Source organism: Staurois parvus, unplaced genomic scaffold (assembly GCF_062004578.1).
Source record: "Staurois parvus isolate SC_StPar_1 unplaced genomic scaffold, SC_StPar_1.0 ptg000191l, whole genome shotgun sequence".
Lineage (NCBI taxonomy): Eukaryota > Metazoa > Chordata > Amphibia > Anura > Ranidae > Staurois > Staurois parvus.
This window is the reverse complement of record NW_028317987.1, coordinates 3,548,805-3,692,983: the sequence shown is the minus strand read 5'-3', so window position 1 is coordinate 3,692,983 and position 144,179 is coordinate 3,548,805. Positions and strand designations below refer to the sequence as shown.

At 45.1% G+C, this 144,179-nt stretch overlaps 2 protein-coding genes across 2 annotated transcripts; both read right to left on the bottom strand.

The window, feature by feature from the left end:
* Positions 1-25,092: 25,092 nt before the first annotated feature.
* On the bottom strand, positions 25,093-107,563 carry LOC149461885 (uncharacterized). Its single transcript, XM_089677733.1, has 8 exons — positions 107,524-107,563; positions 103,399-104,276; positions 82,300-82,453; positions 81,566-81,879; positions 74,211-74,237; positions 45,541-45,933; positions 42,547-42,549; positions 25,093-26,106 (listed from the first exon to the last, which is right to left on the bottom strand). The coding sequence occupies exons 1-8, from the start codon at positions 107,561-107,563 to the stop codon at positions 25,789-25,791; spliced, it is 2,127 nt and encodes a 708-aa protein (XP_089533859.1). The 3' UTR covers positions 25,093-25,788.
* Positions 87,909-94,390, bottom strand: LOC149461886 (uncharacterized). The gene is made up of 3 exons (XM_089677701.1): positions 94,097-94,390; positions 88,823-89,014; positions 87,909-87,926 (listed from the first exon to the last, which is right to left on the bottom strand). The coding sequence occupies exons 1-3, from the start codon at positions 94,259-94,261 to the stop codon at positions 87,909-87,911; spliced, it is 375 nt and encodes a 124-aa protein (XP_089533827.1). The 5' UTR covers positions 94,262-94,390.
* Positions 107,564-144,179: the final 36,616 nt, after the last annotated feature.

Here is a 144,179-nt window from a genome sequence, read left to right as displayed (position 1 = left end):
AGGTGTATTCGTGCCTTGAGTGCGGGAAATGTCTTCTAGATGAATGTTGCTGGACATCCCAGCTCTCATGTGGGGAAGAAGCACACCCTGATATACACCTCAGATATACTCCATGGCTGATCTTCATCATGGAAGAAACAGTTCATAAGGAGATCAGAGGTCCCCAAAGACATGGATGAAGTGTGGGACCGGGTTGGCCATTGATGGCAGGAGAAGAATAACAATGGAGTACTGCCCTAGAGCACTGAATAAAGATGATGGTTTTACTATTTCCATATTTTTATTTACTATTTCCATGTTTTGAATTTAATATTTTATTTTCTATTTGGCTCTGAGTATTACATATTGTTAATTGTCTTTTCTATACACACACTTCATCTCTTATATTTGTAATAATAAAGTATATATTTATCAGACGTTTAATATTATAATGGCTCTGTAATCCAATAGTTTTGTTGTTATGACATTATGGCACTTGTAGTCCTCCAGGTGAATGGCAATACGCTATATCTAGTTTGATGACATCATGTTGTTATGTATACATTGTATATTATAATCCCAGCTGGCACACTCCCTATAATTGGCAGAGTATTATTATTCATTATTTTATATATACATTCATTTTTCCATATCATTTTAGGGGTCTTCAACAAAATGGAGACCGTCTCCTGTATTATCCCTATAATTAATATTGTTATCCTTCAATAAAATGGCGGCCGTTATGTATAGTCATTTATTTCTTTAGCCGCTCTTATTTTTGTCCTTTATTTCTCATCCTATTGTTCAGCATTTATTATTCATTCCTTTGTATTGCATTCCCTGGTGGGCTGAGTGGTTTTCCCTAAGCGGTTCCGTATTGCCCGGCTGCCTTGCAGGACTTCCACAAAATGGCGCCCGCGTCACGCATGTGTGCGGGAGCTATAAATAGCGGACATCGTCCGCGGCAAGGCTATCTCTTTGATAATGTGCTGTGACACGAAACGCGTCAGTGAGGAGCCTTGCCGTGCTGACTTCACACTGCCGAGGCCGCATGTTGGTCCGGCGGCCATCTTTATCACTGCATATGTAAGTTTGATTTTTCAGCATCAATATTTGGATTCTTTGCCCATATCTATTACAGAGTTCCTACACTATAATATCCATGTGTGGTGGCTGATTACTGAGCCGTGGAAGGTGGAAGAGTAACATCTGACAGTATCGGTGCACCTTGGCTGGATTGGATATTAAAGAGCAGTTCCTCCCCCACTCCCTGTAATGGATTGGTCCGTTAGCGATGTCTGGAGTGTGCCCCCTGCTGTGTGTGTGTCAGTGGAGCCCCCTTCTGCCCCGACCACATCCATGATGACCAACAGGGTCCTGTTTGGAGGGTATTGTTACATGTGCATATAACTTCCGGTAAGAGCAAGAACATACAGTTGTGACCAAAATTATTCAACCCCCAATGCTGTAAAGGGGTTTAGGGACTATAGTGTACATTTGGAATTGTATTCAGAATCAAATCCTACAAGGACGTTGTAACTACCCAAATGCAACTAAAATGACATCAATTGTTTATGTAATACAGTAGTAAATGGTTCTTATGTGGTTTCTTCATTGCCACAATTATTCAACCCCTTAAAGACTACCACTCTGAAGAACAGAGGTTCATACAGGTGCTTTCCATCAGGTATTGAAAACACCTGTGGATGTCACCGAGCAGCAATCAAGCATAATAAGCACCAATTAGGCAGCTTTAAAATGACTGTGATACTCAGCTCCTTCTAGACATTTACTGGTGTGGTTACAAACATGGTGAAGGCAAGAGAATGGTCCAGGAAGACAAGAGAAGAGGTGATTTCTCTTCACAGGAAGGGCAATGGCTATAAGAAGATTGCAAAGATGTTAAACATACCAAGAGACACCTTAGGAAGCATCATTCGCAAATTCAAGGCAAAGGGCACTGTTGAAACGCTACCTGGTCGTGGCAGAAAGAAGATGCTGACTTCGACTGCTGTGCGCTACCTGAAGCGTAGAGTGGAGAGAAGTCCCCGTGTGACTGCTGAGGAACTGAGAAAAGATTTGTCAGATGTGGGTACAGAAGTTTCAGCCCAGACAATAAGACGCACACTGCGTAATGAAGGCCTCCGTGCCAGAACTCCCAGGCGTACCCCCTTGCTGTCTCCAAAGAATAAGAAGAGTCGACTGCAGTATGCCAAAAGCCATGTGGACAAACCACAAAAGTTGTGGGATAGTGTTCTGTGGACTGATGAAACAAAATTAGAACTGTTTGGGCCCATGGATCAACGCTATGTTTGGAGGAGGAAGAACAAGGCCTATGATGAAAAGAACACCTTGCCTACTGTGAAGCATGGTGGAGGGTCAATCATGCTTTGGGGCTGTTTTGCTTCTGCAGGTACAGGGAAGCTTCAGCGTGTGCAAGGTACCATGAATTCTCTTCAGTACCAGGAGATATTGGATGGAAACGTGATGCAGTCCGTCACACACCTGAGGCTTGGGAGACGTTGGACCTTTCAACAGGACAATGATCCCAAGCATACCTCCAAGTCCACTAGAGCATGGTTGCAGAGGAAAGGCTGGAACATTTTGGAGTGGCCATCGCAGTCACCAGACTTAAATCCGATTGAGAACCTCTGGTGGGACTTAAAGAAAGCAGTTGCAGTGCGCAAGCCTAAGAATGTGACTGAACTGGAGGCCTTTGCCCATGAAGAATGGGCGAAGATACCCGTAGATCGCTGCAAGACACTTGTGTCAAGCTATGCTTCACGTTTAAAAGCTGTTATAACTGTAAAAGGATGCTGTACTAAGTACTAAGATTGAATGTCACTTGGGGGTTGAATAAAACTGATAATGCTGTGAGCACAGAAAAGACATTTGTGGTTATTTCATTATAACTGTTATGTTATATTTGTCTGACCTACAAGTGCCTCTTTAATGTAAATGTAAGCAAGATGACTGAATGATCAAAAGCAATGTCAAACTGGCCAAAACACTCAATTTCAGTGGGGGTTGAATAATTTTGGTCACAACTGTACCAATCTATCACCATCTGAAGTCACGAGCACTGGAGCAGAGGGGGACTGACAACTCATGGGGCCCCCGGGCAATAGGGAATCATGGGGCCCCTGTATTCTTGCCCAAACTCAAAAAAGCCTATGAAAAAGGTACCAGGCGCATCTCATGGGGCCCCCTACTGACCCCGGGCCCTCGGGCAGTGCCCGAGTTTCCAAATGGTCAGTCCACCCCTGCACTGGAGTTATTTCCAATATTCCTGCTTCCCAGTCACCAGAATCACTTATACTTGAAGTGTTATAACTAGAGATGAGCGAATTTTTCAAAAAATCGATTCGGGTGATTCGGCGAATTTCAGGAAGAAATTCGATTCGATGCAAATTAATTCGCTACGAAGTTAACTTATAAAAAGGGTTTCTAGGCTTCAGAGAGCCTTTAAATTAGTGCAGAACACTGTACCTTTAATTTAAATGCCCTTGGAGATGAGGAAGGAGAAGGATGAGGAGAAGGAGAAGGATGAGAAGAAGGAGAAGGAGACGGATGAGAAGATGGAGAAGGAGAAGGATGAGAAGAAGGAGAAGGATGAGAAGAAGGAGAAGGATGAGAAGAAGGAGAAGGATGAGAAGAAGGAGAAGGATGAGAAGAAGAAGGTTGAGAAGAAGGACAGTTCTGTGACAGTTTCTGTCTATTTCTGACAGTTCTGGGACATTCACTCCATACAGCGGTTGAAACATTGTATCTATTTGTTTCCATAAATTACATTCTGCAGATACACTTAGAGGAGCTCTGCAGATACACTTTTTCCCGGCTTGGAATTATTCTTATTTTCATCCTACTTCTTCTTCTTCTTCTTCATCCTCATCCTCTTCTTCTTCTTCTGAGGATGAGGATGAAGAAGAAGAAGAAGAAGTAGGATGAAAATAAGATTTCCTGTTTCTTCCTCCTCTCTTTCCCCTCTTTCTGATCTTTCTGTATTGTGTGTGGGATTGTGATCCCACCCTAAAAAAGGGTTAGGAATGGGGTTCTCTTGTTGTATTTGCTCCAAGGGTGAATAACTGTTATGAATAGGAACATTGTACACATGATTATGTGGTGGAGGATAGCCTTGTGGTTTATATCCTGGGGATCTATAATAATTATTAGGTCTATATCCCTGTGTATTCCTAGGTGGGTGACCCTGAGGTCTTCTATAGCCTCCCCCTCTATATCCTTGATTAAAATATGGTTTATAACCTGGATGAGGGAATCGATAAGATTCTCTATTCTGAGGTGGATACTGATCATATTGTCTCCAATTATCTCTGTTATGGCCATATTGGGATGGTCCCATCTCTTTTTTAGATATTGGTGTTTTCTGGGTTAAGCTTGCATTTTTAGGTGTTGCAAATGCTATAGACTTTTTCACTGCTACTTCACTATTTGGCACAGATTTGGTGGGTGTGCTTTCTGTGGATGCAGTGCCTGTGTTGTTAATTTTGCTCTGCCATTTATACACCTGTTTTGAACTATAATCTTGTACCACTCTTTGATATTTCCTTTTCTTTTTATTTTTGTTCTCCTGATCTTTATTCTTTACATACCTATTCAATTCACTCATATATTTACCAAAGTCGGAGTGATCTTTAAATGAATCTATTTTTTCTGCTTGTTCTTTTACATTTATTTCAATCTTCCTCATTTTCCTTTGTTTTCTCTTGGTGAGGAATACCAATAACTCTAAACTCTTCTCACTAAAGAAATTATACCATTCGATTTTATCCTCCTCCTCCATTAATCCATCCGCTATGGGTAAATCCCATCTCAATTTCCTAGGTATTAATTTTTCTTTTATATATTTTTCCATGGTTATGATGTCCCACCATGTATTAATTTTTTTCTCCATTAGATGTCCTGCCCGTCTGAACACATTATGAATATTCACATCATTTTTGTCATCTGCCTTAAAAATAGCTTCAATATCTATATTTCTATCTTCCAAATAGGTAAATACTTCCATATTGTCTCCAGCAAGTTTGGTATGTTAATAATCACTATAAACAGATATCTATATGACTTGCGAGCCAAGTTGTATCCCCCAAAAACGCCAAAATGGACCCAATGGCCCTGATTCACTAAGATGTGAGTGTAATAGCAGAGACTGACCATTCAGGCAGACTCCGGTCAATCAATCAGTCGTCTGACCAGCGTCTAGCAAGCTCATTGACGAGCGTCTATTGACTACTTTGCTATCACTGGCACATTTTTAGGTGCAATACCGGATATGTTCGCTAGATGGCGCACAAGCGCGGGCTTTATTTACATTGGCGTTTTCATGATGGCAAAATAATTCTTAGAATGTTATAAATACACCTGTACACCTGTATTAGAATTTTCTATTTTCTTCTATTTATTTTCTTGCTGTGTCTCCAAAATGATCAGGAAACTAATGCATTTACTAATGAATGTCATACATTCTGTACTCAAATGTTAAACATTTACACACTTATATCTCAAATAATTTATATACTTCTAATTTCCCAATATAATTATATATCTTCATTCTCTTTAATCACGTAACTATTCTATGTTAAAGACAAGTGCAGCGCTATAAATGCATGTGATCAATAATGAACGCATGTAAAAACCAAAAAGTGCAAAGAATTGCAACAATGATGTAATATTGTAAATGGTGCTAAAATAAGTTCATAGAATCATTCCTGAATAATGGAATGTCCTTGGTGTGAGAGTACCAACTCAGAGAGTGCCTATGAATGGCACATGTGTTCTCTCCGTGACGGACAGTAGTGCATGAACTCGTGAAAGGTAAACCACCCTTGGGACTGGTCTACACTCACCAGAACAAAAGTATTAATGTGTATGGGTTATACACATCACACATCTGGGGGTGTAGCGGTATGCTGGCAGTTATGGGTTAGTCATCCAGCTCCATCCATCCATCCATCAGGGTGGGTGCCCAAATGGTCCTGGGGAGGAATTAGCTCAGCCACAGGAGCCAGAAAGGTGCTCAATAGTGTAGTACACTGTCACAGGGGTGGATGACCTTTCACGAGTTCATGCACTACTGTTCGTGGTTATATTTATCTTGTGTAATACCACTTTAGTAGTCTATATCATGTGACCAGCGCTCGCTCTATCATTTTCAAACAATGTAACTATTCTACATTATAACTCAAACTGTGTCTCCCACAGTGGTTTAGTGGTTAGAGCTCAGAACTTACAGCACTTGGCTCATGGGTTCTAATCCCGGTCATGGCTACATCCTAAAAAATGGAGATCAATTTTCTGGGTTGTGTCAGTGCCAGGAATATTGATCAAACAATTATGATTTTGCCTAATGACTAGAAAGTGGATGAATGTACTCTTCTGCCAATTAGGAAATGTGCCATTTTCATGCCGTGTATATTTCATTGTAACTTTTTTCTCTTTTAAATCTGTCTCCTTATACAACTTGACCCCCTCCCCCACCCCGCCATCACCTGTCCCATATGCAAATCTATGGATCACCGCCCCACTCTTTAACTATCTATTTACTGATCAAGTGAATGTGTCTCATTTTCTATCAGCTACAGCTCAGATCTCACATTATTATACAATTGCTGATTGTATCTCACCACTAGTCTGATTGAATTCACAATTCCTGGTCAGTCCCGTTCCCTGACCTCTAATAAACTTTAGGGCCAGTTCACACTACATGTGTTTCAGTTGCTTTTTCGGCATCACAAACGCACAGAAAGAAGGTTATATGGTTGTCAATGTCATAGTTCACATCAGCGCTTGCATTTTCAGTGCATTGCAGGTGCTGTAAACAAAGTTGACCACGCTGCATTGTTTCTGCACAGAACTGTACTGGAACACATTGAAACGTCCTTGAATGTACTAAAACGCACATGTCCCTAACTACATTGAATACAAAGAAAATAGAAAAAAATAAGTGGAAGGGATATAAAAATGCAATGTAAACATGTCCAAAACGCATCCAAAATGTACTGGAACACACTAAACATGCATGCCAAAAGGGCATGAAAAAAACCCATCAGGAACACATCTAGACTGTTTCTATAGTGTGAACCAGCCCTTAGGACTTGTTCAAACCATTGGTGGTGCAGAAACGCATGCAAGAACACACATTTTCCAGCACAGCAAAGAAATGCAATGCCCTATGTAGATGTGCGCAGGTACCATGATGAAAACGTTGTTGCACCTACACACGTCTATTAAAAACAGCCCCATTCACAGCCACAAATACGCATGGCACCACACTACTGTGCGGTTAGGTGCAACACACTTGGAAAATAACATAAAAATAAGCCAACATGGCTAAAACATATCTTGAAAATATGGGGACTCTGATATGCGGCGACAGTCCGTTCACCAACGAGAAGCAATTCTGCACCCCTAAAACCAACATAGAGGAAAGGGATGGTCAAATTGCTGTGCTGCTTCCAAACCACCTCTGGCATGCCAGGGTCATTATGCAGGTCCTCGATGCCAGTTCTTGCCTGCAGCCACAAAATATCCACTGGCCACGAGTGAAGGTGAGTGGAGGACATGAAGGTGGATTTCTACCAGCTTCAACCGCAAGCAGTACCACTCCTGAAAAATGAGAGCAAATAATCATTGACACGTCATCATGACAGTCAATTCTCAGTGCAGGCTATCTAGAGTGTCTTTCCTTTTTAACCATTTCAAGAGTTCAAGGAAACATTCTTGGAGCATCTACTGTGTTTGGAAAGGCCAAAGGTCCCCCCCTCCCCCAGGCACACTAATGCTTATGCAGACCATAGACGGGGAGAAAAACGGCCGATTTTTCTTTTAAAAAATGAAAAATTGGTTGTTCAAGCGGCCGACGTTGCCAGCAATGGTAAAAAAAAAATCGGCCGATTTTCATCCCGTCTACAGCCAGCAAAAAGTGTCTCTGCAGAGAGCTCCGCTATTTCTTTGACAGTTCCTTGACATTTACAGCGGTTGCAACATTGTATCTATTTGTATCCATTTAGGATACAGATGTTTTTATTCGGAAACAAATAGATACAATGTTGCAACCGCTGTAAATGTCAAGGAACTGTCAAAGAAATAGTGGAGCTCTCTGCAGGGACACTTTTTGCCATACTGGAATTCCTCTCATTTTTCATCCTTCTTCTTCTTCTTCTTCTTCATCATCATCCTCTTCTTCTTTTTCATCATCATCCTCTTCTTCTTTTTCATCATCATCCTCTTCTTCTTCATCCTCTTCTTCTTCATCATCTTCATCCTCTTCTTCTTCATCCTCTTCTTCTTCTTCATCATCTTGATCATCATCATCCTCTTCTTCTTCTTCATCATCATCCTCTTATTCTTCTTCATCATCATCCTCCTCTTCATCATCTTCTTCTTCTTCTTCTTCTTCATCATCATCCTCTTCTTCTTCATCATCATCCTCTTCATCATCATCATCATCCTCTTCTTCTTCTTCTTCTTCATCATCCTCTTCTTCTTCTTCATCATCATCATCCTCCTCTTCTTCTTCATCATCATCATCCTCTTCTTCTTCATCATCATCATCATCATCCTCTTCTTCTGCATCATCATCATCATCATCCTCTTCATCATCATCCTCTTCTTCATCTTCTTCTTCTTCATCATCATCATCCTCTTCTTCTTCTTCTTCTTCTTCTTCTTCTTCTTCATCATCATCATCCTCTTCTTCTTTATCATCATCATCCTCTTCTTCTTCATCATCATCATCATCCTCTTCTTCTTCTTCATCATCATCCTCTTCTTCTTCATCCTCTTCTTCTTCTTCATCATCATCATCCTCTTCTTCTTCTTCATCATCATCCTCTTCTTCATCCTCTTCTTCTTTTTCTTCTTTTTGTCTTCCTCTTGCAGGTCACTGCTCATGTGCAGATTTTTTATCAGTAAAAAATCGGCCAATTTGCCCATCATTGCCGCGAAAATCGGCCAATCGGCAAATTCGGCCGTTTTTTTTTCCAACTTTACCGAAAAAAAAAATCTGCCAAAATACCGAAAAACGGCCGAACAAATAGCCCACTAACGATCCGAAAATCGGCCGATTTTATTTTCGGACGAAAAATCGGCCAATTTTCGACCCATCTATGGCCTGCATAAGATATGGTGTGGCCCTAGGGTCAATGTGTGTTTAGAATACTTCCAAAATGCACATACAAAAACACTCCATCCAAATGCATGTTGCATGTCTATAGCATGTTAAACAGAAAAAAAATGCACTTACATAATGTTAACATGCGCAAGTAAAAGTAGACAAAATCCACATCCTTTTATTCTGGCTTCACATACATGCATTGTGGTCTAACACCGCACTCCTGGGCAAATCACATGCAATTTGTGTGCGTTGCAATTAGAGACAAACATTTTGCACACCTCAAATTGCACCGCATCCGGGCCAAAAATGTGCAGGACCCTTTTTCAGGGTATGCACATGTATTGTACTGTCCAAGGCATTGCACACTAACGCATTGCACACTAAAAATGTCAAATACGTTAGTGTGTACAGTGCATGAGTGTAAAATGCGTTAGTGTGTACAGTGCATGAGTGTAAAATGCGTTAGTGTGTACAGTGCATGAGTGTAAAATGCTTTAGTGCACACTGCAGTGTACAACGCACTGCACACTGTAATACACTGTAATACCGTGTACACCCACACATTGTAGACTGTAATGCACTGTACACTATCATGCAGGATGGTGCAATGCATTGCACACTGTGATACCGTGTACACCCACACATTGTAGACTGTAATGCACTGTACACTGTCATGCAGGATGGAGCTACGCATTGCACACTGTGATACGCTGTCCACTCTCATGCAGAATCCAGCAACGCATTGCACACTGTAATACCATGTACACCAACACATTGTAGAATGTAATGCATTATACGCAGTATACATGTCCAGATATTCAAAGATTAGCCATGAAGGCCTAGCTGGTTACCTATTGGGCGACCGCAGATAGCCGAATAACGCTACACTGCATCCAGGCAGCTCTGGGAGGGTGTCATATGACATCCTGGCAGAATGCGCTCTCCGTGATTGCTGTGTCCTAAGGACACAGCTGATCACGTGATGTGGTAAAGGCCAATCACAGCGGCTTTTTACCATGTGATCAGCCATGTCCAATGACACGCTGATCACCGGGAAATGCATTTGCCGGGTCTTGGCTGCACTTTCATCACGCTATCAGAATGTGTGGAAAGTACTGCCGAGAACCAGCAGTTATCAAAGCAGGGGTCGGCCCCGATGATCAGTGCCCACCAGTGCCACCCAACAGTTACGCCCACCTGTGGCCAGCAGTGCCACCCACCAGTGCTGCCTCATCAACGCACATCAGTGTTGCTAAATTACCAGTTTACCAAATGTTATAATATAAACAGACTTTTATTCATTATGAGCTATTTTGTGGTTTATCGAGCAAAAAGTAAAACACACAGCAGCAAGTCAATACCACCCAAAGAAAGCTCTATTTGTCTGAAAAAACTGATATAAATTTAAGATGGGTACAATGTGGCATGACCGCACAATTGTCATTCAAAGGGTAACAGTGCAGAAAGATGAAAATTGGCCAGGACAGGAAGGGGGTAGGAGTACCCAGTAGGCAAGTGGTTAATATCATTGACCCATCAATACCCAGGAGCTAATGTACAGATAAGTAGCATGTGCACCAAGTGAGATTCTGCTAGGCCCCACCCACAAAATTGCAATTACCTGTCCCTCACATGTTATAAACATGTTTGCAATGGCCACACTTACTGTACATATAAGGATCATCTCCTCAGCTGAGAACTGTGCTCTCGCCATGTCCAAATGCCAATAAGGTTATCAAAATTTTCAACCAACACAAAACCTCCAACCACTTGTCATCCACTTACACTCCCCACAACCACTTCCGGGTGCGCGCGCACGTGATGACGGACTTCCAGGATAGCCGTTCATGCGCCATGGGGGACACCTGTTTGGTGCTTATTTGTTTGCAATCGCACATTTCTATGCACGGCTATGATAGCTTTCGCAAATGTGTGTTTCTTATTGATTTGTTTTTTTTAACCTTGGCTAATATTTGTTGCCAAAGGCCAAAAATCAACAAAGTGTGGACTATTTTATTACTGTAAATCGAATTGTAGAAAACCTGTAGCTGGCTGCACAGTGAATGTGACATTCATTAGTACATAATATTGTGGTGCAAGTGGGTTTTTTTTTTTGGTTTTGAAAAAGCCAGTTTGCACCCACTTGCATATTCACGCTCTTACAAGCTACATTTGAGCAGATTATATAAGTATACAAAGTAACTATTAAGGTTGTTCATATATTGAACATAAAATAAACACAAAAACATCGGTCAAATATTTATTGATCAAATATATCGTCATTTATTTGGTCAGCAGGAACAAGTAGGTACAGTCAATATCTTGGTGAGTCACAAAAATAGGATTGATGTGGCAAAAATAAAACACTCCTGCTCATAAGAGCTTACAATCTAAAGATACTTCTAGTGAACTGTGTGTGCTCAGGTTATAGCAGGAAACAAAGGGGAAGATGAATCAAGTAACATTTTCATGCACATAGGATTTACTTACACAATCACTTAGTATGAAGATCCATTCACAAAAAAAAAGTCTTCAGATCAAAATATCAAGAAAACAAAGCATGTGAAAAAAAAACCCTCCCACCTCTACAAATCCCCTCCCACCTCTACAAATCCCCTACACATACATTTGTCAGCAGGTTTGTCAGAAAAATGCATTGGAGTCTAAATAAGCAAGCAAAATTAAAACAAGGGCAGATTTTAAACAAAACGATTGACATGTGTGAGGCTTTCAATGCAAAGAGAAAAAACACAATCATTGTGCAATAACACACAAACACTTTACAAGGCCAAAAATATGCCAACATTTCCAGCCCACTTCCAAACACAGCCTGAGTGGTGTCTGGGGCAATTCAGCACAAAATCTCCCCCCCCCCCCAAACACAGCCTGAGTGGTGTCTGGGGCAATTCAGCACAAAATCTCTTCCTCCCCCAAACCACTACAAGCAAGGACTTAGTCACAAACCACCCGGCCTAGTAACAGGCCAAATCACTCCCTACTGCACGTCTTTATATAAGCTAGGTTGTATTTGGAGCGCGCCAAACAAGGCCCCACACCCAATGAAGCCACACCCACCACTGACCTTAGTTTGGTCAGTGAAAGTGTTTGCACCTGATGAATCCCCTTCCTACCTGCATTAACCCTTGGTATACAGGCCCCACAAATCAGAAAGATATATACAGTGAAATGTACGTGTGCAGCATACAACAGAACATTGAGCAGGGATGTGAAAGGGAACCCCAATTGGAACCGTTATTGCTACTATGGTCACAATTCCCTCCAGATTCTCGCATGAGTTAAGACAGTCACATGACCACATCTTGTATGCAATACTGAAAATGACAAATCGATTTGACTAGTATGGTGAATTTCCCATCAATTGGCAAAACACTCCAGAAATCAAACATCACCAAACATTACACTCTGGGCAAAGCTGATTTACAAATCCTGCGACTTACAGTAAAGTTGACCATTTTAATGCAATTTTCAAGACATCTGACACAGATCTCTATGCAAATTGCCACTAAAGTAGTACATGTACTACTATAGAAATCAGTGTTTGAAACACACCCATGTGGTCACTCTAATAGCAGACAATAGGGTGCGACTTTGCAGACGATTTACAACTTGCATGTTGTGCAAATCACATGCCAAGTCCCACTCAATGTGCCGCTATTGGAGCGTTCATATTGTTGTGGTTCAAACTTGGTTGGAGCCGCAAGTAATAATAGAGTAATGAATACACTACTTTTCATGCAATTTGCTGAGAGATCGGTGTCGATTGTCTTGCAAATTGCACTTGAAATCACCATGTACCCTAACTTTGAAATCATGCAACTTCTATGCAAGTCACATGATGTGACTGTGGTGTCAATAACACCACTTAGAAATCTGCTTTAATGTGACCGGGTAGCCCCCAGTAACATTGTTTGCGATTGCCATGCAATTGGCATTACAGGCGACTTGCAAATCGTAGACCAAGTCGCACCCTATTGGCCACTGTAGGCTCTGTTCACATCCAATTGGATTGTGAACTCGTGCAACTTCACTGTAAGTTGGGCAATTGCCGCATCGGATTAGATGTGACAGTGGTGTTGGCCCCCAGTAACATTGGGTGCAATTTGCCATGCAAAGAGCAAGCTGCTGGCCATGCCAATCACATGACAAGTCACATCCAGGGTGTGCAATTTCAGGTGCAATTTGTGAATTGACATGGTACCTGATATTGGATATAATGAATGTGAATGTGAGTGTATTAACATACGCCATTTGTTGCAGTGAGAGTTCAAAGGTATTTGAAGATTTTGGCCATTTATTAGCAATTTAACATCTAGACTCAAATAGAAATCGCAATGCTACACACAATTGAAAACACAACTAGTTAGTAATTCTCTAGAAAACACAGTAAAATTGGCAACTTAAACAGTAATTTTCATTTGCATATAGTGTGAAGGAAGCAGGAGAATTAACAAAGGAAATAAATCTTTGAAGGCGTGCGGTCTGCTTTGCATTTGGTGGAAAAATCCATACCAGTATTTGTGACAAGTTTGATGTGTGGATTCACCAACCAAGTCTTTTCTCTCTCGCTCACTCTTCTTTGTCTCACTCTTCTCTCTCGCTCACTCTTCTGTATGTCTCTCTTTATCACTCTTCAGTATGTTTTTCTCGCTCCCTCTTCTTCATCTCACTGGCTCGCTCTTCTCTCTCTCTGTCAGCTCTTTGCTTGCCAAATCCTTCACAAAAGTGGGTTGAGTGTAAACCATCATTATCAAATCTATTAGTGCTCCAGGCTCTTATCTTACCCCATTGTATGACATTCACATAAGGTGCAGCTTTGAAGGTGTTTCAACAGACAAGGCCTCATTCTAATTCACATTTTAGGGATCACTTAGACAGAAAGCAAAGATGTTGCCAGAACATGTATGTGAAGACAGCCACACACGGAGATCATACTACTTCCTTGCCGGGGTTGGGATTCAAACCGACAACCCTAGAGTTGTGAGGCAGTAGTGCTAACCACTAATCCACGGAGCTACATTGCTAACCCAGCCTGTATTTCTGTGCTGTGAATCAATCTTAGGTCCCTGGGCAAGTTCAGTGTAACTACCAGATATCTCCAATGTGACACAAATGTTGTGCTATGTTGCCAATTCACATGTATGTTGGTTCTATGTATCCCAATACAAAGGATTGCAATACTAATACAGGCGTACCTCGGTTTACCAATGCCTCAGGGAACGTCATATTTGGGGTACAAATGCCAAACCATTTCAGTTAATTGCTCTGTTTACAAATGTTTGAATAATTTGGTATGGGCATGTGGCCTGGTATGGTTCAGGAGGGGGGGAGGCGCTCGCTTGTCCCCCCCCCCTTTCCTGACCTGCTGGGCTGCATGCTCAGATAAGTATGTGTTATGGATTTTGGGGGGTACCCCATGCTGTTTTTTATTTAATTTCAGCGTGGAGTTACCCCTTAACATCCATACGAGACCCGAAGGGCTTAGTATGGATGGGAGGGGGGACCCCACGCCGGGTTTTTTACAAATTGTTTATAATTCCCTGCAATACTTTTACATCAACTGTCAGTGGGGAACTCCGCCGACAGCTGAAACATGAGCGCTGCATTGGTTTTCGCTACTAAAATGCTGCATGAGTTGATAACATAACTCATGCGGGATTGTAGGAGCGACAGCCATGTGTTAATGTTTCAACTGTCAGCGGGGTTCCCCACTGACAGCTGAATGTAAAAAAAAAAAAAAAAAGCGTGGGGTCCCCCCTCCCATCCATACCAAGCCCTTCGGATCTGGTATGGATATTAAGGGGGAACTCCACGCTGAAATAAAAAAAAACAGCTTGGGGATCCCCCCAAAATCCATACCAGACCCTTATCCGAGCATGCAGCCCGGCAGGTCAGGAAAGGGGGGGGGACGAGCGAGCGCCCCCCCTCCTGAACTATACCAGGCCACCTGCCCTCAACATGGGGGGGTGCTTTGGGGAAGGGGGGCTCCCCCCCAAAGCACCTTGTCCCCATGTTAATGGGGACAAGGGCCTCTTCCGTTATTGGGATAATTGGTCAGCCATTTTTTGGGATTTTAGCATATTTTGTTTACCAGTAAAGTTGAAAATTTTTTGTTCCAAATTTACTGATAAAAAAAATGTGCCAAAATCCCGAAAAACAGCTGACCAATTAACCCACTAACAGCCCGAAAATCGTTCGATTTTCTTTTCGGCAGAAAAATCGGCCGATTTTAGACCCATCTATGGCCTGCTTTACATGGGTCTAAAATCGTCCGCAAAAAAAATCGGCTGATTTTCAGCCCGTTAGTGGGTTAATTGGTCAGCCATTTTTGGGGATTTTGCAACTTTTTTTAATTGGTAAATTTGGATAAAAATTGGCCGATTTTGCAGATCGGCCGATTTTAGCTGCAATGATCGGCAAATTGGCTGATCTTTTAACAGATAAATAATCTGCACATGAGCCATGACCTGCAAGAAAAAGAATAAAAAAAAGAATAAGAAAAAGAAAAATGCAGGCCTTAGATGGGGCGAAAACTGACCGTTTTAAAAAAAAAAAATCGGTTGTTCAATGGGCCGACGTTACCACCAATGGCAAAAAAATTGTTCGATTTTCGCCCCATCTACGGCCTGCAAATATAATAGCGAAGTAATTACTTCTGTCCCTGCAGAGAGCTGCGCTATTATATTTGACATTAAAAAGTATAAAGGTTGCAACATTGTATCTATTTGTATCCGAATAAAAACATCTATATCCGGAATGGATACAAATAGATACAATGTTGCAGTCTCTATACTTTTTAATGTCAAATATAATAGCGGAGCTCTCTGCAGGGACAGAAGGAATGTTTCAGCTGTCATCGGGGTTTCCCACTGACAGCTGAATTTTAAATTATTTCCGTGAATTAAATAAATAATAAAAAAAACAGCGTGGGTCCCCCCTCTCATCCATACCAAGCCCTTCAGGTCTGGTATGGGTATTAAGGGGGAACTCCACGCTGAAATTTAAAAAAAAAACAGCGTGGGTCCCCCTCAATATCCATACCAGACCCTTATCCGAGCATGCAGCCCGGCAGGTCAGGAAAGGGGGGGGACGAGCGAGCGCCCCCCCCCCCTCCTGAACCATACCAGGCCACATGCCCTCAACATGGGGGGGTGCTTTGAGGCAGGGGGGGCTCCCCCCCCCAAAGCACCTTGTCCCCATGTTGATGAGGACAAGGGCCTCTTCCCCACAACCCTGGCCGGTGGTTGTGGGGTTCTGCGGGCGGGGGGCTTATCAGAATCTGGAAGCCCCCTTTAACAAGGGGGCCCCCAGATCCCGGCCCCCCCCCCTACGTGAACGAGTCTGCGGTACATGGTCCCGCAGACTCCTTCACAAAAAAACTAAGTGTGGTGTAAAAAAAACACAGTACAGGGTCTTTGACAAGTCCTTTATTAAAACAATGTCCCCCGAAGTAGATCCAACGTCAATCACGGCGGCGGCGGCAGGGACCCGAAAAAAGAAAAAAAAAAAAGGTTCCGCTCCCGTCGGAGGCTTCCAGCCTAGTGAAGAAGAGGCTAGCTGACAGTTCTTATATAGGTATGGGGCGGGGCCAGCCGGGCACATCATCCCCGCCCCTTACCGATTTGAGAAATGTCACCCTGTCTCTCCACTGAGGCTAACTAGCTGAATGCAGGAGACAGTCTGACATTTCTTATATAGCTATGGGGCGGGGCCAGCCGGGAACAGCATGCATGTGACATGGGGCGGGTCACTCGGATGATGTCCCCGGCTGGCCCCGCCCCATAGCTATTTAAGAAATGTCAGACTGTCTCCTGCATTCAGCTAGTTAGCCTCAGCGGAGAGACAGGGTGACATTTCTCAAATAGGTAAGGGGCGGGGATGATGTGCCCGGCTGGCCCCGCCCCATACCTATATAAGAACTGTCAGCTAGCCTCTTCACAAGGCTGGAAGCCTCCGACGGGAGCGGAACCTTTTTTTTTTTTTCTTTTTTCGGGTCCCTGCCGCCGCCGCCGTGATTGACGTTGGATCTACTTCGGGGGACATTGTTTTAATAAAGGACTTGTCAAAGACCCTGTACTGTGTTTTTTTTACACCACACTTTTTTTTTTTGTGAAGGAGTCTGCGGGGGCATCTACCGCAGACTCCTTCACGTAGGGGGGGGGCCGGGATCTGGGGGCCCCCTTGTTAAAGGGGGCTTCCAGATTCTGATAAGCCCCCCGCCCGCAGACCCCCACAACCACCGGCCAGGGTTGTGGGGAAGAGGCCCTTGTCCTCATCAACATGGGGACAAGGTGCTTTGGGGGGGGGAGCCCCCCCTGCCTCAAAGCACCCCCCCATGTTGAGGGCATGTGGCCTGGTATGGTTCAGGAGGGGGGGGGCGCTCGCTCGTCCCCCCCCTTTCCTGACCTGCCGGGCTGCATGCTCGGATAAGGGTCTGGTATGGATATTGAGGGGGACCCACGCTGTTTTTTTTTTTAAATTTCAGCGTGGAGTTCCCCCTTAATATCCATACCAGACCTGAAGGGCTTGGTATGGATGAGAGGGGGGACCCACGCTGTTTTTTTTTTTTTTTTTTTTTATTGTGGACCTTTATTTTTACATTCAGCTGTCAAAATAAATATTATCTAGACCTTTGAAATAAGTAAAATCATTACAGAAATAATTATAAAGGATAAGAAACAAAAATAGAATCACTAGAACTAAGGAAATCTAGTTAGATTACATGAAGATATGCCGAGTGCTGTTTATTAAACACAATAGACGCGAGCGAGTGCCGGCTCTCAGAGGATTCCACAATCAGATTCACTATTAGTCAGTGGCTAAAAAGCAAACGCCCATGGCAGAAGTCTAAAATGTGTTCTGCACATGCTCAGTTGTATCTGCCAAAGACACTGCACGGGCTTCTAGATTTTTACTGTGTCGATTTCCTTGAAAAAAACGATTTTTAACACATTTTTAATTTTTTTGGAAATAGCAGATATTGTTTAAAGTGAAGTCCTGATATTTGGCAAAGCAAATTTCTAAGTGAACATGTCTCTGCAGTGATTTTTCATGGTTTTAGACTTGCTTCTTAGCAAGTCTGTTTTGTGAGTCTGATTTCGGGCGTGTGTCCTTTTGTGAATTAGATTGGGCATCTGCTTATGGGCTCTGCTCAATAGTGAATTAGGTTGCAGGGTAAAAAATGACGGACGCCCATGAAAATTGGGCTTAAGCCCATAAATATGCGCCCACGCCCAATAGTGAATCAGGGCCATGGCGTCTGAGTCATCCAGAAGGAAGAGAATTTACTTTCTTTTCTCCTGTTCATCATCCCTTGTCCAGAATTGACTATTTCTTTGTCAATCCCGTCTTATTAAACAACGTTACAGAATCTACTATACATGACATAGCAATCTCTGATCATTCCCCGATCTCTCTATCAGTCCAGACACTACAACCTCCACTCCATACAGCCACATGGCGCTTCCCTTCATATTTAGCAAATAATCAGGATTTGCTTCGGGTACTGAACACCGCCTGGAACGAGTATTGTGATACTAATGCAGAGCACCGAGATAACCCCAATCTATTCTGGGAGACAGGCAAGGCTGTGTTACGAGGCAGAATTACTGCGTTTGCCTCAACGTACAAGAAAAACCTACTTCAAAATTATACGGAAGCAAGTGCTAGTCTAAGACAAGCTCAAAAGGATTTGGCAAGTCTCAACTCTCCTGATCATAGGAAAGCTTGGATGGAGGCCAAACAACGCTTTGATACATGAGCAGCAGCTCAAGAAGCTACACGACAATCCTATAGTGACCTTCAATTCCATAAATTCGGCAATAAGCCAGGCAAGCTACTAGCAAGACTATGTAAAAAACCGTACACACCCACCCTCTGTACATCTCTGAAAGACACACAGGGGCAATTAAAAAGTGACCCTTCAGATATTATTTCTATATTGGAAAAATTTTTACCAAAATCTTTATGGCCCAGACCCTATAGATACTGCTAGGGCCACCTCCTTTCTGGATCAAATCTCGTTACCTCATTTAGACACAATGGCACTTCAAACTCTAAACGCCCCCATTACTCAATCGGACATCTCTTTAGCCATTAAAACTCTCACAAATGGCAAAGCTCCCGGACCTGATGGCTACACAGCCGAATTTTATAAACTATTGACCAAAACTCTTTCCCCACCTTGCAATCGGAGTTTCAATCAATCCATGGAGGGGGGGGCTATTTACCCTCCGGATCTCAAGCACACATAAAACTGATTGCCAAAAAAGACAAAGATCCATCGGACCCCGGATCATATCGACCGATTTCTTTATTGAACCTAGACGCAAAACTCCTGTCAAAAATTATTGCTTCACGACTTGCAACTACCCAATCTTATACATTCCTCGCAAGCGGGTTTTATACCGGGTCGATCGGCAACATCAAATATCCGTAAAGTGTTGTCGGTTCTAAACCAAGCCTCTAGTGTTACATCTCTGGATACAGCAACATGGCTTTCGAATGGCTTTTCTTGACATTACAGAAGTTTGGATTTGAGGGCTCTGTTATGCATCTGATCCAAGCAATGTATTCATCCCCAACAGCTCAGGTGGTAGCGGCTGGCCTCACATCTAACCCGATTAAGTTGCACAAGGGCACTAGACAGGGATGTCCTTTATCCCCCCTACTTTTCATCCTGGCCCTGGAACCATTAGCGCGCTTCCTATTATTTCAATCTGAACTTCATGGTATCATAATTAACCAACAGGAGCTGAGACTTGCTTTATTCACAGATGATATTTTAATCTTCACCTCTAACCCATCCTTGGACCTGGCATACATACAGCGTGTCTTCTCCTCCTTCCGGCTGTGTTCGGGACTCCAAATAAACTTTTCTAAAAGTGAGGTGCTTCCACTATGCCAATCACGCCCTCCGCTCTGGACTCAATACTCAATCTTTAAAATTGCACATAAACATATCACATATCTAGGCATAAAAATAGGGAAATTAGCTTCCTCTCTATACACGCTAAATTATACGCCAATGATTGCTAGGATCACTGGGGAACTGGAAATGTGGAAGGACCTACCGCTCTCACTTTTGGGCAGATCGCATCTTTTTAAGATGGTAAGCTTCCCAAAACTTCTCTATCCACTACAGACCATTCCTCTCCTCCTCAAACACAGCGACATAACCAAATTACATCGGGCTCTCTCAAAATGTTTATGGAAGGCCAAACGTCCCCGTATAGTGCTTACCAAATTATTTGTACCCCGCAGTGAAGGAGGCTCAGGCCCCCCAAATATACGGGGCTACAATCTCTCATGCATCCTACGTGTTGGTTTAGACTGGCTCATTCATTCCTCCAATTACTCCGATTACCATATTGATTCTGCGATAGCTCATCCCTATGACCCTGCAGCCCTATTACACAGTAATGTCAACTCTCTTCCACCACACTTAAAACATAACTCACGCATCCGCGACACCCTTATTGCATGGAGGGAGGTAAGGCGAAAAATGGGGGTCTCATCGTGGCTGTATTGCTTTCTCCCTATCCAGCATAACCCTTTCTCTCCTCCGCAATCCTATGATGCTTACAAAATTTGGTCAAACAAAAATTTAACCCTGATACATCACCTATACGACACTTCTACGGGCTCTCCAAAACCTCTCAACGAAATTCTACAAACATATGAACTATCAGCTCATCACTTCTTCTATATCCTCCAAGTAAGGAACTATGTCAACTCCATTGCACCTATCAAATCTAATAGATTCTGTACGACATTTCTGGATGTAATGGCAAACTCTCAAAATTATAAAATTTCATCCATATATGGACCTCTGAACCTACTATATGCCAAACCCTTCCAGTCATACACTGCTGCAAAATCTTGGGTCAAAGATTTTAACAACTCTTTTACATCAGATCACTTGCTATCAGGCTTCAACTCAACATGCGCTTTCAACCACAACGAATTTTGTCAGGAACAACTCAAACTCCTGCACCGTGCCTACATGCCCTGTCAATACTCACGAAACAGTTTGGCTCAGTCTATCTGTCCTCTGTGTGGTCAGCAAAAACCTTCTCTACACCATAGGCTATGGCTCTGTCCTATGATTTCCACATTCTGGAAGCAAGTGGTCTCTTTCATATCAAGAATCACATCGTTTCAACTTCCAATCCACCCACTACCTCTTCTTTTTGGATACCTGGATCAACCAGTTATTGGTCTTTTCTCTTCCCAATCATCCACTTTCAAGAATAACAAACCCTGGATGTCCACATTCCTGCTAATAGCGAGACGAGCTGTTCTTCGTAAATGGATCTCCAACTCCCCTCCGACTCTATCCGACATCAGAAAAGAGCTCAACTCTCTTTTACATCTTGACAGACTCGATCTACTCATTTCTCCGACATCTTCAAAGGAGTCTTTCTATCTTCTCAAATGGAAAACATACATCATAGGATCCATGCCACCAGAGCAGTCCTTTTTTTTTTACAAAACTCCAACATCTGAGTTGTACATCATAGTCTTCCTTGAGTCCTGGGTATTAGAGATAATGGGACTATTGAACACTTAATCGTGGATTTGATAGCTATGACACTTATTAGACTTCCTTATCAGTACTGTTACTTTGATGCCGTATCACACCACCTTGTCAGTGTTATGTATATTCTGAAAAAATCAAATAAAAATATCTTTAAAAAAAAAAAAAAAAAAAGGTGTCACATGATGTCGGGTTCTCCTTTCTCTCCTCCCTGAGTGTGTATTTAGAGGCGGAGCTCCTGCTGGAATGGCGGTCGGAGGCGGAGTCTAGGAGGGAGACTGACAGAACCCGCAGCAGACTTGCAGGAGTGAGCGAGGAGGATCCGGTTCCTTTACCATCGGAGATGAGGAGAGTGTGAAGGATGTTTCTGACTCTGAGAGCTGAAAAGCTGGGAGTCCTATTGGTGTGGTGAGTGGGGAAGCACTACTAGGGGGTGCCCTCACCATCCCGTGTACAAGAGGTGGAAGAAGGCGTGGCTACACTACAGCCGCCATGTTTGGAGGGTGGAGCACTGTCACACCTTATCAACTTTTCACTGTTCGGTGGATTTTTGGAGTAAAATAAGTGGATTGAAGTAGATGCAAAGTGGAGGCGGTGGACTTGCAGAGAACACTATACTGAGCACACAATATTGTCTGTCTCCATGGATTTGCACAGGATTTGAGATGATTTCCTATAGCAGCAAATCTGATGAGATGAATGAAGTGGGTGTAAAGTGGAAGCAGTGGATCTGCAGGGAGCAGCATCTTGAGCACAAAGCACTTTATGTTGTGGATGGATTTACACACGGTTCAGTTTCCTTCATTTATTGATAAACCCCATAAGACCAATGAAGTGGGTGTAAAGTGGAAGCAGTGGATGTGCAGAGAATAGGATTTGGAGCCCCGAGCTCTTTATCTCTGAATGTCTCCACATATTTGTAGTGTATTTGTGATGATTTCTGTGCACACACAATAGGACAGCGCTGTGACACATAATGCTCTCATGGGGGTAGGAGTAAAGGTGAGGTCACAATGGGGAATCCAATGGTGGGAATGTTGCATGCTGGACTCTCAGCTTACAGTGATGGTAGAAGAGACTCATTGAAAGGTTTAAGGGTCTTGCTAGGAAGGAGCAAATTACTGGAAGAGTCTCTCCACGGCTGAGACTTATCCTACGTATCTGGAGTCTGGGATATGAAGAAGAGGAGGAGGAGAATCCAAAGGTCTGCTCTGAGATTAGGAAGGAGAGGGGGAGGAGGATAATCCAAAGGTCTGCTCTGAGGGTAGGAAGGAGAGGAGGACAATCCAAAGGTCTGCTCTGAGGCTAAGAAGGAAAGGGAGAGGAGGCCAATCCAAAGATCTGCTCTGAGGTTAAAAAGGAAAGGGGGAGGAGGCCAATCCAAAGATCTGCTCTGAGGTTAAAAAGGAAAGGGGGAGGAGGCCAATCCAAAGATCTGCTCTGAGGTTAGGAAGGAGAGGAGGAGGAGGACAATCCAAAGGTCTGCTCTGAGGTTAGGAAGGAGAGGAGGTGGAGGACAATCCAAAGGTCTGCTCTGAGGTTAGGAAGGAGAGGAGGAGGAGGACAATCCAAAGGTCTGCTCTGAGGTTAAGAAGGAAAGGGGGAAGAGGCCAATCCAAAGATCTGCTCTGAGGTTAGGAAGAAGGAGAGGAGGAGGACAATCCAAAGGTCTGCTCTGAGGTTAGGAAGAAGGAGAGGAGGAGGACAATCTAAAGGTCTGCTCTGAGGTTAGGAAGGAGAGGAGGAAGAGGACAATCCAAAGGTCTGCTCTGAGGTTAGGAAGGAGAGGAGGAGGATGACAATCCAAAGGTCTGCTCTGAGGTTAGGAAGAAGAGGACAATCTAAAGGTCTGCTCTGAGGTTAGGAAGGAGAGAAGGAGGACAATCCAAAGGTCTGCTGTGAGGTTAGGAAGGAGAGGAGGAGGAGGACAATCCAAAGGTCTGCTCTGAGGTTAGGAAGCAGAGGAGGAGGAGGACAATCCAAATGTCTGCTCTGAGGTTAGGAAGGAGAGGAGGAGGAGGACAATCCAAAGGTCTGCTCTGAGGTTAGGAAGAAGGAGAGGAGGAGGACAATCTAAAGGTCTGCTCTGAGGTTAGGAAGGAGAGGAGGAAGAGGACAATCTAAAGGTCTGCTCTGAGGTTAGGAAGGAGAGGAGGACAATCCAAAGGTCTGCTCTGAGGTTAGGAAGGAGAGGAGGAAGAGGACAATCTAAAGGTCTGCTCTGAGGTTAGGAAGGAGAGGAGGACAATCCAAAGATCTGCTCTGAGGTTAGGAAGGAGAGGAGGAGGACAATCCAAAGGTCTTCTCTGAGGTTAGGAAGGAGAGGAGGAGGACAATCCAAAGGTCTGCTGTGATGTTAGGAAGGAGAGGAGGAGGAGGACAATCCAAAGGTCTGCTCTGAGGTTAGGAAGAAGGAGAGGAGGAGGACAATCCAAAGGTCTGCTCTAAGGTGAGGAAGAGGACAATCTAAAGGTCTGCTCTGAGGTTAGGAAGGAGAGGAGGACAATCCAAAGGTCTGCTCTGAGGTTAGGAAGAAGAGGAGGAGGATGACAATCCAAAGGTCTGCTCTGAGGTTAGGAAGGAGAGGAGGAGGAGGAGGACAATCCAAAGGTCTGCTCTGAGGTTAGGAAGGAGATGAGGAGGAGGACAATCCAAAGGTCTGCTCTGAGGTTAGGAAGGAGAGGAGGAGGAGGACAATCCAAAGGTCTGCTCTGAGGGTAGGAAAGAGAGGAGGAGGAGGACAATCCAAAGGTCTGCTCTGAGGTAAGGAAGGAGAGGAGGAGGAGGACAATCCAAAGGTCTGCTCTGAGATTAGGAAGGAGAGGAGGAGGAGGACAATACAAAGGTCTGCTGTGAGGTTAGGAAGGAGAGGAGGAGGACAATCCAAAGGTCTGCTCTGAAGTTAGGAAGGAGAGGAGGAGGCGGACAATACAAAGGTCTGCTCTGAGGTTTGGAAGGAGAGGAGGACAATCCAAAGGTCTGCTCTGAAGTTAGGAAGGAGAGGAGGACAATCCAAAGGTCTGCTCTGAGGTTAGGAAGGAGAGGAGGAGGAGGACAATCCATAGGTCTGCTCTGTGGTTAGGAAGGAGAGGAGGAGGAGGACAATCCAAAGGTCTGCTCTGAGGTTAGGAAGGAGAGGAGGAGGACAATCCAAAGGTCTGCTCTGAGGTTAGGAAGGAGAGGAGGAAGAGGACAATCTAAAGGTCTGCTCTGAGGTTTGGAAGGAGAGGAGGAGGACAATCCAAAGGTCTACTCTGAGGTTAGGAAGGAGAGGAGGAGGAGGACAATCCAAAGGTCTGCTCTGAGGTTAGGAAGAAGGAGAGTATAGATCTTTGAAAACTAGAAAAGGGAATTCCAAGAGAAAGAAACCAAAGAAATGAAGCAGTTACTTGTTTGCAACATTTTATAACAGAAACTAAGAAAACATTATTTTAGTTTTATTTTAATGTTTGGTCTTTTATAGCATAAAAATAAAAATCCCAGAAATGAATAAATCCCACTAAAAGAAAGCGCAATTTGTGTGAAAAATGATACAAATGTCATATAGTACAGTGTTACATTCCTGAGTAATTGTCATTGGAAGTGTGAGAGCGCCAAAAGCTGAAAATTGTCCGGGGGCTGGAAGGGGGGAAAGTACCCGGTACTGAGGGGGTTAAATGAAAATGACATTATGGCCACTAGATGGAGCCAATGATCATATGAAATAAGAACATGGCCAAAACTTGTCACAGCTGGATGAAGGCTCCTCACATTCCTTCAAATGATGTTTTTTTTAAATAGACCTCCAAGTGTTTGTGAAATCTCCCACCACAAAATGTACTCATAGGTCAGGATTCCATTTTTATTCTTCTCCTGCCATCAATGGCCGACCTGGTCCCACACTTCATCCATGTCTTTGGGGGCCTCTCATCTCCTTATCAACTGTTTCTTCCATGATGAAGATCAGCCATGGAGTATATCTGAGGTGTATATCAGGGTGTGCTTCTTGCCCACATGAGAGCTGGGATGTCAAGCAACATTCATCTAGACATTTCCCGCACTCAAGGCACTAATACACCTCCAGGGTTGTGTGGGATCCCTGATGTACAGGAAGACAGGACTTCAGTGAGGAACATTTCCCTCACTCAGGACAGGAAAGTGGCTTCTCCCCCATGTGAGATCTCTGATGTCTGGAAAGATTGCACTTCCATGAAAAACATTTCCCACACTCAGAACAGGAATACGGCTTCTCCCCTGTGTGAGATCTCTGATGTGTGTGAAGATGGGGCTTATTTGAAAAACATTTACCGCACTCAGGACAGGAAAACGGCTTCTCCCCCGTGTGAGATCTCTGATGTGCGTGAAGATGTGACTTATTTGAAAAACATTTCCCACAATCAGGACAGGAATACGGCTTCTCCCCCGTGTGAGTTCTCAGATGTGTGTAAAGATTGGACTTCTGTGAAAAACATTTCCCGCACACAGAACAGGAATTCGGCTTCTTCCCCATGTGAGATTTCTGATGCCTGCAAAGAACGGACTTATATGAAAAACATTTCCCGCACTCAGCACAGGAATACAGCTTCTCCCCTGTGTGAGATCGCTGATGTGTGTACAGACTGGATTTACTTGAAAAACATTTCTCGCACTCAGGACAGGAATATGGCTTCTCCCCCATGTGACATCTCTGATGTCTGTAAAGATTGGACTTCTGTGAAAAACATTTCCCACACACAGAACAGGAATACGACTTCTTTCCCGTGTGAGCTTTCTGATGTCTGCAAAGAACAGACTTGTATGAAAAACATTTCCCACACTCAGGACAGGAATATGGCTTCTCCCCGGTGTGAGATCTATGATGTGTGAAAAGACTGGACAAACTTGAAAAACATTTCCCGCACTCAGAACAGGAATACAGCTTTTTCCCCGTATGATATTTCTGATGTCTGCACAGACTGGATTTAAGTGAAAAACATTTCCCGCACTCAGAACAGGAATTCGGCTTTTCCCCTGTGTGAGATTTCTGATGTCTGCAAAGATCGGACTTCTCTGAAAAACATTTCCCACACCCCCGTGTGAGACCTCTGATGTATGATAAGTGTTGATTTTTCTACAAAACATTTCCTGCACTCAGGACAGGAATATGGCTTCTCCCCCGTGTGAGTTCTTTTATGCACATTAAGTTTGGATTTAGAACAGAACCCCTTCCCACACTCAGTACAGGAGAAGCTCTTCCCTGGTGGAAGGCCGGCCCGGTCCCGCACAGTCCGAGGTTCCTCAGGATACGAGGAATCCGATGGTCCATCTACACTGGGTGGTGCCGGATGGACATTGGAGGGAGCCGGGTTTTCTCCTGGACTATACTGTGTGATGTCCTCATCTTCTACTTTCCAGTCTGGAGACAAAGTGAGACAATCCTCGGAGGTTTTCCTCATCTCCCGGCCATGGACTAAAATACAAAGACAAAGAGGATTACTAGACAGGAGCTGATTGGTTCCCCCAAACCAGGACTCCGCCCACATCAGGCTGCTTGGTCTGAGGAGCTTACAATTCCACCCTCAAGGGAACAAGGAAATGGCCCCTCTGATCTCCTACCAGGTCATTTCTTTATTCATGGACCTTAGTCAGAGAGTGAGGAAACAAGCAGAACTGTCTTTTATAGGAGGGACAGTGATGAGGGGATTATAGGACGAGGGTCCCCACCCCCTCTATCACTCATCGCCATCTTCCCAACACAAGAAGTACTGCACTTCCTTATTTAGTCCATGATTTAGTCATGAAGAACAGCGGGGCTGAGCCCCACCAGAGGTCAGAGAGTGAGGATGGGGGGAGAACAACCAAGATGAAGACTGGACTGATCCTGAAGACCACCATCATTGGGGTATTGACTCCTCCCTCATTATCACTTTCTGTTTAAGGGTCCAAAGTTGGAGGATGTTATCACATTATTATCACCATGTAAAAGTCTGTGCTCCAATCACATCATCCGATATAAAATGTCCAGCTGGGAGGAAATGGGTGTAACAAAAGAGAATCCATATTATGTGTATATATAGCAGTAGGGGGAGGGGGAGAGCAGAAGTCAGGAGTATGTAATGTACAACATGGAGTATATAGTGCAGGTGTCAGGAGTATGTAATGTACAACATAGAGTATATAGTGCAGGGGTCAGGAGTATGTAATGTACAACATAGAATATATAGTGCAGGGGTCAGGAGTATGTAATGTACAGCATAGAGTATATAGTGCAGGGGCCAGGAGTATGTAATGTACAACAGAGTATATAGTGCAGGGGAAAGGAGTATGTAATGTACAACATAGAGTATATAGTGCAGGGGTCAGGAGTATGTAATGTACAACATAGAGTATATAGTGCAGGGGTCAGGAGTATGTAATGTACAACATAGAGTATATAGTGCAGGGGTCAGGAGTATGTAATGTATAACATAGAGTATATAGTGCAGGGGTCAGGAGTATGTAATGTACAACAGAGTATATAGTGCAGGGGTCAGGAGTATGTAATGTACAACAGAGTATATAGTGCAGGGGTCAGGAGAATGTAATGTACAACATAAATTATTTAGTGTAAGGGTCAGGACTCATAATATTGGTATTCAGCAATCAGTGGAAGATTAAATGTTTACTGTAGACAAGTTGCAGAGATCCCACACCGCTGCCTCCCATCTCCTGAGACTGCACTCAGTGACTTGGGTCTGAGACACTACAGACATATCCCTCCACCCGGCACAGCCAGAGGACCACAGAGCAAGGAACCCTGGGAGAAATGTACTGTCAGAGATTTTACTCAGGCATGAGGAAGAAAACAGATCAGGTCCCAGATAACTCAACATCTATGGTGAAAATGAACATTTTGCTGCCAGCTGAACCCCAGAACCTCCATAAATCCAGTCTAGATACATAAATTGTGTCTGCAGCACAGAGAAGGAAGATTATCCGAGAGAAATCCAGGAATACAGGACGGGGAACACAGCTCAGGAAAGTGACCAGGGGATTACAGGCTGATATCACCCAGTCCCCGCCCTACTCTGGACCAATCAGTGAGCAGTATGGGTGGAGGAATGGATTTAGTGTTCATGACCCACCTGTGCTGATCTCTGTAGGAGTGTCCTCCTCTATAAATGTCCCCGTTATTCCATCCTCCTCCATAGACTGCTGATCATCCCTCACATACGCCTCTTCTTCTGCTTTCACCTCAAATTCTATATCGATTGGATCTCCACTCTAAATCAAGGAAATGAGAGAAAATATCATCTGTAAAATGTAAGGTCACATAAAATATCCACACATCATCTCTACAAGTCCATGTTCTAGATTCTCCATCCCACCAACCTTGTAATAGTGAGGGATGGTGTGACCTTCCTGTGTGGAATCCCGGGAATACAGAGGACGGGGACATCTCTCTGGTGGGTTCCTGGTATTAGGTGGCTCCATCATATCCTTGTGTCCTTCTGAAAACTCCTCCATCACTCCATGCTCCTCATCCTCCTCTTTATACTCTTCTTTAACATCAATATTATCATCCCCGAGGATTCCACTCTGAAAGATATAATAAAACATTCATTGTAACAAACATGCTGTGTATAAATCACAACTACCAATAATTGTCATCATCTACCTGATGATGGTGAGGGATGGTGTGACCTTCCTGTGTGGAATCCCGGGAATACAGAGGACGGGGACATCTCTCTGGTGGGTTCCCATGACTGGATCCATCTGTAGGAAACACACACACTGACTGAATCCATTGTTTCTATGTGTTTATCAGATGATGGGGGATCTAGGTGGATCCTCCGTACTGCTCTCTCCTTTACAATAAAGTCTCCTGTTGTGGACCTTTTGAATTATGTCTCAAAAACATGATTTATCAAGACATAATCCTATATAACATCAAGTCAGCATAGCCGGATGTTAAGGGTTAATTTGTCTTGGTTGGAAAGTCGAATGACCATCTGGCTGGAGAGGTGTAGACGGTGAGTGAAGGGATTTTTTTTTTCCCTCCTAGAGACAATCTACTATTTTGAAGTTCTACAGGTGGTCAAACACCATTATTCAGACTTCAATAAGCAGGTAAACATATACAAGGTCTGGACATGACAATAGAGGAACCAAACTGATTGTCTGAGAGCTTACCCAAACCTTGCAGAGGGTGATAAACCAACAGACCTCTGAAACTATCACAATATACTATTGTCCACCAAGGGTGAAAGCATTAACAGTTGTTTACCATGACTCCAATACAAGAGCCAGGCAAACAGAGAGTTTTTCCCTACACATAGAAAATGTTGGTTCTAAAACAAAGAAGTTAAATTCAGGACATTTAAGTCTAAAAATTGACTGTATATAACTACAAAGATATACTACAAAAACATATTATAAATGAGATGTTATAAAGGATAGGTTTCACACACCACCAAATATTCAGCAATGGGAACTATATATCACTAACTTGAGTATTGAGATGATGGGAAGTAAGATGTATTATAAACTAGCATTAGTTAGATGTCTTATCAGGAAACAGACAGGATGGTATTTCCAGAAGGAATAACTGAATATACACCTATATTCCATGGTCCCTATTTAGAATATTATAGGTATGATCACTTATATCTGGAAAAAGACGTATATTTGATCCCTGAAATTACCTTAAGATTCCACCCAAGGTATGAGTCATCTCAAATACTCAAATTGTTCTGTGATACATGACCGCCACCTGGCGGGCAGGTGAGAAATAGCTTATGTACACACATTTCTCAACTATCCAATCAAGAAGCCTGGTGGGAAGGTATCTTAGAACAATGGATTAGTGGATATAAAAAGCCCTTGTACCTTTAAGAAAAAAAAACCTCATCAAGAAAAAACTCATCAAAAGAAAAGACCTCAGCAAAAGAAAACCTGACTGAAGAAAGACCTGATTCTGAATAACTCTTCCATACTTTCAAACTTCCTAAAACTTTACTAAATTTCTAAACCTCTATCCTTATAACTTCCTACATTCTCCCATACTAAATATCTATCACTTGCCCTATAATATCATTTCTAAAGGCGTTCCACTGCCAGCTAAATCCACGGGAGAGTTGCCTAGTCTGAATGCCGGGTGCGGTGAGATGTTTATTTGATTTTATATCACCTATTTTCTCTGTTGTGTGGAATCATAAAATTACCTTAGTGTATCACAACAATATTGGGTAGTTAGATATATGTAGAGAGATCCTGTTTTACTGTTAAAAATGGTTTGTTGCCATATTATAATTTTTTTTTCATATTTCATAATTTATTGAATATTAATAATCAGAGTATAATATATCAAGGGCCAGCTTCTTGCAATCCTATGGCCACGGCTTGTGAGAATATAACCTTTCAGATACTCAAAATTATTAATTATTAATAAATTTAATAATAATCAGATCATTTAAAAATTGTGATATTGATGTAATTAGTTAGAGACCGTATTATTGTATATTACATTGGTAGGATATATCTTTGATTGTGTGTACCAATGTTCATTTATCACCAGTCTTTTGCGTTTTGTGTTAATATATACAGTCATGGCCGAAATTGTTGGCACCCTTGATATTTTTCCTGAAAATCAAGTATTTCACACAAAAAAGGTATTGCATTAACACATGTTTTGCTATACACATGTTTATTCCCTTTGTATGTATTGGAACAAATATAAAACAGAGGCAGAAAAGCAAATATGACATAATGTCACACAAAACCCCAAAAATGGGCTGGACAAAAGTATTGGCACCCTTAACTTAATATTTGGTTGCACACCCTTTGGAAAACATAACTGAAATCAGTCGCTTCCTATAACCATCAATAAGCTTCTGACACCTCTCACCCGGAATTTTGGACCACTCTTCCTTTGCAAACAGCTCCAGGTCTCTCTTATTGGAAGGACACCTTTTCCCAACAGCAATTTTAAGATCTCTCCACAGGTGTTCAATGGGATTTAGATCTGGGCTCATTGCTGGCCACTTCAGAACTCTCCAGCGCTTCTTTGCCATCCATTTCTGAGTGCTTTTTGACGTATGTTTGGGGTCATTGTCCTGCTGGAAGACCCAGGATCTTGGACGCAAACCCAGCTTTCTGACACTGGGCCCTACAGTGCGACCCAAAATCCTTTGGTAATCCTCAGATTTCATGATGCCTTGCACACAGTCAAGGCACCCAGTGCCAGAGGCAGCAAAACAACCCCAAAACATCATTGAACCTCCACCATATTTTACCGTAGGTACTGTGTTTTGTTCTTTGTAGGCCTCATTCCGTTTTCAGTAAACAGTAGAATGATGTGCTTTACCGAAAAGCTCTATCTTGGTCTCATCTGTCCACAAGACGTTTTCCCAGAAGGCTTTTGGCTTACTCAAGTACATTTTGGCAAACTGTAGTCTTGCTTTTTTATGTCTCTGTGTCAGCAGTGGGGTCCTCCTGGGTCTCCTGCCATAGCGTTTCATTTCATTTAAATGTCGACGGATAGTTCGCGCTGACACTGATGCTCCCTGAGCCTGCAGGACAGCTTGAATGTCTTTGGAACATATTTGGGGCTGCTTATCCACCATCCGGACTATTCTGCGTTGCAATCTTTCATCAATTTTCCTCATCCGTCCACGACCAGGGAGATTAGCTACAGTGCCATGGGTTGCAAACTTCTTGATAATGTTGCGCACTGTGGACAAAGGCAAATCTAGTTCTCTGGAGATGGACTTGTAACCTTGAGATTGTTGATATTTTGCCACAATTTTGGTTCTCAGGTCCTCAGACAGTTCTCGTCTCCTCTTTCTGTTGTCCATGCTTAGTGTGGCACAGACAGACACACAATGCAAAGGTTAAGTGAACGTCTCTCCTTTTTATCTGCTTTCAGGTGTGATTTCTATATTGCCCACACCTGTTACTTGCCCCAGGTGAGTTTACAGGAGCATCACATGCTTGTAACATTCTTATTTATCCGCAGTTGTGAAAGGGTGCCAATACTTTTGTCCAGCCCATTTTTGGAGGTTTGTGTGACATTATGTCGAATTTGCTTTCTTTCCTCCCTTTTTTGTTTTGTCCCAATACACACAAAGGGAATAAACATGTGTATAGCAAAACATGTGTTAATGCAATACGTTTCGTGAGAAATACATGATTTCCTGGAGAAATATCAAGGGTGCCAACAATTTCGGCCATGACTGTATATAATTTTTGTACATAAATAAATTTTTATATTTATCTATTATAAGGCAAATTTTGTGTGTATGGTACGAAATCATATTGGCTAAAAGAATTCAAGGTATAATAATAAGTGGTGATCAAATTATCAAGGTGTCCAAATTATTGGTTTACTAAATATTTGCCGTTTTTTAACGGCTGGAGGCACTGTAATATTTCATCTAAGGGAAAGGGACACGCCCTTTATAAGTAGAATAAATCCTTACATAAACCACCACAGGATAAATTTGGAGGCACTGCTGAGATCCATAGAAATCGTACCATAATACAAAACGCACTGGTGATTGTATATTTGTACACTTGGTCAAACATATATTTTGTATCAAAATGGCATCCAGTAATCACGGATCCACCTCTTCCAAGCATAACAAGGAAAATATGGCGGCCCAAGGTATTGAGGAGGAAACTCTGAAGCCAGCCTGGAAAGCTGCCGGTGCTTGGCAGAAGTATGTTGAATGTGGAGTAATAGATTACCTCCGCAAGAGATTAAGTTTGGGGGATAGCAATAATGAATTCGTGGATGAAGAGAAAAGGCAGGCTATGAGCACCTTTGAGGACCTGTTCAACCAAAAGGGCCAGGTTGTTGGGTTTTTAATAGCGTTTGCTGGAGCAGAAAGTGATAAAAGCCGTGACAGACTTCTCCTAGAAGCTTGGCCCATGTTATGGTTCATGAGCGCTGGAGCTGCCCAGCGAACCATGACTTTAAGGGAAGAGTTGTCAGAAGCCCGCATATTGTTGGAAAGCAGAAATCAGGACATTGAGTCTTTGAAAGGGAAGCTTGGTCATGCCGGTATTCGTTTAGACGAATCCAAAAAATATCATGATAGATTGGTCAGAGACTTTCGAAGTGCTCAGGACCTGTATGAAAGAAATTTTCAGGAATTGAAACGACTTCAAAAGAAGTATCAGGATTTAAAAGATGAGGTGGAGTACTTCAGATCAGAAAGGTTATCTCCTGTCGAAATTAAAGTTCACCCAGGGGATAAGCATGACCAGTCAGAACTTACCTTGATAAAATCTGAGCAGAAAACTCTGGAGGAGCAGATTATGAGGTTGATGGCCCAAATAAATTCTGGGGTCCAAAACCGGACCAACCCAGTCGAGCAGGAGGCTGTTGAGCGGAGATACCCGCATCACAGTGAAGTACCTGATAGTGAGGCAGGGTCAGAATATAGGTCACCTCCTAAGCTTTTAAGATACACTCCAGAGCGCTCAGAAGAAAAGTATGAGGTTTCATATAGGCAGGAAGGGAAATCCCAGGGGTCATTCAGGAGATATGACACCCCAAAGGTCATTAAGTTCCTGAAGGACACTGTTCCTATGTTTACTAAGAAAGGGTCCCTTGAGATCACCGAACACATGAAAACATATGAACAGACGTTAGAAATTCTGGGCATTAGAGATGACCACACCAAAATAGACTTGCTGCCATGAGTGTTTGAAGAGAAATACCGGCAATTCTTTGAGACCTTGAGGGCCTATTTCAATCAGTCCTGGAGAGAGGTTAAACATAAGTGCCACATGGAATTTGGGCCTTATAAAACTGTAACCTCTGCCAAGGCTGCGGCCTACAATTTAAAGTGTGGTCCTCACCAAAGCCCTGCAGAATTTCTGGCTGTCCTCAGAAATGCCTATTTCCTGGCTGAAAAGGATCCCAATCCTAACCAGCCAGAATTCAAGACCCTATTTTATGAAGCATTACCTGCTTACATAAAATTGGGACTTGCAAAGGATTACAGAAAGGGATGCTCTCTTGATTGGTTGGTGAGAGAGAGTGACTATTTATTCTCGATCCAACAGTCCAGTGAGGGCGGGATAAAAAGAGAACCTAAAAATAGCCCCAAGATAGTAGCAGCCACTACCGTTTCCCCTCCAAATCCAAATTTGCAGGCAGAGAAAAAATCATATGCGGAAGTAGTCCGTGGGGGTAAAACCAATGGTTCCCCTAGATTTGTACCTCAAACCCAGCAAGTGAAGGAGGTCCATAACTTTGCACCCCAAAACCAGTGGGTAAGAAAGGATAGACAAAAGCCAGGGAACTACGGTAGTGGAAGTGAGAAGAATAAAAAGTATGGTAAGGGTCAGTACAGTGATGAGAATCAAAGGGGTCAATGGTATCCTCGGAGGTTCTATTATCCTCGCCAAAACCAACATGGGAATTTTTATGGGAACCCCAATTTCAATAGGAACCATAATTACAATAAGAATCCCAATTTTAATAAGAACTCTGACTTCCAAAGATTTCCTCCACGCCAAGAACACCCTCAAGCTCAAAGGGGGGATACAGTACCCCAGGCTCCCCTTAATGACAGGGAGACCCCGAAACCTCAGAGAGAAAAATGGCGTCGGGACCAAAGCAGTAGTTCTGACTCTGAGTCTCATTACCAGTCCCGTCCAAAATACAAGCGTAAGTATAGGAAGAGGGAGAATCAACAGAATGACTCCTCTGAGCGTATTGGACAAATAGAGGCACAGGTCAGCAAAATGGCTGAACAAATGGACAGGCTTGTCACTCAATTTCCATCCAATCCTTTTTTAGGAGCAGCTCCTGTGACCAACCAAGGGTCACAGAATTAACAGGCAACCAAGCCTTAAACCAACGGGGGAGAACACTGAGTCAAATGACAGGAGATGTGTGTCCCGTCCCTGACACGCCTACTAATAGAGAATCTAGTTCTCAGGCAAAGGGGGACCATTTGTTGGTTATTAACGATTCTCCTGTTTTTCAGTGTCCATCTATTGCCCCTAATATAGTCGCGGCATCGGAAGTCGTCGGGATTGACAAGCCAGATGGAGCACCAAGTTCTAGTTGTGCTTCTGTCTTGAGACAGTCCAAGAATCCCACCAGGGAGGATAAGGGTGATGTGGCCACCACATGCGGTGAGATAAGAGCCAGTCATATGTCATTGAAGGGCCCACAGATCTTCAACCACACTAATTTCATGTGTGAGCTGACTGAATCTGATGGGAGATATTATGCCACGGTGCAGGTGCAGGATGCCAGTGATCTTTTTATTGTCGGCTTAATAGACACTGGATCCCAAGCAACCATCATGTCACAGGAACATTTTGATAAAGTGGCGAATGTCATGCCCACCAAGCCGAGATTTAAAAGTTTTGACAGCTCATTGATTGGTGTAGGTGGAGACCCTTTACAAGTCATGGGTGCAGCCTGGCTTAAACTGAAACTGGGTAACAAGGAACTGAGACACCCCATCATCATTGCCAGCATCTCCCAGCACCACATGATAATTGGGATGGACTTTCTAAAAAGGCTGAACACAATAGTTGACTGTGTGAACCAAGTCCTGTGGTCACAGGTAAATACCCCGATTAAATATGGGGAACTTAAAACTCCCCATTCCCGACAACACTGCCACCTGGTGGAAGAAAGGCCTGGATCATTAGAAATCCATTTCAGGAACAGTCAACTTCCTGATGTAACGGTTATCAAACCTGATGACCATAACCCTATCAGAAGAGATGAGGAACACATTTTTAGAATTCCCCAAGATAAAATAAAAGATATTTCCCTCCAAGATGACATCCTTACGATATCTTTTCATCAGGAGGATAAACCAAGAAAAGGGGGAGATCATACCCAATTCTTGACAGGTATTGAAAGGGTTAACAGCGACTTGTTTATCCCCATCCGGATAAATGGTCTTAATAGGTCAAAATATGCCAAACTAGATTTGAGACAGGAACACAGCTTTGTAAGCCATGGGCTGATAAAACACCTGACCGAAATGGAAATGATCCGTTTCTCCACACCTCAGTGTCATTGGATTTCAGACTCCCTTGATGACTCTGATGATCACAATTCAATGGCTAGGTGTCTCTTAAACGTCACTGTAGGAAACAAAACAGCCACCCATGTGTTCCTAGTCTTGGATAATCCCCAGACTAAAATTTATTTTGGCAACGATGTGTTACATCGATTTGCAATGCAAGTCGACCTAATTAATGACTGTTTATGGAGTCGACTAAAGGGGGATCCCGAAAAATACCAAAATCTGGACTTAGCTTTAAAATCCCGGCAACAGATGCCTTATGCTGTTGAAGTCCAGGTAGCCCAGAAGATTACAATTCCTAAGGGCATAAATAATTTCATACTCCCCATCCAAGTTAAAAAGGGACATAGACTGAAGGGGTCAGATGCATTAGTATGCCTCTCCCATAAAATGCAGGGGGAGGGACTGAACATTACACACACGCCCCTAGTCAACACACATCAGTTCCCGATGCACATTTACATACATAATCTGTCCAATCAGGACATCGTCTTACCCAAAGAGACCCTTATTGGTCTAGCGGTAGAGACTGAATATTACACCTTTGGGGTCACTAACCAGGTGATTGGACTCATCCCCGATGAATATTTATCGGAGGAACAATTAATTGAACAAACATTCCATTCATTACCAGAGGGTATTTTCACCATAGAGTCCATTTATCCTTTCGATTCCAAAGATGGTACCTGTCGAATCGAAGAGACATCAATTGTCTTTGATCACCCAATCAAAGAACAAGAGTACCCCAAAGAACCTGGATGGCAGGAGAACACACACACACACATCACATGCCCAATGACCTCACCACAAAACTTGAAGAGGCATATGAGATATGTCAGCCGGAAAGCTTTCCTGGATTCAAGGAGTTAGTGGAAGAGATGGTAGCCCTCGCCGATGCGTGTTCCAATGATCTCGACCGACAATTGCTCCGAGAGCTTCTCCTTGAATTCCAAGAGATCTTTGCCAAGGATTCTTACGATTGTGGGACTACTGACCTACACATCGCCAGGATCCAAACAGATCCAGATGCCCCACCAGTATTTGTAAGACAGTATACAGTTGCAAGAAAAAGTATGTGAACCCCTTAGGATTATGTGGAGTTTTGCATGAATTGGACATAAAATGTGCTCTGAACGTCATCTAAGCCACAACAATAGAAGAACACAGTCTGCTGAACATAATACTATACAAACATTAGATGTTGCCATGGTTTAATTGCACATAACATGTAAACATTCACACTGCAGGGAGGAAAAAGTATGTGAAGCCCTAGCTTAATGACTTCTCCCAGAGCTAATTGGAGCCAGGAGTGAGCCAACCTTGACTCCAATCAGTGTGATGATATTGGATGTGTTGCTGACAGCTGTCCTGCCCTTAAAAAACACACACCTGTTTTGGGTTTACTGGTTTCAAGAAGCACTGTCTGATGTGAACCATGCCTCGCAGAAAAAAGCTCTCAGAAGACCTACGATCAAGAATTGTTGACTTGCATGAAGCTGGAAAGGGTTACAAAAGTATCTCCAAAAGCCTTGATGTTCATGTGTCCACGGTAAGACAGACTGTCTACAAATGGAGAAAGTTTAGCACTGTTGCTACTCTCCCTAGGCGTGGTTGTCCTATAAAAATGACTGCAAGAGCACAGCACAGAATGCTGCATGAGGTAAAGAAGAATCCCAGAGTGTCAGCTAAAGACCTACAGAAATCTCTGGCACATGCTAACATTTTTGTTGACACATCTACAATAAGGAAAACATTAAACAAGAATGGAGTACATGGGAGGACACCACGGAGGAAGCCAATGCTGTCCAAAAAGAATATTGCAGCACGTTTGAAGTTTGCAAAAGAGCACCTGGATGTTCCACAGCACTACTGGCAAAATATACTGTGGACAGATGAAACCAAGATTGAGTTGTTTGGGAAGAACACACAACACTATGTGTGGAGAAAAAAAGGCACAGCACACCAACATCAAAACCTCATCCCCACTGTAAAACATGGCGGAGGGAGCATCATGGTTTGGGGCTGCTTTGCTGCCTCAGGGCCTGGATGAATTGTTGTCATTGATATGAAAATGAATTCCACAGTTTATCAAGACATTTTTCAGGAAAACGTAAGAAAATCTGTCCGCCAACTGAAGCTCCGCAGAGGATGGGTGATGCAACAGGACAATGACCCAAAGCATACAAGTAATTCAACAAAACAATGGCTGCAACATCACAGAATACACCTTCTGGAGTGGCCCAGTCAGAGTCCTGACCTCAACCCGATTGAAATGCTGTGGCATAACCTTAAGAGAGCGATTCACACCAGACATCCCAAGAATATTGCTACACTGAAACAGTCTTGTGAAGAGGAGTGGTCCAAAATTACTCCAGATCGTTCTGCAGGTCTGATCTGCAACTACAGGAAACGTTTGGTTGAGGTTATTGCTGCCAAAGGAGGGTCAACCAGTTATTAAGTCCAAAGGTTCACATACTTTTTCCTCCCTGCACTGTGAATGTTTACATGTTATGTGCAATTAAACCATGGCAACATCTAATGTTTGTGTAATATTATGTTCAGCAGACTGTATTCTTCTATTGTTGTGACTTAGATGACATTCAGAGCACATTTTATGCCCAATTCATGCAAAACTCCACGTAATCCCAAGGGGTTCACATACTTTTTCTTGCAACTGTAGGTGGCCATTAGCTTCCTATGAATCTCTAGCTGAGATTATTAGGAAGTTACATGAAAGGGGTATAATTAGGCCCATCCACAGCTCCTATAACCACCCGATCCTGGGTATTTTAAAACCCAATGGACAATGGCGGTTGTGCGCTGACCTCCGTCAGCTGAACAAACGTGTGTACATGTCAGGATGGCCTGTCCCATACATAGACCAATGTCTCGCCCAGCTCCAAGGATCCCAAGTTTTTACAGCCTTGGATTGTGCACAGGGATACTGGACCATTAAGGTGAGTGAGGAAGACCAATACAAACTGGCTTTCAGTTTTGGAAATCGACAGTATTGTTGGGTACGAATGCCTTTCGGATTTATAAATTCCGGACATGAATTTGCTGTGTTCATGCACAAGGCCATGCCAGACGCCTTCGAAAGGGGGACGTTGGCATATGTGGACGATATCCTGATCAAAAGTACTGATATGTCCAAGCATATTACAGAACTTCGGCATGTTTTGGGCCAATTAAAAGCAGCCGGAGTTAAACTGTCCTTACAAAAAGCCCAGTGGTGTCGCACGAAGGTGAACTTCCTAGGCCATGAAGTTACTGCTGAAGGTTTGAACCCACAAAAGAAGAAAGTTGAGGCGGTTCTAAACTGTAAAGTCCCTACTAACCTTAAAGAATTGAGATCATTCTCAACTACTCGCGTAAATTTATTGATAATTACGCCGAGATAAGCAAGCCGCTGCTTCACCTACTGAAGAAAGATGTCGAATGGTCGTGGGGTAAGAAGCAGGAAGACGCTATGAAGGAGTTAAAGGAACGTCTCACACAAGCCCCGTGTCTCGGATATCCCGAAGGGGGTAAAAACTTCTATCTAGAGACAGGGTTTATGCAGGTAAGTATGAGTTCCGTTCTTTACCAGAAACAAGATGATGTCAGTAAGGTGATTGCCTATGCCAGTAAAACTTTGTCCCCGGTTGAAGTAAAGTTCAGTGACTGTGAAAAAGCTCTCTTGTCCACCGTGTGGGCATTACAGAATTTTCGCAGTTACATACAAGGAGAGAGAATCATTGTTGAAACGGCACACCAGCCTTTACAGTATTTAAAGAGTGAACGTATCAGGGGAGGAAATGTGTCTAATAGCCGCATCACTGCTTGGACTTTGTCTTTGCAAGGGTGGCCTCTTGAAATTCGGTACAAACAGAACAAGGAAAGTCCAGTAGCCCAGGGCCTAGCTGAGCTCCATGATTGTTCCGCAACTACGCCTGCTATGGAGGCCCCGGACACTGACTTTCTGGAAGAACAACTGTTCTCTCCCTACAAGGTTTATGATGAAGAATACTGTAAACAGCTGCCGTGTGTATATGTGGATGGTTGTGCTTTTCATCACAAGGATGGGGAACAGCTCCAACTAGTGGCAGGTATTGGAATCGTTTGGACCCAAGGTGTCACCCCAATTTCTGTGGGATACAAACTTGGACCAAAAAGCAGTCAGGTTGCTGAACTTACTGCAATCCTTAGAGCAGTTGAGATGGCTATAGAGTTCAACATTAATGAGTGTGCCATCATAACCGATTCCAATTATGTCAGGAATAGTTTTGTGGAGTATTTCCCTAGGTGGAAGCGAAACAACATGAACAAGAGTAATCACAAACCCGTGAAACATGGTAAGCTCTTTTGTCACATCGATGAACTGGTAAGGTCCAATGATATCACCCTGCACTTCAAGAAGACCAAAGGCCACTCCAAGGTTCTAGGTGCCGAAAAAGAAGGGAACGATCTGGCCGATTCTTTAGCCAAGGAAGGGGCAATCACCGGTGAATTGTTAGACATTGATCAATTTTTAGGTACCGTACAGGTTGAAGCCATCACCAGGCAACAGGCCAGAACAGCTGGTGATCCAAATGCATTACAGTAGAGTCACGATTCTCCTAGTGATGATTTAATTACTGCCCAGAAAGAAGACCCAATAATTGGCTTGTTTTATAGTCATATAGAAGATCCCAACCAAAATCCCATAAATAAGGAAGTATGTAGTGGGAAGGAGGATTTACGTATCTTAATGAAATCCAAATCCCAATTCTCTTTATACCAGGGATTGTTGATACGAACCTCAAAGGGTGGCGTACAACAATGGGTCGTCCCACTTAAATTTAGAGGTTTGATGCTACAGCATGCCCATGATGCTCCTACTTCCGGGCATCGTGGAGAGAAGATCACGTATGAGATCTTGCGGGATTATGCCTACTGGCCTCATATGTTACGTGATGTGAAGGAGTACTGCCAAGGTTGCCTAATATGTCCCCAATTTCAACCTACCAAGCCAACTCACAGAGCACCTCTCCAGAAAAGGGGGATATGTATGCCTTGGTCAGACCTTCAAATGGATTTTATTGGGCCCGTAACAAAATCTTCACGAGGAAATCGGTATATGTTAACAGTTACATGTTTATTCACCAAGTATGTCGAGTGTATACCAGCACCAAATAACAGCTCCGAGACATGTGCTGCATTGCTAATAAATCATGTCTTTTCATGTTTTGGTCTCCCACAGAGGATAGAGTCTGATAGAGGATCGCACTTCACTAGCGAAGTGATGGCCAAATTGTGGAAATTTTTGGGGGTTAAAAGGAAATTGCATATCGCCTATCGGCCAGCCTCTAGTGGTGGTGTAGAACGATACTATCAGACCATCGTTAATGTCCTTAAGAAATTTGTTAAGGAAACAGGCAAAGATTGGGATGTCAAACTTCCACTGGTCCTGATGGCGTTGAGGGCTACTCCGAATACAGTCACAAAAATGTCATCCTTTGAACTGATGACAGGTAGACGGATGGTACTGCCCCAGCACTTATTGTATCGCACTACAGATCAAAATTTGATCAATGCCACCACCACACACCAGTACATAGAGGATTTACGTAAACATCTGCAATATGCTTTTGCCTTTGCCCAGCGAAATTTGGAAAGAGCTGCAACTAGTGCTAAGACATACTATGATCTCAAAACCTCTAAGAAGGAATATGAGATTGGTGACAAGGCCTACCTATACAACTTTGCAAGAGACCAGATCAAGGAACGGAAATTCCTTCCATCTTGGAAAGGTCCGTTCTCTATCATTGATAAAATCTCTCCGGTCGCATATAAATTGCAGGTTCCCCGGTATGGTGAAATCAGTGATAGATGGGTGCACATCAATCAATTACGTGCTTGCCATCCGAAGTCTCAATCGCAGTTGTTGGAAGACTAACCCACCAGTTCCTATCTGGAGATATTGAGATCATTATTAAATTTCCTTTGAACATATTATTCATCTTTTGCCTTACAGGATCCAGTAATATAAGTTTGTATATATCCAATACTTAAACTGTTCATTTTAATAATTTAGAAATGAAGGCCCAGACGATGACCAGACCGGTGATCGGAGGTGTCAATGACCAGACCCTAGAAGGAAGCTATAATGTCCTGTGGGAAAGACCAGATGCCAGAGATCGATCCGGAGACGATAACCTGATGTCCCAGGCCACCAAGGGCCAGTCTAGAGGATAAGACCCGCCTAGGAGACCGTCTAAGAGACCTGTCGTGCGGAGGACCCCATGGGCCCCAAGGTGGATGTGCCAGGCCAGGCCGGCCTCATCGCAAAACCAGGATCGTCATCAGAAGTGTCCGTCTGAGAACGCCGAGTCAAGTTGAGGACCAAACCAGCATCACCGCTGCCATTTTTTCTAAAAAAAAAAAAAAAAAAAATTCTTTATTTCATTCACCCCATATGAGAAGATGAACGGTCACCCTAGTCAAAAGTCCCACTCATGGTTTGCAATACAGACACCCATCTATACGTGCCTGTACCCCAAAAAAGGGGGATTTTGTAGTGACTTTTGAAATTATGTATCAAAAACATGACTTTATTTCAACAACAACCCAACCTAGCCGCCCGTTAAGGGTTAACTCTTTTTGGTTGAAAATTCAAAGGACCCTCCAACTCAGACATGCAAACAATGGGTGAAGTGAGCTTTTTCCAAGACAATAGACTGTTTGACTATCCACAGGTAGTTTAAGACCGGACAATGGTAAGGTTTAAATTGGAGACTATGAGAATAGCTAAAGTGTGGATATGTCAACAAATACTGTTTATATATTGGGGTTGAGTTGAAGACGTCTACAAAAGTTAAACAGATAGTCAAATAGGACTTCGACCTTCAAACATTAAGTCATAACAAGTGAACAATAATGAGACGGGAACTCAACTGGTTGAAAGTTTACCCAAAACCTTGCAGGGTGTGATGAACCAACAAACCTCTCGAACTGTCACAATATGCTATTATCCACTAAGGTTGAAGGTATAAATGGCTGTTTACTCTGACTCCAACACAATAGACAGGTAAACAGAGGGTCTTTTCTCCTCATGGGAATTCTGGTTCTAACACAAAAAGGTTAAATTCAGGACATATAAGGCTAAGAACTGGATATATCTATCCACAGAGATATTACCAAAAAGCATATTATCAATGGATGTTATAAAGAATATGTTTCACACACCTCAAAATATTCAGCAGAATGGGGATTGTATATCACTAACTTGAGTATTGAGATGAGGAAAAGTAAGATATATTGTGAGTTAGCATCAGTTGTATGTCTTATCAGGAAACAGATGCTTTCACACAAGTTTGTATCTCAAGGAGATGAATAACTGAATATACACCTATATTCCATGGTTCCTATTTAGAACATTATAGCTATGATCACTTATATATCTGGATAAGACGTATATTTAATACCTGAAATCACCTTGAGTTCCACCCGAGGTATGAGTCATCATCAATACTCAAATTGTTCTATGAGCTCTGACTGCCACTTAGTGGACAGGTGAGAGATAGCTTAAATACATACATTTCTCAACCAGCCAATCAAAAAGCCTGGTGGGAGGGTCTCTTAGAACAATAGTTTAGATGGTATAAAAACCCATGCACCTGATTTAAAAAAAAAAAAACCTCATTGAAAAAAAACCTCACTGAAGAACCTCACTGAAAAACAGCAAAGAGAGACAAGCTGAAGGAAATCTGACGAGGCTGAAATCCATCTGAAGAGCTACTGATTAACTCTTTTCAAACTTCTAAAAACTTTACTAAATTTCTAAATCTCTGTACCTCTAACTTCCTACATTTTCCTACACTATTGAACTATATCTCACTTCCCCCTGTGGTCATCCCTGAAGGCGTACCATTGCCAGCTGAATCCATTGGGGAAGTTTCATAGTCTGAATTCCGGGTGTGGTGTGACTGTCCATTTAATTTTATATTACATATTTTCTCTGTTGTGTAGAGTAATAAGAATTACCTTAGTGTATCACAACTATATTGGGTGGTTATATATATAGAGGGATTCCGTATTACTGTTAGATATTGTTGGTGTCATATTACAAATTTTTCATATTTCATAAATTATTAAATATTAATAATTAGAGTATAATTTATCAGGGAATATCTTCTTCCATTGCTATGGCCACGTAATGAGAGAAAATAACCTCTGAAATACTCTAAAATTATTAGTTATTACTAGATTTAATCTTTAATAATCATTATCATCTAGAAGATTGTTATATTGACTGAAGGTCTTGTCCCCACCAAGAATCTCTGGAACCTTCAAGCTCCAGGTCCCGACCCGGACCTACTAAATCCATTGACAACCTAGAACACAGTTTTCTCTGCTCACTAAATACATGTTGGAGATTCTCAAAAAGCAGCCAGGAGGACCCTGTGTCATCGTCACAGTGGCAGGACTTCACACTTCCACACCTCCATCAGACTTCCAAGTGTTTGTGAGAGCTTCTGCTAGAACATTGACTCCATTTTTATTCTACTCCTGCCATCAATGGTGGACCCGGTCCCACACTTCATCCATTTCTTTGGGGACCTCTGATCTACCTATAAACGGTTTCTTCCATGATGAAGATCAGCCATGGAGTATATCTGAGGTGTATATCAGGGTGTGCTTCTTCCCCACGAGAGCTGGGATGTCCAGCAACATTCATCTAGAAGACATTTCCCGCACTCAAGGCACTAATACACCTCCAGGGCTGTGAGAGACCCCTGATGTACAGGAAGACAGGACTTCAGTGAGGAACAATTCCCTCACTCAGGACAGGAAAGTGTCTTATTCCTCGTGTGAGATCTCAGATGTGTGGAAAGATGGGACTTCACTAAAAAACATTTCCCGCACTCAGAACAGGAATACGGCTTCTCCCCCGTGTGAGATCTTCGATGTGTGTAAAGAGTGGACTTATTTGAAAAACATTTCCCGCACTCAGGACAGGCAAAAGGCTTCTCCCCTGTGTGAGATCTCTGATGTTTGTGCAGATTGGACTTCTCTGAAAAACATTTCCTGCACACAGCACAGGAATACGGCTTCTCCCCTGTGTGAGATCTCTGATGACTGGAAAGACGGTATTTCTCTGAAAAACATTTCCCGCACTCAGGACAGGAGTATGGCTTTTCCCCTGTGTGAGATCTCTGATGTTTGTGCAGACTAGACTTCTGTGAAAAACATTTCCCGCATGCAGCACAGGAATATGGCTTCTCCCCCGTGTGAGATCTCTGATGTTTCTGCAGACTGAACGTCTGTGAAAAACTTTTTCCGCACTCCGGACAAAAATATGGCTTCTCCCCAGTGTGAGATCTTAGATGTCTGACAAGTTTTGATTTTTCTACAAAACATTTCCCGCACTCAGAACAAGAGTACGGCTTCTCCCCCGTGTGAGATCTTTCATGGACATTAACTTTGTATTTAGAATGGAAACCCTTCCCGCACTCAGTACAGGAGAAGCTCTTCCCTGTTGGAAGGCCGGCCCGGTCCCGCACAGTCTGAGGTTCCTCAGGATACGAGGAATCCGATGGTCCATCTACACTGGGTGGTGCCGGATGGACATTGGAGGGAGCCGGGTTTTCTCCTGGACTGTACTGTGTGATGTCCTCATCTTCTACTTTCCAGTCTGGAGACAAAGTGAGACAATCCTCGGAGGTTTTCCTCATCTCCCGGCCATGGACTAAAATACAAAGACAAAGAGGATTACTAGACAGGAGCTGATTGGTTCCCCCAAACCAGGACTCCGCCCACATCAGGCAGCTTGGTCTCTGAGGAGCTTACAATTCCACCCTCAAGGGAACTAGGAAATGGCTCCTCTGATCTCCTACCAGGTCATTTCTTTATTCATGGACCTTAGTCAGAGAGTGAGGAAACAACCAGAACTGTCTTTTATAGGAGGGCCAGTGATGAGGGGATTATAGGACGAGGGTCCCCACCCCCTCTATCACTCATCACCATCTTCCCAACACAAGAAGTACTGCACTTCCTTATTTAGTCCATGATTTAGTCATGAAGAACAGCGGGGCTGAGCCCCACCAGAGGTCAGAGAGTGAGGATGGGGGGAGAACAACCAAGATGAAGACTGGACTGATCCTGAAGACCACCATCATTGGGGTATTGACTCCTCCCTCATTATCACTTTCTGTTTAAGGGTCCAAAGTTGGAGGATGTTATCACATTATTATCACCATGTAAAAGTCTGTGCTCCAATCACATCATCCGATATAAAATGTCCAGCTGGGAGGAAATGGGTGGAAAAGAAGTAAGGCCAATGTAATGTACAACTTATCATACGGAATACAAAAGTTAGGACTATACAGTATTAGTTTTCTTCTATATTTATCTGGTGATCTAGCCAGTAAATCTGCTGTTTTATAAAGACCATTTACCACTGACAGGGGGCTTACAATGATCAGCTTTTATTTATTCATGACAAACTTTTATCCCAAAAGGAAAAAACTGTTTGATGAAACCGATTATGAAGTGTGATCTGGAGTTTGGCTTCAATTAGTTACTGTTTTTATATCTGCTAGTACATCTAACACTCCCCTCCCCCCAGACTGACCATGCTGCAATCTCCAGAGTTGGGGCGCTCTAATACAGAAGGTGTGTTACTGGCCAGATCACCAGGTGAAAACAGGGAAAAAAGCCAAAGAAAAGGAATGCAGCCGCCACACCCAATGATTGGTAAGCTGCAATATGGGACATTTGTGGTCTAATATCCCTTTAGTTTGGTTGGTGAAATCTCATCCTATGTCCAGTGATAGCAGTGACATCTACTGGCCACAGTGAGACATCACAAGACAACCTAAACTTAGGGAGAAACCAAGTGAAGAACTATACAATCAGCCTGAGCCAAGTACAGCCCAGCCACAAACTAAACCCACATAGTACCTCTATTCAGGACAAGGGGGCCACACTAATAAATAGTGTAAGGATCACATCAAATTGGTGTTTAGTAATCAGAGATCACTTACAGGGGTTGTAACCCTCAGACATGGAATATGAACAAAGAATATCCCTCTACAGTGTGTACTTGTCTCAGTCCAGAGCACTAAGTGTCATTTCTGTCTGCTGTCTCCTTCCTCTGCGATCAGCAGTTGAGTCCCTTCTGACAAGTCTTCCTGACACCAGGAGAAAAAAAGATGACAAGGGAGGGAGTTCCAGCACACAGCCTGTGATTGACAGCCTCAGCTCTGTTCCTGTGTGAAGGAAGTGTGTCCCTTCCCATCAATCATCTCTCAGAGCTCACTTCACTGAGCTGTGAAGAGAGTGACTTCAGGTCTCTGCCCCCTTTTTTCTGACTGCTCAGACAACCTGTATAAATTCTGGACTTTGAACAAATATAGAGAAATGAGTGCTATAGATAAACAGGTACAACGTATGTAGGAGGATTTGTTTTATCTCTGTGCATCACCTGAGGCCAGTCATTGCACTGGGTATATGGAGGGTTTACAACCACTTTAAATGTTTACTGTAGACAAGTTGCAGAGATCCCACACCGCTGCCTCCCATCTCCTGAGACTGCACTCAGTGACTTGGGGCTGAGACACTACAGACATATCCCTCCACCCGGCACAGCCAGCAGATAACAGAGAAGGTCCCCTGGAAGAGTCAGGCACAAGGCAGGAGACCCCAGTCACATGTCCTGGGTGCCTACATTATGCAATGCTTAGAGTAAAAATCAACATTTAGCTGCCAGCTGAACCCCAGAATCTCCATAAATCCAGTCTAGAGACATAAATTGTGTCTGCAGCACAGAGAAGGAAGATTATCCGAGAGAAATCCAGGAATACAGGACGGGGAACACAGCTCAGGAAAGTGACCAGGGGATTACAGGCTGATATCACCCAGTCCCCGCCCTACTCTGGACCAATCAGTGAGCAGTATGGGTGGAGGAATGGATTTAGTGTTCATGACCCACCTGTGCTGATCTCTGTAGGAGTGTCCTCCTCTATAAATGTCCCCGTTATTCCATCCTCCTCCATAGACTGCTGATCATCCCTCACATACGCCTCTTCTTCTTCTGCTTTCACCTCAAATTCTATATCGATTGGATCTTCACTCTAAATCAAGGAAATGAGAGAAAATATCATCTGTAAAATGTAAGGCCACATAAAAAATCCACACATCATCATCACATGTCCATGTTCTAGATGCTCCATCCCACCGACCTTGTAATAGTGAGGGATGGTGTGACCTTCCTGTGTGGAATCCCGGGAATACAGAGGACGGGGACATCTCTCTGGTGGGTTCCTGGTATTAGGTGGCTCCATCATATCCTTGTGTCCTTCTGAAAACTCCTCCATCACTCCATACTCCTCATCCTCCTCTTTATACTCTTCTTTAACATCAATATTATCATCCCCGAGGATTCCACTCTGAAAGATATAATAAAACATTCATTGTAACAAACATGCTGTGTATAAATCACAACTACCAATAATTGTCATCATCTACCTGATGATGGTGAGGGATGGTGTGACCTTCCTGTGTGGAATCCCGGGAATACAGAGGACGGGGACATCTCTCTGGTGGGTTCCCATGACTGGATCCATCTGTAGGAAACACACACACTGACTGAATCCATTGTTTCTATGTGTTTATCAGATGATGGGGGATCTAGGTGGATCCTCCGTACTGCTCTCTCCTTTACAATAAAGTCTCCTCTTACCCGGTGATGTGAGGGGCGGCTGATTGTCCATCATGACGTCCTTGTAGAGATCCTTGTGTCCTTCTAAATACTCCCACTCCTCCATGGAGAAATAGACAGTGACACCCTGACACCTTATAGGAACCTGACACACACAATGATACAGTCACCATCCAGACACATCCCTTGTCTGTTACTGGAGAATGTCCCAGAATTCCCGGCACCGCTCACCTCTCCTGTCAGCAGCTCCATCATCTTCTTGGTGACTTCTAGAATCTTCTGCATGTTGTGTCTCTCAGGGTTTAGGGAGTCACATGGAGGCACTGTGATGGTCATATGATCACCTGACTTCAGAAGAGGAAATCTCTGTATTGAGGAACCAATAGGAATATCATGTTAGAATCCCAGAATCCTCCTCACCTCTCCGGTCAGGTCTGTGTGATGTCATGTGACCTCCCAGAATCCTCCTCACCCCTCCGGTCAGGTCTGTTTGTAGGAATCGTGCACACAGAGACGGACACGGCCCTCCGTTTTGTTAAGAATTTTCTATGTTATACAATTTCTAACTCCCAAAGCAGGCTACCCCCTCCATCTTGTAGATCTCTCATCCCCCTCCCTCGCTGTGGGGTGACATGTGGCCTGAGTGATGAGAAGGGTCACAGGCGGCCAAAGCACAGCAAGAAGCTCCGAGCTATAAAACCTCATGAGCTGGGTGCATAGCTGTCTATTAACTGTGCAATCTGGAACATAGTAAAAGTATAAACCGAGTCCCTCACTGAACTTCAAAAGACCTTCCAAGGGGTCGTAAACACAGACTTACTTTTAAAAACTCACTTTTTATATAAGTTGATATCTTCACGTAGGACATAACTACCTAAACATGGAGCCTATATGCGGAAGGCTCAGATTGAGGCCATTCTCCTGGTATGTGACACCCCTTAGCTGACATACAGAGAAAAGCAGAAAAGTATATCTCTTGAACCATTCAAGTGCATATTTCATGTTTCATCTCTAACCATTCCGCAGATGTGGCTGAGTATTAATATACTAGTGACCAGGCCGGCAAATGTACCTAGGAAAAGTTATGAGCCAAAATATTAGCTAGGAGAGATTCTGGTTGTAACTTACGTCTCCACCCAACACCCCTCCCCAAAAAGAGACCATTGGTTACTGCTCCAAAGAGACACCCTGCTGGGATTTGCTAGAAAAAGGTTGTTATGCTTGGAGTGTGGATGAGAGAAGAGAAGAGTCTCCTGCTTTTAACATCGAAACTAGCAGTAGAGATAAGAAATCCTTTTTAGCTCATGAGACTTGAAGCTGCTTAACCCAAGGCTTTTTGGCTAGTACTTATCTACCTAAACTTCTTTCTGTTGTCTCTTTGCTGTGTTATTGCTCTGTGTATATTTATATATATTGGTTACATCTTTTTTCTGTAAATATTTTTATTGCACCCTTTTGACCTTTTAGTAATAAAACTTACTTTCTGAAAGTGCTGAACTGTTTCTAAAGCTCTTTAATGCAACTTATGAATTCCTGCCGCTGAAGAGCGCTACTGTGTGTGTTTAACCCTCTGTATAACCTGCCTGCGGTGACAGTGGTATACAGACGATTATTTCAACCATCCTAGTGTTATTGCTGATATTGCCGAGTTTCCTCTCTGTACAAAAAGGAGGTGGTGGCAGTGTGAAGGGTTAATTGCGTAATTAACCTGACCCAGTAACAATTGCGCTCAGGCTGCTGGTACATCGATTTGTAGTCCAGTGAGCTGCAAAAACATTGTGCGGGGTGCAGCTGGGTGTGGCATTGTTACGCATGTGACATCGCAGTTTTAGATTGGCTAGTCCTTCGGTCACGAGTCTGGTGAGAGGGGCAGGGATTTCATATCGCAATCGTCACACTGTGTATTATTAATAGAGATAAGAGTGCTGTCATGTGACCTCCCAGAATCCTCCTCACCTCTCCGATCAGGTCTGTGTATTATTAATAGACATAAGAGTGCTGTCATGTGACCTCCCAGAATTCTCCTCACCTCTCCGATCAGGTCTGTGTTTTATTAATAGAGATGAGAGTGATGTCATGTGACCTCCCAGAATCCTCCTCACCTCTCCGGTCAGGTCAGTGTTTTATTAATAGAGATAAGAGTGATGTCATGTGACCTCCCAGAATCCTCCTCACCGGTCAGGTCTGTGTTTTATTAATAGAGATAAGAGTGATGTCATGTGACCTCCCAGAATCCTCCTCACCTGTCAGGTATGTGTTTTATTAATAGAGATTAGAGTGATGTCATGTGACCTCCCAGAATCCTCCTCACCTCTCCGGTCAGCAGGTAGATGATCTCCAGGGTGAGGTTTAGTATCTTCTCAGTCATGTGACTCCGGTCCTCCTCCATCCTCATTGGTGCCATCATGTGATCTATACAGGTCTCCTTGTAGACGGATAACTTTGGGAAATGAAAGTAAGAATGATTTGGATGGTATTGGTCACACAATAATAGGATGTGGATGTGAGGGGGGAATAGGAGGGTTGCTGGACATTGAAGAACTACTCCCCCCATGGGAAGACATTTTGTTTGGACTGTTTAGTGTTTTATACATTTTGGAGGTCCCGGGACCCTCTTGTCCTGTCAGATCAGAAATCCCCTTTTCTCTGTTGGGTTTGTTTGGTCTCTGAACTGGTTTTGATAAGTATTAGATCTGCAGACAAGGAATGATAAATATGATCCTTCCTATGACTAGTTTGCTCTGAGGCAGTGCTATGAGGTCAATGTCGGCTCATCATGATGTCCAAGAAGGGGAACTTGATGACTTTTGGCCATAGTTGCTGGCTAATCAGGACAATTGGCAGAACTCCGGCTGTAAGGCTCCAATCTCCGGCAGCCTGCTGACTGACAGGAGTGATGTCACTGTCACTCTCTGCAGTAAGAGAAGGGATTGGATGGGATAGCAGGAGGATGGTGCTGGTGGAGTAGAGAGCTGTGAGGAAGGAGCCTATTCTCTTCCCTCCAATGACAGCGCAGTGTGGGTAGAAGGAGGACAGGAGGGGGAGGGGTTTGGTTACCAAGTATACTGTAGTATCCAGGACATTGTACAGAGTGGTGGTGGGTTCCTGGGGCTGTGAATTCCAGCACCGGGCACTACCAGAGCCTGTGTCATGGGAGGTATTGGAGTGTCTCCTGAAGATGTATAGCACTGATCCCCTGACTACATTTTAGTCAATAATGCACCGAGAATCCTCCTCTAAGAACAAGTGCCCACCAAGGGTGAAGGATTGTCCTTCTGCATTCCATTTGGTATCTTGGAATACATTATTTGACCAGTGAGATGGTAAGAAGGTGAAGGTTGCCTTCCTTTCCTGGTAGGAGTTCTGTAAGGAGCTCTGGAAAGTAAGTGCAGGTAAGAGGACAACCGGAGACCAAGAGCCCCCCTCCCTACCTCAGAGTCCCCCTGAGCCTGACAAACTTTTCCTTCCTCAGAGCCCTGCTCCCCGCCAACCCTATCAAAGACCCAGATTCCTTCAGCTACTCTACCCCCTCAAAACCCTTTAACTTCACTATCCCCTCAGGGGCCCCAAAGTCTCCCATCCTCAGTAACCCGAGAGACCCCTCAGCTCCTCTACTTCCCTCAGACCCCTCAGTATTTCCCTCCCTCTGATACCAATGATGGAACATATTCTTCATGGCCGGCTGGGCAATGTTTTCTTCCTCCTGAGCAGCAATGTAAGGGGCTCTATGCTCCATACTCCTGACCCCGGCACTCCATCATTGTGTTGGCTGCATAGTGTAATGATTGCCCATTGGCTGCCTGTGTAGTGTCATCATTGCCCTTTGTAGGCCATGTATGGTCAGGATGGTCCTTGTCTTGTCTATTTATTGTCAGTGCTGTTTGTTTAGAGGACCATATTACAAGAATTTATCTCCACAATGAGGAGAATGTTCCGGCCCCGGAAGTGGGGGAATGTTCTGCCCCTGAAGGGGTTAATCTGGGTTCCCACACTATATATGTGTGTATCATCATCTGCTGGAGATAAAAGACGTCACAGTGACTATGGAGGAAGAGGACGGACGTGACCGTGGAGGAAGAGGACGGACGTGACCGTGGAGGAAGAGGACGGACGTGACCGTGGAGGAAGAGGACCGACGTGAATGTGGAGGAAAAGGACCGACGTGACTGTGGAGGAAGAGGACCGACGTGACTGTGGAGGAAGAGGACCGACGTGACTATGGAGGAAGACGACAGACGTGACTATGGAGGAAGACGACGGACGTGACTATGGAGGAAGACGACGGACGTGACTATGGAGGAAGAAGGTGGACGTGACTATGGAGGAAGAGGACGGACATGGCTACGTAGGAAGAGGACGGACATGGCTACGGAGGAAGAGAACGGACATGGCTACGGAGGAAGAGGACAGACATGATGGGGGGGTTACTGGGTGTAAATAGAACATAACATCTTATTACCTCCTCTGCTGCCACTTCCACTAATGTCTCCTCTTCTTTGTGCCACATGGAACTTTCTGTCTTTATTCCAGATGACTTCCTGTCTGTGCCTGACATCACTTCCTGTGTGTACCTGACATCACTTCCTGTCTGTGTTCTACAATAACTTCCTTTCTGGATAGAAGTGAGATCACCACCTTGTGGAGCTCAGAGGAACTGCAGCCCCGAGAAACATTAAAATAACCGTTCCTGTGGATTTCACGAAAGATCAAAAATAACTAAAAAAAAAACTGAGAAAAAATAAATCTAGCTCTTATGCAACCAACTATTTATTTTCCAATATCTTTATTGAAATTTTTCAAGTTACAGAAAATGTAATAGACAAGTGTCATGTTATAAAATAAGGTATGAAATATCCCCAACAAACAGGCGGATGAATAAACAACAGACATCCCGCAGGGAAGCAGGAAATGTGTGCAATAATGACTGGAGACGTCACATAGAACATTCCCAGCATTAAGTCCACCTTGTACAGGGGAAGCAATAATAGGAGACATATGGATCACACAGAGCATTCATCATACACACCACACATAGTGCACAACACATACAACATGGAACTACACTAGCACCAGAACATGGGAAATAAAAGAGACAGCAGAAAGGAAGAAAGGAGGGTAACAGTAATGAGAGGAGGAGGAAGAGGAGGGGAGGGGAGGAGGAGGAGGAAGAGGAGGGGAGGAGTAGGAGGGGAGGAGAGTAGAGGAGGAGAGGGGAGGAGGAGGAGGAGAGGGGAGAGGGGAGGAGGAAGGGAGGAAGAGAAGAGAAGAGAAGAGGAGAGAGGAGAGGGGAGGAGGGGAGGAGGAGAGGAGAGAGGAGAGGGGAGGGGAAGAGGGGAAGAGGGAAGAGAGGAGAGGGTAGGGGAGGAGGAGAGGGGAGGGGAAGAGGAGGAGAGGGGAGGGGGAGGAGAGTGAAGAGGGGAGGAGAGGGCAGGAGGAGGAGGAAAGGAGAGGGGAGGGGAGTTGAGGAGACGGGAGGGGAGGAGAGGAGAGGAGTGGAGAGGGGAGGAGAGGAGAGCGGAGGGGAGGGGAGGAGAGGGCAGAAGGAGGAGGAGAGGAGAGGGGAGGAGAGGGGAGCCAAATCAGGAAGTACTAGGGCATGGAGATGTATGGAATCCACGGATCCCACGTTTTATCACATTGGTAATGTAGCTAGGGGCAGGATTGTGGATGGCTTTGTAAGTTGTGGTTAGTATTTTGAATTTTATAAGTTGGGTTAGTGGAAGCCAGTGGAGGGATTGGCAGAGAGGCGCAGCAGTCGCTGATCAGTTGGTAAAGTGTATGAGTCTAGCAGCAGTCGCTGATCGGTTGGTAAGGTGGATGAGTCTAGCAGCAGTCGCTGATCGGTTGGTAAGGTGTATGAGTCTAGCAGCAGTCGCTGATCGGTTGGTAAGGTGTATGAGTCTAGCGGCAGTCGCTGATCGGTTGGTAAGGTGTATGAGTCTAGCGGCAGTCGCTGATCGGTTGGTAAGGTGTATGAGTCTAGCGGCAGTCGCTGATCGGTTGGTAAGGTGTATGAGTCTAGCGGCAGTCGCTGATCGGTTGGTAAGGTGTATGAGTCTAGCGGCAGTCGCTGATCGGTTGGTAAGGCGTATGAGTCTAGCGGCAGTCGCTGATCGGTTGGTAACGCGTATGAGTCTAGCGGCAGTCGCTGATCGGTTGGCAAGGTGTATAAGTCTAGCGGCAGTCGCTGATCGGTTGGTAAGGTGTATGACTTTAGCGGCAGTCGCTGATCGGTTGGTAAGGTGTATGAGTCTAGCGGCAGTCACTGATCGGTTGGTAAGGTGTATGAGTCTAGCGGCAGTCGCTGATCGGTTGGTAAGGTGTATGAGTCTAGCAGCAGCATTCATAATAGACTGAAGGGGGATAGCCTGTGTAACGGAAGACCAGTGAGGAGGGAGTTGCAGTAATGGAGGCGGGATATAACCAAGGCGTGGATAAGTTGTTTTGTGGTGTCATTGGTCAGGAAGGGGCGGATATTGGAAATGTTCCGGAGGTTGAGGTGGCAGGATTTAGCCAGTGAGTGGATGTGGGGCCCAAAGGAGAGGTCTTAGTCTAGGATTACACCTAGCACCCTGGCATGAGGGGAAGGACCAATGGTTGTTCTGTTGATCTTGATGGGAAAGTCATGAGTGGGGGATCGGGGGGAGGTAATATTACAGCTCAGTTTTTGAAAGATTGAGTCTAAGGTAGTGATGTGACATCCATGCTGATATGTCGCTCAGTAGATTTGTGATACGTGAGGAGATTGAGGGGGTGAGCTGGGGAGTGGAGAGATAGATCTGGGTGTCATTAGAATAGAGGTGGTATTGGAAGCCATGGGAGGTTATCAGTTGGCCCAGGGAGGAGGTATAGAGAGAGAAAAGGAGGGGTCCAAGGACAGAGCCTTGGGGTACCCCAACAGGAAGAGGATCGGAGGAGGAGGAGTTGTATGTGACACTGAAAGTGCGCTGAGAAAGGTAAGAGGAGAACCAGGAGAGAACAGAGTCATGGAGGCCAATGGAGTGGAGTTTACTGAGGAGGAGCGGGTGGTTGACTGTGTCAAAGGCAGTGGAAAGGTCAAGGAGTATGAGTATGGAGTAGTGGCCATTGGTTAGGATGAGTATGGAGTAATGGCCATTGGTTGGGATGAGTATGGAGTAGTGACCATTGGTTGGGATTAGTATGGAGTAGTGACCATTGGTTGGGATTAGTATGGAGTAATGGCCATTGGTTGGGATGAGTATGGAGTAGTGGCCATTGGTTGGGATGAGTATGGAGTAGTGGCCATTGGTTGGGATGAGTATGGAGTAGTGACCATTGGTTGGGATGAGTATGGAGTAGTGGCCATTGGTTGGGAATAGTATGGAGTAATGGCCGTTGGTTTTAGCAGTTAGTAGGTCATTAGTGAGTTTTAGTAGGGCAGTTTCTGTGGAATGTTGTGGGCGGAAGCCAGACTGTCGGGGATCAAGAAGGTTGTTGTTGGTGAGGTAGCAGTTTATACATTTGTGAACAAGGCGCTCGAGAAGCTTGGAGGCAAACAGGAGCAGGGAGATGGGTCTTAAGTTATACAAACAGGTGGGGTCCAGTGAGGGTTTTTTGAGGATGGGGGTAACCAGTGCATGTTTGCTCGGGGAGGGAAAGGTGCCCATGGAGAGTGATAGGTTGAAGATGTGGGTTAGAGAGCTTAGGATAGAGCAGGAAGGAGGCTGCAACAGTCGTGAGGGGACAGGATCCAGGGGACAGGTGGTGAAGCGGGCCTTGGAAAGGAGTTCGGTAACTTCCTTGGTGGTAACAGGGTCGAAGGAGGAGAGTGTAGAGTTTGGTGTTGGGCCTGGTATGTTGGTTAGAGGAGGAAGCTTGACACTGGAGATCTCATCATGAATTGTGTCGATCTTCTTTTGAAGTGACTGGCAATCTCCTGTGCAGTAAGTTGGTGGGTGGAGGCATTGGAGGGTGGAGTATGGAATTAAGGGTAGAGAAGAGTTGATGAGGATTGGATGAGAGGGTCTTGAGAGTGTTATAGTAGGTTGGCTTAGCAGCGTGGAGGCTGGAGATGTATTTGAGAAGAGCGGATTTCAGGAATTTCAGGAATTTAGTTTTACGCCATGCTCATTCAAGAGTGCTGCTGCGTCTCTTGAGACTTCTGGTGTCATCTGTTTGCCAGGGTTGTGACAGGCGAGGCCGGGTTCGGCGTGTAGAGAGAGGAGCAAGAGCATCCAGGGAGGATGATAGATAGTTGTTGTAGGCAGATGTGGCCAGCTCTGGGCAGGACAGGGGTGCAATTTTATCATAGAGGCGCTCAGTAGTAGAGTGGAGAAGGTCAGGGCTGAGGTGATGGAGGTTTCTACAGGTAATGGTTTGCTGGTTGAAGGTATGGGAGGTAGGAGGCATGTGAGGGTTGGAGGCATGGGGGGTAGGAGACATGGGAGGTAGGAGGCATGGGAAGTAGGAGGCAGGGAGGTAGGAGGCATGGAAGGTAGGAGGCATGGGAAGTAGGAGGCATGGGAGGTAGGAGGCAGGGAGGTAGGAGGCAGGGAGAGTGTGAAGCTGATAAAGTTGTGATCAGAGAGAGTAAAGGGGTGTTAGAGAGGTTACAGGCAGTGCAGAGGTGGGTGAATACAAGGTCAAGGTTGTTGCAATTGGAGTGGATGGTGGATTGTGACCATTGTGTTAGGTATAATGAGGAAGTTAGGTTGAGTAGTTGAGAGGTGGCAGGGGTGTGAACATTGACTGGGATGTTAAAGTCACCGAGGATGATGGCGGGCACCTCAGAGGAGAGAAAGCCATGCTGAAAAGTCATTGAGAAAGCGTGACACTGGGCCCGGGGGCTAGTAGATGACTACGATCCTCAGACAAACAGCAGAAAAGAGACGAATACAGTGCATTTCAAAAGAGCGGAGGGACAGAGACGGAGGCGCAGGAAGAACCTGGAACATGCTTTGTGGGGAAAGAAGAAGTCAGACTCCACCCCCTTTTCATTCGCTGGGTCTGGGTGTGTGAGTCCAGAGGAGGCCGCCATGGGAGAGTGCAGCTGAGGAGACAGAGTCGGAATCCTGGAGCCAGGTTTCAGTAATAGCAAGTAGGTTGAGGGAGTGGGAGAGGAAGAGGTCAGTGATAGTAGAGAGGCTGAGCTGGCATTCCAGAGGGCACATAGGAGGGAGGGGTTGGTGCTTGGAAGCAGGGGGATTGAGATGAGAGATTGAGGGTTGCGGCTGTGGCCGAAGAGGGGAGGTTGCTGCTTCTGTGGGTTGGAGTTTGATGGTGGAGGGCCAGGGTTTGGGGCAATGTCTCCAGAAGTTAGTAGTAATAGGAGGGTGAGGGAGGTGAGGTGGGAGTGAGATTTATATGAGGGCAGATGTCGCAGTGATTTTGTAGCGGTGACATTATGTGGACCAAGAGAGAGCAGGTGATAAGTGCGGTGATATGGAGAGAGCAGGAGATAAGTGCAGTGATATGGAGAGAGCAGGAGATAAGTGAAGTGATATGGAGAGAGCAGGAGATAAGTGCGGTGATATGGAGAGAGCAGGAGATAAGTGCAGTGATATGGAGAGAGCAGGAGATAAGTGAAGTGATATGGAGAGAGCAGGAGATAAGTGTAGTGATATGGAGAGAGCAGGAGATAAGTGAAGTGATATGGAGAGAGCAGGAGATAAGTGCGGTGATATGGAGAGAGCAGGAGATAAGTGCAGTGATATGGAGAGGGCAGGAGATAAGTGCAGTGATATGGAGAGGGCAGGAGATAAGTGCAGTGATATGGAGAGGGCAGGAGATAAGTGCAGTGATATTGAGAGGGCAGGAGGTAAGTGCAATGATATGGAAAGGGCAGGAGATAAGTGCAGTGATATGGAGAGGGCAGGAGATAAGTGCAGTGATATGGAGAGGGCAGAAGATAAGTGCAGTGATATGGAGAGGGCAGGAGTGAGGGTGATATGTACAGGTTGTGGGGGGTGGGGGGGTAAACAAGAGAGAGTTTGAGAAGAGAGGGCATTATAGCAACAGAGAGAGCTAGCGAGAGCATGCTGGAGAGAAGAGAGATAACAAACGAAGGCAGGCGGGAAGAGGGAAGAGAGGGAGGAGAGGGAAGAGAGGGAGGAGAGGGAAGGAAAGGGAGGAGAGGGAAGAGAGGGAAGAGGGAGGAGAGGGAAGAGAGGTAAGAGAGGGAGGACAGGTAAGAGGGGGAAGAGAGGGAAGAGAGGGAGGAGAGGGAAGAGAGGGAGGAGAGGGAAGAGAGGGAAAAGAGGTAAGAGAGGGAAGAGAGGGAGGAGAGGGAAGAGAGGGAGGAGAAGGAAGAGAGGGTGGAGAGGGAAGAGAGGGAGGAGAGGGTGGAGAGGGAAGAGAGGGAAGAGAGAGGGGAGAGGGAAGAGAGGGAGGAGAGGGAAGAGAGGGAAGAGAGGGAGGAGATGGAAGAGAGGGAAGAGAGGGAGTAGAGGGAAGAGAGGGAGGAGAGGGAAGAGCACATGCAATCTACTTGAGGTGGAGCACTAATGTTTGTACTTGCTTTAGTTAAAGTGCCGCGTTGAAAGTGCAATGTACTTAGTGCTGTAATGCGTACTTTGTGCAAGGAATGCCCGCCTCTCCCTTGTCAGCTGTCCCCCGGACTGTACTGAATTTATACTTGGATGGAGGGGGGGAGGTTACGCAATCGTTCAATTAAGAACTAATAAATGACACATGGGGGAGGGGTTCTGCCCTTCACAATATACAGGCAGGATGGACACAAGGTAAGGCAAGGTGTCTGATCTCAGCTGAGGCTCTATGAGGCTCTATGTGGCTCTATGAGGCTCAGGTCATGTCATACAGGAAGTATACACAATAGTTACAAAGAAAACAGAAACAATCTAACAATGTAGATAATTTCAGGCATGCAAAGTAGCTTAGCGATTGAGAGAGCAGTGAAAGCAGTGGTCACCGGGGGCAACAGGAGGCAGTTGTCAGTTGCGGTTAGAGCAGGAAGTTTCAGAGGGCGATGGAAGCAGTGGTTACCTGGAGATCAGAGGAGAGATGATGAGAGGATGTTGGGATGTTCCATTGTTGCCGTGTTGGAAGTGCGATGTACTTAGCGCCGTAATGCGTACTTTGCGCACGGAATGCCAGCCGTCCCTCTCCATAGTGATTCTCGCTGCTAACAGCATAGAAGTAAGACACTTAACCCCTCCCCTACCGGGCAGTTCTACCCCCTTCCTGCCCAGGCCAATTTTCAGCTTTCATCGCTGTCGCAATTTAAATGACAATTGCGCGGTCATGCAAGATTGTACCCATATGACATTTTTATTATTTTTTTCACACAAATAGAGCTTTCTTTTGGTGGTATTTACTCCCCGCTGGGGGTTTTTATTTTTTGTGCTCTAAACAAAAAAACAGCAAAAATGTGAAAAAAAGGTTTTTCTTTGTTTCTATTATACAATTTTGCAAACAGGTAATTGTTCTCCTTCACTGATGTGCGTTGATGAGGCTGCACTGATTGGCAGCACTGATGGGCACTGATAGGTAGCACTGATGGGCACTGATAGGTAGCACTGATGGGCACTGATAGGCGGCACTGATAGGTAGCACTGATGGGCACTGATGGGCACAGATAGGTGGCACCGATGAGGTGGCACAGATAGGTGGCAGTGATGAAGCGGCACTGATGATACTGCACTGATATACAACAATGTTGGGCACTGATAGGCAGCACTGATGGGCACTGATATGCAACAATGTTGGGCACTGATAGGCAGCACTGATGGGCACTGATATGAAACAATGTTGGGCACTGATAGGCAGCACTGATGGGCACTGATAGGCAGCACTGATAGGAGACACTGGTGAGCACTGATAGGCAGCACTGACTGGTGGCACTGCTGGGAACTGACTGGCAGCACTACTGAGTGACGACACTGCTGGGAGGCACTGGTGGGTGGCAATGGTGGGCACAAGTGGGCGGCACTGCTGGGCACTGATCATTAGCGCCCTGATGATCGGTGCCGATCCCTCCTCTGACAATTGCTGGTTATCGGCAGTACTTTCCTCACACCGTGACAGCGTGAGGAAAGTGCAGCTGATAACTGGCTACTTCATTTCCCGGTGATCTGCTGTGTCATTGGACACGGCTGATCACGTGGTAAAAGGCCGCTGTGATTGGCCTTTTACCACATCATGTGATCAGCTGCGTCCATAGCACACAGCCATCATGGAGATTGCAGAGTGCGTGCCTCTGGGGGCACGTGAGAGGGCGTGTTCTGGGAGGACGTCATATGATGCCCTCCCAGAACTGGCCGGCCGCAGTGAAGCCGTCATTTAGCTATATGCGGTTGGCAAGTGGTTAAGGGTATTTTTTGGTACTGTAAGTGGAAATTTATGGAAGAGGGCCAATTCCGGGGCCCTACCAACATTAACCCCCATCACCCTGTACATAAGGTTAGACATGCAGATCCAAAATCTAGTAACTATCAGACATTGCCACCAAACGTGGAACATAGAACCCATCTGGCCGCTACACTGAAAGCACATTGGTGAGGCAGAAGGATGGTCCTCGCCATCTGAGTAGGGACCCGGTACCATCACAATAGTTTTATAGTTTGCTTCAATTCAGGTAGTAATGATGGAAACTTTAGATAATTCCAGGGCTATGTCTTGCCAAGCAGATAGATCATAACTAACATTCAGGTCCCGTTCCCATTGATCCATATAGGGGAGTTACAGTTTGGATCAGCAAGAAGGGCATACACCACAGAAATACGGCCTCTAGAGAGATTTGTACACTGACAGGAAAGTTCAAAACTGGTAAGAATGGGCGCTCCATCTAGTAAAACTATTTTTGAGCTGATAAAATAGGCAACTTTATTATATCTGAACATTTACATGGGGGGCATCTGTAGTTTCTCTGTAAAGTACTGAAGAGGATAAAAACCTTACACCCTGGAGGTAATCTATCCACAGCAACCCTTTGTTGATCCACCATTGGAATTGGGCCGGGACCAGACCCGGTACAGATTCAGGGTTACAAAAAACTGGGGCTAAGGGAGCATGTGGGGAGGCTAATGGTTTGCGATGGTGTACTCTGTCCCAAACTGTCAATGAGAAAGACAGATTAGGACATAAGATAGGAGGGCGAGATCTATTAGGGAGCCAAGGCAAGGAACCGACCGCTAAAGGATGGCAGGAAAGAGCTTCAATAGAAACCCAGAGGGGAGTTCCCTTAGCTGTAGTATAGGCCAATTGCACAATTTGAGCAGCTTGCAAGTAAGTATAGAGATAATATTCACATTCCTTCTGTACTGAAATGTATTGTAATTGTACTGTCTCCCTTATATTGTAAAGCGTTGCTCAAACTGTTGGCACCGTATAAATCCTGTATAATAATAATGAAGACCAACCCCACCTTGCGACTTTAAAGTGTATAATATCTTCTGGTTCATCTGATGCCTTCTATTGTTCCACACAAAACAAAGCACCTCTGCCTGTAGGAGCCGCAGCTAGCGTCTCAGAGTTGGTATCAGTAAGGTCCGAAAGATGTATAATAGTCGAGGTAAAAAGGTCATTTTAATAGAGTTGATCCTTCCAAACCAAGATACAGAGTAAGCAGCCCAACGATGAAGATCTTCCCAAAGTCATTTGAAAAGAGGGGGATAGTTTGCTTGGTAAAATAGGGTCTCAATAAGTAGTTGCTAGCCCATTGAAAGTCATATAGAGTTTGAAGCCATTGCTCCATTGAAGAAGGTAACAAAACATTAAGGGCTATCATTTTATGAGAATTTAGAGTCAGTCCAGAAAGTTCAGAGAAGTGACACAAGAGTGATAATAGATTAGGTAGAGTACTAGAGGGGATGTAATATACATGGGAACATCATCAGCAAAAAAAGAGCATTCATGTTCCTGATGACCACAGGGGACCCCGTGGATTCCGGCTTGAGAGCGGATCGCCATAGCTAAGGGTTCTATTGCCAAAGCAAAAAGCAGTGGGGAGAGTGGGCAACCATGTCTAGTGCCACGTCGAATTTGGAACACGGGGATCTGTAACCTCTAATGGACACTTGAGCTGAGGGGGTGTTGTATAATGACTGCAAAAGTGTAAGAAATGCAGGACCAAATCCAAAAGCTTGCAAAACAGTAAACAAATATTCTCAAGTTAAGCTATCAAAAGCTTTATGGAGGTCCAAAGAAAGAAGCAGCAATTCCCTAGAAAGAGGGGCATCCCAATTAGAGCAAACAGCAGAAATCAAAGCTATGGACCTTCGAATCTGATCTAACATTTGGCAACCAGATATGAAACCTGATTGGTCTTTGTGAACATACTGCACCAAAAAGGAATTAAGACTCAGGAACAAAAGTTTTGTCAATATTTTCAGGTCACAATTTAGTAGCGAAAAAGGCTGATAATTAAGGATATCAGTCGCATCTTTATTAGGTTTAGGAATAATGCTAATATATCCTTTATTTTCATCTAAAGGAATCACCCCGTCTTCTCTCAAGGAACTGAAGTAAAGAGCCATATGAGGGAGAAGATGATCAGAGAAGATTTTATAGTAAACATTTGGTAAACCATCGGGACCCGGGGACTTATGTGACATCAGCATTTTAATAACTTTACCAAGTTCCTCACTAGTTATAGGTCATTCCATAAGTTCCCTGTGGGCGTCGGCAAGTGAAGAAAGCTGCAAGGGTCCTAAAAAATCTTGAAGCACGGAAGGCTCAACAGGCTGGTGTGGACTATATAAGGTAGAATAAAACGTATTACATTCTTGAAGGATCTTCTGAGGATCCTGTGAGATGTGACCTCCAGGAAGGCTAAGCTTAGGAAGCTCCAAGTAAGTATGTTTAGGGGAAAGTTTAGAATCCGGTTTGTCTCGCCATGTGAAGAAGTTATGATTCATCCATCATAGCTGGTTTTCCAGTTTTGTGGTGAGACAAAGATTAAGCTCCAAACGAGCCTGTTGTACCTTAAGTAACAAGTCCGGAGTTGGAGTAATTTTATGTTGGGCCAGTAAAGCCTCGTATTCCTTAGTTTTGGCAGAAATCAACTCTTCACGAGATCACTTTAGTCTAGAGACTTGTTGGATAAAAAAAACCTCTGATAGAAGCTTTATGAGCTGCCCAGTTAATAGCCGGGGTCATGTCTTCTGCTGTACTAATGGGAAAGTAAGAGTTCAAATGCTCCACCACTTCAAGGCGAGCTGACTCATTGCTAAGAAGGGACTCATTCAATCACCAGTGTGACTTGGCCAGATTGGCAGTTAAATTGGAGATTGCTAGCATCACCGGGTCATGATCTGACCAGGGTGTCCATACAATTTTAGCCGAACACAACTTAGGCAGCAGCTCCGTAGGGAGAAAGATGTGGTCTATATGTGAATACCGGTTGTGAGCTCTAGAGAAATGAGAGTAGTCTCTAGAAGTAGTATTGGCCTCTCTCCATGCATCCACCAAATTATAGCCGTATAAAAGTTGAGCAAATTTGCGACTTTGTTTTGGGGGGACGCAAGTTTGATCGCATGCAATTTATCAAGTGTTTGATCTAAAGCCAAATTCGAATCCCCCACTAAAATGACATCACCTTCCAGTTCCAGAGCTAAAGATTGAAACAGGGATCAAAAAAAGTCTAATTGATTCACATTAGGGGCGTAGTAAATCAGGAAAGTCACTAAGTTTCCCCCCAAGTGGCCTTTAACCAATAGATATCGCCCTTCCTTGTCTCGTATCACTTTAGATTCAGTAAAGGATAACTTCCGGGCCTAACAGAGCGCTACCTCTCATATTTTCCCAGATGCATTTGCAAAAAAGCACACAGGGAAATCTCTATGAATATAACGTGGTGTGAAAAAGAGACAAAATGGGTTTCCTGCAGAGCAACTATATCAGCTCCCAGGGACTTATAATGAGAAAAAACCTTGAGACGCTTAGAGGGGGATCCCAAACCTGCACATTATGGGAGAGTAAGGGAACAACGCCACTATTAGGTCTTAAGGTCTCAATCCAAATTACAGACTGGCTATCCTGGGAAATCAGAGAGCTAGGACAGGGCACAGCTGAACTCCAGATACGGGTTGCTGATCTGGACACCCTTGTTCACAGCCATACAGATGAGCTTGAGGCCCTCAGAGAGGAAAATCTCATCCTACAGTCTTGCCGGGAGGACTTAGAGAATAGGGCCTGGTGCTCTAACCTTCTCATCCGCAGGATGTAGAGACCATCATGGATCTGGACACCGTTTGTTCACAACCATACAGAGGAGCTTGAGGCCCTCAGAGAGGAAAATCTCATCCTACAGTCTTGCCGGGAGGACTTAGAGAATAGGGCCCGATGCTCTAAACTCCACATCCACAGGATACTAATGACCATCACAGATGTACAGTCCAAGGTAGCTGCTCCTTTTCAAGATCTGGCACCCTCCATCGCAACCGAGCATCTGGAAATGGACAGGGTCCACAGGGCCCTCACACCTCATCAATTCAATGGTCCCCCTTGGGACATAATTGCCAAACTGCACTATTACCATTCTAAAGAACAGCTCCTTTCTGCCACACGTGGCAAGGAATCCCTTGTGGCTCCATCCCGGTACAACCAATTGAAGTCAAGTGATCTGCCTGTACACCGCTTGTCAGCAAATGGTTAAAGGAGCTTCATTCCAGTCACAGCATTTATTTTTGCACATAATGGCCAAGTTGGTGTTTTAGGATCACTAGCAAAAAACTGGAGTATTGGGGAGGGGAGGGGGTTAAAGGAAGGGATCTTAGTCAAGGAGGGGGAATAGGAAGGAAGGGGAAGGGCAGGGTGGTTCTCCACAAATGGGGGTATTAATTTGAGGTGTAACCACACAGCACAGAGTGGGTGGGGAGGCCCCAAGAGACGGGGGATAGAAGAAGATGCACACAGGATGGACAAACAATAGATGAAAGTGACTTTTACATCATTAAACTTTCCAAAGTGAACCTCTCTGCTGCTCAGATTCTTCTTCTTTCTAAGGGTTTGAGGATTCCTCTGTTATGAAAGGTTTGTGCTTTGAAGCAGTTAAAGATTTATATTTATTTGCCCGTACATGGGTCCTGAAAGCATTACATTCTACAAACAATAGATAAGATGATCCTTTTCATGGACTGATTAAGGTTTGGACCCAGCTCTCCAGAAAGGAGTATAGAGCTGTGGGTCCCCCACAGGTGCTCCTGGTGCCTCCTCTCCATCTAATCCACTTTCTATGGAGGCACTCATGTGGGCTTGCTCCTGAGCCACCCTGTCTGTGGCTATTGACACAGACAGTGAGGCTTGGCCCCGCATTCTGCTTCTTCATCATAGAATTTGAATGACAGCAGTGGGAGCCAATGACTGATTCTTCAGACCCAATTTAAGAGATTTAGTTGCCTGATGGGATGAAGGTCATGTAGAGGATATTGAAGATGATTTAGCTGACATAGCTTTAGAACTGGTGGAGGAAATTCAGAGATGTGAATGGTGAGGAACACATGGTCCTGTCCCGATTAGATAATGGGGGTTTTACATGTTTAATCTTCTTTATTGGCAGTAGCTGGAGTTCAGTGTTTTGTGGCTGCAGTTACCAGAGAATTAAAAATGGTGAATTTTGGAAAGATGGCATATGGTATTCTGATGGGTGAAGAACGTGTTGCTGTGGACAGCTTAAGACAAAGATATGTGTTGGTGTGTCAAAAGATCCTAAAAAATAAGGAATGGTACACTAAGGTAACAACCATCAACCTGGAGAAGGATCAGAAGATCAAAAGATCCCCTTTAGTATAACTGATGAAGCTTTTGGGAAGAGTATCATTGATAAAAATCCATATATATATCCACAGATACCATTTTTATAGGCTTTCAAAAGTCCATAAACGGGTGGTTGTCCCCCCTGGGAGTTCTATTATCTCAGGATCGGTGTCCCTCACTGAGAAGGTCAATGAGTATACTGATACATTGTTACAATCTTTTGTGGTGGCTTTGCTCTCATATGTGAGGGATACTTTGCACCTCCTGAACGTTTTAAGTGATCTGTTGGTACCTGATATGTCATCTTGGCTACATTAGATGTAGAGGCATTATATTCCTACTTCCCTCGTAAGAAGGATTTGGAGGTTATAGAAAAACACTCAACTGCAGACCTAGAATCCTGTTCTCACATACAAATTTTATTTTTGGTTTACTTAATTTTTGTTGGAAAGTCATACATTCATGTTTGGCAACACATGTTATTGCCAAGCACAAGGTACTGCAATGGGTAAAATAATGTCCACAGGCCTAATCTTTATGTTGAAGAACAGGAGAACTTGGCGATTAGGCCTTGTCAGGGTACCTGACCACCATCATTTGTTGGTTCAGATACATAGATGATGTTCTCATCCTCTGGCATTTAGAACCTGAGGACCATAGGACGTTTGTAGATTTATTGGGATAAAATTATTTCAATTTGAAATTCACATATACCTACTATGCTAGGACCATTACACTTTTGGATGTAACTATCCATAATATGAAGAATGGTACCTTTTATTTGTGTTGGTATTGGGTGGCTTTGGGGTGTTTTTATGTTTAATCCAAGCTATGCTCTTTGGGTGCTAGTGTCTGGTGTTTGTTTGTCCCTTTGGGTGCCCCCGATTTTAGCTTGCATTATGGACCAGTAACTCTTCCTTTTTTTTTTTGTTCCGGCAGAGGGGGGTCTGGAACCTGCGACGATGTGCTTCGCAGTCCTCCTCCCTAACCACTAGACCACAGGCCTCTGCCTAGCCTGGCGTAGCGCGGTGACGTATTTCCGGCGTGGCGGCCATCTTGGTACACCTGTGGATTCAGCTGTACACCCAACTCATATACACATATCCTCAATTGAGAGCATGAGGGTTTAATGTGGACTGGCTGCTACGTGAGTTATTTTATTATACATGTGATGTTCCTATGGTATAATAAACCTTACTGCACTATGGGAGGATCCGTTTGTTTTGTTCTGGGAAAGTGATATTTCATCTACACTTGAAGAAGAGCTGAGTGGGAATACTGTATCCTGAGAAGTGGTTCTGGAGTGCCTTGGTGCCTGGAGGATCTGTGAGAGGGATCCATACTGCTCTGTGACCCGCAAGGGTCGAAGAGTTGAGGTGAGAGGCTAATCCAGAAGGTGGTTGGATTCACAAGTTATCTACACCCAGATACCTGCACGGTTTTTTGTTTCACCTGTGGTCACCTTACAGTATATTGGAAACACAATTCTACCAAAATCATTAATTTTTTCACCTTTAATATTCCAATATTGGACTTTTTTCACTTAATATTTCATTATTGGACTTTGAGTTTGCGTATATTATTTAGATATTACTTCACTTCACATTGTGCACGTGTGATGTTATATATGTATGTGTTTTCATGCACATGCGTATTGATTTATGTTTTGCGTTTTGTTATTATTTTTGTGTTATCACTTAGCACCTTTTTATTATATTTATTATTATTGTTTTTTATTCTATTCCACATTCACTTTAATTAGTTTGAATGTAGCACAGCATTTATATGGTTTTTATTGTCAATATATTGATTTATGTCATTGTATTCCACATTCACTTTAATTTTTGAATGTAGCGCAGCATTTATTAGGTTTATCTTCCTTTTTTGCCACTTGGGGTAGTGTGTGATGTGGTGTCATACCCTGCCCATCGTGCAGTCACCTATACATGTGCATCATGATGATTTTGTACTTTATAATTTTCTTTTGTGTCTTGGTGCTTCCAATGTGCAGATGTAATGATGTCACATCACTGATGTGCCTTTGGCTGGCTTTTTCCAGTGGGAGGGACTGAGTTAAACAGTGGAATACCCTTTTATTCAGGGAATAGGGGCAGGAATGCTGTTTGGCATTCTCCATCTCTGTGGGTGCCATCTTTACTGCCTGGTCTGTTATTTAGGGGGGGTGTACACTACTGTGGATTGGGCAGTCTCTGAGAAAGTTGGGATACCAACACCAGTCACACATCAGTCTTTCCTCCATCTGATCCTATGGTGGTGCTCTCTATATCTCTCCATGATGGATAGACTTTTGTTCCTATGAGGTAAAGTACCTATGATAAATGACAAGGCTAAACCCACCTGGAGACTTTCTCCACACCTGGAGTGTGCTGAGTTCTTGGAGAACGTCTACACAGTGTTGTCACGGTCAGGTGCCAGGATCAGGGACCAGTAGCTATAGCAGTGGAAAAGCTTCCACCATCCAGTTTACAAGCAGGTCACCCTGCAGATGATGCGTGCTCACCTGAGGTATGTGTTCTAACCACTAAACTGTATTCACCAGTTCCTAATGGTGGAGATGGGTTTGGCTGCATGTTAGTACCAGGTCACAGTCCCCAGGATCGCCCCATCAGCAGGTGAGCAATCCAGGGTCCAGTAACAGAGATAGCAGGTAGGGAACAAATAGAAACGTAGGCAGTAAACAAGCCGAAGGTCAGTAACAAGTGGTTTCAGGTTGGGATCGGGCAGAAACGTGGTACAGGAACAAGCCAAAGGTCAGTAACAAGTGGTGTCAGGTTGGGATCGGGCAGAAACGTGGTACAGGAACAAGCCAAAGGTCCGTAATGAGTGGTAGCAAAAGTATGGATGGCAGCAGGAGGGACAAGAGTGAGATATTGGCTGGAGAAGGCACAATAATCTGGCAAAAAGAAGTGCAGAGACATGACTTAAATCAGGAAGTTCATGGGAGGACCAAAGAATGCAAGGTTCAGCAGAAAACAAGGCACAAGGCAGGATTGTCCAATGGATCAGGCAGAGTGCTGTCCAGCATTCCTGGAACACAAGGCTGTATATGACATACTCCTGACCATTGCACTCTATACACAGGGCTGTATATGACATACCCCTGACCACTGCACTCTATACACAGGGCTGTATATGACATGTTCCTGACCACTGCACTCTATACACAGGGCTGTATATGACATGTTCCTGACCACTGCACTCTATACACAGGGCTGTATATGACATGTTCCTGACCACTGCACTCTATACACAGGGCTGTATATGACATACCCCTGACCACTGCACTCTATTCACAGGGTGTCATGAATGGACTGGCCAGCAATGGTGGGACTCGCCTGCCTTTTGATCTGCAGTACCAGGGCTGGCCAGCGGGTGCTCCCAGCAATCAGAGACTCAACTTTGCAGCTAGCTAACACCTGGAACTGATTATGCTGGGGTATTTAAGGGATGGCCAGACCCACAGACTCTGCCTTGGTGTTGTGTTTGTCCTGGGCCCTGTATCTGTCCTGCATCCTGTTTCTGTTTCTTTGCTGACTTCTCCTGCTCTGATCCTGGCTTGTGCCCCTGACCATCCCTCTGCCTGACCCTCTGTACCACGCTGCTTGCTACCTGTTCTGATCCCTGGCTTGTGACCCTGACCATCCCTCTGCCTGACCCTCTGTACTACGCTGCTTGCTACCTGCTGAACCTGGCCTGTGACCCCGACCATTCTCCGCTTGCTCCCCCTGTACCTACCTGCCCAATTGATAGTGACCCAGCCTGCCTGACGACGCTTGCTTGTATGTACTGTTATCTGTGGGTGGTTGGTTGGGTTTGTTTGCACTGTATTATGTTTAGTATTGCACTGCGTTTATGTTTGTATTGTTAGTGTTAATAAATTATATTGTTTATCACATATCTGAGGTCTGCGTTTCCCTGCTTCAGTCACACACCTCTGGTCATACCTGGGAGCCCTGACATTACACCAAGGCCAATCCTGACCAGAAGTGGCTGCACAGGGAAGCCATCTTGGCTTGTTGATGGGAAGGATGGATCTGGATGAGGTTGTGTATTTATCTCTGCTAGTGTTTGATGACAGAGAGTATGCTTATCAGACTCTGAAGGAGTATCCCCGGGATCAACTGCTAGAATGTATACGGATCGCTCATGTTCTAGTAGATCAGGGCACAGAGTTCTCTGAGGTGCAGCCATTGATTGAGGTTTGTGCTGAGTTGGTTTCATCTGGTACCCCCGAATGCAGAGATGAATTTTTGCCGCCATTTAGTGCAGACCAGGTAGAGTCCCTGGTGTGGTTATTAGAGGATGATGTGGGTTACTTTCTGGAGCATTATTCCACATGTTCACCACAGACACTAAGAGATTGTATAAACGCAGTGCAGTCATTGACCAGACAGGCTTTGTGTAAGCTCAGCTTTGTTCAACCCATACTGCAGACATGGACAGACTTGTTGCACCCAGCCTCAGTCAGCTTACAAAGACCCAGTCCTGCTTCTAATCTCTTTCCTCAAAGCTCTACTCCTGTATTCCCAAGACTCCCCCAGTTACAGCCCAGTATACTTGGCTGTCTACCGCATGTCAGTACCCTGTTCCCACTCGCTGCACCAATCCTGCCTTTAACCCTGTAAAAAAGCCCTCTGTAGCAACCGCTCCCTCTCCTGTTCCATCCTCCAGTTCTTCTCTGTCTCCAGCTGCTCCATTTGTTTGCAGACCTGCGTTTACTTGCAGTGCTCCAGTGGTTAAAACCAGAAAAAAGCGAAAATTCTTTCCAACCAATACCATCCTGCCAGTATCCAAACCGGTGAACCTGCCTTCCGTGGTTCAGCCTGAAGCCTCTACTCAGCCTGAATCCTCTACTCAGCCTGAAGCCTCTACTCAGCCTGGTGCCTCTACTCGGCCTGGTGCCTCTAGTCAGCCTGATGCCGCTACTCAGCCTGATGCCGCTACTCAGCCTGATGCCTCTACTCAGCCTGATGCCTGTACTCAGCCTGATGCCTGTACTCAGCCTGATGCCTGTACTCAGCCTGATGCCTGTACGCAGCCTGATGCCTCTCTTCGGCCTGAAGCCTCTACTCGGCCTGATGCCTCTACTCGGCCTGATGCCTCTACTCGGCCTGAAGCCTCTACTCGGCCTGAAGCCTCTACTCGGCCTGAAGCCTCTACTCAGCTGGACGCCGGCATTCAGCCTGATGCCTCTACCCAGCATGATGAACTGATCCAGCCTGACGATCCTATTAGGCCAGTTGACTCGATGCCCGCTGTTGATCCAGATGATCCGGTACCTGATCAGGTGCCCGCTGTCGTGCCAATTGACTCAGAGCCCGCTGTCGTACCTGGTGACTCGGTGCCCACTGCCTTGCCAGATGACGCGGTGCCCGCTGGCAAGCCAAATGACCTGATGCCTGGTGACCCAGTGCCCGCTGTCATACCTGGTGACCCGATGCCCGCTGTCGAGCCAGACAATCTGGTACCTGATGACCCGGTGCCCACTGTCGTGCGTGTTGACTCAGAGCCCACTGCCTTGCCAGATGACGCGGTGCTCGCTGTCAAGCCAAATGACTTGATGCCTGGTGACCCGATGCCCGCTGTCCAGTCAGACGATCCAATGTCTGACCCAGTGCCCGCGGTCATACCAGTTGACTCGGAGCCCACTGCCTTGCCAGATGACGCGGTGCCCGCGGTCGAGCCAAATGACCTGATGCCTGGTGACCCGATGCCCGCTGTCCAGCCAGACGATCCAATGTCTGACCCAGTGCCAGCGGTCATGCCAGTTGACTCGGAGCCCACTGCCTTGCCAGATGATGCGGTGCCCGCTGTCGAGCCAAATGACCTGATGCCTGGTGACCCGATGCCCGCTGTCCAGCCAGACGATCCAATGTCTGACCTAGTGCCAGCGGTCATGCCAGTTGACTCGGAGCCCACTGTCGTGCCTGGTGACTCGGTGCCCGCCGCTCCGCCTGGGGGCCCGAGACCTGTCGCTCCGCCTGGGAGTCCAGCGCCCGCCGCCCCGCCTGGGGGCCCGAGACCTGTCGCTCCGCCTGAGGGCCCGAGACCTGTCGTTCCGCCTGGGGGTCCGGCGCCTGCCGCTCCGCCTGAGGGCCCGAGACCTGTCGCTCCGCCTGGGGGTCCGGCGCCCGCCGCTCCGCCTGAGGGCCCGAGACCTGTCGCTCCGCCTGGGGGTCCGGCGCCCGCCGCTCCGCCTGAGGGCCCGAGACCTGACGCTCCGCCTGGGGGTCCGGCGCCCGCCGCTCCACCTGAGGGCCCGAGACCTGTCGCCCCGCCTGGGGGCCCGATGCCAGTCGCCCCGCCTGGGGGCTTGATGCCTGTCGCCCCGCCTGGGGGCCCGATGCCTGTCGCCCCGCCTGGGGGCCCGATGCCTGTCGCCCCGCCTGGGGGCCCGATGCCGGTCGCCCCGCCCGGGGGCCCGGTGCCTGCTGCTCCGCCTGGTGGCCCGCTGCCTGCTGCTTCGCCTGGTAATCTGATGTGCCTCTGCCCGGAGTCCTGCCCGATGTGCCTCTGCCCGGAGTCCTGCCCGATGTGCCTCTGCCCGGAGTCCTGCCCGATGTGCCTCTGCCCGGAATCCTGCCCGATGTGCCTCTGCCCGGAGTCCAGCCCGGTGTGCCTCTGCCCGATGTGCCTCTGCCCGGAGTCCAGCCCGATGTGCCTCTGCCCGGAGTCCTGCCCGGTGTGCCAGTCTTTGATATCCCGCCAGTTACCAGACCCGGGCGGTGGAACATTTTGCCCAGTTAGGACTGTTTGGAGCGTCCTGAGGCCGCTCCTTGAGGGGGGGGGTACTGTCAGGAATGGACTGGCCAGCAATGGTGGGACTCGCCTGCCTTTTGATCTGCAGTACCAGGGCTGGCCAGCGGGTGCTCCCAGCAATCAGAGACTCAACTTTGCAGCCAGCTAACACCTGGAACTGATTATGCTGGGGTATTTAAGGGATGGCCAGACCCACAGACTCTGCCTTGGTGTTGTGTTTGTCCTGGGCCCTGTATCTGTCCTGCATCCTGTTTCTGTTCCTTTGCTGACTTCTCCTGCTCTGATCCTGGCTTGTGACCCTGACCATCCCTCTGCCTGACCCTCTGTACTACGCTGCTTGCTACCTGTTCTGATCCCTGGCTTGTGACCCTGACCATCCCTCTGCCTGACCCTCTGTACCACGCTGCTTGCTACCTGTTCTGATCCTGGCTTGTGACCCTGACCATCCCTCTGCCTGACCCTCTGTACTACGCTGCTTGCTACCTGCTGAACCTGGCCTGTGACCCCGACCATTCTCCGCTTGCTTCCCCTGTACCTACCTGTCCAATTGATAGTGACCCGGCCTGCCTGACGACGCTTGCTTGTATGTACTGTTATCTGTGGGTGGTTGGTTGGGTTTGTTTGCACTGTATTATGTTTAGTATTGCACTGCGTTTATGTTTGTATGGTTAGTGTTAATAAATTATATTGTTTATCACATATCTGAAGTCTGCGTTTCCCTGCTTCAGTCACACATCTCTGGTCATACCTGGGAGCCCTGACAAAGGGCTGTATAGGACATACTCCTGACCACTGCACTCTATACACAGGGCTGTATATGACATACTCCTGACCACTGCACTCTATACACATAGCTGTATATGATATACTCCTGACCACTGCACTCTATACACAGGGCTGTATATGATATACTCCTGACCACTGCACTCTATACACAGGGCTGTATATGACATACCCCTGACCACTGCACTCTATACACATAGCTGTATATGATATACTCCTGACCACTGCACTCTATACACAGGGCTGTATAGGACATACTCCTGACCACTGCACTCTATACACAGGGCTGTATATGACATACTCCTGACCACTGCACTCTATACACATAGCTGTATATGATATACTCCTGACCACTGCACTCTATACACAGGGCTGTATATGACATACTCCTGACCACTGCACTCTATACACAGGGCTGTATATGACATACTCCTGACCACTGCACTCTATACACAGGGCTGTATATGACATACTCCTGACCACTGCACTCTATACACATAGCTGTATATGATATACTCCTGACCACTGCACTCTATACACAGGGCTGTATATGACATACTCCTGACCACTGCACTCTGGGCCATTATTTATAGGTAACTGTAAACTGATGACCTGTAAGGGCTTTTAAAGCGTCACCTATGAGCAATTTTTGGGTACCAAAGATCTCCCTCATTGCCCTGACATACAACCTTTATTTTTGTTCAATACATTTTTTATTGTACTTTTAATTTAATAAGATTGAAATCAAAAAGTGGGTATCAGTAAAGGAAGGAATCCGATTGGTCAGGAAGATTCCTTGTCTGGAATGTGGGGGCGGAGTCATTATTATTGGTGTACAATACAATACACAATGTGTTCCATTATTATAACAAAGTATTGTAGAAAAGATCCCAACATAGAAAATGGGGGAAAGGAGGAAATAAAGGCGGATATGAAGGGGAATCTGTGTACGGGGAACACCTTAACAATCACCACCATTTTATTCTCCAGGGCCTCTGATGTCACAGCATATATATTTTTTGGGGAGGGGTTTAGCTAACCTTCAGGCCCCAGATCTGCATTTTCCCATTTGTGCAAAAATGGCCCTGGCAGTGAAAGGGTTAATGGGAGCCAGTATGAGTATCTGTGGACATGGAGTGAATTGTGGGGCCCCCTTTGTGAGAATAGCTACCACATGTGTGGGACTGTTTTTATAGGAGTGTGGTGCGGGTCTCTGTGGTGTGGTGCAGGTCTCTGTGGTGCGGGTCTCTGTGGTGTGGTGCAGGTTTCTGTGGTGTGGGTCTCTGTGGTGCGGCGCGGGTCTCTGTGGTGCGGCGCGGGTCTCTGTGGTGTGGTGCGGGTCTCTGTGGTGTGGTGCGGGTGTCTGTGGTGCGGGTCTCTGGGGTGCGGTGCGGGTGTCTGTGGTACAGTGTGGGTCTCTGTGGTATGGTGTGGGTCTCTGTGGTGTGGTGCGGGTCTCTGTGGTGTGGTGCGGGTTTCTGTGGTGCGGTGCTGGTCTCTGTGGTGTGGGTGTCTGTGGTGTGGTGCGGGTCTCTGTGGTGTGGTGCGGGTGTCTGTGGTGCGGTGCGGGTCTCTGTGGTGTGGTGCGGGTCTCTGTAGTGTGGTGCGGGTCTCTGTGGTGCGGTGCGGGTCTCTGTGGTGTGGTGCGGGTCTATGTGGTGCGGTGCTGGTCTCTGTGGTGCGGAGCGGGTGTCTGTGGTGCGGAGCGGGTGTCTGTGGTGTGGTGCGGGTGTCTGTGGTGTGGTGCGGGTCTCTGTGGTGTGGTGCGGGTTTCTGTGGTGTGGTGCGGGTCTCTGTGGTGCAGTGCAGGTCTCTGTGGTGCGGTGCGGGTCTTTGTGGTGTGGTGCAGGTCTCTGTGGTGCGGGTTGCAGTACACTCTGGATACTTGGGTGTGGATTCCATGGAATCAGATGGTGTCACTTCCATTGCTGGAAGATATTTCCCCACTACATCTAGGCTGCATTTATGGGATTCCTCGTCATGTAATAGAATGCTCCTCATACTGCTGACCCCTTGAAGGGGAGGGGCGTTCTCCCACCAGGGATCATTGGGTATGGGGCACTGCTGACCCCTTGAAGGGGAGAGGCGTTCTCCCACCAGGGATCATTGGGTGTGGGGTACTGCTGACCCCTTGAAGGGGAGAGGCCTTCTCTCACCAGGGATCATTGGGTGTGGGGCACTGCTGACCCCTTGAAGGGGAGAGTCGTTCTCCCAACAGGGATCATTGGGTGTGGGGTAGATGGAGCTGGATGATGGAGCCTCTAGTCCTAGGGGGGCTTCCAGTAGTAAAGGTAGACTGAGACTACAGAACCTCTTATGGGATATACAGAACATTGGGGGGGACTTGTGGATGTATTGATAGACTTCCCACTGATGATCCCATTCCTGATCCCGCCTCCTCCTGACGTTCTAGGTCCCTAATTACTCTCTATGCAGTGAGATGTTGTATTGTAATCATTATGAACGTTATCATTGTTCTAGAACATCTGGTGCATATATTGGCTCCTGAAGAAGTGGACTATGTCCTGGAAACGTGTCGGGACACTGAGAATGCCTTCTTCTGGATATCACGCACTTTATCATTGTTCTAGAACATCTGGTGCATATATTGTCTCCTGAAGAAGTGGACTATGTCCAGGAAATGTGTCAGGACACTGAGAATGCCTTCTTCTGGATATCACGCACTTTATCATTGTTCTAGAACATCTGGTGCATATATTGTCTCCTGAAGAAGTGGACTATGTCCAGGAAATGTGTCGGGACACTGAGAATGCCTTCTTCTGGATATCACGCACTATATCATTGTTCTAGAACATCTGGTGCATATATTGGCTCCTGAAGAAGTGGACTATGTCCTGGAAACGTGTCGGGACACTGAGAATGCCTTCTTCTGGATATCACGCACTTTATCATTGTTCTAGAACATCTGGTGCATATATTGTCTCCTGAAGAAGTGGACTATGTCCTGGAAACGTGTCGGGACACTGAGAATGCCTTCTTCTGGATATCACGCACTTTATCATTGTTCTAGAACATCTGGTGCATATATTGTCTCCTGAAGAAGTGGACTATGTCCTGGAAACGTGTCGGGACACTGAGAATGCCTTCTTCTGGATATCACGCACTTTATCATTGTTCTAGAACATCTGGTGCATATATTGTCTCCTGAAGAAGTGGACTATGTCCAGGAAATGTGTCAGGACACTGAGAATGACTTCTTCTGGATATCACTCACTATATCATTGAGATGTTCTTAGCACTGTGAAGTTCAGTGCTGCAGCATGTTACATGTCATGGGAATGGATTTTTCTAGAATATTTATATGAATATGAATGAAATAAAAAAATGTTTTATGTTGTAGCACTACCCCATAGGGATTGCTGAGGAATTTGGGTCCCCCTATAGTCCTGCACAGCCAGTCATTCAGCATTTTCCACACAAGCTTACATCCGGAGACAGAAACCAGTCCTTGAGTGTTGGTTTGGGTATTTATTGAGGGGATTATAACTTGGATGGGGTAAGGGGGGTATAGGACACCCAAGGGAACCGAAATCTGAGGACAACTTCCTGAACTATTCACAAGCTTCTCCTTCTTTAGAAACACTGTCTCTGTTGGAGAGCTGGCCAGTTGTCCCACCCTGGACCCTAGATGAACTCCTCTTCACCCAGCAATCTGGAGACTTCTTCCAGAGAAGGGATGTGGCTCCTGTCCCTTTAATTGAGGTGAACAGTCACTAGTAGGGGGCTAATCTGGATAACCACCAGAGTGCTTCTCATATCTGCCCAGGGGGTGCAGGTGTACTCACTCAGATCCTCTCCTGTACCACTTGTGGGTTGGCTGCTGCTACCAGTCCTATCAGCTGGGCTGCTCCATCCCTGCCATACAGATGGTCCTCTCTCAGGAGGCCAGTGGCCTCCAAACTTTCCTCCTCTCCAACTCCAGGCTTACAGGCAGGACCCATCCCACTAGGCCTCCTTCCTCCAGCCTCACATCTTCCACCTGACTGCTCACACTCCACTCCCCACTCCTACTACTGAGCAGGATCTTACACTATTAAGGGAGTCCCAGCCCCTTGTCAAGCCTTCTGTTGGGGATTGGCTGAAATCCCTGAAGAGTGCAGCCTGGCTGGCTCCTCAGATCCGCCCACTTCCTCCAAGGCCCTCTTCCAAAAGGTTCAAAACAGGGGAATCCCAGAGGGACTGGCCTACAGAGTCCCTCAGCCCTGACCACAATTTGACCCCTCTGGCTATCACACCTGAGCTGCTAACCATTAGGGTGTAGCTCCCCCTGGCTGTACTAGGAGGGCGCTACAATGTATAATGTGTCTCAAAAGTCTCATTTCACTATAATTGTTGTATGTCTATATGAGCTAGAAGGAATCACTCTCCTGTGTTCGACTCTAAACATTAGAGCTCCCCCTAGCTGCACCCTGGTAATGACATTGCTAGGAGGTCTGTTCATTTATCTGCTCCATACTTCCCGTCTTTATATACTATAATATAATACAATATGATATAATACGATACAATATAATACAATATAATACAATATGATACAATATAATATAATACAATATGATATAATATAATATATCTCCTGACATTTAGGGGTCTATTGATAAACCCTTTGTCTAGCAGTGCGCTCAGTGACAAAGCATGTACATTCCTTCTGTGTGAATGGGGAACAATTTTAAATGAATTTTGACTTAAAATGGAAAATGTTGCAATTTGTTAGAATTTCTATGAGGAAGATCATATTCTCATCGTTTCCCCGGATTGAACCATGGGAGTTATTATATCAAATAATAGACAAGGGTCATTTTCAGATCTCAAGTCCCGCAAGGGACAAACTTCTCCCCAACTGAAGTATTTAGTTCTGTGTATAGAGAAGGAATGGAAGCCGGGACCCCTCAGTGCAGAAACAAGGGGGGGGGGTGATTACAAACACCAAATAATCCCGTGGTGGTCCCCACATCCTCCAGTCTAGCTGAGATGTCATTATTCTGCCAACGAGAAGGATGAACAAGATGAAGAGACGCGGTATATGGAAGTATTCTCTACGTTTCTGCAGACACAGCGGCCATTATTCCAAGCTGAGGGATTCTGGGAGAGCTCGGGAATAAATGTCACAATGGAAGAGTTTCTGTCCTCCAATGTAATGAGGACAAGAGAAGTCCCACATCAAGGACTATAGTAGGAATGACAACTCTACAAAGCTGCACACCCTCCTCCATGTCTATAGATCCATCTAGGGATCTTCTCATGATTCTCATATCTATAGATGACTGGCTGACATGGCTGAATGAATGCTGGTCATAGTAGTTCATCTATTCTCTAAGTGGGGCGGTATCTATTGGGCCAATCCCTTTTACAAACCACACATAATATCGCCCTTCAAAGTGAAAACAGAAACGATTTGCACAAAATCAAAGAGTAGAAATATTTTCCGGTGGATCCCCTCTACCCAGACCCCATATGTAGACATAGAACAACAAGCTGTGTTCCCTCTCGTGCCGCACTCCTCCAACCACCCAAACCCACACAGAAGCCAAGGGAAATAATGAGAGGAAAGTTCCCCCCTAGTTTGGGGCAGAGTTCTCCTTCCCTCCTGTTGGGGGATGGGAGAAGGATGGACTGAAGACAGAGAGACGCTTCGGGGTCACCACTGTTTTGTAGAGCCTTGAAATGAAGGACATCAACTTCAGAAGTTCTTGTTGTCTGTGTAAAGTTCCCCGATAACGAGATCTGGGCTCTCCCGGCTTCTAGCTCTGTAACCCGCTATATCATTATCAGGAAACGCAACTCCGACACCCAAGAAGGGCTGAAGTTGTGTCCTTCATTTCCAGGATCTACTGACCACTCTGCACCCCGACATTTACTGCACTTCATCCATGTCTTTGGGGGCCTCTGATCTCCTTATGGACTGTTTCTTCCATGATGAAGATCAGCCATGGTGTATATCTGAGGTGTATATCAGGGTGTGCTTCTTCCCCACATGAGATCTGGGATGTCCAGCAACATTCATCTAGAAGACATTTCCTGCACTGAAGACACTAATACACCTCCAGGGTTGTGTGGGACCCCTGATGTACAGGAAGACAGGACTTCAGTGAGGAACATTTCCCTCACGCAGTACAGGAAAGTGGCTGCTTCCCCATGTGAGATCTCTGATGTTTGGAAAGATGCGACTTCCATGAAAAACATTTCCAGCACTTAGGACAGGAATACGGCTTCTCCCCCGTGTGAGATCTTTAATGTCTATAAAGGTGGGAATTCTGTGAAAAACATTTCCTGCACTCCAGACAGAAATATGGCTTTTCCCCTGTGTGAGATCTCTGATGTGTGTGAAGATGTGACTTCCATGAAAAACATTTTCCGCACTTAGGACAGGAATACAGCTTCTCCCCGTGTGAGATCTCTGATGTGTGTGAAGGCTAGACTTCACTGAAAAACATTTTCCGCACTCAGAACAGGAATTTCTGTGTGAGATCTCTGAGTGTGTGACATTTCTGATGTGTGTAAAGATTGAACTTCCATGAAAAACATTTCCCGCACTCAGGACAAGAATACATCATCTACCCTGTGTGAGACTTCTTCCCCGTGTGAGATCTCTGATGGTTGGAAAGACTGGACTTCAGTGAAAAACATTTCCCACAGTCAGGACAGGAAAGTGGCTTCTCCTCCGTGTGAGATCTCTGATGAATGGAAAGACTGGTCTTAGCTAAAAAACATTTCCCACACTCAGGGAAGGAATATGGCTTCTCCCCTGTGTGAGATCTCTGATGTTTGGAAAAATTGGATTTTGTTAAAAAACATTTCCCGCACTCAGGACAGGAATATGGCTTCTCCCCTGTGTGAGATCTCTGATGTGTGTGAAGACTGAACTTGTCTGAAAAACATTTCCCACAATCTAGACAGGAATAAGGCTTCTCCCCTGTGTGAGATCTCTGATGTATGTGAAGACTGGACTTCACTGAAAAGCATTTCCCACACTCAGGACAGGAATAAGGCTTCTCCCCCGTGTGAGATCTCTGATGTATGTGAAGACGAGACTTGACTGAAAAACATTTCCCACACTCAGGACAGGAATACGGCTTTTCCCCTGTGTGAGATCTCTGATGTGTGTGAAGATGGGACTTGCCTGAAAAACATTTCCCACACTCAGGACAGGAATACGGCTTCTCCCCTGTGTGAGATCTCTGATGTGTGTGAAGACTGGACTTGACTGAAAAACATTTCCCACACTCAGGACAGGAATACGGCTTCTCCCCTGTGTGAGATCTCTGATGTATGTAAAGATGTGACTTCTGTGTAAAACATTTCCTGCACTCAGGACAGGGATATGGAATCTCCCCTGTGTGAGATCTTTGATGTCTGGAAAGATGATACTTATCTGAAAAACATTTCCTGCACTCAGGACAGGAATACAGCTTCTCCCCTGTGTGAGATCTCTGATGTCTGGAAAGATGATACTTATCTGAAAAGCATTTCCCACACTCAAAACAGGAATACAGCTTCTCCCCTGTGTGAGATCTTTGATGTGTGAAAAGACGGGACTTCACTGAAAAACATTTCCCACACTTAGTACAGGAATACGGCTTCTCCCCCATGTGAGATGTCTGATGTGTGTGAAGACAATACTTGTCTGAAAAACATTTCCCACACTCAGGACAGGAATACAGCTTCTCTCCTGTGTGAGATTTCTGATGTGTGGAAAGATTGGACTTCTGTGAAAAACATTTCCCGCACTCAGGACAGGAATACGGCTTCTCCCCCGTGTGAAATCTCTGATGTGTGGAAAGATTGGACTTCTGTGAAAAACATTTCCCGCACTCAGGACAGGAATACGGCTTCTCCCCTGTGTGAGATCTTTTATGCACATTAAGATGGTATGTAGAACTTAACCTCTTCCCGCACTCAGTACAGGAGAAGCTCTTCCCTGTTGGAAGGCCGGCCCGGTCCCGCACAGTCTGAGGTTCCTCAGGATACGAGGAATCCGATGGTCCATCTACACTGGGTGGTGCCGGATGGACATTGGAGGGAGCCGGGTTTTCTCTTGGACTATACTGTGTGATGTCCTCATCTTCTACTTTCCAGTCTGGAGACAAAGTGAGACAATCCTCAGAGGTTTTCCTCATCTCCCGGCCATGGACTAAAATACAAAGACAAAGAGGATTACTAGACAGGAGCTGATTGGTTCCCACAAACCAGGACTCCGCCCACATCAGGCAGCTTGGTCTCTGAGGAGCTTACAATTCCACCCTCAAGGGAACTAGGAAATGGCTCCTCTGATCTCCTACCAGGTCATTTCTTTATTCATGGACCTTAGTCAGAGAGTGAGGAAACAACCAGAACTGTCTTTTATAGGAGGGACAGTGATGAGGGGATTATAGGACGAGGGTCCCCACCCCCTCTATCACTCATCGCCATCTTCCCAACACAAGAAGTACTGCACTTCCTTATTTACTCCATGATTTAGTCATGAAGAACAGCGGGGCTGAGCCCCACCAGAGGTCAGAGAGTGAAGATGGGGGGAGAACAACCAAGATGAAGACTGGACTGATCCTGAAGACCACCATCATTGGGGTATTGACTCCTCCCTCATTATCACTTTCTGTTTAAGGGTCCAAAGTTGGAGAATGTAAAAGTCTGTGCTCCAATCACATCATCCGATATAATATGTCCAGCTGGGAGGAAATGGGGGGAACAAAAGAGAATCCATATTATGTGTATATATAGCAATGGGGGGAGGGGGAGAGCAGAAGTCAGGACTATGGAATGTACAACATAGAGTATATAGTGCAGGGGTCAGGAGTATGTAATGTACAACATAGAGTATATAGTGCAGGGGTCAGGAGTATGGAATGTACAACATAGAGTATATAGTGCAGGGGTCAGGAGTATGTAATGTACAACACAGAGTATATAGTGCAGGGGTCAGGAGTATGTAATGTACAACATAGAGTATATAGTGCAGGGGTCAGGAGTATGTAATGTGCAATATAGAGTATATAGTGCAGGGGTCAGAAGTATGTAATGTACAACAGAGTATATAGCGCAGGGGTCAGGAGTATGTAATGTACAACATAGAGTACATAGTGCAGGGGTCAGGAGTATGTAATGTACAACATAGAGTATATAGTGCAGGGGTCAGGTGTATGTAATGTACAACACAGAGTATATAGTGCAGGGGTCAGGAGTATGTAATGTACAATATAGAGTATATAGTGCAGGGGTCAGGAGTATGTAATGTACAGTATAGAGTATATAGTGCAGGGGTCAGGAGTATGTAATGTACAACAGAATATATAGTGCAGGGGTCAGGAGTATGTAATGTACAAGTTATATAGTATAAGGGTCAGGACTCTCAGTATTAGTATTCTGTAATCAGTGGAAGCCTAAATGTTTACTGTAGACAACATGTAGAGGTGAGTTGGGATTAAACCATCATGAAACAGCTTAGATTGGAGGTGAGCAAATCCTTGGACAGAGGGGTGGCAGTGGACGTGGTATACTTGGACAGAGGGGTGGCGGGGGATGTGGTATACTTGGACAGAGGGGTGGCGGTGGACGTGGTATACTTGGACAGAGGGGTGGCGGTGGACGTGGTATACTTGGACAGAGGGGTGGTGGTGGACGTGGTATACTTGGACAGAGGGGTGGCGGTGGACATGGTATACTTGGACAGAGGGGTGGTGGTGGACGTGGTATACTTGGACAGAGGGGTGGTGGTGGACGTGGTATACTTGGACAGAGGGGTGGCGGTGGATGTGGTATACTTGGACAGAGAAATCTGAATGTAAATGGATAGAAAACTGGCTAAAAGATCGTATTCAGAGAGTAGTGGTTAATGATTCATACTCTGATTGGTCTAGGGGTGTCAGTGGTGTACCCCAAGGTTCAGTGTTATTAGTGGTGTACCCCAAGGTTCAGTTTAATTAGTGGGGTACCCCAAGGTTCAGTGTGATTAGTGGGGTACCCCAAGGTTCAGTGTGATTAGTGGGGTACCCTAAGGTTCAGTGTTATTAGTGGGGTACCCCAAGGTTCAGTGGTAGTAGTGGGGTACCCCAGCGTTCAGTGTTATTAGTGGGGTACCCCAAGGTTCAGTGGTAGTAGTGGGGTACCCCAAGGTTCAGTGTTATTAGTGGGGTACCCCAAGGTTCAGTGTTATTAGTGGGGTACCCCAAGGTTCAGTGTTATTAGTGGGGTACCGCAAGGTTCAGTGTTATTAGTGGGGTACCCCAGGGTTCACTGCTATTAGTGGGGTACCCCAAGGTTCAGTGTTATTAGTGGGGTACCCCAAGGTTCAGTGTTATTAGTGGGGTACCCCAGGGTTCAGTGTTATTAGTGGGGTACCCCAAGGTTCAGTGTTATTAGTGGGGTACCCCAAGGTTCAGTGTTATTAGTGGGGTACCCCAAGGTTCAGTGTTATTAGTGGGGTACCCCAAGGTTCAGTGTTGGGACCCTTACTTTTTAATATATGTATAAACAATATGGGGTGTGAGATTATAAATCCCATTCCAGTCTTTGCAGATGACACCAAGCTGTGCCGGGGAATAACGTCCTTACAGGATGTCTCCAACTTACAAGCCGACCTCAATGCTCTGTGTAATTGGGGGACTATGGGGCCAATGAGGGATAATGGTGATAAATGTAAGGTTCTGCACTTGGGGGCTAAGAATATGCATCATACATACTAGGGGGGTACAACTGGGGAGTCAATGGTGGAGAAGGATCTGGGGGTGTCAATGGTGAAGGATCTGGGGGGGGGGTCAATGGTGAAGGATCTGGGGGGGAGTCAATGGTGGAAAAGGATTTGGGGGGGTCAAAGAACATTGAGGAACTGGAGGAAGTACAGAGAAGGGCAACCAAACTGATACGAGGCATGGAGGAGATCAGCTATGAGGAAAGATTAGAGGAACTGAATGTATTCTCTACTGAGAAGAGGAGATTAAGGGGGGATATGATCTCCATGTATAATACATAAGGGGGGATATGATCTCCATGTATAATACATAAGGGGGATATAATCTCCATGTATAATACATAAGGGGGGATATGATCTCCATGTATAATACATAAGGGGGGATATGATCTCCATGTATAATACATAAGGGGGGATATGATCTCTATGTATAATACATAAGGGGGAATATGATCTCCATGTATAATACATAAGGGGGGATATGATCTCCATGTATAATACATAAGGGGGGATATGATCACCATGTATAATACATAAGGGGGGATATGATCTCCATGTATAATACATAAGGGGGATATGATCTCCATGTATAATACATAAGGGGGGATATGATCTCCATGTATAATACATAAGGGGGATATGATCTCCATGTATAATACATAAGGGGGGATATGATCTCCATGTATAATACATAAGGGGGGATATGATCTCCATGTATAATACATAAGGGGGATATGATCTCCATGTATAATACATAAGGGGGGATATGATCTCCATGTATAATACATAAGGGGGATATGATCTCCATGTATAATACATAAGGGGGATATGATCTCCATGTATAATACATAAGGGGGGATATGATCTCCATGTATAATACATAAGGGGGGATATGATCTCCATGTATAATACATAAGGGGGGATATGATCTCTATGTATAATACATAAGGGGGAATATGATCTCCATGTATAATACATAAGGGGGATATAATCTCCATGTATAATACATAAGGGGGGATATGATCACCATGTATAATACATAAGGGGGAATATGATCTCCATGTATAATACATAAGGGGGATATAATCTCCATGTATAATACATAAGGGGGGATATGATCACCATGTATAATACATAAGGGGGGATATGATCTCCATGTATAATACATAAGGGGGATATGATCTCCATGTATAATACATAAGGGGGAATATGATCTCCATGTATAATACATAAGGGGGATATAATCTCCATGTATAATACATAAGGGGGGATATGATCACCATGTATAATACATAAGGGGGGATATGATCTCCATGTATAATACATAAGGGGGATATGATCTCCATGTATAATACATAAGGGGGGATATGATCTCCATGTATAATACATAAGGGGGATATGATCTCCATGTATAATACATAAGGGGGGATATGATCTCCATGTATAATACATAAGGGGGATATGATCTCCATGTATAATACATAAGGGGGGATATGATCTCCATGTATAATACATAAGGGGTGATATGATCACCATGTATAATACATAAGGGGGGATATGATCTCCATGTTTAATACATAAGGGGGGATATGATCACCATGTATAATACATAAGGGGGGATATGATCTCCATGTATAATACATAAGGGGGATATGATCTCCATGTATAATACATAAGGGGGGATATGATCTCCATGTATAATACATAAGGGGGATATGATCTCCATGTATAATACATAAGGGGGGATATGATCTCCATGTATAATACATAAGGGGTGATATGATCACCATGTATAATACATAAGGGGGGATATGATCTCCATGTTTAATACATAAGGGGGGATATGATCACCATGTATAATACATAAGGGGGGATATGATCTCCATGTATAATACATAAGGGGGGATATGATCTCCATGTATAATACATAAGGGGGATATGATCTCCATGTATAATACATAAGGGGGAATATGATCTCCATGTATAATACATAAGGGGGGATATGATCTCCATGTATAATACATAAGGGGGGATATGATCTCCATGTATAATACATAAGGGGGATATGATCTCCATGTATAATACATAAGGGGGGGATATGATCTCCATGTATAATACATAAGGGGGGGATTGCTGTAGGAAAGTCCTGGATTCTTTCTTGGATACACAGAATATAACTGGATATAACATTTATAGGGAAAGTTGATCCAGGAAATATCCAATTGCCTCTCGGGGGGTCAGGAAGGAATTGTTTTCCCTGCAGGAGCAGATTGGATCGCGCTTTGCTGGGTTTTTGTCTTCTGGTGGATCAGCTGTGGGTGTCGGATTATAACTTTTATTTTTAATGGTTCAACTAGACGGAATGTCTTTTTTCAGCCAGACTAACTATGTAACTATGTAGGTCCCACACCGCTGCCTCCCATCTCCTGAGACTGCACTCAGTGACTTGGGTCTGAGACACTACAGACATATCCCTCCACCCGGCACAGCCAGCAAACCACAGAGCAAGGAACCCTGGGAGAAATGTTCTGTCAGAGATCCTGTTAGCCCCAGGATAAGGGGGAGAAGACCCAAATCACATGTCCCAGGTCAATCAACACCTATTGTGAACATCAACATTTTGCTGCCAGCTGAACCCCAGAACCTCCATAAATCCAGTCTAGAGACATAAATTGTGTCTGCAGCACAGAGAAGGAAGATTATCCCAGAGAAATCCAGGAATACAGGACGGGGAACACAGCTCAGGAAAGTGACCAGGGGATTACAGGCTGATATCACCCAGTCCCCGCCCTACTCTGGACCAATCAGTGAGCAGTATGGGTGGAGGAATGGATTTAGTGTTCATGACCCACCTGTGCTGATCTCTGTAGGAGTGTCCTCCTCTATAAATGTCCCCGTTATTCCATCCTCCTCCATAGACTGCTGATCATCCCTCACATACGCCTCTTCTTCTTCTGCTTTCACCTCAAATTCTATATCGATTGGATCTCCACTCTAAATCAAGGAAATGAGAGAAAATATCATCTGTAAAATATAAGATCACATAAAAAATCCACACATCACCTCCACAAGTCCATGTTCTAGATGCTCCATCCCACCAACCTTGTAATAGTGAGGGATGGTGTGACCTTCCTGTGTGGAATCCCGGGAATACAGAGGACGGGGACATCTCTCTGGTGGGTTCCCATGACTGGATCCATCTGTAGGAAACACACACACTGACTGAATCCATTGTTTCTATGTGTTTATCAGATGATGGGGGATCTAGGTGGATCCTCCGTACTGCTCTCTCCTTTACAATAAAGTCTCCTCTTACCCGGTGATGTGAGGGGCGGCTGATTGTCCATCATGACGTCCTTGTAGAGATCCTTGTGTCCTTCTAAATACTCCCACTCCTCCATGGAGAAATAGACAGTGACACCCTGACACCTTATAGGAACCTGACACACACAATGATACAGTCACCATCCAGACACATCCCTTGTCTGTTACTGGAGAATGTCCCAGAATTCCCGGCACCGCTCACCTCTCCTGTCAGCAGCTCCATCATCTTCTCTGTGACTTCTAGAATCTTCTGTGTCTTCTGTCTTGTAGGGATCAGGAATGGAGGTGGGGGGATGGTGGTGGGATTCTGGATTCTCGAGGATCTTGTGGTCATACGATGAGATCTCCTTCTGGTGTCATTGTCGGTAGATTTCTTCATGACTCCTGTACAGTTCTGTGTGATACAAAGAGGTCTTACCTGTCCATAATGGACAACAAGAGGAAGTACTTGGTATAGCAGAGTCCAATGTTTGGTGAAAGGATTGGTGCAAAGCTGAAGGTTTTGGTTCTGTTAGTCATGATGCCATCAGGTGGTCTGACATTGAGCTGTACAATAGAGATGGTCTGCATCCCTCACACAAGGGCGCTCAGCTCCTTACTATGGAATTTAGGAGGTTTTTGGACATGCATTTAAACTGAGAATTGGGGGCAGAGATGTCATTGTTGAGGATCATTTCTGTCCCCAGCAGGCTGAAACAAATGTGAGGTTGGTGTTGCTCAGGACGGGGCTGATGGGGTGACTTCAGTTACAGTTTTTGCTGGTAAACATAAAGCAGTAGATGGCAGTGCTTGTCATGTCATTGCACTAATGCTCCGAGTTTAGGCAACAAGCCTTGTGAGCTGACAGCTCTTATGTCTAGGGACCACTTGGACCTTGTTGTAATTACAGAGACGTGGTTCAAGGATTCAGATGACTGGGAACTATACCAGGCTATACACTATACAGGAAAGACAGAGAAGGGGGGAGGAGAGGTGGAGTTGTCATATATGTCAGAAATAGCATAAGGAGAACATTAATTCAAACAACAAATGAAATACTGGAAACCCTCTGGGTCTGCCTTCCAACCAGAGAGGGATCTTCCTTTGAATTGGTGTCATATACAGACCCCCAGGACAGGCTGAAGATTAGGAGGACTTCTTGATTGATGAGATAACTCAAATGGCAATGAAGGGGGAGGTTTTCATTAAGAGTGACATCACCACGCCTGACATTAACTGGAATTATCAAACTGTTATTACAAGCAGTAGCAGGGATGTCATGGAAGCACTGAATGGGGCTTCTCTAAAACAGTAAAAAGTCCAACCCAAGGTGATCATATTCTAGACCTAATACTGACAAATGGGGATCAACTGTCTAATATTGAGGTAGAAGAAAACTTGGGTTCTAGTGATCACCAATGTCTTTGGTTTGATATTAAATTAAGAACTGAAAAATCAAAAACAAAAGATTTAGATTCCAAAAAGACAAATTTTGGTGAAATGGGCGAATTTCTAAAAAAATGAGTTAAAAGGTTGGAGTAAAAGGACCGGAGTAAGTAATCAGTGGGCACTGTTAGAGTCTACCATCCTGGAGGCAACTAGATTATATGTCAGGCAAGTTAGTAAGAATAAACAGAAGAAAAAACTGATAAAAAAATATACAAAAGGAGGCCAAACACATTATCAGCGCTGCCAAAGCACAGAAAGAGGAGGAAATTGCTAAATCTATGAAGAAAGGAGATAAAACCTTTTTTAGGTACATTAGTGATAGAAAAAATACGATGGGATCACTAAAATGAAATCTGGGCACAACACCTGTGTTGGGGGAGACCTGGATGTAGCAAACCACTTAAACAATGACTCTTGTTCCGTCTTCTCAGAAATACATTATACTAACAATAATAAGTTGGGAGATCATATTGGTTCCAGTAATGATGGATCATTTTTAGGATTTCTGGAGACAGAGGCAGAGGAATTGGCTCAGTTAAAGGTTAATAAATCAATGGGCCCTGATGGATCATCCCAGAGATCTCAGAGAACTTCGAGGTCTAGTTGTTGGACCAGTAATGGATCTTTTTAATCAATCTATTCTAACAGGAGAAGTTCCCCATGACTGGCGGACAGCTAATATTGTACTGATCCACAAGAAGGGCAGCAAGGTAGAAGCCGGCAATTACAGGCCAGTGAGTCTAACATCGGTGGTAGTCATGTTAATGGAATCACTCCTGAAAGGAAGGATCATTGATCATCTAGAAACACACAACTTGCTGGATCCAAAGCAGCATGGCTGTACTGGGGGCAGATCATGGCATCTGATTGGATTTTTTTTTACTATATTACCAATGATTTGGACCAGGGTGGTGCTGTGGACATAGAATATCTTGATTCCAGCAAGGCATGTGATACAGTTCCACATAATGATCTAATACAGAAGTTGGACAAGCTAGGACTTAGCCCTTGGGTGGTTCAGTGGATGTGCAGCTGGCTAAAGGATAGATACCAGAGTGTGGTTGTAAATGGGGTTCACTCAGAACAGAGAGCAGTCACTAGTGGTGTACCCCAAGGCTCTGTACTGGGACCTGTTCTATATGTAATCTATATGTAAGGGATAGAACTAAAGGGTTGTTGGGTAAGGGGATGTCTCTTTGCTGATGACACAAAGGTGTGTAATAAGGAGGATATCCCTGGAGGTGTCTGTAACATGGAACAGGATTTGGCATTGCTAGAAGATTGGTCAAAAAAGTGGAAATTTCAGTTCAATGTTTCTAAATGTAACATAATGCACCTAGGGAAAAATAATCCCTTGGGAGTGAACAACATGGGGGTACAGTGTTGGCAAACATTACAGAGGAAAAGGACTTGGGTACTTATTTCAGATGATTGCAAAATGAGCAAACAGTGGGGAAAGCGAATAGAATTCTAGAATGCATAACTAGAGGGGTCCATAAAGGAGGAAGGAGGTCCTGATTCCTCTATATAGATCTTTATATTACTAGTGGGGTCACCGGTGGGAGGAAGGAGGTCCTGATTCCTCTATATGGATCTTTATATCACTAGAGGGGTCACCGGTGGGAGGAAGGAGGTCCTGATTCCTCTATATAGATCTTTATATCACTAGAGGGGTCACCGGCGGGAGGAAGGAGGTCCTGATTCCTCTATATAGATCTTTATATTACTAGAGGGGTCACCGGCGGGAGGAAGGAGGTCCCGATTCCCCTATATAGATCTTTATATTACTAAAGGGGTCACCAGCGGGAGGAAGGAGGTCCCGATTCCTCTATATAGATCTTTATATCACTAGAGGGGTCACCGGCAGGAGGAAGGAGGTCCCGATTCCTCTATATAGATCATTATATCACTAGAGGGGTCACCGGCAGGAGGAAGGAGGTCCTGATTCCTCTATATAGATCTTTATATCACTAGAGGGGTCACCGGCGGGAGGAAGGAGGTCCCGATTCCTCTATATAGATCTTTATATCACTAGAGGGGTCACCGGCGGGAGGAAGGAGGTCCCGATTCCTCTATATAGATCTTTACATCACTAGAGGGGTCACCGGCGGGAGGAAGGAGGTCCTGATTCCTCTATATAGATCTTTATATCACTGGAGGGGTCACCGGCGGGAGGAAGGAGGTCCTGATTCCTCTATATAGATCTTTATATCACTGGAGGGGTCACCGGCAGGAGGTCCTGATTCCTCTATATAGATCTTTATATTACTAGAGGGGTCACCGGCAGGAGGAAGGAGGTCCCGATTCCTCTATATAGATCTTTATATCACTAGAGGGGTCACCGGCAGGAGGAAGGAGGTCCTGATTCCTCTATATAGATCTTTATATCACTAGAGGGGTCACCGGCAGGAGGAAGGAGGTCCCGATTCCTCTATATAGATCTTTATATCACTGGAGGGGTCACCGGCAGGAGGAAGGAGGTCCCGATTCCTCTATATAGATCTTTATATCACTGGAGGGGTCACCGGCGGGAGGAAGGAGGTCCTGATTCCTCTATATACAGTAGATCTTTAGTTGGACCTCATGTAGAATACTGTGTCCAGTTCTGAAACCTCACTTACATGAAGATATTGATAAGATAGAACGAGTCCAGAGACGGGGAACAAAAATGGTGAAAGGTCTGGGGGGGATAGAACATATCAGGAGAGACTTCAGGAACTTAACATGTCCAGTCTGGAGGAGAGAAGGGAAAGGGGAGACATGACTGAAACTGTTAAATACATAAAGGGGGTGAATAAGGTTCAGGAGGGCAGGATTTTCAACATGAAACCAAAATGAAGAACACGGGACATGACCTCCAACTAACTGGAGGAAAGTTCACAACTAATCTCAGAATTATTTTACTGACAGAGTAGTTGATGCTTGGAGTGAACTTCCAGCAGAGGTAGTGAGCCAGTCAACAGCAAATATCATCAAACATGCTTGGGACAAACATAGATCTATACTCAGACAAAAAACAAAATAAAACAACAAGTCCAAAACATATATATAGATCAAATGCGCTTTAATATCAACCTGAAATCCAACCAGCTCTCCTCTGCAAGTACTTTACTGGCTCCTCCTCCCATTCCCCATCAGGAATCCATGTCCCTGAGGAAGTCACATGATTCATTATGTAATGAAGAAAGTGTGATGACATCATTTCTGGTCAGACGGTGGCCGCCATCTTGGTACACCTGTTCCTGTGTATGTTATTACCAATGCTTGTATGGGTCTGCTGGCCCAATTTTGAGCATTCTATACCCGGTTTTTATACATTAAACATGAAGTATTACACTATGAGATGTCCTCTGATTTTTTTTGAACACGGATTTCTGATGAGGAATTGGAGGAGCCAGTAAAGTACTTACAGAGGAGAGCTGGCTGGATTTTGGGTTGATATTAAAGCACATTTTACATATATTCCGAGATGAAAATGGGAGAGGAGCGTGCACGCTCGCTGGTGGAGGATTCTTCCAAGTCACATGTGGAATATCTGCTGATTTGAAGATTATTCTGCATTACAGATCTTGATTTTTCCTGCATTTACAGACATTTATTCACAGACTGTCACTGTGTTGAGGGCTCAGCCGGGTGTTTAATGGAATATTATTATCTTTATATTTTGTGTGCTTTGTTATATATATTATTATTTATGCCTTGATATATATTACTCAGACTATCTATTTGCACATTTGTTGAAGTTGCACTCATTGGTTTGTTCACATTTGGTGTGGCCTAGCAGGACATCCATTGTTTTTGGATCTTTTCCTTCCCTTGTGTTTGCTGGTTCTCTAGGTATGCACTTCTATCACCTTAGTTAGGGGCTCTGTCAGGTGTTTACTTTATGGTTAGTTTTAGTGAGTAGCGCAGCACTATTTATCTCTCCATTTATTTTGTAGTGTTGTGGGAACGCAGTTTGGTGTTTGCAGACACTCTTAGTTCCTCATATTAGGTTTGGCAGCACAAGAGGATTTTTTTCTTTATTTAACCCCTTCATTACACTCACCTCTCCAGTCAGCAGGCTGAGGATCTCCAGGGTGAGCTTCAATATCGTCTCATTCCGGGGAAATTCCTTCCTTACAATCTTCACAAAACCCATAGTCTGCTGATTGTCCATCATGACGTCCTTGTAGAGATCCTTGTGTCCTTCTAAATACTCCCACTCCTCCATGGAGAAATAGACAGTGACACCCTGACACCTTATAGGAACCTGACACACACAATGATACAGTCACCATCCAGACACATCCCTTGTCTGTTACTGGAGAATGTCCCAGAATTCCCGGCACCGCTCACCTCTCCTGTCAGCAGCTCCATCATCTTCTTGGTGACTTCTAGAATCTTCTGCATGTTGTGTCTCTCAGGGTTTAGGGAGTCACATGGAGGCACTGTGATGGTCATATGATCACCTGACTTCAGAAGAGGAAATCTCTGTATTGAGGAACCAATAGGAATATCATGTTAGAATCCCAGAATCCTCCTCACCTCTCCGGTCAGGTCTGTGTGATGTCATGTGACCTCCCAGAATCCTCCTAACCTCTCCAGTTAGGTCTGTTTTATTAATGGAGATGAGAGTGATGTCATGTGACCTCGCAGAATCCTCCTCACCTCTCCGGTCAGGTCTGTGTGATGTCATGTGACCTCCCAGAATCCTCCTCACCTCTCCGGTCAGGGCTGTTTCATTAATAGATATAAGAGTAATGTCATGTGACCTCCCAGAATCCTCCTCACCTCTCCGGTCAGGTTTGTGTTTTATTAATAGAGATGAGAGTGATGTCATGTGACCTCCCAGAATCCTCCTCACCTCTCCGGTCAGGTTTGTGTTTTATTAATAGAGATAAGCGTGATATCATGTGACCTCCCAGAATCCTCCTCACCTCTCTGGTCAGGTCTGTGTTTTATTAATAGAGATGAGAGTGATGTCATGTGACCTCCCAGAATCCTCCTCACCTCTCCGGTCAGCAGGTAGATGATCTCCAGGGTGAGGTTTAGTATCTTCTCAGTCATGTGACTCCGGTCCTCCTCCATCCTCATTGGTGCCATCATGTGATCTATACAGGTCTCCTTGTAGACGGATAACTTTGGGAAATGAAAGTAAGAATGATTTGGATGGTATTGGTCACACAATAATAGGATGTGGATGTGAGGGGGGAATAGGAGGGTTGCTGGACATGTAAGGACTACTCCCCCCATGGGAAGACATTTAGTTTGGACTGTTTATTGTTTGTTACATCTTGAAGGACCTGGAACCCTCTTGGCCTGTCGGATCAGAAATTCCCTTTTCTCTGTTGGGTTTCTTTCTGAACTGGTTTGCATCTGAAACAGGACTCCTCTAAGAACAAGTGCTCACTGAGTGAAGGAATGTCCTTCTCTATGTTACTTGATATTCCAGAACATGTCACATGACCAGTGAGACAATAAGATGGTTAAGATTGCCGGTTCTGTAAGGTCGGAAAAAAAAGTACAGGTGTGGGGGGCACCACAGACCCAGAGACCTCCCCTCCTTCTGAGTCCCCTGAGCCCTCCAGCCCCCTATTCCCCCAAAGCCCTGCAGCCTGACTACCCCCTAAAAGGTCCCAGATTCCCCCTTCAGAGGCCCTAAAGTCTTTCAGCTTTACTAAACCCTCACAGCTTCTCAGCTCCACTACTTCCCTCAGAACCCTCAGTATTTCCCTCCCTCTGACACCAATGATGGAACATATTCTTCATGGCTGGCTGGGGAATGTTTCCTTCCTCCTGCCCAGCAATGTAAGGGGCTCTATGCTCCATACTCCTGACCCCGGCACTCCATCATTGTGTTGGCTGCATAGTGTAATGATTGCCCATTGGCTGCCTGTGTAGTGTCATCATTGCCCTTTGTAGGCCATGTATGGTCAGGATGGTCCTTGTCTTGTCTATTTATTGTCAGTGCTGTTTGTTTAGAGGACCATATTACTAGAATTTATCTCCACAATGAGGAGAATGTTCCGGCCCCGGAAGTGGGGGAATGTTCTGCCCCTGAAGGGGTTCATCTGGGTTCCCACACTATATATGTGTGTATCATCATCTGCTGGAGATAAAAGACGTCACAGTGACTATGGAGGAAGAGGACGGACATGACTATGGAGGAAGAGGACGGACGTGACCATGGAGGAAGAAGACGGACGTGACTATGGAGGAAGAGGACGGACGTGACTATGGAGGAAGAGGACGGATGTGACTATGGAGGAAGAGGACGGACGTGACCATGGAGGAAGAGGACGGACGTGACTATGGAGGAAGAGGACGGACGTGACTATGGAGGAAGAGGACGGACGTGACTATGGAGGAAGAGGACAGACATGACTATGGAGGAAGAGGACGGACGTGACTATGGAGGAAGAGGATGGACATGAAGGGGAGTTACTGGGTGTAAATAGGAAATAACAACTTATTACCTCCTCTGCTGCCACGTCCACAAATGTCTCCGATCTGCTTCCTCCCAACTCACCTCTCGGAATGTCCTGCCTGTACCTGACATCACTTCCTGTCTGTACCTGACATCACTTCCTGTCTGTATTCCATGGAGACTTCCTGTCTGGGGAGAAATGAGGTCACCATCTTGTGGATTTCGTAGGAACTGCAGCCCCGAGAAACATCCCCTAATAACATTCCTGCATTGTATCTACCTTACAGAGATACCAGGGAAGTTCAAAAAGAACTAAAAAAAGTAAGAAACAATAAACCTAACTCTTATGCAACCAACTGTTTATATAATATATTTTACTACAGATAGAAAAGTCTTAAAGACACAGAACACAAGATACAAACAAAATACATAATAAAACAGAGACCTCCAAAACAGATCTTTTTGGGTAAAAAAAATGCAAAAATACATCCTAAAGTATAAAAATATATCTCAATCCACTCATAATGAGGATGTTAGACATAAATGACAAGGATGTAATGGTCACAGAGGAATGGTGGTGGAGATCTCTCACAGTAAGAACACTTCCTTGAATGGTTCTATAAATAAAGAATGAATCCTGGAGGGAATAAAGCTGTAAAGCAATAAATAATATATAAACTGGGCCATCCACTTCATCCATAAAGACATTGTGATTGAAGATCTTCTAGATCACATAGAAGGAGGACTCATCCATGATTTCATACATTTGTTTGGAAGGATAGAACAATCCTCAGAAGGGAACATGTAGGATGACAGGAAAGGCTCCTGACTGGTGAGATCCTCCAAACATAATGATGACATCCATGAACTGGAGCGAGCTCGTTGGGGTGATAAAGCCAATCTGGAAACACTGTGTAGACGTTCTCCAAGAACTCAGCACACTCCAGGTGTGGAGAAAGTCTCCAGGTGGGTTTAGCCTGTCATTTATCATAGGTAGAAATGTCCACACATGGACTTCCACAGGGACCCCCAGACTACATATAGAACTTGTACATTGTCCCCAGGTCTCCAGGTGGGTTTAGCCTGTCATTTATCATAGGTAGGAATGTCCTCACATGGACTTCCACAGGGACCCCGAGACTACATATAGAACCTGTACAGTGTCCCCTGTAATGAACTGCTTCCCACCAGGCCTATAGCAGAATGACAGCTGAGCGGGATCTCTCCCATCCTGGGTGGACATCATATGAAGTCCTCCAAGTCTAGTGGCTCTGCTGTATCCTGATATGTCACCTGCTGTGTCCGCCAGATGATAGATCATTGTACCATGCCAGCCCAGTACCATGTGATTGCTATGACCAATCACAGTGATCACATGACAGTTGTACACAATGAATGGCTTTCATTCATAGCCATTCATTGTGTACTATTGTGATGATCTCTGTGATTTGTCACTGGCTCACTACCTCTGCTGGAAGTTCACTCCAAGCATCAACTACTCTTTCAGTAAAATAATACTTTCTGAGATTAGTTGTGAACTTTCCTCCAGTTAGTTGGAGGTCATGTCCTCGTGTTCTTCATTTTGGTTTCATATTGAAAATCCTGCCCTCCTGAACCTTCTTCACTCCCTTGTTGTATGTAAAGGTTTCAGTCATGTCTCCCCTTTCCCTTCTCTCCTCCAGACTGGACATGTTACGTTCCTGAAGTCTCTCCTGATATCACTATTTGTATTCCCCGTCTCTGGACTCGTTCTATCTTATCAATACCTTTATGTAAGTGAGGTCTCCAGAACTGGACACAGTATTCTACATGAGGTTGCTGGTGACCCCTCTAGTGATAGATCTATATAGAGGAATCAGGACCTCCTTCCTCCTGCTGGTGACCCCTCTAGTGATATAAAGATCTATATAGAGGATTCGGGACCTCCTTCCTCCTGCTGGTGACCCCTCTAGTGATAGAAAGATCTATATAGAGGAATCGGGACCTCCTTCCTCCTGCTGGTGACCCCTCTAGTGATAGGATCTATATAGAGGAATCGGGACCTCCTTCCTCCCGCCGGTGACCCCTCTAGTGATAGGATCTATATAGAGGAATCGGGACCTCCTTCCTCCCGCCGGTGACCCCTCTAGTGATAGGATCTATATAGAGGAATCAGGACCTCCTTCCTCCTGCTGGTGACCCCTCTAGTGATAGGATCTATATAGAGGAATCAGGACCTCCTTCCTCCCGCCGGTGACCCCTCTAGTGATAGGATCTATATAGAGGAATCAGGACCTCCTTCCTCCTGCTGGTGACCCCTCTAGTAATATAAAGACCTATATAGGGGAATCGGGACCTCCTTCCTCCTGCCGGTGACCCCTTTAGTGATATAAAGATCTAAATAAGTACCCCAAATCCTTTTCTTCTGAAGTGCTATCAAGCAATATAACCCCCATGTTGTACTCTCTCAAGGGATTCTTTTTCCCTAGGTGCATTATGTTACATTTAGAAACATTGAACTGCAATTTCCACTTCTCTGACCAATCTTCCAGCAATGCCAGATCCTGTTCCATGTTACAGACACCTCCAGGGATATCCTCCTTATTACACACCTTGTGTGTCATCAGCAAAGAGACATCCCCTTACCCAACAACCCTTTACATCCCCTTACCCAACAACCACTTACATATAGATTACATAGAACAGCTCCCAGTACAGAACCTTGGGGTACACCACTAGTGACTGCTCTCTGTTCTGAGTGATCCCCATTTACAACCACACTCTGCTATCTATCATTTATCCAACTGCATATCCACTGAACTACCCAAGGGCTAAGTCCTAGCTTGTCCAACTTCTGTATTAGATCATTATGTGGAACTGTATTACATGCCTTGCTGGAATCAAGATAGGCCGTGTCCACAGCACCACCCTGGTCCAAAACATTGGTAATATACTCAAAAAGTCCAATCAGATGAGTCTGCCATGGTCTGCCCTCAGTAAATCCATGCTGCTTTGGATCCAGCAAGTTGTGTGTTTTTAGATGATCAATGATCCTTCCTTTCAGGAGTGATTCCATTAACTTGACTACCACCGATGTTAGACTCACTGGCCTGTAATTGCCGGCTTCTACCTTGCTGCCCTTCTTGGATGGAACACACTGTGCACTCCATTACATGAACAACATTGGGAGTGCTGCAATCATCATCTGATCAGGATACACAGGAGTATGAGCCAATCATAGATCAGCAGGTGCCTACAGGTTACCACCCCACAGGGATATGAGCCAATCATAGATCACCAGGTGCCTACAGGTTACCACCCCACAGGGATATAAGCCAATCATAGATCACCAGGTGCCTACAGGTTATCACCCCACAGGGATATGAGCCAATCGTAGATCAGCAGGTGCCTACAGGTTACCACCACACAGGGTTATAAGCCAATCGTAGATCAGCAGGTGCCTACAGGTTACCACCCCATAGGGTTATAAGCCAATCGTAGATCAGCAGGTGCCTACAGGTTACCACACCACAGGGATATGAGCCAATCGTAGATCAGCAGGTGCCTACAGGTTACCAGTCCAAAGGGTTATGAGCCAATCGTAGATCAGCAGGTGCCTACAGGTTACCAGTCCAAAGGGTTATGAGCCAATCGTAGATCAGCAGGTGCCTACAGGTTACCAGTCCACAGGGTTATGAGCCAATTGTAGATTACCAGGTTGGCGGAACTGTTCTGGGCTCACAGAATGAAACAGGAAGGCTGAACTTATCATCTCTACATGGACATGCTGGAAGCCATTTTGTTCTGTATATTCTATTTCATGGTTTCTGAACACAGATTCTAAGAGCATTCCAAGGTGGTTACAGCTTATGTTCCCAGGTTATAAATCTGGGGGGAGGTATGGTGGTATCAGACGGCTACAAGATGAAGACTAGACATGACACCAAGTGGTAAGATAAATGGATGAGTCCATGTCTAGATGGAACAAAGGACACAAGAACTGGTCACAATGATTATTTCCCATGATCCTCTGGAAAGAGTGCATATTATACCTTACATTGTATATGGTGTTATTATTATGTGACAGGAATATCTGATCCAACAATGTCACTTGTATTATTATTAGTATTACATGAAGTGAATGCTTGCTTACTTATGTCATCCAGGTTTATATTACTATATTCCATCTCCACATACATATATTTATATGAAATGGTTTAACAATGAATACATATTGATATATTGGGGATATTCTGTTTGTAACATTATAAAGTATCAGTTTGAGTTCATTGTATGACAACGTTGTTATGTTACAGAAGACGTGAGATAAGAAGTCTCAGTATAATGACCTCATCTTTTTGTAGGATATTTAGGTAGATTTGTTTTTTCCAGAATCACTTAAAGTGGTTGTAAACCCCAAATATTTAAAAAAAATGTACTTTTTTCCATAAATGAATACATTTTAATGTAAACATCCATACAGCTGTGAGTGTACCTCAGAAAAATGTTCCTTTAGCTTGTCTCCACCCTCCAAAAACTGCTGGTCTGTGGGCGTGGCTTAGGACCAGAGAATAGTAGGCGGAGATGTGATGTCACACAATCCCCCAGTTATACCCCCCTCCAGCCTCGGCTCAAGAACAATCACTGGTGCTGATGAATGCTGAGTTGTGGATCCTGTGAAGGCAGAGACCAGCATGGAGAGGACACCCCCTCCCCCACCCCTTGCAGTGTATTACATGGAGGCTCATACTGGTCTCCTCCTCAGCACAGCCTGTCACTCACAGGAGAAGGGGAATGGTGACACCATATTTCTGCTGGTGTCAGATTTATTCTGCTCAGAAGATCAGGTGGGATTTCTGGAGAAAGGGATTGCTTCAAGATACCAGACTAAGCTGAATGGCTCAGTAAAGGTAAAATCTACCCAACTGCAGGATTAGACGGATTTGTGTTTTTTAGGTTTACAACCACTTTCAGTAATACATTATTAGCAGTGACATGGGTACCAGTCTGTGTGACACCAAACCTGCCAGAAAAGCAGTTCTCTCTAAGGTAGTCATGTCCTTACCAGCCGAGGTTAAAGGTCAACCCTTGTCATGTTCCAGAAGACATGTCAGAGAATTCCTCATCCTATACTGCCCCCTTCAGGTCACTGAAATCAATTAGTAGAGAAAATAGCACCTAGTCTGACGTCATTGTGAGGAGAGATGAGCTTTGCCCGCCTAGGTTTTATTTGGAGGGATAAAAGTAAGAGACGGACAGAGAAGAGGACACACATCACAAAACAAGACCTCACAAGACAGGAGACAAGGGGCAACAGACGGACACAGACACCCCCTGAAGTGAGCGCACTGAAAGCTGACATCACTGACACCATACAGTCCATATTGGGAACTAGAACTTTCATTTTCCTCGGATAACTTGTACTCCCCTTATATCTCCAGATACATTGTTTAGTCCGATAACGGTTCTGGTGAGCACAGGAGGGGATGTGACGTCATTTTACCTGCAGTATAAATTATTATCATTTCACTCCTCTGGGGAAGATTGATTTTACATATCCCTGAAGCTGATTCTGGCTTCTAGTCAATGGTTTATCCGGATGTATACAGTATATATATGACAAGGCAGACTACTTCATGTAACATTACATCTTCATCTCAGATTGTAAGCGGATTGGATTGGCCTGTGTATGGGATTCCAGATCAAGTCATGGCAAGGTACACGTTGAGCGTTGAATATCTGGCTGTAGAGAGATCACGGGGGGGATTTGTATATCTGTTGTCACATGTTGCTGAGTTACTGATTTCTTACACGACATTTCCAGACAGTTGGATGTAATTCATTAATATTTGGAAGTAATTGCTGGCTTGTATTTCTCCCCATTATTGTGGATTAGATCATTGTACTGTTATCTTGTATTGTTTATTATTTATCATCACCTATTATATTTCATCCCCATTTTGTACTGATTTATATTATTAATAAATATATATTTTTGCACATTATTGTGTTTTATTTCATCTTCCAATTATCACAAATACAGAACTGGGATGTCGGTTACTTTGTGAGAATTAGTAGGGAATCTCCTTCATTCCAGATCCCGCCTGTTTCCATGAATTGTATACGGATTATTTCCTCACAGATAAAGTTCTGACAATTTGTACCGTTCTGGTGTTTTTGATCCTCAGAAATGAGATCTGCCGTCATCAGACATGATGGATTTTCAGACATCTATCCCATAGTTTGTAGACTCTATAACTCTCCTACACACTGAATCATAGACACTGATTGGGGTTATTGTACCCAAGAAATGGCGCAGAATACACCTTTGTCTACATTTATAAGGAAAGACCATTTATTTGTAAAAACAGGAAACAAGCAAAAATGGTAAAAAGTGGTGTTTAAATACCACCAAAATAAATATCTATTTGTGTGAAAAAATTACAAAAATATAATTTGAGTACAATGTTGCATGACTGTGTAATTGTCATTCAAAGTGAGCGCTGATAGTTACCAGTCAGCCTGGGCAGGAAGGGGGGGAAGTGTCCGGTATACAGGAGGTAGAAATATTTATTTTTATACAGACCTCCAAGTGTTTGTGAAATCTCCCACCACAAAATGTACTCAGCCAATCACAGGGCAGGACTCCATTTTTACTCTTCTCCTGATATCAATGGCTGACCCGGTCCCACACTTCATCCATGTCTTTGGGGACCTCTGATCTCCTTATGGACTGTTTCTTCCATGATGAAGATCAGCCATGGAGTATATCTGAGGTGTATATCAGGGTGTGCTTCTTCCCCACATGAGAGCTGGGATGTCCAGCAACATTCATCTCGAAGACATTTCCCGCACCCAAGGCACTAATACACCTGTTGTGTGGGACCCCTGATGTACAGGAGGACAGGACTTCAGTGAGGAAAATTTCTCTCACTCAGGACAGGGAAGTGGCTTCTCCTCATGTGAGATCTCTGATGTCTTGAAAGATGGGACTTCACTGAAAAACATTTCCCACACTCAGGACAGGAATACGGCTTCTCCCCTGTGTGAGATCTTTGATGTGTGTAAACACTGGACTTATTTAAAAAACATTTCCCACAGTCAGGACAAGAATACGGCTTCTCACCGGTGTGAGACCTTTCATGTTTGACAAGATCTGATTTTTGTGCAAAACATTTCCCGCACTCAGGACAGGAATAAGGCTTCTCCCCCGTGTGAAATCTCTGATGTCTGTACAGATGAGACTTCTGTGAAAAACATTTCCTGCACTCAGGACAGGAATATGGCTTCTCTCCCGTGTGAGTTCTCTGATGTGTGTAAAGATTGGACTTGTCTGAAAAACATTTCCTGCACTCAGGACAGGAATACGGCTTCTCCCCTGTGTGAGATCTCTGATGTGTGTAAAGATCGGACTTCTGTGAAAAACATTTCCCGCACACAGAACAGGAATACGGCTTCTCCCCCGTGTGAGATCTTTGATGTCTGTAAAGACTGGACGTATCTGAAAAACATTTCCCGCACTCAGGACAGGAATACGGCTTCTCCCCCGTGTGACATCTTTTATGCCTATTAAGTTGGGATTTATAATGGAAACATTTCCCGCACTCAGTACAGGAGAAGCTTTTCCCTGTTGGAAGGCCGGCCCGGTCCCACACAGTCTGAGGTTCCTCAGGATACGAGGAATCCGATGGTCCATCTACACTGGGTGGTGCCGGATGGACATTGGAGGGAGCCGGGTTTTCTCCTGGACTATACTGTGTGATGTCCTCATCTTCTACTTTCCAGTCTGGAGACAAAGTGAGACAATCCTCGGAGGTTTTCCTCATCTCCCGGCCATGGACTAAAATACAAAGACAAAGAGGATTACTAGACAGGAGCCGATCGGTTCCTCCAAACCAGGACTCCGCCCACATCAGGAAGCTTGGTCTCTAAGGAGCTTACAATTCCACCCTCAAGGTAACTAGGAAATGGCTCCTCTGATCTCCTACCAGGTCATTTCTTTATTCATGGACCTTAGTCAGAGAGTGAGGAAACAACCAGAACTGTCTTTTATAGGAGGGACAGTGATGAGGGGATTATAGGACGAGGGTCCCCACCCCCTCTATCACTCATCGCCATCTTCCCAACACAAGAAGTACTGCACTTCCTTATTTAGTCCATGATTTAGTCATGAAGAACAGCGGGGCTGAGCCCCACCAGAGGTCAGAGAGTGAGGATGGGGGGAGAACAACCAAGATGAAGACTGGACTGATCCTGAAGACCACCATCATTGGGGTATTGACTCCTCCCTCATTATCACTTTCTGTTTAAGGGTCCAAAGTTGGAGGATGTTATCACATTATTATCACCATGTAAAAGTCTGTGCTCCAATCACATCATCCAATATAAAATGTCCAGCTGGGAGGAAATGGGTGAAAAATCATTAAGGCCTATAGTGTGTAATGTACAACTTACCATATAGGATACAAAAGTTAGGACTATACAGTATTAGTTTTCTTTTTCAGGATTTCTTCTATATTCATCTGGTGATCTAGCCAGTAAATCTGTTTTATAAAAACTCTGCAGCAGAATGTATCAGTTCCAGGGATGAGGCAGACCATTTACCACTGACAGGGGGTTTACAATGATCAGCTTTTAGTTCCAAAAAGTATTTTATTAGAAGAAAAAAAGGGTCATAGCAAGGCAAACACAACTACGGATCGCAGTCTGAGTATAGACACAGTAAACAGCATCCCGTATTGCAGACGGGTCAGAGATGAAGACTACAGTGCAATCAGAGCATGACAATGCAATAGGACAGATGTATATTACATATCTGCAAATATGAAGAGTCTATTAGCTGAATTAATGTAAATAATAATAGAAACTGACCCATGTAATAATGAGCTCTTATGTTGCGGGTGTACAAAGTGTTGGGCAAGGGTAGCCTAGAACAGTGTGTATGTTCCGTGTTGTGTAATAATGAGCTCTTAGGTTGCGGGTGTACAAAGTGTTGGGCAAGGGTAGCCTAGAACAGTGTGTATGTTCCGTGTTGTGTAATAATGAGCTCTTAGGTTGAGGGTGTACAAAGTGTTGGGCAAGGGTAGCCTAGAAAAGTGTGTATGTTCCGTGTTGTGTAATAATGAGCTCTTATGTTGCGGGTGTACAAAGTGTTGGGCAAGGGTAGCCTAGAACAGTGTGTATGTTCCGTGTTGTGTAATAATGAGCTCTTAGGTTGAGGGTGTACAAAGTGTTGGACAAGGGTAGCCTAGAACAGTGTGTATGTTCCGTGTTGTGTAATAATGAGCTCTTAGGTTGCGGGTGTACAAAGTGTTGGACAAGGGTAGCCTAGAAAAGTGTGTATGTTCCGTGTTGTGTAATAATGAGCTCTTATGTTGCGGGTGTACAAAGTGTTGGACAAGGGTAGCCTAGAAACGTGTGTGTGTTCCGTGTTGTGTATCCGGATTAAGAGAATGTGTGTTACATGGAAGTATTTGCATTTGTAAGAAAATAATTGCTATATTCTGTTGGGGCTAAGTAAATGATAAGAGTGTATACAAAAAGAAGAATGAAGAGAAGTCTGAAAGAATAGGACAGTTAAAGAGAGGAGTGTGGCGTGGTGTAATTGGAGGGGGGGAGAGGAGAAAACAAAATGTATATAAATTTGGGGAAGGGAGAGGAGGCAAGGGGAGAATAGATAATTGCAGATAAATAGATCATATCCTTATGTAGGAGCCGGTAAAGTCTTCATTTAGCTCAGCATATAATATACGTATAGTCAATCAGTAGGGCAAAATGTGGGTCAAAAACTCAGACGACACATTATGCTGAAAACTTTCACCCCATCCAATTGTAATTCAAAAACAGCCTTGATGAACCTGGCATTCTCTAACACATCATTATGTCTAACCATTCAGTCTGGGGGTCTAGATTGGACATGCAGTGTTGTGTGGTAGGTAGTGGTGGTTTGGAAGTGACTCCAACAGCCCCATGTCCTCCTAAATCTCTCCGGGCATTCCTGCGACACAGAAATCAGTTCCTCCATTTCCTCAATTTTGTTGATCCTAGTAAACCATTCTCGAATAGTGGGGATATGTGTGGAACTGGGATACACTGTTTTGCAGCGTTCACCATATACAAGGCCAGTGATTTACGGTACGTCCTAAAAGGGAGTGAGGAGTGGTGGGGCAGGAATTGTGCGGGGGAGAGGTCTAGGGCGTACGTAGTCACTTGTGTAATTATGGTTTGAACTTTTCTCCAGAAGAGCTTTATCAAAGGGCAATCCCACCATACATGCAAGAGTGTACCTATTGCCTGGTGGCATCTCCAACACGAATCTGAGACATTAGGATCGAATTTGTGAAGCAGGGAAGGTACTCTGTACCATCTAGAGTATAGTTTGAAGTTGTATTCCTGTGTGGAGACACAGATGGACCCTTCATGAATGTGTTCATAAATGTGATCCCAGTCTTCTGGTGATAGTTGGAGTTGCAGGTCGGAGCTCCAGGCCCTGCAAGCTTTTCGGGACGGAAGATCAATCGTGTTTTCGAGGCATGTGTATAGCTGGGATACAACATGTCTCTGGGGTGAATCTGTAAAGCATAGTTTTTCAAATGGGGTAAGTGGTCTAGTGTAGTCTGTTAGATGTGAAGAGCTATGTATAAAGTGGTGGAGTTGTCTGTACATCCACAGTGTCAGGGATGGCCATTTATTTAGAATGAGGTCTCTGGATAAGAGTGTCTTGTCTTTCAAAAGATGATGTATCCTCAATTTGTCTGTGGAGCTATACCCAGCGAGAAAGGCACTCGACATACCGGGTGGGAAGTCTGGGTTCAATTTGATCAGAGTGAGTGGGCCAGGGGTGGAAGAGAAACCGTTTTTCTGATTCATCTGATAGTAACATGATAGAGTGGGGCCTATGAGAGGATGTTCCCTGAACTCAGGTGGGATGTGGGTATTTTTCAGCCAAGTGGTGGTTGCTAGCGGGGTCCCCGAAAATGCAGCTTCTAAGGTAACCCAAGCCTTACGGTTGCAATTTGTCGACCAATCAACTATTCTTGCCGGGTGACAAGCTTTGTAGTAACGGGTGATGTCAGGTAGTCCAATACCTCCACTCTTCTTAGGCATAGTGAGTTGGTCGAAGCCCATTCTGGGGCATTTGTTACCCCATAGAAATGAGGTACACAGTGTTTTGTAAGACTTAAAAAAGGAATTGGGTAATTTGTTTGGGATCATTTGCAGTAGGTATAGAAGTCTAGGGAGTACGTTCATCTTAAGGATAGCAGCTCTGCCAAACCAAGAGAAAAATGGTTTGTCCCATGTCTGAAGATCTTTGGTGATGTTACATATGAAGGGTAAGAAGTTTTTAGTATAGAGCTCTGTAAGGTGGGTCGGCAATTGAATTCCTAAATACGTGATGGCCTCGGATTGCCATACAAAGGGAAAATTCCTTGTTGCTTGTTTGATCGCATCCTTGTTCAGGGAGACATTTAGGGCCTGGGATTTAGTGGAGTTTATTTTGAAGTTGGCCAAGTATTGAAACAATTTGAAAACGTGTAGTAGATTAGGTAGCGTGATATGTGGTTCTGTCAGGAAAAGTAAGATGTCGTCAGCAAAAGCTGCTACCTTATGAACTTTGTCATTGATCAAAATCCCTTTAATAATGTCAGTCTGTTTAATGCAATTCAAAAAGGGTTCCAATGTGAGAATGAATAGGAGGGGGGATAATGGACAACCCTGTCTGATCCCATTGCCGATCGAGAAGGCGTCTGAAAGGAGGCCGTTGACTCTCACTCTGGCCATTGGCATTGCATATAAAGACATAATAAAGGTAAAGAGCCGTGGAGGGAGCCCAAGACCCGTCAGAACAGCCTCCATGTAGTCCCATGCCGATCTATCAAAGGCCTTCTCCGCATCTAGGGAGAGGAACAACGTATGTAGGAGGATTTGTTTCATCTCTGTGTATGACCTGAGGCCAGTCACTTCTCTGGGTATATGGAGGGTTTACAACCACTTTAACTGTTTATTGTAGACAAGTTGCAGAGATCCCACACCGCTGCCTCCCATCTCCTGAGACTGCACTCAGTGACTTGGGTCTGAGACACTACAGACATATCCCTCCACCCGGCACAGCCAGCAGATAACAGAGCAAGGAACCCTGGGAGAAATGTTCTGTTAGAGATCTTGCTGGTCCCGGGCATGGGGAAGAAGACCCAAATCACATGTCCCAGGAGCCTAGGTCACATAACGCTGTTAGCAGAACCCCAGAATCTCCATAAATCCAGTCTAGATACATAAATTGTGTCTGCAGCACAGAGAAGGAAGATTATCCGAGAGAAATCCAGGAATACAGGACGGGGAACACAGCTCAGGAAAGTGACCAGGGGATTACAGGCTGATATCACCCAGTCCCCGCCCTACTCTGGACCAATCAGTGAGCAGTATGGGTGGAGGAATGGATTTAGTGTTCATGACCCACCTGTGCTGATCTCTGTAGGAGTGTCCTCCTCTATAAATGTCCCCGTTATTCCATCCTCCTCCATAGACTGCTGATCATCCCTCACATACGCCTCTTCTTCTTCTGCTTTCACCTCAACTTTTATATCTATCAGATCTTCACCCTAAACCAAGAAAAAAATCATCTGTTAAATATAAACTCACATGAAAAATGCACAAATTTTCTCCACGAGACCATTCTCTAGATGCTCTATCCCAACCTTGTAATGATGATCTTCCTGTGTGGAATCCCAGGAATACAGAGGACGGGGACATCTCTCTGGTGGGTTCCTGGTATTAGGTGGCTCCATCATATCCTTGTGTCCTTCTGAAAACTCCTCCATCACTCCATACTCCTCATCCTCCTCTTTATACTCTTCTTTAACATCAATATTATCATCCCCGAGGATTCCACTCTGAATATATAATAAAAATGACATCAATGGTAACAATGCAGATAATGTACAGATCCTAATGATACTATCAGTGATTGTTCCTCATCTACCTGATGATGGTGAGGGATGGTGTGACCTTCCTGTGTGGAATCCCGGGAATACAGAGGACGGGGACATCTCTCTGGTGGGTTCCTATGACTGGATCCATCTGTAGGAAACACACACACTGACTGAATCCATTGTTTCTATGTGTTTATCAGATGATGGGGGATCTAGGTGGATCCTCCGTACTGCTCTCTCCTTTACAATAAAGTCTCCTCTTACCCGGTGATGTGAGGGGCGGCTGATTGTCCATCATGACGTCCTTGTAGAGATCCTTGTGTCCTTCTAAATACTCCCACTCCTCCATGGAGAAATAGACAGTGACACCCTGACACCTTATAGGAACCTGACACACACAATGATACAGTCACCATCCAGACACATCCCTTGTCTGTTACTGGAGAATGTCCCAGAATTCCCGGCACCGCTCACCTCTCCTGTCAGCAGCTCAGTGATCTCTCTGGTGACTTCTAGAATCTTCTTCTTCTTTCTCTCTTCTATCAGGGAGGGGGGTGGAGGCAATGTGATGTCATATGATCTCCAGACTTCACAGGAGGAAAACTCTACATCTGAACACAAATAGTCACATCAAATGATATTCCCAGAATCCTCCTCACCTCTCCATTCAGGTCTCCATTTTATTAAAGCCCCACTTCAGGCTGAGGTATAATTTCCCCCCACAGGACCCCCACACTACGCAGGGTATAGGCTTGTTGCAGCATTCTGATGTCATTACATACAACGCAGGACCAACAGTCCCACCTTACATGTGAGGATACCAAGGGGCCACCATATCCTGATGTAGTGATTTTTGGACTATTTATTAAGGAAAATGATATTACCCAAAAGAAAATCCTAAGCTGATTGTGATGGGCTAACTCATTGATTAACTTCAGGTGACCCATCCAGGAAGCCCCCATAAACAATGAGTGGATGAGGTCTGTTTAAAATACAATGGAGACCAAATACACTATTTGAGACTGGCAGATTCTCAAACACAAAGTACCATAAATTGACAATTGTGGGACTCAGTATTATTTACTATGGTTTTCCCAAGACCTTGCAAGATGTTTGTTAGCCAAACAAGCACAACTGTCTATGGAAAGCCAGGAGGTCAACCTCAATTAAAGTGAATCACAGGTCTCAGGGAAACTCAATATGGTGAGTCAGAGGTCTCAATAAAACCCAACTGGATGTGTACTCTCATGATCACACAATACTGCTAGTAACTAGAGCCTTCCTATGCCATATCTCCGTGAACTTTGCACTTTTCATGAGGAAAGACTTAATTCAGGTAATATATTACCAAAAATCTTGGCGTATATCTAAACTGAAATATTATCACAGGTATATACCAACACACCAAGATCCATTTAATAGAGTTGGATACTGCAGATCACTCAACTGAATATCATGAAGTCATAGGATATGAGATGGTTTGTGAGTGGGGTAAATGACATATATCAAAATAAAGATACAACACCTGTGTCTACATCAAGATGGAGAGAGAGAGACGGTATAAATCATCTGATGAACGGGAATTAGGCACACAAGATAATACAGAACAAATGATGACATCATTATACAGAGATCCGCCATTTCAGGACAAAAATCAGCAATCAAAATACAGCTCATATCAGGAAACTGAGACACCAAATCTATTCACTTATTTCTATGGTCCTTATTCCAGAGATATTGGGGAAAGTCATTTATACAGTACCTTAATAGGACCCATATATTTTATCTAGAAAGATATACTTTTTATATAAAGGGTGAGTCATCATTAAGATCACCAGTTCATTCGTGATACCTGACTGTCCCCGGAGGACAGGTAAGGAACGTCTAAGTCACTCAAACTTCTAAGCCGTCCAATCAACAAGCCCATTGGGAGGTCCCTCAGAACAATGGACCTCGACCATATAAAAGATGGCACACACTTGATGGAATATACTTCATACCAGACTACTTCACTTCTTCACACTTCATACTTCACTTCTTCAGACTATACTATACATATACTATACATAGACTATACTATACTGACTAGACTTCAGACTTCAGACTTGATACTTCACTGAGATACTGTACTTACTTTTCAAAACTTACTCTAGATACTTACTTCACTTTTCAATGCTCATACTATACTCACTTGCTACCCGCTACATGCTGCTATTTTGCTGAGAACTTCCAGCTGCCATTTTATTTTTGACGGTCTATTTTGGAGGAAAAGACTTTCGCCAGAGACTCTGCTGCTGATCCAAATTCTGGTGCCTGACTGACCGGAAACATTTTTCTTTTCCCCAACTGCATCCCACTGGGAGACCTCAGAAATCAAAATTCTGGGAGTGCTGAGACTGCGTCAGAATACCGTAATTTTCTTTTATATTTAAAACTGATTAATATTTCTAACATTTTATTGTGTGGTTAGGATAGTGTAGGAAGGTTATCTGGACAATGATTAATATAACTGTTTGGGTATTGATACTGATATTATATACTGTATACTAACTGATTTGTAGTGTTGTTGTGGTGCTAATTATCAGAGATACTTTCTTATTTCCCTACGGCCGCGGGAACATGGAAATAAGATCTGAAGCACTATAGGTGACAACTAACCCCTCTAAGATTGTTTTACATTATTTAATAGACATATATTGTGTTTTTATACCATAGAGGTTAATGTAATATATCTTTGTGTGTATGAATATACTCATCACCAGTCATTTTTGTTTGTATTAATATATATATGAATATTTGTACATAAATACATTTATTTATCAAAAAGGCAAATTTTGTGTACATGGTAAAGGAATCACATTGGTGAAAAGAACTCAAGGAACATTATTAAGTGGTGATCAAATTATTAAGGTGTCCAAATTATTGGTTTAATAAATATTTGCCATATTTTAACAGCAAGAGGCACTGCAATATTTGGATAAAAAAGGGTGTAACGAGCGCTGGATAATATTACAGCAAAATGTAAAAGCAGCTGGCATGAAAGGCAAGCCTCCAAAACGCCTCGTGGTATAACAGTCACATACAAAAAACATGCAGCGCTAGAGTATGAAGATCTGTCTCACGATAAAGTGTGACCACCTAATTAGGTATAAACGCAGCTAGCATAAAGGTAATGGTCTAAGCAACCAATACTACAACATTCTCATGGTTAAGAAGGTGTAAATGGTGATATAGGTGTCAAAGTCAATATATCATAGGAGTGACGTAAATAAATCTGTGACATCTGTGGTAGGAAGTGTGGCTGTAGAATGCACTAACCAGATAGCGCAGATATTAGCGCATTGGAGTAAAATGACCTACTCCTGGTCAATGGATCAGGGAACCTGCCGGAGTGGTGGTCGTGTCTGCTGTGGTCACCAGAATCGTCTGCGTCCTCTCCAATTATGGAATTCCCAGGTGTCCAGTGGAATAAGCGATCATCCAGTATGTAGTGGACTCCTTATGTCAGCGACCTCCAGGGGTGCGGTGTGCGTTCAAGGAACAGGAATCACCTTCAGGGCTCAGAAATAAACCCAAAAGAGAGGCTTCCGATAGTGTGATAACTTTTATTAAGGAGTAATAGACAAATAAAGCACTTACATGGTGCAATACACAATTCCAAAATTCCAAAGATGGCCGCCCGTATCAAGGTGTGGACCATGTGGGTAGTAGTGGTAGGTAAAGTAGCATCTCTCTAACGCGTTTCGTGGCAATTGCACGTTGTTTATTCCACTGAACACCTGGGAATTCCATAATTGGAGAGGACGCAGACGATTCTGGTGACCACAGCAGACACGACCACCACTCCGGCAGGTTCCTTGATCCATTGACCAGGAGTAGGTCATTTTACTCCAATGCGCTAATATCTGCGCTATCTGGTTAGTGCGTTCTACAGCCACACTTCCTACCACAGATGTCACAGATTTATTTACGTCACTCCTATGATATATTGACTGACACCTATATCACCATTTACACCTTCTTAACCATGAGAATGTTGTAGTATTGGTTGCTTAGACCATTACCTTTATGCTAGCTGCGTTTATACCTAATTAGGTGGTCACACTTTATCGTGAGACAGATCTTCATACTCTAGTGCTGCATGTTTTTTGTATGTGACTGCAATATTTGGTTTAAGGGATTGGACACCACCCTATTTAGTGTCACGGAGTGCCAGTGCCTCTCCCATCCCCCGCCATATCCCTCCACCCCTCCCTTCCCCCTTTCACATTCTGATGTCCATGTAGCTTCCATGAACATTGCTGGGCCGGCCGTTGTCGAGGCAACCTAGCAGTGTCCCACATGGATTTTAAAATACTCGCACAGGAAGCCGCCCTCCTCTGTGTTCCTGTGCACATTGCTGGAATCATCTTGCTCCCTCCGCTGAATGTCTCAGGGTGGGAGTCTCTGCAGCTCTGCATGAGCCCCTCTTCCAAGGTCACTGGGCCCTGGAGAAGCTGGCCTCTGTGAAGGCCCCTGCCTTTGGATCGCTGGGCCCCTGCTGCTGATCGCTGGGCCCCTGGAGAATCTGGCCACTATGAGGGCCCCTGCCTGCTGGTCGCTGGGCCCCTGGAGAATCCGGTCACCGTGAGGGCCTATGCTTTCTGATCGCTGGGCCCCTGGAGGAGCTGGCCGCTGTGAGGGCCCCTGCTGCTGATTGCTAGGTCCCTGGAGGAGCCGGATGCTGTGAGGGTCCCTGGAAGCTGCCGGCTGCCGAGCGTCCACAAGTCGCCCACCTCCCTGCAAGCCGCCTGCTGCCAAGCATCTGCAAGTCACCTACCATGAGTGTCCCTAGAAGCCATGAACTGCCCATGGTGTGCGCACAGACTACCCGTGGTTTTGAACCATCCCTGCTGTGTGCACTGGCCACCCATGTTTTCAACTGTCCCTGGTGTGCGCACTGACCACCCGTGGTTTTGAACTGTCTGTGCTGTGTGCACCGACCCCCCGTGGTTTTGAACTGTCTGTGCTGTGTGCACCGACCCCCCGTGGTTTTGAACTGTCCCTGCTGTGTGCACCGGCCACCCGTGTTTTCAACTGTCCCTGGTGTGCGCACCGCCCGCCCGTGGTTTTTAACTGTCCATGCTGTGTGCACCGACCACCCGTGTTTTGAACTGTCCCTGCTGTGTGCACAGACCACCCGTGTTCTGAACTGTCCCTAGTGTGCACACCGACCCCCCCTCCCCGTGACCCCGATGTCCCTAGAAAGCTGGGTGGGAGCTTTGCTATGCCAGACTCCACCGCTCGAGTCCCGTTGAGTCTCCGTGACCCCGATGTCCCTAGAAAGCTGGGTGGGAGCTGTGCTAAGCCAGACTCCACAGCTAGAGTCCCGTTGAGTCCCCGTGACCCCGATGTTCCTAGAAAGCTGGGTGGGAGCTGTGCTAGGCCAGACTCCACAGCTAGAGTCCTGTTGAGTCCCTGAGACCGCTGCCCAGGGGTAGGTTGCCCACCTGTTGCCCGAGTCTCCAATCTGCTGTCCAGTCACTGAGGGAGCTCAGCTGAGGCGGGACCCTCGTGACCCGGCTCTGCCTGGGACCCCCCAAAACTAGGGGGGAGCTTGCCTGCCTGTTGACCGAGACCTTTGCCCAGGGGTAGGTTGCCTGCCTGTTGTCCGAGACTCCAATCTGCTGTGCAGTCATGGAGGGAGCTCAGATGAGAACCCAAGCCTAGGGGGGAGATTGCCTGCCTATTGCCTGAGACCCCTGCCCAGGGGTAGGTTTCCCGCCTGTTGCCCGAGACTCCAATCCACTGTCCAGTCAAAGAGGGAGCTCAGCTGAGGCCCCAAGCCTAGGGGGGAGATTGCCTGCCTGCTGCCCGAGACCCCAGTCCTTGGGTGGGTTGCCTGCCGAAGACCCCCCGTGCCTGGAATCGTCCCTAGTTTGCGCACACATCACCCTCCCTGCCATTTCCCTATTGAGTGTCTGTCATTTTGTTGTTTCAATAAAGCTTTGTGTGTTCCCCATCTTCTCCGTGTGCTCTGTCCTGCCTACACTTCCGTTACAGTTAGTATAAATTATATCATAAACCACCACACTAAGAGCATCAGAAAAAAGTCAAGATGGAGGGACACTGGGAGGAGGAGCTGTGAGGTAAGTGTGATGTCATAGGATTCTCTGACTCTGGATGGAGGGACATTGGGAGGAGGAGCTGTGAGGTCAGTGTGATGTCATAGGATTCTCTGAGTCTGGATGGAGGGACATCGGGGGGAGGAGCTGTGAGGTCAGTGTGATGTCATAGGATTCTCTGACTCTGGATGGAGGGACATCGGGGGGAGGAGCTGTGAGGTCAGTGTGATGTCATAGGATTCTTTGACTCTGGATGGAGGGACATTGGGAGGAGGAGCTGTGAGGTCAGTGTGATGTCATAGGACATATAGACTCTGTATGGAGGGACATTTGGATGGGGAGATTTGAGGGGTCCTCTATATGAAGCTCCCATGCAAACCAAATCCTTGTTCCTGGGTGCGTCCTACCTCTCCTAAACTGAAGAGTGAACTTTGACCTTTACCATCCACAAATCTGTCCGGAATCTGTGGAAGTAAGCTGTCATGTGATCAGGTGACGTGCGGAGGAACGGAGTGTAAATAGCAGACAATTGTCTCCAGAGCCCCTAATGGTGGGGATGGATTTGGCGGCGTGCTGGTGCCAAGTTTCCTCCCCCCAGGGTCACTGCAGGTGTGGAGAAAAGCTGTGTAAGAGGATATGGAGGAGAGATGAGGAGGAGATCCAGGAATCAGGAGAAAGGTCAGGGCAAGCAACAGACGAGCGCATCCAAGAGACCAAGCCGGGGTCACTACACAGAAAATCAATCCAAGGAAACAACAGGCAGGACGAGGAATAGCAAGAAGGAGCTGAGAGACAAATGAGAATATTGCTCAGCCAATGGGAGATGATCTCAGCATGACTTCCATCATGAAGGAGATGAGGGGGAGGGGAGGAAGTCACTGAAGGTGACCATAGATCCATGGAAATTCAGCTGGTTCAGCAGGGATCGCTCACATTTCCATCCATGTGTGGCCACTGCCGGATAAAAGCCACTCCCTCTGCGGCTGCAGCCAATAGCTTCAGTGCTGATCTGTGTATTCTGAGAGCGGAGGAGTCCCCCCATTGTCAGAATACAAGAGTGCAGCGGGGAGGATTCCCCCATCCACCTCCAATGTGTGGATGGGGGAATCGCTTCAGTTTTTATGGTCATCCCGCTGGCTGATCGATAAAACTGAACCATGTAGGCCAGCTTTGGGAGCAAATATATTATCATCAACTCCTCCCCCTGAAGGGGTTCATCTGGGTTCCCACACTATATATGTATCATCATCTGCTGGAGACAAAAGATGTAACAGTGACTATGGGGGAAGAGGATGGACATGACAGGGGTTACTGGGTGTAAATAGGAAATAACATCTTATTACCTCCTCTGCTGCCACTTCCACCAATGTCTTCTCTCTGCTTCCTCCCACATGGAACTTCCTGTCTGTACCTAATATTACTTTCTGTCTTCCAGAGAGACTTCCTGTCTGTGATCACCACCTAGTGGAGGTCAGAGGAGCTGCAGCCCTGGGAAATGTCTGGTAGTGTGGCCCCGGCTCTGTCATTGGTGCCCAGTGTCCCGGATGATGAGGGACAGTCCCGGGATTTAGTCTCCTGTTCTATCATGTCCATGTCTTGCAGATTCCAGGACTCCATGCAGAGTGGCAGTGAGGTGATGACACCTTGAACACTCTCTGGGTTCCATCACCTATCAAGTAAAGGTATGAAGACATAGGACACACCCCCCGACACGCCCCCTAAAGGAGAATGATACAAAGAAATGATGAGATAACCCCAGAAGTGCTGTTTATACTTCTATTCCTTTATACCGGCTTTAGAAATGTACTAATCCAGAAATGTAGACGTTGGAGGGAAGGTTTAGCCCGGGAAACACTTCCTGATAGATAAATAGAGCATTTTATATCCAACTATAGAGATCCGAGCAGAATGAGAGACGAAGGAGGAGGAAGGAGGGACAGCCGGGAGCTCTGCCATCACCAGGCACTGCAATGACACCCGACTGCTGGGAGCCGGCATCTCCTTTCTGACAGGGAAAGTGGAACTCCGACATCAGCAGAGAGGCAGCGAGAGGGTGGGATCAGGTAAGGACCACCACTGACCACCAATGCTGGGCTGGGGGTACACTTAGCTCCCATTGACACCAACAATGGGGCTTATTTTATCTCACTGACACCAACAATGGGGCTTATTTTATCTCAGTGACACCAACAATGGGGCTTATTTTATCTCAGTGACACCAACAATGGGGCTTATTTTATCTCAGTGACACCAATGATGGGGCTTATTTTATCTCAGTGACACCAATGATGGGGCTTATTTTACCTCAAGGTTTTATCTCGATGTTGTACCAATTATGGGTGTTAAGGAAATCCTGCCCACAGTGACTGGCTAACTGGAATGAGATCCTTGATTGGTGGAGGAGGAATGAGGGTGGAGCTTTCTCTGGGAAGATAATACCAGCAATGATAAGGATCTCACAGCCTGCAATACTGCTGACCACCACTTGAGGGAGACACTTCCACATGGGACTGGCTGGACACACACAGGCAGATACAAATCTTTCATACAATCTGAGGTCTGTGGAGCAGACAAGTGATCCCCACACACCTCAGAGGATCCCCTGAGCTATCCTTCCATCCAGAATCCCGGTGTGATCACTTCTTTCATTGACCACCTACCCCCCCCCCGCACACCCCACACACATGATTGAGGGCTGATTGGCACAACCTGGAGTGTGTGATGTGACTGGTGTTCCGGGCAGTGACACACACACACCTACAGATCCCGGTCTGGTAGATTCAATCCTTCCACACACTGACAATAATCTGCATTAGGGATGAGCTCCGAGTCTGGACAGAAGTTTGGATGAACACTGGCGGCTCCCACACTCTTCTGAACATCCAACATTTACCGCATTTGCTGCAGACCGATGTGACAGCTTCTGGCTCTCACTGGTTGCTAGGGAAGCAACAGCTGCCTGCAACAGCTGCATCCTTAGCAACCACTGACTTCACCCCACCCACTCACTTACATGGTCACGTAGGCAAATGGGCGGGGAATAGAGGATGACATCATTGTGTGAATATGGCCATATATGGGCAATGATGTCACCACTATCCCCGCCCCTTCCTTTATATAGCTGATGACAGCTCAGGACTCTATCAGTCAGTGAGGACATTGAGGGTCTTTATCACTTTATTTCCTTTTTTTGTGAATAGTAGGGGTGCTGTGTACTATGTACCCCAAACTCACTGATATGGGGGGTCGGTGTCTGGGCATTCCAGATTCTGATGAACCTCCCTGACCACAGACCCCCTACAATCACACGCCAGGGTGTGGGGATGGGGCCCTAGTCCTCATCTGTAAGGGAACAAGGTGCATTGCCACAGGGGGTCCCCCCCTGACAAGGTACCCCATATTGAGAGCACATGGGCTGGTATGGTTCAGGAGGGGGGTGGGGCCAAATGCTCTTCCCTCCCCCTTTCCTGGTTGGCCAGGCTGCATGCTTGGATTAAGGGTCTGCTATGGATTTTCTGGGGGGCACACACTTTTTGTATGAGGTACCCCCATAGACTCTTAGACTCAGAGGGTCTGGTATGTATTTGGGGGATCTATAAGTTTTTTAATTCTTGCTGTAGGAGGGGCTACAGAAAAAGTGACATTTACAAAGAAAAAAATGCCTTAAATTGCCGTCTTCCTTTTTTCTTTTGAAACATCATACAGACCCTTACAAGCTGATGGCGGCAGTAGCAGTGCTTGTTTCCTTCAGCCGCCTCCCAGCTGCACAGTAAAAGTGATCCTGGTGGCTGTATAACTACCTGATCACATTTACACTGCAGGTGGTGGGGCCCCCCATCACAGCTCCCCCTTCCCCCCGCATGGTTCCTGCACTCATTCTGGGATCCTGAGACCACATCCAGTGCCTTCAGGAGGCCAAGATGGAGGAGACTGGTGAACGTCCATTCCCCAATCTCCTCTGCACTGAATGAAGTCCTCAGCTCTGAGTGTTTCCCGTTTCTGAGCCATCATTCCCCAGATGATCCAGCCAAGGAAGCATCTAACTGAGCGCCATGTGTGCATTGGAGGGTAGAGGAGACATTGGAGGTCTAATAGAGCCCCGATGTCTCATAAAGAGGACCTGTCACCTGACCAATCATGTCACAGGGGGGGTTGTTAACTCCTTGTGATAGCAATACAGCTAAATAGGAAATAAATACACAAGTACAAAAATACAAATGACAATAACATTTATTAAAAAATGAAACGTAATCCCCGTTGCCCTGAAAACACAAAAGTACACAAAGGGTGTGTATGTTTATGTAAAGCGTGATTGCACCACACGTGAGGTATCGCCACGAATGTCGCAGTGAGAGGTATCATTCCACCACCACAGATCACAGTTGTCTCTATACTGATGAGCAGTAAAGGCTTTAAAGTGTCTCCTATGGAGATTTTCAGGGGCCGTCATTCTTTGCCATGTCTCAGGTGCACACAATTGTAAGACTTGACTTGTTTGGTATCTATTTACTCAACACAAATGCAGATTTATACATGTGTACAAAAAGGGAAACATTGCTCCAGAGATGAAGTGGTTAAAAGAATTGGACATTTTTATTGTTTCACGTTAAGCATTTAAAAAAAAATCCCCGCTCCTGGCTGAATGGAATTTTTTTTAAACTTTTTTTTCCCATTGCAGTGTCCCTCCCCCTCCCCCATGCTATTTTCTCACACCTATTGACCTATTACCCTAGAAAATGGGCCTGTTGATTTTGCTCCGATTGATTTGGATGGGATTTGGAATAAGCATGGAAACTTCTCGTAACTCTGCTGGGACTGAACCTCAGGCAGTTGGGCTAATCTCTAGTAGAGAACCAGCAACCCCAGGCATCCTGACAACCAGCAATGCATTCCTGATCATTCCATTCAGGTGTCAGAAGGGGTTTTCCAGGGTGGCGTGGGGTGTCACTAATAAAATTCATACCAGGCCTTTCAGGTTTAGAATGGATTTCAAAGGAGACACCATGTAAAAAAATAGAACATGGTCCCTACCAATATCTTACCAAATCCTTAAAAAACCCCAATAAAGTATGGGGTCCCCCACAAAATCCATCCTCGACGCATATCCAGGTCTGCAGCTTGCCAGGCCAGGAAAGTGGAGGACATATATGCACTTCCCCCACCTCCAGAACCAAACCAGGCCACGTGTCCTCTACATAGGTAGAGTATCTATCCAAGTCCATTCACTCCTGGGTGGAAAGTTGAACAAGTCCAATGTATGAGCTCGTATCGGGGAACACGAGGAATCTGTACAACATAAGTCATCAGGAAATGTATATCTGTCTGCAGAACACCAGGGAGCAGGGGCGGACTGACCATTTGGAAACTCGGGCACTGCCTGAGGGCCCGGGGTCAGTAGGGGGCCCCATGAGATGCCCCTGGTACCTTTTTCATAGGCTTTTTTTAGTTTGAGCAGGGACACAGGGGCCCCATGATCCCCTATTGCACGGGGGCCCCATGAGTTGTCAGTCTGCCCCTGCTGGGGAGATATTGGAGATCTAATTCATGGTCACCTGGAGACAGGGGTGTATTTACCACAAGGCTAACAAGGCACTTGCCTAGGGCAGCATTTTTCAGGGGGGGTAGCACATCTCCCCAGCAGAAGGGATGAAAGAAGGGACAAGCCACCATGGGAACCAGGTGGGATCTGAGAGAAGCTGCGGGCTGCTTGATGGTGTATGTAGAGCCTGGCTCTCATTCCCGGGGATGTGTGGAGCTGTGAAGATGAGTGTCTCCCTATCGCATGGGAATGGGGGGTCCTGGAAGGCTTTCCCGGGTGGGGGGCAGGGGTGTTGTTGGTCAATGTCAGGCTCTCTCCATGGGAGGAAGAAGGGGGGGTTGTTTTGGTCGGTGTCCATGGGGGGCAAATGATTTTGGTGTTGCCTAGGGCAGCACAAAACCTAAATACGCCACTGCCTGGAGATAATCAAAAGGAGAAAGTCTATACAAACCATCAGATTGGTCAGAGACTCATTGGTGTCATTGTGGGCATTGCAGACTAGGTCTTGGTTACAGAGTGAAGGGTGATGCTGATCATACTATATGGAACCCTCATCTCCATCATGGACATTTTCTGCAGCTTCTTTCTCTTCTTAGTAAATAGAAATCTTCACAATCATATAGAAGAGGTTGGGGTCCAGAGTAGTCATAGAAAGGCCCAGCACCCCAAGAGTAGAGGAAGAGATGGTCTGGTGACATTGAGAAGAAGACTCTGGTCAGTCTCTGGATCTCCATCATTGGAAACATGGTGACAGCAAATACTCCAGGATGGTGGAGGAACTGTTGGTGTCAGTGTGGAAATGGACAGAACATGGGATGATGTCACTGAAAGAACAATACGGCTTCATTCTATGATATGTCCTGGAGAGAACGGGACTGGAAGGTGACCAGATTTTCAACATAAAATCCAGGGACACCCTACTGACCATGTCCACTTTTATTGGAGTTGGAGCAGCTGTGGAGGGGGCGGGGATTATAGCAGCACTCAAAGCACTCTACACCAAATACTGGGTGTGGCTAAAATGTGCTCACAGTGGGAGGGGCTTAAAGAGGTATAGTTTAATAACACTTGATCCTACCTTTATCTGGGCCAAGAGTGCATGGTTCACAGAGTGTAGAGGCCAAAAGTAAGTAAAGTACATTGTGTCCCCAAACATAAATCCCTCTCCCCCAACCTCCATGACAAAACAACCCCCAGCACCAATCCCCTCCCCCAACCTCCATGACAAACCAATCCCCTCCCCTAATCTCCATGACAAAACAACCCCCAGCACCAATCCCCTCCCCCAACCTCCATGACAAAACAACCCCCAGCACCAATCCCCTCCCCCAACCTCCATGACAAACCAATCCCCTCCCCCAATCTCCATGACAAAACAACCCCCAGCACCAATCCCCTCCCCCAAACTCCATGACAAAACAACCCCCAGCACCAATCCCCTCCCCCAACCTCCATGACAAAACAACCCCCAGCACCAATCCCCTCCCCCAACTTCCATGACAAAACCATCCCTAGCACAAATCACCCCTCCCTGAATTGTACTCATCAGACCTTGGCATGGCATTGCTGGTGAGTTCCCCACAGTCCACCATCTGCTGGTAAGTCCCCAAAGTCCACCATCTGCTGGTGAGTCCCCACAGTCCACCATCTGCTGGTGAGTTCCCCACAGTCCACCATCTGCTGGTGAGTTCCCCACAGTCCACCATCTGCTGGGGAGTCCCCACAGTCCACCATCTGCTGGGGAGTCCCCACAGTCCACCATCTGCTGGTGAGTTCCCTCCTCCCATCTCCAGTGGTAGCTCCTGTACAGCTGCAGAGGGCGCCATAGACTGGCAGGACGGGGAGGAGTCTGTGACATCAGATGAAGATATCACCTCCCCAGCACCCCCATCCTTCTCTCTGCACAGGCAATCACCAACATGGTCATGTGACACGTCACCCTTCGACCGCAATAAAACACTGTGCACAGGGCAGCTGCCCCTCCTGGACGCCCCCCCCCCACCCCCTGTCCTGGCCCTGTACCCTGGTGTAGTGTTGACTTACCGGCTCCAGGCCCAGATGTGACCTGCAGGTCCCCACCACAAAGAAGTGCAAGACGACCAATAATCCATCTCCTTACCTCCAGCAGCCGAAAGGGGAGTGTGACAGACTGCCCGGCACCCCGACTGGGTATCTCTGCCAAACTCCAGCTTCCTCCACTCTGAACCAGAATACAGCAAATTGACTCCAAACATCAGATAGAACCAATGTTGGAGGAAAATAGGACTGACTTTATTAACAAACAGCATTTCTACAGGAATGGCCACATTACACATCACAGGAGAAAATGACATTCTATACACAAATAAACAACCAAGAAATCAATGGATTCCTTCCCGGCACCGAGCCATCTGGACTCTGGAGGGGATTAAACAAAGTGAGATCTTCTCACCTAAATCTAATGACAACAAACAATAGTAGATGCCAGGAAACCTAGAACAGAAAATAACGTTTCTTAACCCCATATATGCCGGAACTAACTCCCAGCACGTAATCCATCACTCCAGGATAACAGTTCCACTTTCGCAGTATGCTGAGGAGTCCCAGAAACAGTCCCTCCAGCCCTGATTACATGGAAAGGGTAGCTGGTATCATTCATGGCCAGTCAGGTACCCAGGGAAGTGATGGAACCCCCGGGCCCATAGTCAGTGGGAAGGAGGATGGCCCCCAGGCCCCTCCAGAAGCTCAACTCACAGTGGTTTCTGTGAAAGGGAGGGACAGGTTAGAACATTTCCCGCACTCAAGGCTCTAATATACCTCAAGGGTTGTGTGGAATCCCTGAAGTACAAAAAGACAGGACTTCAGTGAGGAACATTTCCCTCACTCTGGACAGGAAAGTGGCTTCTCACTGTGTGAGACTTCTGATGCCTGGAAACACTGGACTTGTCTGAAAAACATTTACCACACTCAGGGCAGGAATATGGCCTCTCCCCCATGTGATATCTCTGATGTGTGTAAAGATGGGATTTCCGTGAAAAACATATCCCGCACTCAGGACAGGAATATGGCTTCTCCCCCATGTGAGATCTTTGATGTGTATAAAGACTGGACGTCTGTGAAAAAATTTCCCGCACTCAGGACAGGGATATGGCCTCTCCCCTGTGTGTGAAATTTGATGTGTATAAAGATGGGACTTCCGAGAAAAACATTTCCCACACTTAAGACAGGAATATGGCTTCTCGCCTGTGTGCAATCTATGATGTCGGTTAAGATGGGACTTCTGTGAAAAACATTTCCCACACTCAGGACAAGAATGTGTCTTCTGCCCCGTGTGTGATCTCTGATGTGAGTAAAGGCTGGACATATATGAAAAACATTTCCCGCACTCAGAACAGGAATATGGCTTCTCCCCTGTGTGCAATCTCTGACCACTGTAAAAACTGGACTTGTCTAAAAAACATTTCTCGCACTTAGGACAGGAATATGGATTTTGCCCCGTATGCAGTCTCTGATGTCTGTAAAGACTGGACTTTAATGAAAAATATTTCCCACATTCAGGCAGGAATATGGTTTTTCCCCCGTGTGAGATCTTTTATGCACAATAGGATCTGATTTAAAATGGAAACCCTTCCCGCACTCAGTACAGGAGAAGCTCTTGCCTGTTGGAAGGCCGGCCCGGTCCCGCACAGTCTGAGGTTCCTCAGGATACGAGGAATCCGATGGTCCATCTACACTGGGTGGTGCCGGATGGACATTGGAGGGAGCCGGGTTTTCTCCTGGACTATACTGTGTGATGTCCTCATCTTCTACTTTCCAGTCTGGAGACAAAGTGAGACAATCCTCGGAGGTTTTCCTCATCTCCCGGCCATGGACTAAAATACAAAGACAAAGAGGATTACTAGACAGGAGCTGATTGGTTCCCCCAAACCAGGACTCCGCCCACATCAGGCAGCTTGGTCTCTGAGGATCTTGCAATTCCACCCTCAAGGGAACTAGGAAATGGCTCCTCTGATCTCCTACCAGGTCATTTCTTTATTCATGGACCTTAGTCAGAGAATGAAGAAACAATGAAAACTGATACATAAATTGTGTCTGCAGCACAGAGACAGTCATAGGACTCTCTGACTCCAGATGGAGGGACATTGGGAGGAGGAGCTGTGAGGTCAGTGTGATGTCATAGGATTCTCTGATCCTTGATGGAAGGACATTGGGAGGAGGAGCTGTGAGGTCAGTGTGATGTCATAGGATTCTCTGACTCTGGATGGAGGGACTTTGGGAGGAGGAGCTGTGAGGTCAGTGTGATGTCATAGGATTCTCTGACTCTGGATGGAGGGACATTGGGAGGAGGAGCTGTGAGGTCAGTGTGATGTCATAGGATTCTCTGACTCTGGATGGAGGGACATTGGGAGGAGGAGCTGTGAGGTCAGTGTGATGTCATAGGATTCTCTGACTCTGGATGGAGGGACATTGGGAGGAGGAGCTGTGAGGTCAGTGTGATGTCATAGGACATATAGACTCTGGATGGAGGGACATTTGGATGGGGAGATTTGAGGGGTCCTCTATATGAGGCTCCCATGCAAACCAAATCCTTGTTCCTGGGTGCGTCCTACCTCTCCTAAACTGAAGAGTGACCTTTGACCTTTACCATCCAGAAATCTGTCCGGAATCTGTGGAAGTAAGCTGTCATGTGATCAGGTGACGTGCGGAGGAACGGAGTGTAAATAGCAGACAATTGTCTCCAGAGCCCCTAATGGTGGGGATGGATTTGGCGGCGTGCTGGTGCCAAGTTTCCTCCCCCCAGGGTCACTGCAGGTGTGGAGAAAAGCTGTGTAAGAGGATATGGAGGAGAGATGAGGAGGAGATCCAGGAATCAGGAGAAAGGTCAGGGCAAGCAACAGACGAGCGCATCCAAGAGACCAAGCCGGGGTCACTACACAGAAAATCAATCCAAGGAAACAACAGGCAGGACGAGGAATAGCAAGAAGGAGCTGAGAGACAAATGAGAATATTGCTCAGCCAATGGGAGATGATCTCAGCATGACTTCCATCATGAAGGAGATGAGGGGGAGGAAGTCACTGAAGGTGACCATAGATCCATGGAAATTCAGCTGGTTCAGCAGGGATCGCTCATATTGCATTTCCTCTGAGCTCCACAAGGTGGTGATCTCACTTATACCCAAAACGGAAGTCTTTATGGAAGACAGGAAGTGATGTCAGGTACAGACAGATATAGAGAGGAAGTTCCATGTGGTAGGAAGTAGAGAGAAGGCATTGGTGGAAGTGGCAGCAGAGGAGGTAAAAAGATGTTATTTTCTATTTACACCCAGTATCCCAATGTCATGTCCATCCTTAGTCACTGTGAGTTATCAATCATGGTGAGTAGTCGCTGGAAACGGATCGTGTTGGTGGTCAGCATGTGTTTTTTCATTTGGCATTGTTCATTATTATCCGCTTCCATACCGGGCACTTTTACCCCCTTCCTGCCCAGGCCATTTTTCAGGTTTCAGCGCTCTCACACTTTGAATGACAATTGCGCGGTCATACAACATTGTACCCAAACTAAAATTTTATCATTTTCTTCACACAACTAGAGCTTTCTTTTGGTGGTATTTAATCACCGCTGGGGTTTTTATCTTTTGCTAAATTAACAAAAAAAGACTAAACATTTTGAAAAAAAAACCACGTTATTCTTTGTTTCTGTTATAAAAGTTTGCAAATAAATAATTGTTCTTCATAAATTTAGGCCGAGATGTATTCTGCTACATGTCTTTGGTGAAAATAACCCAAATTAGGATGTATTATTTAGTTTGTAGGAAAGTTATAGAGTTCACAAACTATGGGAGATATCCGAAAATTGATCAATCCTGAAGTACTGACGGCCAATCTCATTTCTTGAGGTCCAAGAATGTCAGAACAGTACAGATATCCCCCAAATGTAAGGACGGTACAGATATCCCCCCCCAAATATCAGAACAGTACAGATACCCCCCCCCCCAAATGTCAGAACGGTACAGATACCCCCCCCCCCAAATGTCAGAACGGTACAGATATCCCCCCCAAATGTCAGAACGGTACAGATATCCCCCCCCAATGTCAGAACGGTACAGATATCCCCCCCCAAATGTCAGAACGGTACAGATATCCCCCCCAAATGTCAGAACGGTACAGATATCCCCCAAATGTCAGGACAGTACAGATATCCCCCAAATGTAAGGACGGTACAGATATCCCCCCCAAATATCAGAACAGTAGAGATATCCCCCCCAAATGTCAGAACGGTACAGATACCCCCCCCCAAATGTCAGAACGGTACAGATATCCCCCCCAAATGTCAGAACAGTACAGATATCCCCCCCCAATGTCAGAACGGTACAGATATCCCCCCCCAAATGTCAGAACGGTACAGATATCCCCCCCAAATGTCAGAACGGTACAGATACCCCCCCCCAAATGTCAGAACGGTACAGATATCCCCCCCAAATGTCAGAACAGTACAGATATCCCCCCCCAATGTCAGAACGGTACAGATATCCCCCCCCAAATGTCAGAACGGTACAGATATCCCCCCCAAATGTCAGAACGGTACAGATATCCCCCAAATGTCAGGACGGTACAGATATCCCCCAAATGTCAGGACGGTACAGATATCCCCCAAATGTCAGGACGGTACAGATATCCCCCAAATGTCAGGACGGTACAGATATCCCCCAAATGTCAGGACGGTACAGATATCCCCCAAATGTCAGAACCGTACAGATATCCCCCCCCAAATGTCAGAACCGTACAGATATCCCCCCCCAAATGTCAGAACCGTACAGATATCCCCCTCCCCCACATGTCAGGACGGTACAGATATCCCCCCTCCCCCAAATGTCAGGACGGTACAGATATCCCCCCCCCCAAATGTCAGAACGGTACAGATATCCCCCCCCCCAAATGTCAGAACGGTACAGATATCCCCCCCCCCCAAATGTCAGAACGGTACAGATATCCCCCCAAAATGTCAGAACGGTATAGATATCCCCCTCCAAATGTCAGGACGGTACAGATATCCCCCCCCCCAAATGTCAGAACGGTACAGATATCCTCCAAATTACCCCTTTTTGAAAAGTAGACAGTCTGAGGTATTTTATAACAGTCATGGCGAGTTTTTTGAAGTTGTAATTTTTTTGTCATAATTTTTCAGAAATGAAGAAATAAAAAAAATGATTTTCACTATTTTGTTACATCCTGTCACCAGTGCAGTACAGCGTCATCATATAACTGGCATGGTGGTGATCAGGGACACTGACTGGTAATAGTATGGGAAAAAAATGATTTTTTAAATTATTTTTTATTAAAAAATTTTTCTCTATTTTTAAGATGTTTTTTCATATTTCACTATGACCAAAGTAGTATAATGTTACCATAGTAACATTGTACTGCTTTGGGGAAGTGATCAGTATTTATTTATTTTTTTTACACAATTTTCTTATAGCAAAGAATTACTTTGCCATAAGCCAGCATTTACCTGAATGACATCGATTCATTCAGGGTTTTTTTATGCTTAACTGTGATTTGGCCACAGCTAATCACATGACACAGTTGGGCTGTGATTGGCCCAGTTTGCGCATGTGATCACTGTGACCATTCATAGCTAGACACACTAGTATACAATGGATGGTATGAAAGGAAGCCATCCATTGTATACAACTGTCATGTGACCTGCTGTGATTGGTCACAGCAGGTCACATGGTACTGGCAGGTCACATGGTACTGGCCAAAGTACACGGCCGGTGACAGCTTGCGCTGCTGCACGGCTTTGCGGGCAGGAAAACTGCGCATGACTGAAAGGATGCCATATGGCATCCACCCAGAGGGATCAGCTGCTCGCCACGCCGCCTTTGTGCTATTGGCTGGACGGCAACTGGTTTATGATGTAGATCTGCATTGTTGGATGATTGACGAGGGATTTACTGTAACGTAAATGTAAGAGCAGAATCATTGTATCAGTAAGATGTGATCAGTAGAAATATGTAATTTGTAGATCTTGTCTCATTCCATGTTATTACAGATAAGTGTTCAGTATTCAGTCACAGACATATACAGTATTCACCAATCAGCATCTGGAAGGACAGAGTAGCTTCTAGGCTAGCGGTGTCACCTGGATGCCAATGGAGCTTTGCTATCTAAGTAGACAAGCCGTTCTCACCTTGAATTTTAAAAGAAGAGCTTTAGCCTTTTTGGCTAGAAACAGCAGTGGACCAGGAGAAGGTTCTGAAATGTCTGCCAGCTTTGATTTATATTCACAGATAAGAGGAATCTGTTTCACTAAAATATTAGTTGCAGAGAGATGGAAATACTTCCTTCTGATTGGACACACCGTAGGATCCATCTACATGTAAAACTGTATTTGTAGCCTCTGTAGAATCCCAGAGAAACGCACAGAATGGTTCTATGGTGCCTGATATAGCTGAACAGTGATTGGTACTGTCGCAATTGGACTGATGCGCTGGTGTTGGAAATTCTATCCCTGACTCAGTGATCTGAACCGTTCCTGGTCCATTCAAGATTGGGCACTTCAAAACACAGAACGCCCTGTGGGCTGGTACAACAACACCCCTGAGAGTTGATTGGCCAAGGGTTAAAGTTCCACCCACCATCCATTTTTCAATAAACTGTATACCCTGAGATATGGACAGTGTGATTCGTATGGAGCCGAGTCTATTTGGCTGGCGAATCGCAGACTTTCATTGACTTGCTCCAGTCACAAGATAAATCTTGGCAAAAGTTTTATTTCTGTTTTTATTCCCTTTTATTTTATAGTGAATAACCAATTGTGTGTATTTTTGTATTCTTTGTAACTCTTTTTTTCTTTGTACATATTTTTTACCCTGCCCATTTTCAGGATATTAAGTCATGCAAATAATAAGTGACTTCTGTGTACTAAGCTTGGGCTCATATCTGGCCGGACAGAGATCTGTGTGTGTGTGGTGGCCAAGCAGACTAGTCTGTGGACAAACTGTTGGGTCGTGGCAAGGTACCAAGTGTGGATCTGGTGAGGGGGTGTGTAGACAGTAGGAACAGTGATTAACGCCGGGGTTCTAGCTTTTAGGATAGCTAGAGGAATCCTAGAAGGGTGTGCCAATTGCTAGACTGCTACCCCCACCCTTAGAGTGCACCAGATTGTATGTAAGATATCTGCCTGTGTGTGATCAGCCAGCTAGATTGGAGTGGAGTCTCCCTCTAGTGGTGGCCAGAGGTAGTGCGGGCTGTGAAAGTGTATCATGACCAGTCTTATATGCTCAAAGTAAGTCCCCCTCATTCCCTCTTTACCCCAGTCACGGACCACACTTTGGTAGGCTAGTCACCGTGGGCGTGCCTTATCCGTGACATTTACATTGGGGAAATCTTTTTTATTAATAAAGGACTAGTCCTTCGACAGCTCTTTGGTCTTCACCATAGTGGAGTTTGTAGTTTGACTGTTTGAGGTTGTGGACAGGTGTCTTTTATACTGATAACAAGTTCAAACAGGTGCCATTGATACAGGTAATGAGTGCAGGACAGAGGAGCCTCTTAAAGAAGAAGGTACAGGTCTGTGAGAGCCAGAAATCTTGCTTGTTTGTAGGTGACCAAATACTTATTTTCCACCATAATTTGCAAATAAATTCTTTCCAGATCAGCCAATGTGATTGTCTGGATTTGTTTTCTCATTTTGTCTCTCATAGTTGAGGTCTCCCTATGATGCCAATTACAGGCCTCTCTCATCTTTGTAAGTGGGAGAACTTGCACAATTGGTGGTGACTAAATACTTTTTTGCCCCACTGTATCTGTCTCCAGTCAAAGGACAAGAGATGAGCTTTTTTTCCCTTATATTAACCATCTCCTGCCCTCCATATAAGGAAATGATGGACATGCGGAGGTTCTCTCATTCTGGGAGGATGTCTTATGGGGGTTTATTTACTAAAGCTGGAGAGTCCAAAATCAGACTCCCTTCTGCATAGAAACCAATCAGCTTCTAACCTCAGCTTGTTCAATGAAGCTTTGGCAATGAAACCTGGAAGCTGATTGGTTTCTATGCAGAAGGGAGTCTGATTTTGGACTCTCCAGCTTTAGTAAATAAACCCCATGATGTCTAACTCTAACCGCAGCGCTGGGACACGGGATCATGATCAGTGGAAAGAGCCGATGACTTTGGCTCTGTCATGTGATCAGCTGTGTCCAATCACAGTTGATCGCATGTAAATAAGAAAACGCCGGTCACACTGACTGCTCGTGAGGAGAGGAGAGCCGGTAATCGGCAATCCTCAGAGGGGACATCTACACTGATCATCAGGGCACTGATTATCAGTGTAGCCCCACCAATGCCACCTGTCAGTGCCCATCAATGCCACATATCAGTACCTACCAGAGCACATCAATGCCACATATCAGTGCCAATCTGAGCTGCCTTTCAGTGCCAACTATCAGTGCCGCCTGTCAGTGCCACCTATCAGTGCATATATAAGTGCTGCCTTTCAGTGCCCACCAGTGATGCCTGTCAATGCCCAACAGTGCCACCTACCAGTGCCACCTAACAGTTCAAGTCAGTGCCACCTATCAGTGACATATATAAGTGCTGCCTTTCAGTGCCCACCAGTGATGCCCGTCAATGTCCAACAGTGCCACCTACCAGTGCCACCTAACAGTTCAAGTCAGTGCCACCTATCAGTGACATATATAAGTGCTGCCTTTCAGTGCCCACAGTGATGCCTGTCAATGCCCAACAGTGCCACCTATCAGTGCCCATCACTGCAGCCTAATTAGCGCACATCAGTGAAGGAGAAAAATTACTCATTTACAAAATTTTATAGCAGAAACTGAGAAAAAAACTTATTTTTTCTAAATTTTCAGTTGTTTTTGGTTTGTTTAGCAAAAAATAAACCCAGAGGTGATTAAATACCACCAAAAGAAAGCTCTATCTGTCTCAAAAAATGGGTTATTGTCACCAAAGACATGTAGCAGAATACATCTCGGCCTAAATTTATGAAGAACAATTATTCATTTGCAAACCTTAATAACAGAAACAAATAAAAATGTATTTTTTTTCAAAATTTTTGGTCTTTTTTTGTTAATTTAGCAGAAAATAAAAACCCCAACAGTGATTAAATACCATCAAAAGAAAGCTCTAGTTATGTGAAGAAAATGATAAAATTTTATATGGGTACAGTGTTGAATGACCGCGCAATTATCATTCAAAGTGCGACAGTACTGAAAACTGGCCTGGGAAGGAAAATGTGAAAGTGCCCGGTAGGCAAGTGGTTTAAAAAATATTTTGGGGCCTTCTACAGGCTTGCAGGAAACACAACAAACACTAAGTAAGCCGATCTACATGTTCCAATTCCCATTGGGAGCAGCCCGTCTATTAACCCCTTATATCCCCATCCTGATATTATACAACCAATACAGTCCAGATAATTCACCGCTATCCATCTACAGAGAAAACCACATGACCCCACCAATGAGGATGGAGGAGGACCAGAGTCACATGACTGAGAGGATACTAAACCTCACCCTGGAGATCATCTACCTGCTGACCGGAGAGGTGAGGAGGATTCTGGGAGGTCACATGACATCACTCTCATCTCTATTATTAAAACACAGACCTGACCGGAGAGGTGAGGAGGATTCTGGGAGGTCACATGACATCACTCTTATCTCTATTAATAAAACACAGACCTGACCGGAGAGGTGAGGAGGATTCTGGGAGGTCACTCTTATCTCTATTAATAAAACACAGACCTGACCGGAGAGGTGAGGAGGATTCTGGGAGGTCACATGACATCACTCTCATCTCTATTAATAAAACACAGACCTGACCGGAGAGGTGAGGAGGATTCTGGGAGTCTAACATGATATTCCTATTGGTTCCTCAATACAGAGATTTCCTCTTCTGAAGTCAGGTGATCATATGACCATCACAGTGCCTCCATGTGACTCCCTAAACCCTGAGAGACACAACATGGAGAAGATTCTAGAAGTCACCAAGAAGATGATGGAGCTGCTGACAGGAGAGGTGAGCGGTGCCGGGAATTCTGGGACATTCTCCAGTAACAGACAAGGGATGTGTCTGGATGGTGACTGTATCATTGTGTGTGTCAGGTTCCTATAAGGTGTCAGGGTGTCACTGTCTATTTCTCCATGGAGGAGTGGGAGTATTTAGAAGGACACAAGGATCTCTACAAGGACGTCATGATGGACAATCAGCCGCCCCTCACATCACCGGGTAAGAGGAGACTTTATTGTAAAGGAGAGAGCAGTACGGAGGATCCACCTAGATCCCCCATCATCTGATAAACACATAGAAACAATGGATTCAGTCAGTGTGTGTGTTTCCTACAGATGGATCCAGTCATGGGAACCCACCAGAGAGATGTCCTCGTCCTCTGTATTCCCGGGATTCCACACAGGAAGGTCACACCATCCCTCACCATCATCAGGTAGATGAGGAACAATCACTGATAGTATCATTAGGATCTGTACATTATCTGCATTGTTACCAACTCATAGAGGTCATGTGTGGATATTTTATGTGACCTTATATTTTACAGATGATATTTTCTCTCATTTCCTTGATTTAGAGTGGAGATCCAATCGATATAGAATTTGAGGTGAAAGCAGAAGAAGAAGAGGCGTATGTGAGGGATGATCAGCAGTCTATGGAGGAGGATGGAATAACGGGGACATTTATAGAGGAGGACACTCCTACAGAGATCAGCACAGGTGGGTCATGAACACTAAATCCATTCCTCCACCCATACTGCTCACTGATTGGTCCAGAGTAGGGCGGGGACTGGGTGATATCAGCCTGTAATCCCCTGGTCACTTTCCTGAGCTGTGTTCCCCGTCCTGTATTCCTGGATTTCTCTCGGATAATCTTCCTTCTCTGTGCTGCAGACACAATTTATGTATCTAGACTGGATTTATGGAGGTTCTGGGGTTCAGCCGGCAGCAAAATGTTGATGTTCACAATAAGTGTGGATTGACCTGGGACATGTGATTTGGGTCTTCTACCCCTTATCCTGGGGCTAACAGGATCTCTGACAGAACATTTCTCCCAGGGTTCCTTGCTCTGTGGTCTGCTGGCTGTGCCGGGTGGAGGGATATGTCTGTAGTGTCTCAGACCCAAGTCACTGAGTGCAGTCTCAGGAGATGGGAGGCAGCGGTGTGGGATCTCTGCAACTTGTCTACAGTAAACATTTAATCTTCCACTGATTACTGAATACAATAATATGAGTCCTGAATCTTACACTATAAATATACTAAAGAAAAAATGCTGCACCTACATCTTTATCAATAAGTGCTAAAAGTGCAAATTTCATGCAAATATACTACAGTATATTGCCAAAAGTATTTTCCCCGCCCTCCCAATCATGTGATTCAGGTGTTCCAATCCCCTCCATGGACACAGGTGTATACAATCAAGCCCCTAGGCATGCAGACTGCTTCTACAAACATTTGTGAAAGAATGGGTCGCTCTCAGGAGCTCAGTGACTCCAAGCGTGGTCCACCTGTGCAATAAGTCCATTCGGGACATTTCCTGGCTACTTAATATTCCACGCTCAACTGTTATAACAAAGTGGAAGCAACTGGGAACAACAGCAATTCAGCCACCAAGTGGTAGGCCACGTAACATGACAGAGCATGGTCTTAAGCACACAGTGCGCAGAAGTCACCAACTGTCTGCAGAGTCAATAGCAAAACACCTCCAAACTTGGTGTGGCCTTCACATGAGCCCAACAACAGTGTGTAGAGAGCTTCATGGAATAGGTTTCATGTCCGAGCAGCTGCATCCAAGCCTTCCATCACCAAGTGCAATGGAAAACATCAGATTCCGTGGTGTAAAGCACGCCGCCACTGGACTCTAGAGCAGTGGAGACGTGTTCTCTGGAGGGACCAACCACGCTTCTGTGTCTGGCAATCCAATGGATGTGTCTGGGTTTGGTGGTTGCCAGGAGAACGGTACTTGCCTGACTGCATTGGGCCAAGTGTAAAATTTGTTGGAGGGGGATTATGGTGTGGAGTTGTTTTTTAGGGGTTGGGCTTGGCCCCCTAGTGCCAGTGAAGGGAACTTTTAAGGCAACATTTTGGACAATTTCATGCCCCCAACTTTGTGAGAAGAGTTTGGGGATGGCCCCTTCCTGTTCAAACATGACTGCACACCAGTGCACAAAGCAAGGTCCATAAAGACATGGGGAGCCGGTTTGGGGTGGAGGAACTTGACTGTCCTGCACAGAGTCCTGACCTCAACCCCATAGAACACCTTTGGGATGACTTAGAGTGGAGACTGTGAGCCAGGCCTCCTCCCCCGACATCAGTGCCTGACCTGACAAATGTGCTTCTGGAAGAATGGTCCAACCTTTCCATAGACACCCTCCTAAACCTTGTGGACGGCCTTCCCAGAAGAGTTGAAGCTGTTATAGCTGCAAAGGGGGGGGGCCAACTCAATATTGAACCCTACGGACTAAGACTGGGGGGCCATTAAAGGTCATGTGTGTGGGAAGGGCGGGGCCAACTCAATATTGAACCCTACGGACTAAGACTGGGAGGACATTAAAGGTCATGTGCGTGGAAAGGGTGGGGCCAACTCTCAATATTGAACCCTACAGACTAAGACTGGGGGGCCATTAAAGGTCATGTGCGTGGAATGGCAGGCCGCCCAATACTTGGGGCAATATAGTGTATCGTAGGGAGAAATGTCCACACATGGACTTCCTCAGTGACCCCTAAGAATACGTATATAACTTGTATAGTGTCCCCGGGTCTCCAGGTGGATTTAGTCTGTAATATATCATAGGTAGACTCATCTCTTCAGGGAAGTCTATCACACCTCCAACTAACAACTAAATTTTTAATTCTTCCATCAGCTCATCCCCCACACTTATTACCTTTTGTACCACTTACACCACCCAGTTAGATTGTCTGTCTCTGTATATAGCGGTGTCTAACTGTGACTTCCATAGACGCCGGAAATAATGTTTAATATTTACATATTTTAACTAGTTTTAATAGTATATAACTTATCACATTGTATGGTATATGTCTGCACTATTCATTAATTAGAGGCACAGGATAATACACTCCTAATTTTTTGACTCTTACACTATATAATTTATATTGTACATTACATCCTCCTGACCCCTGCACTATATACTCTATGTTGTACATGACATACTCCTGACCCCTGCACTATATACTCTATGTTGTACATTACATACTCCTGACCCCTGCACTATATACTCTATGTTGTACATTACATACTCCTGACCCCTGCACTATATACTCTGTTGTACATTACATATTCCTGACCCCTGCACCATATACTCTATGTTGTACATTGCATACTCCTGACCCCTGCACTATATACTCTGTTGTACATTACATACTCCTGACCCCTGCACTATATACTCTGTTGTACATTACATACTCCTGACCCCTGCACTATATACTCTGTTGTACATTACATCCTCCTGACCCTGCACTATATACTCTATGTTGTACATTACATACTCCTGACCCCTGCACTATATACTCTTGTACGTTGCATCATTCTGATATTATATAGTTCAAACCTTAGGCATCCTATATAAGTTGTACATTACATCGGCCTTACTTCTGTTCCCCCCCATTTCCTCCCAGCTGGACATATCGGATGATGTGATTGGAGCACAGACTTTTACATGGTGATAATAATGTGATAACATCCTCCAACTTTGGACCCTTAAACAGAAAGTGAAAATGAGGGAGGAGTCAATACCCCAATGATGGTGGTCTTCAGGATTAGTCCAGTCTTCATCTTGGTTGTTCTCCTCCCGTCCTCACTCTCTGACCTCTGGTGGGGCTCAGCCCTGCTGTTCTTCATGACTAAATCATGGAGTAAATAAGGAAGTGCAGTACTTCTTGTGTTGGGAAGATGGCGATGAGTGATAGAGGGGGTGGGGACCCTCGTCCTATAATCCCCTCATCACTGTCCCTCCTATAAAAGACAGTTCTGGTTGTTTCCTCACTCTCTGACTAAGGTCCATGAATAAAGAAATGACCTGGTAGGAGATCAGAGGAGCCATTTCCTAGTTCCCTTGAGGGTGGAATTGTAAGCTCCTCAGAGACCAAGCTGCCTGATGTGGGCGGAGTCTTGGTTTGGGGGAACCAATCAGCTCCTGTCTAGTATTCCTCTTTGTCTTTGTATTTTAGTCCATGGCCGGGAGATGAGGAAAACCTCCGAGGATTGTCTCACTTTGTCTCCAGACTGGAAAGTAGAAGATGAGGACATCACACAGTATAGTCCAGGAGAAAACCCGGCTCCCTCCAATGTCCATCCGGCACCACCCAGTGTAGATGGACCATCGGATTCCTCGTATCCTAAGGAACCTCAGACTGTGCGGGACCGGGCCGGCCTTCCAACAGGGAAGAGATTCTTCTGTCCTGAGTGTGGGAAAGGTTTCCATTCTAAATCCAAACTTAATGTGCATAAAAGATCTCACACAGGGGAGAAGCCATATTCCTGTCCTGAGTGCGGGAAATGTTTTTCAGTGAAGTCCAATCTTTACAGACATCAGGGATCCCACACAGGTGGAAAAATATATTCCTGTCTTGAGTGTGAGAAATGTTTTCTACAGAAGTCTGATCTTTACAGACATCAGAGATCTCATACGGGGGAGAAACCATATTTCTGTGCTGAATGTGGGAAATGTTTTTCACAGAAGTCCAGTCTTTACACACATCAGAGATCTCACACGGGAGAGAATCCGTTTTCCTGCCCTGAGTGTGGGAAATGTTTTCCACACAAGTCCCATCTTTACACACATCACAGATCCCACACAGGAGAGAACTCATATTCCTGTCTTGAGTGCGGGAAATGTTTTTCGAGGAAGTTTCATCTGTACAGACATCAGAGATTTCACATGGGGGAGAAGCCATATTCCTGTCCTGAGTGCAAGAAATGTTTTGCACAAAAATCAGATCTTGCCAAACATGAAAGATCTCACACAGGTGAGAAGCCGTATTCTTGTTCTGAGTGTGGGAAATGTTTTTCAGTGAAGTCCAATCTTTACACACATCAAAGATCTCACACGGGGGAGAAGCCGTATTTCTGTCCTGAGTGTGGGAAATGTTTTTCAATAAAGTCCCATCTTTCCAGACATCAGAGATCTCACACGGGGGAGAAGCCACTTTCCTGTCCTGAGTGTGGGAAATGTTTTTCAGTGAAGTCCCTTCTTTCCAGACATCAGAGATCTCACACAGGTGAGAAGCCGTATTCTTGTCCTGAGTGTGGGAAATGTTTTTCAGATAAGTCCAGTCTTTACACACATCAAAGATCTCACACGGGGGAGAAGCCATATTCCTGTCCTGAGTGTGGGAAATGTTTTTCAGTAAAGTCCCATCTTTCAAGACATCAGAGATCTCACATGAGGAGAAGCCACTTCCCTGTCCTGAGTGAGAGAAATGTTCCTCACTGAAGTCCTGTCTTCCTGTACATCAGGGGTCCCACACAACCCTGGAGGTGTATTAGTGCCTTGAGTGCGGGAAATGTCTTCTAGATGAATGTTGCTGGATATCCCAGCTCTCATGTGGGGAAGAAGCACACCCTGATATACACCTCAGATATACTCCATGGCTGATCTTCATCATGGAAGAAACAGTCCATAAGGAGATCAGAGGCCCCCAAAGACATGGATGAAGTGTGGGACCGGGTCAGCCATTGATATCAGGAGAAGAGTAAAAATGGAGTCCTGCCCTGTGATTGGCTGAGTACGTTTTGTGGTGGGAGATTTCACAAACACTTAGAGGTCTGTTTAAAAATAAATATTTCTACCTCCTGAATACCGGACACTCCCCCCCCCCCCCCTTCCTGCCCAGGCCGACTGGTAACTATCAGCGCTCTCACACTTTGAATGACAATTACACAGTCATGCAACATTGTACCCAAATTATATTTTTGTAATTTTTTCACACAAATAGATATTTATTTTGGTGGTAATTAAACACCACTTTTTACCAATTTTTCTTGTTTCTTGTTTTTACAAATAAATCGTCTTTCCTTATAAATGTAGACAAAGGTGTATTCTGCGCCATTTCTTGGGTACAATAACCCCAATCAGTGTCTATGATTCAGTGTGTAGGAGAGTTATAGAGTCTACAAACTATGGGATAGATGTCTGAAAATCCATCATGTCTGCTGACGGCAGATCTCATTTCTGAGGATCAAAAACACCAGAACGGTACAAATTGTCAGAACTTTATCTGTGAGGAAATAATCCGTATACAATTCATGGAAACAGGCGGGATCTGGAATGAAGGAGATTCCCTACTAATTCTCACAAAGTAACCGACATCCCAGTTCTGTATTTGTGATAATTGGAAAACAAAATAAAACACAATAATGTGCAAAAATATATATTTATTAATAATATAAATCAGTACAAAATGGGGATGAAATCTAATAGGTGATGATAAATAATAAACAATACAAGATAACAGTACAATGATCTAATCCACAATAATGGGGAGAAATACAAGCCAGCAATTACTTCCAAATATTAATGAATTACATCCAACTGTCTGGAAATGTCGTGTAAGAAATCAGTAACTCAGCAACATGTGACAACAGATATACAAATCCCCCCCGTGATCTCTCTACACCCAGATATTCAACGCTCAACGTGTACCTTGCCATGACTTGATCTGGAATCCCATACACAGGCCAATCCAATCCGCTTACAATCTGAGATGAAGATGTAATGTTACATGAAGTAGTCTACCTTGTCATATATATACTGTATACATCCGGATAAACCATTGACTAGAAGCCAGAATCAGCTTCAGGGATATGTAAAATCAATCTTCCCCAGAGGAGGGAAATGATAATAATTTATACTGCAGGTAAAATGACGTCACATCCCCTCCTGTGCTCACCAGAACCGTTATCGGACTAAACAATGTATCTGGAGATATAAGGGGAGTACAAGTTATCTGAGGAAAATGAAAGTTCTAGTTCCCAATGTGGACTGTATGGTGTCAGTGATGTCAGCTTTCAGTGCGCTCACTTCAGGGGGTGTCTGTGTCCGTCTGTTGCCCCTTGTCTCCTGTCTTTTGAGGTCTTGTTTTGTGATGTGTGTCCTCCTCTCTGTCCGTCTCTTACTTTTATCCCTCCAAATAAAACCTAGGCGGGCAAAGCTTCTCTCTCCTCACAATGACGTCAGACTAGGTGCTATTTTCTCTACTAATTGATTTCAGTGACCTGAAGGGGGCAGTATAGGATGAGGAATTCTCTGACATGTCTTCTGGAACATGACAAGGGTTGACCTTTAACCTCGGCTGGTAAGGACATGACTACATTTAGAGAGAACTGCTTTTCTGCCAGGTTTGGTGTCACACAGACTGGTACCCATGTCACTGCTAATAATGTATTACTGAAAGTGGTTGTAAACCTAAAAAACACAAATCAGTCTAATCCTGCAGTTGGGTAGATTTTACCTTTACTGAGCCATTCAGCTTAGTCTGGTATCTTGAAGCCATCCCTTTCTATATAGATCTTTATATCACTAGAGGGGTCACCGGCGAGAGGAAGGAGGTCCTGATTTCTCTATATAGATCCTATCACTAGAGGGTCACCGGCAGGAGGAAGGAGGTCCTGATTCATCTATATAGATCTTTATATCACTAGAGGGGTCACCAGCAAGAGGAAGGAGGCCCGATTCCTCTATATAGATCGTTAAATCACTAGAGGGGTCACCGGCGGGAGGAAGGAGATCCTGATTCCTCTATGTAGCGATCCCCCCGAAGGGGTTGCTTAAGTTTGTTCACTCCACCACTCTGCCTTCCAACCCCAAGAACTGTCTCAGCCCCAACTGACACCCCTGACAATAATGAAGTACAAGGACCAATGAAAAGCACACACGGTATAATAAACACAGAGATCAGCTTTACTGTAAGACCTCTATGGGAAGTAATAAACATGAACAACAGGTATACGTTCGGTGAGTCAAGAGAACAGCAAATCCTGAGACCGGAAGCAATATAACTCACTTTTACACTCAGGCTGCTTTCAGGGGATTCCAACCGTGAATAACCCCAAGAGCAGAGGAAACACTTACATGGCGCACTCAAAGTGGGTCTAAACCCCTTTACATAAACTCAGCTCTATGATGTCCCAGCAGGAGGAGAGCAGAAGGATGACTCTCTGTGGTGTCAGACTTCTCCCTTCTAACCCCCGACACCACAAGCCCAATAGGCAAACACTGCGCCCAACTGATGCTTCATAGCTACTTTCCAAGGTAGAGCTATTCCCTCCCACACCATGCAATATAGAGGCCTGAATACGCATGCGCGTGCCCGTATGGCACCAGTAACTTCAGTCTCTTGGTAACAGGATGAATGTTGGGGTCTTCAGCGAGACACTTTCATTGGTGCACTTACACTCCTATGGTAAAGTATCATTGTAATCCCGTGGCAGGATTTGTATAGCAAAGCAAACACTGTGTCTGTATAGCAGGACCATCTACACAACCCAGTGCCTGGTGAGTATGGGAGAGGTGTCATGTCTCTGTGTGCCGTGTTCCTGTCATCTGCCAGGGGGCAAAATCCCTCTCACCAGATCCTGGGACTAAGGCCCAAACCATGGTCCTGGAAATGACCGGCTCCTGTGGTCACCTCACGATGAGCCCTTCACACTGTCGGTGTAGGCACTGTACTGTAGGCCACATCTCTCAGGTTGGATGTTCCCTGACTGATGCAGATACCTAAACATGGAGTGAACTGACCCTGAGCACTTCTCTGCCAGGTCCAGACTGTCTCCTGCCACATGCAGACTGCCTCCCCTCAGGAAAAACAAGATGGAGTCCTTCACTCTGCTCTCACTAAGCATGCTGGTCTCTGTAGTTCCATCCCTCATATCAGCCTATCAGGCCATTTCTGCTCAGGACTGCATATCCCACAATGCTTTGCAGCTGCACCTCCTGCTTGAGAAAGTCCCTGTCATTGGCTCCTTTAATGGCTCCTCTGATTGGCTCTCTCTCTATTACAGTCTGAGAGGAGAAGGGAGGGGCTGAAATCCCTGACTGCCTTGTGTGTATCCAGTGCCAGTGTCAGTGTCAGCTTTCACAGGGGTCAGGTTACAGCAGTCACAGATAGGAGTCATTTCCTCCTCTACATTTCCATATACTTACACCTATACACTGATAAGCCATAACATTATGACTACTGACCGTTACCAGAGAGGAAGGCATTCTGGAGTTCACAGTAAACTGCTTTTGGAAAGCGTTGTCAGCATCCCAGACACACCTTCCAAGGTCTGCTTGAGTTCAGGGACCTACTCAATATTGGGTGGGTAGTCATAATGTTATGGCTCTTTATTTGAATTGCTAGTGTGTATAATGTCCAAGTTTCTATACACTGGCTCAGATGAGGAATGGTTAGTATGAGTAGAATGAGTAGAATGGCCTGGCTGGGTGTTGTCACCTTCTCCAGACCCACCTGTTGTCAATTGAATTATACTCTGATGGGTGGCGTGGAAATGTTGTGTGTGTTGGATATGAAGGGGCGCTATGTTGTGTATATCTTGGATTTGGGGAATTGGAGTATTGCACAGACTGTGGTGGGGGTGGAGCAGATGACATGTGCATGTAGCTCTGTATGACCCCAAGGAGATGATATTACAGGGCTGATAGGCCATGTGCTGGAATCTGCCTCATGTCGTGTGCCATAGAGGTCACAAATCCACCTGTTTGACCATCACGTGACTCCTGCATTAGTGGCCTCATTTCCTTCCATACTTCCACACATTGGGTTGGAGGAATTGTGTCATCAGCTTGTCTCTTCCTGGAAGAAGCAGAGCTCCGTGTACCATCACTCCTTGTGGTGCTTGGAATGGGGGAAGTGGAGGGAGTAATAGGAGAAATGCACTGCTAATCCCCCATGTCTGTCATTTCCAGGTTCTCCATGTCTGTCGTTTCCAGGTTCTCCATGTCTGTTGTTTCCAGGTTCTCCATGACTAATGCACCATAGATAGGCTTGTCCACTCCGACTTCCACCTTTACTTAACCATTAGCCGCCCGGCCAATAGCCGTTTGGCGGCTTGAAAAGCGCTGCAGCTTTCCGGGTCCACGCCATTTGGCGTGCTCCCGCACATGCGCCGTTTGCGCTATTGCAGAGCGGCGCAGCAGCGGGATCTGTCACCGCCCGTGCACCTCGGACACGGCCGATGACAGATCCGAGTACCGGCTCCCGTTGCCGGTACCATGTGACCTGCCGCGACCAATCACAGCAGGTCACATGACAGTTGTATACAATGGATGGCTTCATTCATGATGCCATCCATTGTATACTAGTGCCTAGCTGTGAATGGTCACAGCTAATCACATGCACATGTCATGTGATTAGCTGTGACCAAATCACAGCTAAGCACAAAAAAAAAAAAAAAAAAAAAAAAGCTGAATGAATCGATTTCATTCAGCTAAATGCTTGCTTATAGCAAAGTAATTCTTTGCTATAAGCAAATTGTGTAAAAAAAAAAAAAAATACTGATCACTTCCCCAAAGTAGTACAATGTTACTATGGTAACATTGTACTATTTTGGTCATAGTAAAATATGAAAAAAAATCTTAAAAAAAATAAAAAAAAAATGTAATAAAAAATTAAATATAATAAAAAAATAAAAAAAAATAAAAAAAAAATATAATTTTTTTTTTTTTCATACTGTCACCAGTCAGTGTCCCTGTTCACCGCCATGCCAGTTATATGATGACGCTGTACTGCACTGGTGACAGTATGTAAAAAAAAAAATAGTGAAAATAATATTTTTCATTTTTTCATTTTCGGAAAAATTATGACAAAAAAATACAACTTCAAAAAACTCGCCATGCCTCTTATGAAGTACGTCGGACTGTCTACTCAGCAAAAAGGGGTCATTTGGGGATATCTGTACTATTCTGACATTCTTGGACCTCAAGAAATTAGATTGGCTGTCAGTACTTCAGGATTGATCAATATTCAGATCTATACCATAGTTTGTGAACTCTATAACTTTCCTACAAACTAAATAATACATCCTAATTTGGGTTATTTTCACCAAAGACATGTAGCAGAATACATCTCGGCCTAAATTTATGAAGAACAATTATTTATTTGTAAACTTTTATAACAGAAACAAAGAAAAATGTGTTTTTTTTTCAAAATTT

Coding starts and splice junctions, on each gene's coding strand:
- LOC149461886 (XM_089677701.1), bottom strand. CDS start 94,261: ATGGAGGAGTGGGAGTATTTAGAAGGACACAAGGATCTCTACAAGGAC. Junction 89,015..94,096: donor TCAGCCTGCTGACTGGAGAG/GTGAGTGTAATG, acceptor TGTATCACACAG/AACTGTACAGGAGTCATGAA.
- LOC149461885 (XM_089677733.1), bottom strand. CDS start 107,563: ATGGGCTTCGACCAACTCACTATGCCTAAGAAGAGTGGAG. Junction 74,238..81,565: donor AGTGTGGGAAATGCTTTTCA/GTGAAGTCCAGT, acceptor CAGGGTCACAAG/CCAGGATCAGAACAGGTAGC. Junction 45,934..74,210: donor CAGAACAGGTAGCAAGCAGC/GTGGTACAGAGG, acceptor CAGAAACATCAG/AGATCTCACACGGGGGAGAA.